The 144,179-nt window shown below is 43.4% G+C and overlaps 1 protein-coding gene across 1 annotated transcript; it reads left to right on the top strand.

Moving 5' to 3' along the window:
- Nucleotides 1-51,828: 51,828 nt before the first annotated feature.
- Nucleotides 51,829-103,572, top strand: TBX4 (T-box transcription factor 4). The gene is made up of 8 exons (XM_073315563.1): nucleotides 51,829-51,984; nucleotides 55,585-55,679; nucleotides 70,505-70,624; nucleotides 72,967-73,114; nucleotides 92,445-92,597; nucleotides 100,201-100,289; nucleotides 100,760-101,001; nucleotides 102,947-103,572. The coding sequence occupies exons 1-8, from the start codon at nucleotides 51,829-51,831 to the stop codon at nucleotides 103,570-103,572; spliced, it is 1,629 nt and encodes a 542-aa protein (XP_073171664.1).
- The last annotated feature ends 40,607 nt before the right edge of the window (nucleotides 103,573-144,179 follow it).

Raw genomic sequence — 144,179 nt, 5'->3', positions numbered from 1 at the left:
TGTTGTCCTTGCTGTATCTCTTCTATGGAAGAATAGGGAGCTTTAGTTTCCATCGCTATCAATCCAGCACCGTTCAGGAACAGGAGAGTCACTATGAAATGACTTCAGGAATAATGAGAGACAAATCGTGTCTGTAATGCAGTTCAGCCAAGGTAATAACCCTATGTATCCAAACCCAAGTGGTTTTATTCAGTGAATAAGATTAAAGTGAATAAATTGGTGGTGTAGGCATTTAATTATGATGCCGTGATGAGTTGGAATATCACACTTGCGACCCACTCTGTATAACCCTGAAAGCGCTATTGAGGTGCATGTGGAATTGGGTGGACCATTGAAAAGCTTCCACCTTTCGGGTGGAATGTGATGAGCTGCTTGATTATTATCAGTGCATGACGATAAAACTATGCAATGGCTTAAGATGGGAAATAAGTAATTGTTTCATAAATCAAAAGTACGAGCAGAGTTTAAAGCTAAGGCTGGAATCCCATTCTGAAAGACCCCCGCATTGTCCCTACTGTTTCTGCCCAGGATGCAGAGATAGGGTCTGTGGCTTTTTGACCATGGGTTTTTAACTATTCTAAACTCTGTTTAACTACACTTGTAACAGAACTTTCTGGAGATGTTTTCTCCGTCCTCCAGTTCCTCATCTGTCTCACGTCTTCCCAGGTGTGGGCTCCTCGACTCATTTACTTGCAAACAAAGAATGAGATCCATCAGGATCCATCCACCAGAGCAAAACCGATCATCCTTGTTTCGTGCTTACACTCCACACTCAGGAATGTTCACGATTCTAGAGTTCACCCACCACAATGGTGCGAAAGTAGCTCGGTAGTACGGGCTAACTGAGGGCCACACTGTATGCCATTGTAAAACTTTCAGAGATTGGGAACTAACTCTAGGATCCCCTTGCTTTCCAAAACTCTGTGACCATGTGACTGTCTAATGCCCATCTAATTTCCGTAAGTCTTCCTATATACCGGGTAGCGAAACCTAGCATTGCCACTGTTTTTCTATTTTTGCCTGTCTGGAAGGGCAATCAGGCCAAACCTGAGCAGTGCTGTGCACTGGGCTGTAATGGCCACAGTGAGGAGCTGGGCCCAGCCCTGTGATACAGGGAATTGCCACTGCATGATGAATGCAGGGACGGGCTCACTCTCTACCCCTGCGGCTCGGACTTCCCCTGTGCACCAGGTCTATGACCCGTCTACAACCTTCTTGCAACCCAGCATTTGGAAAACAATATTTTAAGCAAGGGTCCTCTACCCTATTGCAGTGTCCTGGCTGGGTTATCTGGTATTGACGCTTCTGAATTACCTGGCAGTCCATTTCTTTCTCTCTCTCTCTAGCTTGTCATACTTTAAACTAAAAATAAAGGGCAAAGAGAGAGATCCACTAGATTTTTTTTTTTTAAAGTACTGTTTAGTTAAATATGGATTCCCTCCGCTCAACCTTCCAGATGCCCTCCCCCCCTTTTTTTATATATATTTAACTTCTACAGACAGGAAGTGTTTCAGAGTCGCGTTCAGTGCCTTGAATTACAGCTGAGGAATTCCGTTGATTTCAACGAGGTTTCTCGGATGAGGCTTGCGGCAGGATTTGATCCCATGGAATAGAAGTACAATAAGCCGTCAAAAGCCTCTGTTAGATTGAGCAAATGCGACCACTAGATGGAGCATATGTAGGCACATTTCTTGCAAATTTGTGTTTTTCTCCATTATTTTCTGGTAGAGAAATATACCTCCCAGTTGGTAGCCAAATGTGCAAGCACACGGTGGCCTAAATATATCTGAAAAGAGAACCTTTCTGTTTGCACAGGATCCCAATGCAATGAAGCAGATAGTTAGTAACAGACCCACCTGAGTTTAGAAGGTGTGTTTGTATGAAAATAAGTTACTCTTTCCATTTGCCTGGGAAGGAGGATGAATTGTACAGAAATCCAACATGCATGAAAGATCACTGGAATAACCTCTTATTTTTTCCATGATTTACCACTTGAAAATAGTGCCAGATCACCTGACCTGCCCCTGGCCTTTTCTACAAGTCAGGTACCATACAGGGACACTTGCTGCGTTCCTGTCATGACCTGAACAGCCCATCTCTAAGCAGCAGAAGGTAGTTTAGTCTTTCTGGCCTACTCACCCCTCTTATTCCTTCTGAGCTACAGCAAGGGGATGACGATTGTCATGGTACTTTTGTATTATGGATGCATTTCTACGAGAAAAACAAGGAGTCGTCCTTGCGGCACCTTAGAGACTAACACATTTATTTGGGCATCAGCTTTTGTGGGCTAGAATCCACTTCATCAGATGCATGCAGTGGAAAATACAGTAGGCAGGTATAAATATACAGCCCATGAAAAGATGGGAGCTGCCTTGCCAAGTGGGGGGGTCAGTGCCAATGAGGCCAATTCAATCAGGGTGGATGTGGCCTATTCTCAACAGTTGACAGGAGGGTGTGAGTTTCAACAGAGGGGAAATTGTTGAATGTTTGGGACTGGCAATACTGCAAACTGCAGAGCTACCCGTCCCCTCCTGAGGATGTATTCACATAATAACTAAAGCGGAGCGTGAATTTGGGATGGCGGAGGAAATAGTGGTACCCTCCTGAGCTCCGCTTGCAAACGGCTGTCTGCCTATAGGAGAGAGATGCCAGCTGGGCCTGGCTCTTTCTCGGTGGGCCTCTGGCTGGCTGCCTGTGCGTTCGCTTCTCTCGTGCCGGTGGCGGCATTAGCACTGTTGGGGCTCCCCTCAGAGACAGAAGAAAATGGTTAGTGCTGTGTTGCTAAGCAACCAGCAATGACTGGCAGCAGCAAATGGACCCCCCCCCCCGAAGGGGCTGCAAGCTGTGGCTGGTGGTGGGTCCTGTCAAAGGGAGGCAGTGCCCCCTGCCTTCTCCTCAGACACCCTTTTTGGGGTGACCTCAGCTGACAACATCAAATGGCCTGCCATGTGGCTCAAGAGCGAAATCAAAATGCCTGTAGCCTCCCCCCCCTCCAAAAAAAAAAAAAAAGTCCAGTTCAGCAAGACATTGAGAGTGGCCCAGTTCAAGCCCTGGTGTGAAACTGCAGAGATGTCTCGAAGGTGACAGGCCAGACCCCAGCTCTGCTGCTATGCAAGGGTTGGCTGGAATAAACTGAAGGTTACAGGTGCTGTTGCAGGGGGAATATAGCAAACTGCAGCTGGTATCATGTGCATTTTGGGGACCTTTCTATGTGGAAGGGGAGAGAATGGGAAGGAAATGGAGGGACTGCTCTCAGCGTGACTGAGAAATAGCCTAGAAGGCCCTGAGTGAGGCTATTAACTGCCTTCCATTTTCAGAGACATTGCTCTTCTCGATCAGGACGAAGGGAATGGGCGTTCCTTGTTCTGGCACATGGGAATCATTTTGATAATCCTAGCAAAGTAGATCTCCTATGCTTGTATTTTTAAATGACCCTCAGGAGGGACACGTCTGAAATCATCAATTTATTTGCACTTCTGCCTAAATACCAGTTTGCAGACCCCGTATCTCCAGTGCTCGCTGTCACTTTGTCTGATGGCCTGGGGGGAACCACACTTGCAAATGTTGCATTTAGTTCTGGAATCCATGTCCCCAGAACTATGGGAGAGCTTAGAGATGAGGAGAATGAAGAGTCCGGACTCTCTAGAAGAGAGTGAAAGAATAGAGAAGCTTGTACTTGGAGCTTGGCTAGGAGGTGATTGAGAGGGAAGGGACGTGGAGCATGATAAGCCAATGGGTATCTCCAGGATGCAAACACCAAGGAGGGAGAGGAATTATTTAATCTGGTACAAAAGGCTGTACAACTAGGAGCAATGGAATAAGACTGAGAGGCCAAATACCTGGAAAGCCTTCCTGACCATGAGATGCCTTAGTCTCTGAAATTGTCCCTAAGGGAAGTGGTGGGAGCATCACCACTTGGGATATTTTAAAACTAGACTGGACAAAACCTCCATAAACATGCATTAGGAACAATCTTGCCCTTGCTCCTGGGGGATGGACTCCAGGAACTAATAAAACCCTGGGAGTGAAAGATGGTTTAGAGACAGGTGCGTGTTTTGTAACCTTTAGGAATGCTTGAGCACAGGCTCTTACCTACCCAAATCCTCCTCCATCTGAATTTGGACTGTAGCCGGGAGGTCATGAGAGGCCGGTCTGTAAGTAAAGCATGCTCTACGTTCGGTGAAGTATTCTGCAAACCGCTGAAATGGAAACAACCTGCTTTGAATCCTTAAATCAAGGGAAATGTATTGAGAATGGATATCTGTGGTAGCGAATCACCAATAGTTCAACCCCCCAGTCAAAATCCATGTGTTTATGTTGCCCTGCGCCGTGTCAGGTTTGTACTGTCCTTGGAGACACTAGTTCTCAGTGTTGGGTTTTTGACTGTATTGGCATGGGATTCCCACCTTGCTGCCCCCTTGCTCTGAACGGACTGGGGTCAGTAGTGTGCCACTTTCATTCAGGCCCTGGCTCCATTGCAGAGAATACCGGCAATGGCTCAATGAGGATCCATGGGGATGGTGAACTTTGCGATGCGGATGCTTGTTGTTGCTGATGGCAGATCTGCACATCCGCTCGTTTCACATGGGTCACGGGACGCCTTCCCATGTAACGTACACTGAATAGGGCAGATAACAATTGCTGAATAGAAATCAGCTCCTTGTAGTAATCGAAAGCTACTCCGGGTCACAAATAGCTTCACCTTCGCGCTTCGTCATCTGAAGCCTATTACATGAGCGAGGTCAGGGTTATGTCCTGTAGTACCCCCCAAGCTCCATCAACTTCACCAGGGGAGCAGGAGAGAGCAGAATCTGGCCTATTGATTGATAGGTCTGAAACATCTCTTGTGAGGAAGAATGTATCAAATGAAGCAGGGAGGTAGGGGACTCTGCTTGGGTCTCGAAGCAGCTCAGGCATCAGGTTTTCCAGGCATTGATCCTGTGCGCTTGCCACCGCACAAACTTCTTCAGTGGGCTTATCAGTGATCACTCCAAACAATCCAATGACTGTCAAGGAAATATCTAGACTGTGTCTAGAGGTCTGAGAGCAAAGACTGCATGTGATCTAATCCCAGTTCTGTCACTGATTTGTGATCTAGGGGGAGTCCCATTCCTCCTCTCCCTCAGTTTCCCCATCTGTGAAACGAGGATATTTACTCACATACCTTCCAGGGACGTTATGAGGATTGTAAAGCTCTTTGAAGATGAAAAGGACTGTTTGTAATTGCCAGCTAAGATCCTGATCCTGTCCCGACTGAAGTAGATGGAAAGCTTCCATCAGCTTCTATGGGAGCGAGATTGGGCCCTAAACCATAGTCCTAAAAGGTAGAAGAAATGCCACATTGTAAATTATTTACAGTGACTTTACACAGAGGTGGTGTGAGTTCTTCAGCGGGGCTGGGAAGGAGCTTTTCTCTTCCCTGCCCTACCGCTGCCCTCCCCACCCCCATCCCTCCAAGGAGCTCCTCTGGAGCCTAGGAGTGCGCTATCTGCAAACTGGTGCAGATTATCAGCAAGCACTTTCAAGATTAGAGACCCATATTTATGTCTGTTTCTCCTGGAGAGAGAGAGAGTTCTGAGTTGAATTTGATGCAGACTCCTTGGCACCAAGTGCTGATTACTTGGGTAACCTTTTCCCTTTCTGGTAGCTGGTTGAGGAGGTTTTGGAAGGCTTTCTGTGTGCTTTTAAAAAATACACACACACGCTTTTCCTCATCAAGGCTGCAGGGGGAAAATTGAGGCGCAACTCTGAACTCTAGGCCGACTGCTGCCACAATGAAAGAGTAACCGATTCTGCCCGACACACTGGGGGCCGTGCAGTAATAATAGGTCAATGTAGTATTTTGTCAATGTCTCTGTATTTCGGAGTGGAAAAAATGTAAATAGCAACCAATTCCTGAAGAACGTAATCTCCCAGTGTAATGAACTGCATATGTACACACACCACGTGTTGTCAGTGGGATTTGGATGTTGGGTCTTCAGCCGCCCTACCCCCCTGCTACTTGAACTGTGGAAGTCACTTTTTGGTGTTGTGGATCCTGTGTTCAAATCCCAGTGAGGACGATAGAAGCTGTAGGTTTGCAGCTATGGTTCATTACAAAATGCCCCCTCGTCCCCAGATGAGACATTGATCTTAGATTGATCGTGAACTGTAAATATTCAGGATGAGCTTACCTAATAGAGCATATAATTATTATATATAGTACCTCATGGCCCCAGTTAGTGATCAAGACCCCATTATGCTAGGGGCTGTAGACACATGTCATGCAAATACACTACCTAGCTTAGTGTGCGGGACTGTCTCCCTCTAATGCTACCCCAGGGGAGAAGAACAGATCACAGGGTTACTGTTTGGCTCACTGTTAGGAACTTGTGATTTGGGGGGAGGGGAGGGCTTGAGGGTCCCTATTTTTATCCTTGCTGTTGGCCAGGGTATCTGTCTGCATGGTTCATGACACTCGTTCATACAGCACATAGAATTAACATGTTCGTGCCATAGACAGCTCTCTTCATCTGTGGACCTCAAAGCACTTGTCGGTGTGGAGCGAAATGACCCCTGTATAAACCTGACAGGGACACAATTGTTAGTCGAGTGCGTTGAGCTCCTGGCATGGAAGATCTATCGAAGGACCATGTATTTTATCACCGTACATGGTTTTCTCCTGGATAAAATATGTGGCAGGCCTCCCCTGAGCATCTTTCAGAGCATCTCAGCTGGTCTGTACTTCTGCAGCTTCACCCTGCTCAGAGGCAGCAGATCGCACTGACAAGCTTTAGGGGCTTTACCAGGCTTAGTGCAGAGTGGTTCTTATAAGTGATAACGTGAATTAGTACAAATCTCATTAGGTGAGGGTTTCTTCTGGACTCTGCTTCTGATAAAGTAAGCACCTCCAAATAGGAGGTGGAGACATGATGAGGGGGACCCATACATTCTTCATCTTTGGTAAAGAAGTCTCTCCAAACATAATTTGTATTATTGGAGAACAAATATTGAACCTTTATCACCCGAGCCTTCTCCACAAACCCACTAATTCTGTCTGAGTTGCTCCTTTATGCTTACAGGAGGAAGGACAGAAATCCACTATAATTAAAAAATAGATCCACAGCAAGAGGTTCAACTCTCACACTGTGGAGGCCAGGTCCTGAGCTGGTATAAATGATCCTTGCTCTGTTGAAGTCAGTTGGGCTACACCCATTTACAGCAGCAAAGGAGTTGTCCCTTCACCGGCATTCTGTATAGGTTCTTATACTGCCCTCCTCACAATAGTATCTGAGGGTTTTCAAGGGTGTGTTAAGTGACCTGACTACTGTCTGCCACAGGCGGTTCATTCTTTCTCTTGTTGTTTTCCTGGGGAGGAAATTGGTTTGGGAAGATCAACGCACAAGGCTGAGTTGCGGGAAGGAAAGAAAGAAATGACGGTTGCCATCCTTGCTGAAGGTGATACTTCTCCTGCTTGAAAAAAGGCAGGATAGACCAGGCAATTTGTTTGCGGGCAGCAGTCAGGCCACTTAACCTGGTTCTGAGATTTCCATGTTGTGCAAACTGTATGCTGATTTAGGATGAACTGGGGAACATCAGCTGTAAACCTTGCAAGGTTGCTGAGATTAAGACCACAAGATGCTGCTGAGTCTAATCCTTGGCCCTGGATCTCAGCTTCTTCTATGTGAAGTTCCTATACTTCAGTTCTTTCCTCTTCTGTACCGTGCCGTGCATAGTGACAGCTGTCAGATAGTGTTGTTGTCCAGATGGACATTAATCTTTTACATTCAGAGCACTTCTCAATCCATAGTCCTTATAGGAATGGCTTCCCCCATCACTGAAATGCAGCCACTTCTGTGGTGGAACACTGCCCATGACTGTTTAGGAATATCCTGGAGAAGAACAGCCTATCCATTTCCAATGACAATGAGGATTTTAGGTAGGCAGACTGTAATTACTCAAGGTGGAATTTTGCCAGGCCACTTGGGTTATCATCCTCACATTTTGGGCATGGGAGGGAAACATCCTGGATCGTTAATGACAAAAAGTGCTCAGGTCCTTGGTTATACATCTCCACTGAAAGCTTGTCACAGCTTTTATCAAGAGCAGCAGAGGAATAGTGTATGAAGAAGAGATTGAGAAAGCTGGTCCCCTGGGAATCTGGCTCTGGTGAAGAAGCCCAGCATGAACACACATGAGACAAGCAGGCTTCGCCCTCAGTCACCTGTTCGATGTGTTTCCAGCTTCTTTTCATCCTGCTTGGGCTACAAAAGCCATTCCAGCTTCAAAGCAGGAACTTCCCCAAGCAGTTACCGAAGGGAGAGTCAGCAGGCAGGAGGAGTCGTCTTGTGTCTAAGCAGAACCAGGAAGTTCCCAGTGAAACTGAATCCGGTCCTAGACGCTCACCTCCCTGGCCAGTCTTTTTCCTCCAGAAATTATCCCAGGGTCCCACACATGCTCTCGGGAATAGCAAAGCTGATGGAGCGTTGGAGTGGAAGCCTCACTGGGGACAAAGTGTCGGAATGGGAGGTGGCATAGCTTAAAGGAGCTCTGAATAACCCAGCTCTCCTCTCCTGGAAGCAGCCTGTAGGGTGTGTGTGACTCTCATGGTATGTTGGGTGTTGTCTTTACTAGATGGGTATTTTTTTCCTAACTCTTTCTGTGGCTCTGGCGCCGATCTAACCTCTGACATTGACGGGAGTAGTCGTGAAATCCACCTTTTTTGCCCCCACCAGCCAGTGGATTTTAAGTATACAGTTATTTGGGTTTTGTCAGCTCCGTGGTAGAACTTCAGAACATTGCCAGGAGCAAATGTCTGTGGGCTGTCCAGGCTAGCACGTCTGAAGATGACAGTTAACTCCTGTTAGCTACCAATTGATTCAACCTAGATTAAAAACTCTAGACAGGTTCCAGAAGTATTAGGCAGGACCAGGCAGCAATGCCTGTGCATGATGGAAGTACAGATCACCAGGACCCATCATGCAAGGCTACTAATAATGAAAAATACCAGTAGTGCAATGACTTTGCAGCCACACAGAACAGCTGTTACAAACCCAGTAGCTCCTACTTCAGCAGTGGAGTCTAGAACCATTTCTATTGAGAAGGGGAATATTGTCCAAGATACTAGGGTTGTCCCGTAGTCTTTATGTAAAATGCCATGGGATCTTTTTCTTATAATGGGATATCCACGAGTGACTTCAGTCTAACATGCCTTCCAGAGGATAGCCCTTCTCCACGCATTGCTTTTGTAGTGTGAGCCCAAGGATTTGAGTCTTCTAGCCTGGAGGCAAGAGTGAGTTACATTGACAGTGGGTTTTGGATCAGGATGTTAATGATCTGGTCCAAGTGAGGAGTACCAGATGCCTAGGCCCACTTATGACCAAAGTGCCATCGTCTTCCTGCTGGGAAGAACTTCCCACTCCACGAGCCTGATCATAGTAGACAAATACCCTCCAAATCTTCAAATGCCCTTGAAATCTATGGGACCAAACCTGTTGGGATTTAAGCCCCAGAAGTCAATGGGGGTTGAGAGTCCTGGTCACCTCGTTGGATTGGTCCCCAGGTGAAGCATACAAAGCATTAGTATTGAAGATCAAAGACTTAGAAATTGGACATATATTTGTCCAGAGCCTGAAGTTTGGCACCTAGACTCTCTTCGTGATTTGGTTTTGTTTAATGGACAAATGTGACTGCTATTATTTCAAGAGCTATTGCTTCAGAAATTAATGGTAAGCGTGCTTATTAGTCAATGATAGAAAGCACCTGGAGATGGAAAAAGCTCTCTTCACGGTAAACATGATACTTCACTGGAAAAGGAACTTTGCGTAACATTTCTAATTTTAACGGTATGGCTTGGAATGTTTCCATAGATGTGGAAATCCGAGCTGAATCATCTGCCCTGCAGGTTTAACTACCTTCTTGCAATTTCAAATTAACTAGACAATATCATTCTGCCTTGGTGGATTTTGCCTAGATCGGGTACAGGGCATGCGCCTCTTCCCTTCTTTTCCCCCCTTCAGTGGGCCATAAACATCTTGATCATAGGAATTTTACAAACCCCAGCACGTAATACATGGGTTCTGAATTAATTAATGTACATTTCGTTTTTTGCATCTGTTAGTTCTCTTCATACACACGCTTCCAATTGATGCGATATCTATCTTTGCTCCCAAAGTAGGTCCATGCATCATTTGTAGAATCATTTCCTACTGTTAATTTAATCTGTTTTTACATTTGTCAGGTACGGGTGTGTTTTCTTCCCACTTCCTCCTGCATTTTCAGTATTTCCATCCAGGGCACTCTGATGTCAATCACATTAAAGCATCCCCAGCTGGAGACAAGTCTGCTGCTCAGCCTGTAGGGGGAGCACAAGGTGGTGGTGTGTTTTTGGTTTTCTTTTTGTTTTAAACAATACCTTTCCTTTGGGAACAGGGGGTGGGTAATGTGGCTACTGGATTTTATTATTTCCTCAGCAGCAGGGTGACGGATTACGCACATGAGACAGAGAGAGAGACGCTGGAGAGCATGTTCTAACCCTCTTAAAGATTAACTGTAAAGCTTTTACCTGCCATGACCTGGGTTTGGGGTTCTGTTTCTCTCCTGCGGGAGTCGATGCTGTCACTAACGCCCGCAGCAGAGCGGAGAGCTGCAGTCCTTAAACTGCTTGAGGTGTTGGTGATGACATCCACTGCAGCAGGGGAAACAGAACCCCCATTTCTCTCCTGTCAGGTAAGGGAAGGAGGAAATGACTTTAAAATACTGTGCTTTCGAACGAAGTGGGGCCAACTCTTTGTGGTGTGGCTCATTTATATACATAGAATCTCCCCACTATATTCTCCACTGCATGCATCCAATGAAGTGATCTGTAGCTCACAAAAGCTTATGCTCAAATAAATTTGTTAGTCTCTAAGGTGCCACAAGTCCTCCTTTTCTTTTTGTGGATACAGACTAACACGGCTGCTACTCTGTTACCTAGGTAAAACTTTGTCCCTTAAAGATTTGAGATCTTGGGCTTGATTCTCTTTCCGCTTACACCAGTAGGAATTGGGAGGAAATCCATGGATTTCAGGTGTTACACCAATCAGTGTAAAGGTGAGGAAAGTCACACCCCTGATTGGTTAAGCTCACTTCTCTCAGGTCAAACTTGGGGCATGTTAATGGGCAGAGCTCTTTTAACCTCTTTAAGGTGAGTGTGCAATGGGCCAGATCCTGCTGGAGTAACTCCCATTCCAGCCAGCGGTGAACTTGCATTGGGAGTAGCTTGAACAGTGGTAGAACGTGGCCCTGTGTGCCTGTGGCTTGATATCTATTTCCAGCATTTTATATCCAATGTCCCTTAAACATCTCTTGGTCCAGAACAATGGGATCCCATTATTATTTGTATTACAGTAGCACCCAGAGGCCCCACCAGAGATCAGAACCCCATTGTGCAAGGTGCTGGATGGACATATGTAAAAGAGTTTTTGCATCTAAATAGAAAAAATGGTGTGTGAGAAAGAAAGCATTATTATCCCAGCTGCAGATGAAGAACTGGGGCACAGAGAGATTAACTGACTTGCCCACGGTCACACAGGATGGCTGTGGCAAAGATGGAAACTGAATCTAGTCCCAGTCCAGAACCTTGATCATAAAAACCAACCTTCCTGTCTAATCCAGCAAAGCATCTAACAGAAAATGGTGTTTACTTTTTTTTTAAAGGGGTGGGTAGAGGAATATATATATATATATATAAAGTAGGCTGGCAGTATGATTTTGGTATGCATGGTCCATTGAGGTGCAAAGAAACCATGTGTGTGGAACAAGGCTCTCCCCTTAACAGATGTAACTGGGCTCTGCTGTCAAATAACGTATTTTAACAAACCTTTTTCTGGCAAATTAAACCAGTGCCACCATGTGTATAATTACTATAAACAATCTTCTCTCATATGAATGTGGCCAGCTTAGTTAGAAAGAAATTAAATATGTAAATGTCGTGCAAATTAAATGTTTAGCTGAGGAAGGACTCTGTTACATTGTTAAAGAAGAGCGTTTGTGTGACCGGGGAAAATACTCTGCCTTTGTAGTGTGCCTTCCAGCCGAGGATCGAAAAGCTCAGGACAAACATTCGTGAGTGTACTGTGGAAGGATTATCCCTGTTTCACAGGTGGGGCCTGCAGTGAGTAGAGTCACACAGGGAGTTGTGGCAGAATTGGAAATTGAACCTAGATCCCTGGGCTCCCAGTCCTGTGCTTTAACCTGCAAACTATTTTTCCTTCCCCCTTTGTATCGTTTCCATGAGTGAAGTGAAACCTGTATTGGAGGCATGCTGGGGACCCCTCTCTGCGGATGGACCAGAGCAGAACTGGTGCAATCCCCATGTGGATGGGGAGGAGAGGACTGGATTTCAGGAGCCTGTGCACAGGGGACTGTGTGTGTTCCTCTCCTCTGGGGGCGGGGGGTGGCTTCCTGCCTGTGCTGAAGCAGAGATTGGCAGGGGCAGGCTAGGTGGTTCCAGTACCTACATCCAGTGTATCCACAGCCCATCCCTGGATTCACTCGCAATTCCTCTTTCCCCTCCTTACCACAGCCACCCTCGGGTGGAGGGGGCCTATATCAGCCGTGCAGCCTGGAATGGGAGGTTTCTCTCCCCTCGCTCCATTCTCAGCGGTGTTCCCCAGCACCCAGCCCAATTGCCTGGCCTGGGGGAAGGCTTCTGAGTCCAACAGTGTATTTTATACCTGCCTCCCCAAGAAACTCCCTGGCTGCAGTTCGCCTCTTCTCTTCATCATCATTCCCAGGTGACCATGGCTTTGATGGGGTGTACCCCACCGCAATATGTGGTATGGGCTGGATCCTCCCAATCACAACCATGGAAAGCCTCCCCAGGGCCCAACGTAGACGCTCTTTCTGTTCCAGTCAGGAAGGATAATCCAGGAGAGCCCTTTTACATGAGTCACTTTCTCTTATGCCCTAGACGATTTCTCTCTCCCACCCGACTAACCAAGCCTGGGCCAGGACTGACCCAACCCCCTTCTGCGTATTCAATTTTCCAGCCTTCTTCCAACGTTGACCATCGTTGCTGGCTAGAGCAGCAGCAGTAGAAGCACTGTGCTGGGAAGGGAGCTGTCGGCATAACTCTTGCTGCTTTTGTTACCCTCCTTGCTGAGCAGGTTTAGGTTGTCCACTCGTCCGGGCAGGGACCGTCTCTTCCTTTCTTAGAGCACCCAGATGCTGCTTCATCCAAGGGGCCTGATTTAACCACTAGCACTCCAGGATTGGAGGACATTTTTCGGTGCTGCATGGTGTCGCATCATTGAATTAAGCAGGGGGATGACAACTCTGTGCTCCAGACACTAGATTATGCAAAGGGGGTGATTTCCTGACTCCGGGGAGGGCCGGGAGCTCTTTTTTTTTTCCTGGAGGAGAGGGTAAGCCGCAGGTCAGTCCCATGCTGGTGTTGCTTTGTGGATCTGCCAGCAGGGGGAGAGCTCAGAGCAGTGTCAACCCATCTCCAGTGACTCTGGCTTGGCTAGGAGAGAAGAGTTTTAAAAACCTACACAAGCTTTTTCTAAAGAACGTAAAAAAAAAAAAGAAAAAAGTGATTGTTTTTGTAGCTCCCAAATGCTATCAGTACCCCAAACACCCTGAAATCTGGGCTGCTGCTTGCGTGAGTGATGTAATGCGTTCACTCTACACTTTCTTTGTTTGTAGAAGTAACTGCTTGGAGGACTTTTTGCAAGAGGTTTTGAAAGGTTTGCTAGGTACAGCTCCCCAGTCTCAGTGAATAAACACATGCGATTTTTCCGCCCCCCTTCTCTTTTCCCCCCACCCCCAGATAGGAGGTTAGCATCTCAATGTCTTATATTCTTCTGTATCAAGTTTGCATGTTACTTTGAAGTTTGAGATTCTATTAGCTTTCAATGTCCTCTTTTTGGAATTAATAGTAATAGGCATTTCCCTCTGGGGATCGCTTCCTGGCCAGGAAGCAGAGGACTCTTTGCCAAATTCTGCTCTTAACTCTGGTTTCCAGAGAGTTGAGAACTGTTTGTGATTTAAAACTATATGGTATTTCAGGCTGCGCCGGCTTCTTTGCCAAGTAATTTGGATGCCTTCCTTTGATCACCCAGATTATTGAGTCCCACTGTAAAAGATGTACATGATTTTAATGAGGACAAACTGTCCAGCTCATAAAAGATAGCCATGGTGAGTGAAATATCTTCTGCCTGTGACAACTCTAAAGTCTGCACAAGAGGGAACATTAAGCCTGTGCCATTTGGATGCGGTGATGAAATTGTACCATTTGCCTCTCGAAGCCAGTAAGGTATGGACTCTTGGATAGAGAAACAAATCATGTTTCTCTTATGCAAAGCCCCCAGTCTAAACAATGCAGCCTTGTTCTAGCTCAGTGTATTAGTGAATTAATGCAATTATCCTGGCTCAAGTTTTTGTTGAGGACTGTTGAACCATAGACTTTTATGCAAACTAATAATCTTGAGTTGGGCCCTCTTTATACTGTGGGGCTCAAAAAGAATGTCATCTTTCTTCTTTGAAAGGAATTAATATTTTCTTTATATAGCACCTAAATGTGTGCTAGGTGCCTTAGAGAACAAGGACCAAGACACTGTCCCTGTCTTGAAGAATTTACTATCTAAGGCCCCAATCTTGCAGTTTTATCCAAGTAGACACGTTCCAGCACCTGTTGGGAGCCCCCCTGACTTCAGTAGGCGTGTGTATGCAGACCCTTATGTCTCACTGATGTCATGGCTGCATGATCAGGGCTTAAGTTTAGAGATGAGACAATGAGCAATTGAAGCAAACAATGGGAAGAGTGGGGACTGGGCTGGGGAAGGATAATGGCTACAGCATTGGGTCCTTGGTTGGTTACAGTAAACGCACATTTTGATGATGAATCCCTGCATATACCGTTGCATGAAATAGGCGACATGGAAGAAGTGTTTTTGTAAGCGGGATGACCAGCTCTTGCTTTCAACAGATGTTCAAGCAGGGAATGTGAACGTCATCTTCTGTCTCATTCTTGGGCTGCGTAAGGTAGGAAACACCTTGAAAACCAAAGGATCAGAGAAAATGTACTGCTATCTGGTAATAAGAGAGCTGCAGTTGAACACATGTATTACCAGAAATGCTGAATTGAATGGTGGTTCACAACCAAATGTACTCTTCTATGATCTTGTACTTTATAAGGCCCCATGAATGACATAATTAATTACCTCCGGCAAAACTCCCATTGAATCTGACAAGAGTTTTATCACAGTGAGTACTGCAGAATCAAGGCCTGAGTCTTACAATGAAATAAAATAATAAAATTTCACTTCACAGTTAAACATGTATATACAATAATATAGTGTGAAGAATTTCTCCACTATGTTGTAACAGTTATGTGCTGAGCAAGGCAGACATTAGACAATGGAAGAGATGCAAATGTCTATTCTAAATGTTACCTTGTGTATATAGAGAAACAACGCACATCGTATTTACGCTTTGGTCCAGATCCAAATTCCATTGAAGTCAATCACTAGGATCTAAACCACTAAATCTGGCCCTTTAACACTGTAATGAACTCCAGATAAGCAGAAACTCTTAAGCTTTTTGACTCTGTTATGGTGCTGCAGAAGATGGGACCCTTGTGTCTAGGTTAGAATTCCAATAGAAAGCAACATAATTGTGGACAAAATGAACTTGTCCTATCCAACAAAGGTTGGGGTAGTTGTGAGTGAATAGGCCACGACACTGGGACTGCCCACAGAGCCTAAGATTTTTGGTCACATATACATAACATTTTACAGAAAACCTTTGAGAGCCATTTTTGTTAAAATCCCAGTCTGGTCTATCTGGGTGACCAATCTGCAAAACTGTGTTTATTCCGAATATTAACAATAGCCACAAGGAAATGCATCACCGTGCTATGCTCAAAAGAGAAAATCCTATAATTCTGTGGCTAAACAAAACATGAGATATGGAACAGCTCAGAGCTCCGTGGCTTTTTACCAATGATCTGCCAAAGCCAGAGCTGTAATCCCACAACTCTCAATGGACACAATGCTGCATGTAGATTCAATACAATGTCTTTAAAGAACTTGCATTGAGAACTTTAAACAAGCCTTCTTGATAGAAGTGGGGCCATAAAATGACATAATACATTTGTACAGAACTATGTGGATCTCCCATTTACAAAATCTCTCTAAAATGTATATTAAAAAGGAAAATGATTTTATACTCCGCTCCAAAGTAAAAAGCCTGAAATTTCAATGTCTCAAAGGTGTGCATGGAAGCCATATATTCTTTTCACTTAGGAATTTCAGTGGTATTTTCAGCATTATTTTTAATGAGTTACTGTGTTCCCAAAGATTACTTTTGGTGGATAATACACTTACTATTTATGGAGAAATACACAGCCAAATCTGATGGTCATTGAAGTTGCTTATAGGGATCTTATAATCTATGCATGTGCTTATAAACACATGCATAGATACTGATCAAAACCGTGATCTGAAAATATATTGAAAGCATTTTTTTCAATTTATTGATCATATAAAACTTTGATATTTGTCTCATGAAGAAGGAAGATGTGGAAGCTAAAATCTACAGTATTGTTGATCCAAATTTCAGTGTCTGTTCAGAGATCAAGTAGCGTTCACTGTTCGATAGACTTTAAAACCACAGAAAGAGTCTGGTTATAATATGCTAAGAAGTTGATCCATGGTATATGGTGCTCAGACAGGACCTCATTCAAAGCCCACTGGAATCAGTGGGGGTATTTCAGTGGGGTCTGAACCACTGTTAACCTCCGTAATCTACGCTGAAGAGAGACTGTTCCATGAGAACCATGTTTACTTTTGTCTTGCATAGATCTAGTTTTACTTTATTAATTTTGTAAATTATTGGCAAACAAGCTTCTGAAGAACATGAAATTGTGGAGAATGTGTGTGTCCCCCATAGAAATTGACTCCAGATCATATTGCATGTCTTATCTTGGTTCTATGTCTTCAAAGACGTGTCTAAACTTGAGAATGCTGCGGGAAATTCCTCCCTGTGCAGATGGATTTATGTGTGAACCCTCTTAAACCCTGCTTCAATCTTAAGTGATGCTTGGGTCTTGTACAGGTCCTCTGGATGCTGGATCTGCAAGTTGCACTGTAATTAGCTTTAGTCATTAGAATTAAGTGTGACAAAGGGTATCACTTAGGTTCAAAAGAAGCATCCTGGGTCCGTTTGGATGATTTACATGTACTCCCCTTGAAAAGTGAATACCCCTATCTTAACCACTAATGATTGCTTTCACTGAAATAATCTGAACAGAGGTTTTTATCTGTATAATTTAGGGTGACCAGACAGCAAGTGTGAAAAATCAGGACGGGGGTGGGGGAGTAATAGGAGACTATATAAGAAAAAGACCCCAAAATCGGGACTGTCCCTATAAAATTAGGACATCTGGTCACCCCAGTATAACTCCAGTTAAAGTCAATGATACTAACATCTTGTATGACACTAACCAAAAATTCTCTCCGCTTTGGCCTTGGTTTAATTTGGCGTGAGCTAGTCTCTTTATTCTCCTCAATCTCGATGGTATTGAAGAGACAGAATTAAGCTTTTTTTTAATCGTTTTTTTTTCTTGGAGCAATATCTGGAATCTTCTTGTTGTCCTTGTGTTCTCACCAGCAGTTTGTAAACCTGCCCAGTGTACTGGGAACTGCTAGGTCTAAGTGAACCTGTTTTTTTTAAAGATGTAAACAGGTTCCAATTTGCAGTTCTCCTTACTCCAATCCTTCTGAGGTTCCCCCATGACTAGTACCTAGCCTTCCTTAAGATTTAACTCACTGACAGCACCAGTGTTCATAGTTTAGTATGTTGCATCCTGCTTGAAAGCTTTGTGCTATACAGAGGGATGTTTCTAATGCCCCTTCTCAAAATCTGTTCTGCCATTGTCCATTCCTTTCGTGACACCACTGCTTTCCCTCTGTTTTCTTCCCAGCATTCCTTCTGCCCCACATCTTGGCTTGTCCAATTATTTGAATTGTCTTGAACTCAGTTCTTTTCTCCTCTTTTTAATCACCCTGCACGCTTTCATAAGACTAAGCCAAAATCAAAAGTATGATTTTCCTGGTGGTGGCAGAATCCAAAGATCGGAGTAGGGGAAGTCAGGAAGACTGACTCTCTGGCACTGACTGCAACACGTGATATTGGACAGGTTCCTTAACCACGCTTTAGCTCCGTTTTTTTCTCTCTCATCCAGCACAATAAAGTGCTCTGAGATCCTCTCAGAACAGGTGCTGCATACTGTACTTTATTCATATTCTTACTTTACCATGGCTGTAGGTCAATACTTTTTTTTTAAAAAAAAGCAGATAAGGGTTTCAACAAAACTGATTTATCCAGCAATTTAAAAGTAAAATTGGAACAGACTGTCAAGCCTTCCCCATATCTATCTTACTTGGGTACCTTATTCCCATCATATTTGAGTGCTTTGAAACACCTATATGGAATAGGACAGTATTATTATCCCCATTTTACAAATAGGAACCTGAGGTAAAGAGAGACAAGGTGACTTGTCTAAAGGATCCCAAAGTCTGTTGCAGGTCCAGTCTAGCAGCCTAATCAATGCACTATTCTTCCTTTTATATACTTGGTGTCTCACAAAGGAAAGCAAGGTCACCCTGGGTGAAAGTAGGAGTCACGCAGCAAGAACTCCTGAAAGATATCCAAATCTGGCAAGCATTCCCAGAGCTGATGGTTTTACAAGTGGTTTCAGAAAAAGACACTAACCTTCCTCTGCTGGCTCCATATGCTATGCCAACTTACTTCCCGAGCCCGGACTGCAGGATGTAACACTCTTCGAGGGTTAACCCAAGTAACTGTCAGATGAGTGTAAAAATAGTCATAAGGCTGCTGCAGTTTTTTCTAAAATTAGAATTTTTGTGGTAATCGCAGCTAATGTGTTGGATCACGGCAACATCCCTTTTCAGAATGAAAAAATAAATTGCACAGACTGTCATAAAGAGTGTACGTAACTGAGTCAATCATATTTATTGCATTTAATCAAAACTTGATTCAGTTAAATTTCTTCCATATGATAGCCATGCAGTTCCCATGATCAATTCCTAGTTCAAGCCAGTGGGGAGGCTCAGTAAATATTTGGCTTTTAAGCAGAGGGGAAGGTTCAAATTTTGTGGTGTTACACATTAACCAGATGAGTGGTGCTAATTTGCATATACTGTTATGAGCACAGTGTGTACGTCCTAGGGGATATTTACTGTTTAGGGATGATGTATGGTTAATACATAATCTAGACCATCCGCCACTCTGCATGGATTTTATTTGGTGTTTTGCATTGAAAGTGAAATTCTCTGTGCAGAAAAGCAGCACAGCACTCAGGCACCGGTTTCAGTCCCACGGGAAGTCCTGTTTTGAGGGCTTAAGTAGGATTTAAAGCGGGGCAGAGGCTTCTTGCTTGGCTGTCTGCACAGGGGAGAATTTCACCCTGAGCCCTTCACCCAGTAATCAGCTTCCCATGAACAGCCCAGATTGCCACTGAAATCAACAGGTCCAGGGCTCTCGTTGAGTGGGTCCAGTTGTAAGACAGAGGTTTAAAATTGTAAATCCTTTTGGGGATCTGTTTACACAGTGCATACCTTTGCTCATAGTCCAGACTCTTGGCTTCATTGCAATATGGATTTTATGCTCGAACAATAGCAAGATCATATAAATTTCAGCCTGAACTTTCTCCCGCAAGCCTGATGGTTCCGACAGAATCCTTCTGACCCAGGCCTCAATTACCATTGCCCTCAGAAAGGCCTCTATGCAACTTGTGTGCTTGTCTGTGCTAATTGAATCTTGGGCTCAAGTGCCTCCCAGGAGTCCCTGCATCCCCTAGGCAAGCTCCTCGAGTCTCCCATGGTCTTACACCGGACTCGCAGCATTGCAGAGTCAGAGAAGAACAGAGTCTGATGTCCTGAGTGTATTCTAGCACCTTCTTGACATTGAGGTGGGCCTAAGACATACGTTTGGCTCTGGGTCCGAAGTTCAGAGGTGGGAAGAAGGGGAGAATATGTTCAGAACTGGGGTGCTTGGTTGGACCCACTGCACAGAAAGGAGCCAGTCTAGACCCAAAGTCTGGCGGTGGTTGGCTGCAGAGCTTTGATCCAGGTCTGTCTCAGGATGCATGTTCTGTGCCTTCCCCTGTTTCTTCTCTTGGTACATCCTGAAGTAATGTATTGCTAGGGTTACCATACGTCCGTATTTTCCCGGACATGTCCGGCTTTTTGGTTTTTAAATCGTCGTTGGGGAGGAATTTTTAAATATCTAAAAGCGTCCGGGATTTTGCCATTATCATTTTTCCCCAAAGAAGAGTTGATCATTCAAGAAAGAGAGTGAATGTTGATCATTTGAGAAAGAAAGTAAATGTTGATCACTCGAGAGAGTGCCCGCTTTCCCCCCTAGCGCTTGCGCTGTGAAACAGCTGTTTTGTGTGGCTGCGAGGGAGGGGGAGAAGGGGGAACGTGGGACACTCGGGGAGGAGGCGGGGCTGGGGTGGGGATTTGGGGAAGGAGTCCAATGGGGCAGGGATGGGGCAGAGTTGGGGTGGGGACTTTGGGGAATGGGGGCAGGGAAGGGGTGGAGTTGGGGCAGGGCTAGGGGGGCACAAGCAAATTCCCCCCCCCGTCCCCCCATGGAGTGTCCTCTTTTTTTGAATGTTCAAATATGGTAACCCTATGTACTGCATTCTCTCTCCTTATGCGCTCTTTGTTGGCTCTGTGATGAGAAGCTATTTCTTCCTATATAAAGAGGTGGCTTTTCCGTTGTTTCCTCGGTCTCATGACGAACGGAGTCGGGAATACACGGCTGTCGGAACCCACCTGTAATTCTTAGTTAATTAAGTCCTGTTAGGATACAGGGCAATAGCTAATTGTGTGAGATTCTTGTCCTGTTTTGCTGGAAGAAAGTCCTGACAAGTCGTGGGGCAGGGGCTGCCTGCCCCTTCCATGTCTTGGGCAGCACTGAGGATGCTGCTGGTGTTTAATAATAAAAGTTTAATAATAAAATAATTAAAGTTCTGCTCTGAAAAGAAGTTTCAAGCAACACAAACATTTCTCCTCCTCCTGCAGGTTAAGTGTTAGAATTCTTCCTCCCTGCATGTGTAATTCACTCCATTAATCTTCCCTTAAAACCTGCTCCCTCCATAAAGCCTCTCTGTATTGAGACAACAAAGACAATTCTATACGTGGGGGGGGGGAAGAGCTGAAATGTTTTGAGGCTGGGCCTTCTGCTGGATTTATGGTGTGTCTGACTTATATTGTCTACTTTTTTTTTTTTTTTTAAATTCTACGCCCCTATGACAGGGGTCATGTCTTCCTCTTCTATATACCGTACACTGCTGAGCGTGCAGATGGGGCTATATTAAATACTAAAAATGATTGATAGCAATGGATAAATAAGTACGCGTTGCCGTTTTGATTAGAGAGCTATAAAACAGGTACAACCATACATCCTTAGGGCTCGATCCTGCTTCTATTGAAACCAATGATGTAAGTAGGTGGGATCCCAATCAAAACACCGCATGCTCACACAGTCAAAAAGTCACCTTCTCTCCAGGCTAAGCTGCATTTAAGATTCCTTCCTTCAGGGCCTATCTGTCACAGGACTTAGCTTCCCTCTTTAGAAAGCTACTTTCACCCCCCTTAGATTGCGGGTGCAGTCTAATGAATCCCACCTACTCCAGCAAGCCTGTGGATCCTACCTCTCTGTTACAAATGGCAAAACTCCCATCAATTTCAGCGTAAGCTGCATTAGGCCCTTATTCCGTGTAACGCCCTTCAGACCCACCACATTCCAAAAGGCTTTGGAGTTACTGCTTCAAAAAAAAAAAATCAAATTGCAGAGTTCAATAATGAAACCCACTCCAGAGGGCTAGGAGGGAAAGAACTTTTCAGCTGGTGTCTGGAACACAGCTAGCTGGCAAATGGGTGTTGGATTCAATCTGGTTTTTCCCCACTGAAAAATTTTGATTGAAACAAACAAACAAAAAAAATTGTCTTGACAAAATTAACCCAAACTTTCTTTCAGTTCTTCAATCGGAAATCGGGAAAGAAAATTTTGCACAACCGACCCCCACTCTCCCTTTTCCACTGAAAACTGTCTTGAGGGCCATTTTTCAGCAAACCCTAGCTGGAAATGCAACAGGTTGCTGCAGGAGAGGGACACACACAGGAGTCTCTTTCAGATGATGGGTACCGCAACTGGGAAGGCTCTTGTGCCAAGGGGCAGTGAGCGCATGCGGAGGGACGGAGAGCGAGCCATTGCGAGCCAAGCAGAGGGAGTAAGGAGAGCCTAGGGAGAAAGTGGGTCAGTAAGTGAGGTTGGAAAGGTTTAAAAACCAGTCAGCTGTGGCCTGGATCCTGGGTGAGTGAATGAAAGACTTTTAAAGTGCAGCTTGATTGTACACTTTACTTGATTGCACAGGTATTTTATGGGAAACTGGCTCACGCTTTCTATTAAGGATCCATTTATAAAGGGTTAATAAGTGATGTTTTAATAAATGGTAAATCAATTAGAGTCCAATAACTCAATAGCGTGCTTATAGGCTCATAACCATCAATGGCACCACTACCCGTGGCTGTATCATGCTTCTAACGTGTTTCTAAAGGAAACCTCCGTATAAATGGGGGGTGGGAAATGTAAACATTTGATATTTCATATGAGGCAAAAAATGTCATCAGTGAACATTAGAACCGTGTTTGAGCCCAGTGATCTGACTTTGCTTCACTCCGAACAGAGTCCTTGCCTCCTGTCTGGTGACCCGAGGTTTTAATGTTCTGTGGTACAGTCTGCAAGGCCTGGGATCAGTTTCCAGATCCATTCTCACATTTGCCCCTCCCAGCAGACTGCAGCAACGTGTGTCCGACTGTGCTCCACGCAGCTAGCCTCTGGAGGGAGCTCCCTCCAGCCTGCCTTCGCTGAAGGAAGGCCGGTTCAAGACCTTGAAATGAGATGCAGGGTACAAGTCAAAAGGCTGTTTCTGCAAACTCTCATTGACTTCCCTGAAGAAGTCTTGAGGACCCAAGGATCAGGCCCCAAGGGAAGAAATTAGCAGCGGTAGTAGCAGTCCCCATAGTAGACCCCCTGTAAACAGCCGGGAAAGGAGGATCTGATGCTGATGAGATGTTCTGTGTCCAAAATATGAATTTGTACAGTAAAAAGCCAGGCCAGCTAAGCTAGGAGAGTTTGCAGAGCCCAACTGGAAGAAAAATGAGAAAATAATGAATTACCTGGATTGACTATTTCTAAACATGCCCTAGATTAATGTGCAAAGTCTTCTCCATAATGCAGAAGGCATGAAATAAATCCTGCCCTACTAGAATAATGAGGGAATCAATAGGATTATGAGGTTAGGGCTGGAGTAAACCTGAATGACAGCTGCAAAATAAATTTTATTTGGAGGACACGGCTGAGGTTAAATGAAACATCATAAATAATGTAAAGTATTTGGAGGGGGCAGGGAACAGTCCAGAGATGTAAGGCCTAACAGCAGCCTCCATGATCACTAAATCTGTCCAGTTTATACCAATTGCCTGCTTTTTTGAACAGCAGGATATATGTAGTACCCCAGACTTAGTTCTAGGCTTTTTTATGATTTGTTAGGCCTCTCCTCTGCCTGCCCAGCATCAGCTTGGAGTTGGAAGAGCTGGTACTAGGAGTGAGGATATCTGAACAGGGTAGTAGCCCCTCGCAAGCCTTCTAATAGTGCTTGTGGGCCGCAGAGTCTGCAGAGGGATTGTTTAAAGTCCAAAACAAAAGCCCACAACTCCACCTGTTTTTGCTCAACTTTTGGAAAATACACAAAGATTCTAGCATAGTCATTGTTTGTTTTGTGTTACTGGGTTACCGTGTAAAATTATCGCTCCTGCAATTGAAAACCTTAAATTTGGTTAGATTAGAAGAGAAGACAGTTCCATGACTCACTAATGGGGCACTAGATGGCACTTACTGGAAATGGGATATCTAGAGCCCTTGAGGGGGCCATTTAGGGATCAGGGGCAAAAATTGGGGATTGGTCCTGCTTTGAGCAGGGGGTTGGACTAGATGACCTCCTGAGGTCCCTTCCAACCCTGATATTTTAAATTCTGTGATATCTAACTTGTTGGCATGAATCTAGCCCAGGTCAGCAATGACCAAAATCTGATACCATCTGGTAGGTGTTTGGCCTCTGTGAAATGGGTTCAGCTGTTCACATTGCAGTTGGTGTGAACTGGCCTCCTGATTTGCAACCTCCACAGAGAGGCTAAAGACTGAATGGGCCGTGGTGAATGAAGCGATCTCTGATCCACTGAGCTCTTGCGTAGTCAGAATGAAGGCCTGTGTGAGGAAACCTGGCACTGCCTATGTGCTACTTGTTCTGTGGATTAATAGAAGGCCTCCCTGTGCAAGTTTGTCAATCCGGCAATTTTTCATAAGCCAATGACAGGCGCACACAACAGCTCATGGTGCTAAATATGACAGGCAAGTCAGAAACGTGAACCATGACACAATTAACATAGGCAGGTTCAAACTCCCTTCCCTTCCTTGGATCCTTTCTTGTCCCCCTTAAGTTAAATTGATTGCTGTCCTCTAGTAGCCACACAACAATATTTTATGCTGCATAATCCTGGTCTCCAATCTGCCTCTCTAGGCTGCCTCTCTATGACTGAGTGGTCTTCTGCGAGCCCTGGTAGTAGATGTTTGTGCGCGTCATAGGACCAGCACTCATTCTGGCACAATTCATCATGATTAGCAGCCTCCGCTGGGAGAGGCCCCTAATGGGAATAACAGGAGGTATTCCAGGTCAGACTGAGGTGCATTACCAGAGCTGTGTGGGGAAGCACCTGCATGGAGCAGCATCTGCCCCCAACCAGAGCTGGCTTTATCCAGTTGTATTAGTCCCTCACTTTCACGAGCACCAGATCCACATGGCATGGGAAACAAATACACAGCCTCCTTCTGTATTCCTGAACCAGCTCCCCAGCTTTGGCATCGTCTGCAACACACCAGCTGTTTGGAGAAAACCAAATAGATCTGACATAATGGAAAACAAATTAAAAGGGCCTAGGGGACTAACACAAACCCGGAGACTGCTGGGCAATAATGAGTTGAGCTGTGCGGTGAGTCCATGTTTTCCACCTCATGCAGCCACGTTGAGTATTCCAGACTTGGGATCTGCTCCAGCCTATATCTAGGCTAGCGGTGCATTGTTTAATTAAGATTCTTGGGGATTGATCTTTCACAAAAAAGGCATTTCCCAACATCTCACGTGAACATCCATGGGTATTTCCTTCCTCCCCTCCTCCTGTGTTGAATACCCTCTTTACCTTTGGGACGCTAAAGTGGTACATGGGAAGGGTCACCATTTTTTGGCCTGACTCCCAGAAGTGTGTAGCCAGTTCCAAGAAGAAGGGAAACTGCCCTGCTATGCTCTTAGGGGAGAGATTTCTTAGACAGCTTCAAGCTCTCCGTGCTCATCTGAGACTGATCCAGCTCCCATTGAAGTCAATGAGTTTTACCACTGACTTCAGTGGGGGTGGCTTTGGACACATGCTGCCCCTAAGATACAGAGCCCTTTCCTACTCTAATTGTGTTTATTTGTATGCTGCTTTTACTAGAAAAGATACTTTTCTTTGACTTACCAGTGTGTCCCAACATTAGCAGCCAGTTTCTTGGCATTTTGGCCTTTGTGTGGGACTTAGTGTTTGGGCTCTTTCACTCCATCTAATGTAAGTGACCAATTCTTGGTCAAATAGCAGAAGGGGCTGCACAGCTGTGAAGAGATTTCGGCAGGGTCAAAGATCCAATAGCTGCAATGCTGGTTATTTCTACTCTGAGAAAATGTCATCTTAGGGCCAAGCCTGATCCTACTGAATCGAATGAGTGTTTTTTGCCATTAAATGTGGTGGGATCAGGCCCTGGACTTTAGGGTTTGTCTTAGCACACCGTGTTGCCCTGGTTGAACTAAACTTTATTTGGTTAAGTTGGAGCAAACTCCTGGGTGAGTTGGACCAAAATATATGGAAGCCAGGTTTAAATTGAATTCAGAGTGTCCACACATGGCTTTGTCAAAGTGGTGTAACTCTGTGTGTAGACTGGCCCTTAGCGGAGGAAGCCTTGTTCCATTTCCTATTCTGAACACAGTGTAAGTGTTAGGCAATAGGAAAGAGATTTTTGCCAATGTACTTGATCCGTGTGCATCCATGTGCTCACTTAGTCAGGTTACTAGTGCTAGTTTTTAGTTTTAACGCTGGTTCCTTGTGGGGTTTTTTTTTTTGTAGCCCTCCCTCACAAACATGTAAACTTGTACCTGTGTATACCAGGCAAACCTACACATGCTTGTATAGAACACGCAGCCATGCGCCTACATTCTCATGCCACCCACATGCACATGTTCCTATGTTACGAACACCCACAGACATGCAAGTTAATCCAAGCATGTGAACACTCACGTGAGAGTTTTGTAAGGGAAAACGTAGAAAATCCCTTGTTTTTTACTCTTGACGTAAACGGCTCCTGTAAAGCTGAGAGTTAGTCATATTTTATGTTAAAGCCTAAGAAATATGAAATATTTACAGGTGATAGGATACATTGCTTGACAAAATTCTTAGAAGAGTCCACATTGGTGAGCCACATCACAGTCTAGTTCCACTCCCAGGGCCTAATTCTGCATGCAGTCCCATTTGTGAGTAATTTAACTCTCAAATGACCAGTCTCACCGATTTACCTGGGACTATCTGCAGGATGTAAAGCCATCAGGGGCATGGGGTTTTTCAGGCTTGGGTCATCGGTGATTCCCATTATACACTGTGATATATTCAGTTCTGAACAAGTGTTTGCAGAAAACCACTAGTGCAATTAGTTAAAGTAATTTCCTCAGCTTTTTTTTTTTTTTTTTTGGTTCTTGAAAAAAATGCAATCTGATACAAAGAACAAGGAGTCTAATGGCAGATGGACAGTGCATGATGGTAGCTCCTTTCTGTGCCACTCCTGCTCTGGGAGCAAGACAGCAACTTCAGACAACATGGGATCTACTTCAGGCAGTAAAATGGGGGCTGCTAATATAGAGTTAGATTCTGCAGTCCTTAACGGAGCAAATCACCCATTGTTGTCCATGAACCGCCTTCCCCATTCTCTGCTCTAGGGAACTGCCAAGTAACTCTCAGGATTTGTGTGGGGGACTTCATTTGAGTAAGGACTCTGGGACCCAGATCTTGAAGTCTTTACTCAGTGGTTCCATGACCATCTTACCTGAGATCCTTGTTTAGTCTATCTGGGGCCATACGATTGCTCTTTGTAAGAGGAGAACTTGCATCAGAGCGTAAATGCAAGTGCTGCAGGCCGCACCTCCTCTGCTTGATAAACCTTGCCCGCTACTCTACGTGTTCTTGGAGACACTGCATGTTTTGCTGGGGTGGGTTGTTTACATCTCGCATGTAAACTCTCTCCCAAATCCCACCTCTGAGGTCAAGGGAGAACTGGTCAACACCTGCATTCTGAAATCAATTCTGCCTAGCGCACGAGACTTCGTGCTGTGTCACTAACTGAAAAGTTTGGGTTTGCTTTTTAGAGACTGTGCTTTTAAGAGTGAGCGAATAGTGGAGGCTTCATACAGTAGACAGATAATCTCGGCTATTCCGTTTTTTTATCTGGGTCTGTTTTCCACTGTGCAGAATATTAACTTATTTTGCAATGCCTCCTGTGGCGGCTTCGGGGTTAAAATGTAGACATCCTACATGAGGCTGGGCTAAATACTGGCAGGGAAACACATTTGGTGTTTTAATTGGAAAAACATACTCCTTGCTTTTATCACCCTGGGGCCTGGATTCCGTAGCACAACAATGTAGTGCATTCCAGGAAGTAAAGCGTGCTCGATGCTCTGGTTCGAACACCAGTAAGGGTTTGATGTAAACACACAAGTGAGTGGGTTCAGAGTTGAAGGGTGGAAGCCGTGCCATGCCCTCCGTTAGCATTTTCTGTGCTTACCCCTTGGAGTGAATCTGACGGAGCACCCAGGCCTATGTTCCATGGGGGGGGGGGGGGGGGCTTTGTCGAGTAATATGTGCAGGGAGCCACTTGGCTCCCCGCTAGTGTCTGAGACTGGGGACATCGGCCTCTGCAGGCCCACAGCGCTCCCTTTAAGCAGCCACCTTCAAACCCTCCCTTCCCAAACAGAGGGGTAGCCATGTGAGAAAAGCTGGGGGAACCCAGGGGGACAATGCAGTTTTCTTGTGAGAAATGTCAACAACACAGCAAAAGGCAGCGGGGGAGAGATAATTTCCCCCTCACTCTTCTGGCGGCTGCAGCTCTGGTCCCTTGTCTGTTTTGGTCCAGCTGCCCTTCGCCCATGTCTGGAACAGAAATCCAGGATGGAGCCAAAGGGCAGCTTTCCGGAAGAGAACTAGGGAGGGACGGTCCTGAAGTCCGACGGGAAATGGGGATGGCACTCCGGCTGGGGAGGTCAAGTGTGTGTCTGTGGTGTGGGGTTCCTTGGGCATCAGGACCCTCTGCAGCTAAATAGATCGCACAGGCCTCGGAGTGCTCTGCCACTTGTGGCTTTGTCAGGCTCGCAGCTGCTGACGTGACCGGGCCTAGATCATGAACTTCCTAACTGTCACGGTCTTGCACATCCTCAGCCACAATGTGACCACAGGGGAAGAACTCGTATCTTCCTGTTCTAAAGTCCCAGGGTCCAAACAGCTGAGCAGGAGAATCCATTTTAGCAAGTAAGCGGAAAGGTCCTATGACACACAGCTGAACAGTTCTGCTCCCATGTAGTAGAGGATAGTGTGTGTCTACGTACAGGTATGTGTGTGTAACACTAGCTGATTAATGGACGTATAATTTTTGTATACATATAAAATTCAGTTAAATAGGGTGGAAGAAGATTACTAATAACACCATCTGAAAGGTACTTATCTAGCTCTTGACCTCTTTAAAATGCTTTCTAAGGGGTAACCTCCTGAATCCAGGAAGGAGGAGGACATAGCTGGTAGTTCTCTTTTGCAGATGAAGAAACTGAGACCCAGACAGGTCAAACGACTTTCCCCAGGCCACAGAGGGAAGTCGGTGTCAGAGATGGGCTAGGAGCTCAGTGGTTCCCACTTTGCAGTCCTGTGGTCAGACCCATAGACCATACATTGCTCTCAGGCCAGTTGAGTAATGCACATGGCTAGAGCTGAGGTAGGAAGCCGTGCTGAGAAGGTACAGGCTGAGGTTTAGAAATCATGATGTGTGAAATGAAATGGGAAGCAATGGATCTAAAGAATCACCACAACTGCTACAAGGTGTTCCTGAAGCTGTCATCAAGCCATCTGCCTGCTTGCCATAGGTAAATAGCCGCGTAATAGGATGCAATGACTGACACTCGTTAGAAATACATAAAGGGGCCTTGGCTGAGGTGAGAGGAGCCCACACGGCCAAACGGGCCCCAAGCCACACTTGTCAAGGTGAGCTCTGGAGTACACGACGCAATGCCCTGTGACAACTGCAGACACAGCCGCCGAGGCTGGGCAACCACTAATGGACAAAAAGAGGAGAGAGAAGCAGCTGGACGGGGAAAGCTTTGCGCAGTGTTTGCGGGGGAGAGACAGCCTTCTTTCTTGTTGTTGCAGTTGAGTGAACCTCCCTATTCTAGTGCCGAGCTCCTCATAACTCATCCGCGGGACACTCCAAGTGAAGGGAAACGTGCAGTGAGCCGAGCGAGAGACGCTGCTGGTTCCCGCACACAATTTATGGCTCTTGGTCTCAAAGAGAGAGCATTTCAGAGCAGCGCCTGCCCAGGGCAGGCATGTTTCCCATTTTATCTCCCTGCAAAGCTCATTACCCAAGCAGTCGCTTTGCACCATAGTAACCCCATCAACAAGCAAGACCCATTCGCCGCTGCCTCCGAGGAGCAGGGCAAGCTGCCGTCCGCTCTTTCAATCCTTCGTTTTCTGGAAGGACCGTGCAGGGTTCACACCATGGGCAGTGTTTCAAGGGGGCGGGGGACAACCTACGGCGTTCTGGCCCTGACCCCTTGCATTCATTAAAGATCCCATGGCAATCTCTGAATGACTCAGGAAGTGAACTCCACCGTCCTAGGCAAGTTCCCACTTGGGTTGGGATTCCCTTCTGCCTGCCTGGGGTGGGCTCAAGTTCCCAGCCAATCCTCGTGTGTCACTGTGCCGTGTTAAATACGGGCTGAATCCCGTCCCAGAGGAGGCTGCACCACAGGGGTGGATGAAGCCATGGCTGGGTATGTAACTTATACTGTGATTTGGGAACTTGGAGGATGACTGGCTTTATGTGATTGTAAGATATCATGGGCCAGATCTTATCACCCCACCCTGCACCCTACCAGCTGCTTTGCGTTGCTCCTGGAGGCAAACCAGGGACTTGTGGTTTCTCTAGTGCGGGGGGAGTGTGACCAAGAGACAGGTGGCCCCTGGGGGACCATTGCTGTTGGGATGTAGTTCAGAGCCGCCCTGAGGGCCCAGCCAGCCTCTGGACAGCACCAAGATCAGGGAGAAGAATGGAAAGGTGTCACACACGCGCCCTTGCACTAGAGGATCAGGCCAGGACAAGAACACACTGCTCTTGTTCTGCACTAGAGCATCCTAGTGATGTTCCCGCCGCATGGTCTAAGGATGACCCGGGGGCTATGGCTGGGGGAAGCCCGTGTTTATGATGCACAAAATCCTATACACACAACACATTTTATGTAGATACTTCCATTGTGTTGTATAAGGCAACATGTTAAAGGCCAAAGACATTCCTGGTCTAACTCACTTAGCTTCATTGTTTGGATGGTTCCATTGATGCTGATCTGTTCTAATGCTCACAGCAGCCAGGCGTGTCCCCACTCAGGGTCAGAATTTCTTTCTTTCTGCAGCCTCCGCAGAGAAATGCGATCAGACGCTTCGTGAAATAGTCAGCAAAGATGAGGGCAGCAAACCCAAGAATTCCTCACAAGCCCTTGTCCTCGCTTCCCAGAGCTGACTGGGAGGAGAGACAGCTTTGCGCGGTTGCTGACTGTGGTAAAAGGCAATCGAATCGAGTAAATACATTTATTTGTTTGAGGTTTGGGTGCCTTGGCCTAGTCCTTAGTGAACGGAGAGGAAGCCTGATCTGGTGTTAGGGTGCTGTCCTGGGGCTTGAGTCCTAGCTTCCATTCCTGCTCTGTCTTGGCTTTCCTGCATGAGTTGGGCTAGTCACCCTGTTGGTTTGTACCCACACAAGTGTCGTCAGTGGCAGCTAGCAAGGCTGCTCGCCTAGCCGTTCCTTCTGCTTTTCTCATTGTGGAGTTTATTTGGTTTCCAGTCCCAGGCAGAAAAGCCATTGTGGCCGCTGATGCTTTATCTCAATGGAGGTTAGAGAACCGTTCCCTGCAGAGCTCCGGCCTAAGGAATAGTCAGCTTGTTTCTATTCTGAACTGAAATCTCCAGCCCCCTTTCCAGGTACCCCTCTTCCATTTATCTCATCCACCTTTTCTTCTCTTGTTAAAACCAAGTGCAGGTGTGAGAGAGGAAGAACCCTCTGTTCCAGCACTTACCTCACTCCCCTTCCTCTGTTTTTCCCATTCCTTCCCCTCCTGTTACTGACAGGGAGTTTTGGATCCCAACACAAAACAAAGTGCTCTATGGCTGGGAGAAAATTCCCAGCCTGTGGGTCTGATCCTACCATTTGATAAGCATCCCAGGCTTCCGCTGGCATAAAACAGGAATTTGGAGTGGCAACACCTGTGTCTTGCCTTTCCCAAGAGAGACAATCGTCGGAAACTTGGTCCCAAAAATTAGCATTCGCTCTCTAGTCTCTGATCTGCAGCAGCTATGACTGGGGAGGAAGACATTCAAGATGGAGAATAGCTCTTCTTTCCAAGATCCAGCCCTGCACCACTGAAATCAATAGGGATTTAAATTACTGTTGACTTCACTGGGACAGGATGGGAGGCTGTGGGTGTTCCATAAATAAGGGGAAAGGGCTGGAACCTGTACAAATAAGGGTCCAGCTCCATGACAGCACCAGCCTTGGTTCAGCTCTGGAATAGCTCGAGATCCGGGCTCGTTTCCTTTTGGACTTGCGTTTCAGCCCTGGTGAAAACTGCTTATATCTGGCTGGATTTGCACCTCGCCTCTCTTTGTACTTGGCTTTGGGGGGGCGGAGAGGGGGACCTTCATCCTGAGAACCCGTGGATGTGGAACCAGAAAAGGCCTTGTTGATAGAGCATGCAATACAACTGGAAATGTCAACTCCTGCCCGTGAGCGTCCACATGGAGTCCCGAATTATACTGGGACTCGAGGCGCTAACAGAGCGAGGGAGAGAGATCCTAAAGGGGAAGTGAAGGAAGTGTGAAGTCCTCAGAAAGCCCACCCAAAACACAGTGACGCTTGCTTTCGTCCTGACATCTGGAAAATCAACACCATATCGAATGTGACTTGATTTGATCAAGCAACCCGGATGGGATTTTAGCTCAACCACCTTTAACTTCAGAAGAGATTACTGGCAGGGTGGCTTGGCAGAGTGAACTGCATTTCAGACCCCCTGAGGCAGGTATTGTCATCCATGCCCCTTATCGTCTCACATCTTACTTACTGCCCCATCCGTCTCTGTACGGCTCCTGTGTGTACCGAAAGCTGCTTCCTGCTTTGTCAGATGAACAAAGAAACATGATGGCATCGCCCCATCTTCAGACAACTCTCTTGGACTTCATTCATTTCAGGGTCCCTTCAAAATTGCCCTTGCTTCTAAACCTCTCCAGGGATTTCTGTTTCTCTGCCTGTTCCTCCCACCAATCAACCTCTGGCCTCTTCTCTATCCCTTCACTGAACTTGGCCACTGAGGGTGTGAGGACCAACTCCGCTGTAGCTCTTGGTATCTGGAAGAGGCTTTGTACCTCCCTCTCCATCTTCAAGAGCGGGAAGGCATGTCTGAGGTCAGCAACTGGAGCAGTTTTCATTACACAACTGCACCTGTTCCTCTCTCTCCCTCCTTCCTTTTAAAATCCAACTCATTTTAGATTATCCTTGAGTCCATAAGACCCATGCTATGAAAGTTTTTTGACATCAAATGTTTATTTTGTACTTGGAGATTTGTGAGCAATAACTGAAGGCCGGACAGGGCTTTCCTCTTTATGTTCCATATAACGATGTTACGTGTCCATTCTGGGCAGCATCTATTGTTTTAAATCCAGTGCGCCTGGATGATGCTTCCTATTTGTTTACAGTCTTCCCCCTTCCCTCCTGTTTGCACCTCCAGAATGAAGTGAAGAATCTATCCTAATGCTGGCAAACAGGGGACGAGAATACATGCCAGGGTAACTGGTAGAAAGGACAATATTTTTGTCTGTCATGTGCTGCTCATCACTAAGTTGGAGTGAGACCCTCCAGCCTTTCTTTGGGATGAGACTGAGACCAGCTCTGTCAGCCTGCAGTGTGCAAGGAGATTGGTCCTGTCAAAAAGGATAAGTTGAGGTCTCTGTCTGGCTCACCAGTTGGGAGAAGGAGGCCATTTCTCTGTAGAGTGGTCAAAGCTGGAGAGCAAAGAATCTGGAAAGAGCCCACGAGCTGCAGATTAACAAACCCATGTCACTGGCAAGAGGCTACTTTTGGGAGATGTTTCTCTTTGAGTAGGTCTGAAGGCTGGGCACTTGTTCAAATGGCAAGAGCCTGAGCGAGGGTGGGATACCAGAGCACATGGTGGGACATCCAGAAGTGTCTGTCCTGAAGGCGTGGGAGCAAACAATAGCAAGAGCAGGGATTTTTTTAACTGTACTTTTGATTAACATAAAATAGTGACTCTAAAGCCTGTCTGGCTTTCACGTTTGGCCAGAGCATTACCTTTAGGCCATTGGCTGAAATTCAGGGCTGAATTCTGCGCTGGGTTACACAATGCAACTCTCCTGAGACTGGGGTGGAACTGAGACAATGTCGTCCAGTAAAATAAGACCATGGACTGGGACTCTGACTCTGGGTCTATTCCTCCTTCTGCTACTGATCTGCTGTGTGACCTTGGGCGCGTCACTTCGTCTCACTGTGTCTGTGTTTCCCCTCCCACCCTATAGCCTGTCTTGTGTATTTAGATTGTAAATTCTTCAGGGCAGGGACGGTCTCTTACTCAGTTAGGGGCCTCTAGGTGCTATTGTAACACATCATAAAGTAATAAGTGAGGTTATAAACTGGCCCATAGTCAAAAAGACCAACTATTGTTGGTTGTTATCTTGCATTGTTGGCGCCTCATTGTTGTGCAAAAGTAGTAAGGTTACAATACTGTAAAATGTGCATTTTCTTCCAGGCAGCGAAGCTTAGAATAACCTCGGTTCTGTTTCTCCAAAGCTTGAAACAGATTTCTTGAGTGGGGTGAACAGCACAAAGTTTGGAAGCTTCTTGTTTTGTTTTGTTATAGAGGCTGGCGACACTCCTGTGTCTTGTCAGGCCAGTGGAGTTGCTGACCCGGAATGGCCCAGTTTGTGAGATATCTGCATTGTGGAAGTGGTGTTCCAAAGGACTGTTTCTGGAACCAATGCAAAAATTATGCGGTTTGAGGAGTGACTTGCAAGTTGTCACTCGTTGGGTGTACGCAATTCCTGTGTCTTCCCATTTCCCCCCACACCCAGGAGAAGCTTAACCTAAAGGTTTTCTGAGTCTTCCTCCTGTCATATGATGGCCTCTATAAGCCACTCCACTACCCTGGAGTTGAGTGATTTGCTATATCCACTCCCCTTTTCCTCCATGTGCAGCAATCAACCTTGTTGAGCGTCAAGCTTTTTCTTCTTAATGACTCCGGAAGTCCCTGCACTAGCTGTAGATCCCTTAAGGGCTGCTCCATTCAGGAACCGCTAACTCCACAATGCTTGAGCCTACAGCGTTCCTCAGCCTATGATTCCTCCCCTGCCCAGGGAAGAGGGAGCTGTAACATTGACCCATTGACCTGCCTTAAGCTGTAGCAGCATCAGAGGATGCTGACCGTGAGTTGCATCAATGTCAGGGTCTGGGTGTGATGTTTCTGGACAGCACCATCATTTTGATTTCGTTTCAGGAGTGTTGCGAATCTGTGGTCATTTAATGTTTGTGGATAAGTCACATGAAGATTATCAAGTGCCTAGAGGGTTTTTTAAGGCTACTAAAAGACATTCCCAGTGTTTGTCTATTTCCATCGGTCCAGTCTCGCATCCCAATAAACTGCAGTTTTCAGTTTATTTGCACTGTAAAAATGCAATTGTAAATATCTGGCAGATTACAAGATTTTTCTGGTGCATATTTTAGTGAATCAGGCCTATGGCTAATAATAATGATTACATATTTCTAATATTCACCAGTGTAGTGACTGCTTGGCTTTTCCTTCCTGAATAAATTGTTTCAAAATTCTCCCTGAGCTCTTTTATTTTGAAAATACCCAGTTTACTCACAATATTTAATGTAAATGTTTTCTCACCAGTGATTTAAAAATCATAATTCAGTGAGGACCAGAATATAACTCCAGAGTGGTCAGGGGGAAACTATTGTTCATTTCAAAAATTAAAATAAATTCTGATGTAAATCATTATTATTTGCCAAACCTTGGATTCATCTTTTAATATCTAGACCGGTTAATTTTCATGCATATTTTTATGAGAAATATTTGCTAAGCTACAAAAATTAACACCCTCAAATAAGGAGCTAAATAATTATACTTGAAGAAAGTGGTACATTTAATATGTATGGATCAGATTATAAAATATCCTCAAGATCATACAATAGCAATTAGAAACATCCTTGTTAATTTGATTATCCTTGTATAGTGCACACTGTTACAAGGCTGCAATTGTTGCATGGAATAACATGTCAGTATATAATCGGTCTAAGTCATTTATTTAAATATTCCCTTAGCTGTGTACAAAAAAGGCTCCGATCCTGCAAAGATTTCAGGATTTCAATGCTCCCATGTGAAACTTTTACACATGTAAATAGTTCCATTGTGCACAAAGTTACTCATATAAGTGTTTGCAGGGTCACAGCCGTAGGGAGTATATTTTATATACACATGAATGCTCCCTAGAAATTAAAAAGAGTTGCTTATCGGATATGATTTATCTATGCTTCCGGTTGTTCTTTCTTTCTGATTTGTTTTTGTGTTTTTTTTTTTGTTTTTTTTTTTTCATTTCAGCCTGGAAATGTCTGGTACCTACTGCTGGCAAAACTAGCTGAGGAACAGACGAGTAAAGAAATATGCCCCAGCTGCAATGCACAGCGAGGTATGGAAGCCCTTGTAGGTATAAATAAGCATGTTACAAAGTTATTAGTAATTTGGCACTGTCCCTGATTGGAATCTCAAATTAAATCCCTTGTTATTCACGCTGAATAAATGAATAATCCTGCACCCCCACTCTGTTTTTGGCTCTCTGCTACCAACCAAAATCTGCAGCCTTTGTTCAATTCTTACCCATTCCAAACTCCCACTGGGCCAGAATCTCAGTGGTATAAATTGGTGAAGTTCCATTAAGGCCAATGATGCTAATTTACACCACTGGAGGCTCTGGTCCCTTTATTTCAGTTGGGATTATAGAGCCCCCAGTAAACCCTGATCCTCTTCTCACTGACAGGGGTGTAGATTGGAAGTCAATGGAGTTACACTCATGTAAAACTGGTGTGAGATGAGGGGAGACTGGAGAGTTTTGTCTGAGTAAAAATGGCAGGATTTTACCCAAATATTCCCGTTACTTTAGACAATGGACCAAATCCTGGTTTTTCTGATGACAAGGGTGACCCCAGGGTTGTGGTGGATTCTCCCTCACTGACAATTTTTCAACTAAGATTGGATGTTTTCTACAAGCTTTGCTCTAGTTCAAACCGGAATTATTTCGGGGGGTGGGGAAGAAGTGGATAAACTAACCTGTACTAAACTCCATATTTCCCCAAAGGATACGTGAGTAAACTCTGTTTACCTGTGTGCACCTTCAGTGATTTCAGGGTAGATTTGCCCCAGTGATTTCAGGGCAGTTCGCTGGCATGTGGTTTGGTTTGCAGAGGTCCGACTGAATGAGCAGTGGTCCCTTGTGGCTGTAGAGTCTGTGAACAATGGGAGTTTTGCCACTGAGTTTAGCCAGGGCAGGATTTGATCCAGCGTGGGCAGCAGCTATTGAGAGATACTGTCTCACTTTAGAAACCAGTGAGATCTTTAAGCAGGAATTTCTGTTGCATACAGTGCTTTGTAGCTCCATAATCTGGAGGGAATTTGTAGAGGATTGTAGGGGGAAAGACGCAAGCAAGGGGGGCTGTGTGTCACAGTTCTCAATGCAAATTCCAAATGCCACATCTTGAAAAATATTAAAACCCTCACAGCAGGTAACTGGCAGACTTGATCCTATTTATTTTTCCATTCCCGAAGACTAAGTCTAAATGTAGCTATTAAAGAAAGGGAATACTACGCTTTTTATTAATCGCCAGTTTTTAGGGCCAAAGATGAATAAGATCAGGCAGAGTGATGAGTGATTTTGAATGTCTGTCCCTGGAAGAATGACTTACCCTCCACCTTCTCTGCTCCTTTAACTCCGTGATGATGAGCAATGAAAGATCCACGCTAGCTTTGTGTATCTAACACTTTATCTAACGAGCGATGACAGTCCGGGTGTTTCAGAATCTCAGAATAAATTGCTGGACCCTTCTAAAACCTACCGAGGTTCTGTTAACACTTCAGACATGATAGGGGGTGTGTGTGTGTGTTTGAAAACAATTAAATCCTAATGTGTTTCACAATCCCTTGCGCTGTTTTAACCCGCGATTCAAAAGCATAATGAAGAGTAACTTTCCCTTGACTGAATAATTTGACAAAGATCAGATCATGTACACGGTGTAGCTGCGGGGTACGTTAGGTACTTGACTAGCTTTGTCATTTCAAAGAGCTAGTCTGTGTTTTCGGATCGATAGGCAGCAGCGAAATGGAGTTGTGTGTCTGGAATATAAAATGTCAACAAACCCCATCATGTGAAATTAGGGATTTGTTCCATTTCCCATCCCTCGTAATTATTACAAAAATGTCCTGGAAACTCTTTTAAAGAGGCCCCCACCCTCTAGGAATACCGAGTTTTCTATCTATAACTTAAGTATCACTTAATCAAATGTATTTTGAAGCCTAAATAAAATTCCCATAGGGAAGTTCATTAATACCCCGGCTATAACTGCAACCGTTTTTTTTTTGTTTTTGTTTTTTTTAAAGAACCGACATCTCTTTTGGGTCATTTCTCTTTACCAATTAAAATAACTAGATGCCAGAGTTTAGTTACAATGGGAAGGTCTGCTTTCCTGCGGCTGAGAGCACGCAAAGGCACAAGTCAATTTCTTTCCAGATGCCGTATTGACCAGTCCAAAGATTTTCAGCCAAATCCTTGAACTCGTGTACGCTGCTGTGAACCCCATCTCCTTAACTGGAGTCACTCCGGATTGGGTGTAGCGAAGATCAAAACGGGACGCTAAAATTAAGGATCACGTTCTGATCTTTTCCCCCCCCCTTCCACCAGTCTTTACAAGAGAGAGTCTGGGGGTGGAGGGAGAGAAATCACTGACCAACATGGTATCGATAACTCTGAGCCCCATATCGGCAATGGTTCTTTGGCAGGCCTCTCAAAGAATTATTTTCAGCTAATTTTCCAAATCCTTCCCTCGAAATCTGAAGCGGAAAGTTCAAAGGGGTGACGGCTGACAGTTTTTGTACGCGCTCACTTTCTGTGTTTACATAGCATGCATGGTTTCACTTTTTAAAAATACTTTTTTTTTAAAAAAAAAGCCCTTAGGCTAGTATTTTAACTGCTTGAAGCCCGTCTGCTCCTGCCGGAGCCTAAAACAAAGGAGAAAGGAGGAATTCCAGTCCGATTAATCAATATGAAGATATTTTGTAGCCATGTATTACTATAAAAATAAAATCAAAATTTAAATATCCTGTTAAAAATAGAAGAGAAAATACAATAAATCAACCAGCATGAAATTAGAGACGAATGTGTCTCCCTTCTTTTAAATGATTTGATTTTATTAGGATCAGACGGAGAGGCAGTTAGCGGATCTAGAGGGAGATGTCGGGGCATCTTTGCTCGGGGGTCATTAGATTTTTCTAAATCAAGGGCGATTCGAAGGGTCGAAGTGTTTTCACCCTCCGTGTCAGTTGCAGGCGGGAAGGTTTCCCCCAGGTTGTGAGACCCTCTCACACGTGCTCCAAGGAGCGCGCTCAGATTTATTGTAAAGCCAAGATTTATACCGTACAAAATCACTGTACAGCAGAGTTCAGAGTCATGACAATGCCTTCCTAATGCTAAATGATGTTAATTGCTCCAAGATGATTGTATATCTTCCTGCTGCCTTAGAGGTGCCCTTAGCGGACCATCAAAGAAATCCAGAAGGAATTCTATTGCATTGCAAAATGTAAACGCGTGGATTGCAGAGTTTAGTCTCTTCTGATGTCTCCCGGCTCCAGAAGAGGCTTACGGCACCTCGATTTTTGTTCCCTCGGGTGTGCAGGGGGGATCCCTGATTTGAATGTTGGTGTTGCCCTAATTTGTAACTTTAGCAGCAGTCTTGCACTCGGTTTGCAGACTACAGGTGAAGATGCAATAGGAAAACGGGCTCTAACACCGAAAAGTAAAACGCCCCCTCGGTAAACCCCGGCTCGCTGCAGCCGTGGGAACCGGAGCGGGGCAGGAGCGGGTACCGTTCTTCTCTGGCCGAGGTCAGCTTTGCAAAGTGTTACTTAAATGCGCCCAGGGAACGAAGCCAACAGGCAGGAAACAGCCCCGTTCGTATTCAAGTAATTTCCCCCCCTCCATGAGCAATGGGGCTAATTATTGAAAGGGGGGTGTGCGAAGAGAAGACAAAACGTTGCTTCTTACCGACCCCCCCCCTTGGGTACATTGACTAGCGGTGAGGACGGGGCCGCGAGCACCAGATCTGCTCTGAATTCTGCAAACTCTTTTGCCGTCAAATGTACGTTGACACACACATAAAAATCGCGTTAAGCGGACGGGGCTGGGTCCTTTGGGCTTTTCCTTCCCGCGGCCTGGAGCCGGAGTCCTTTGCTTTCCCTTTCCTAGAACCGGGTGCGGTGGGTCGGTTGGATGTTTGTTCCCCCCTTTCCCCCCCCCCCCCCAGTGTCTCCCGTTTGATTCGGATCCTTTCCAAAATACAGTTAATGACCTGTCCGGAGAGCAGAGAAAATATGAGCTGCCCCATTGCGGTCTCTCTAGCGCTGGCAACAACCACAAACAAAAGGGGCCCCAAATTCGGTGAAGCCTTTTATTTAAAAAAAGAAAAGAAAAGCAATGGTCGAGTCACCTTGACGTTGAGTCCTGCGGCTCCAGCCCTCAGCCCTAGCCCCGTTCCGCCGGCGGGGTCTCGCCCTGGCCCGGCCCGGCCCGGCCCGGCCCGCGGGAGAAGCTGGTAACCTCAGCCTTGGAGGGTGTGAAGTCTGGAAAGGGGACAAAAATGCGCAAGTGGAAGTTGGGGGAATTCTTCCTTCGTGGTGAAAGCAGAGCAGAGCCGCAGAGGTGCTGGTGGGTTTTGCCCTCCTTGATCCCAGAACTTTCCAGACACAATCCACAGGTCTGGGCCAGGTTATTTCCCCGCCCCCCCCCGCCCAATCGGCTTGAATAAGGGTTATAGAAACGGTTTGGGCCCATAAGGGACGTGCCGTGTCTCTCTCCGGCAGGTAAATCGAATCCTGCCCGTTCCTACAGTGTAAGGAGGCAAAATGCTAAAACGCAGCAGCCAGCCGCTGTCTCACCCACGGCGAGAAGCCAGGATACGTGTGCATTGTGTGTGTCAAAGCAATACACGTACACACACGTGTGTGCGCGCCCACAGCAGCCCGGAGTAAATAACCGGCCGCGAGTAAAAGCATGGAGCGTTAACAAAGCGAAGTCAGTTCTCCTTTCGGAGATCTCGGGCTTGGCCCCTTCGGAGAGGGGATTGTAACGGGGTCTGCGTTAGCCTAGCGGTTTCTGGTGTGAAGACCCCACTTTCAGCCACGGCATCAAGGCGCGCACAGATATAAACAGATAGCTCGGGGGCTGGGGGGGGGGGGTCCATCTCGGCCCATCCAAAATCCAACGTTATCGACACAAGTCTGATCGCTGGCCCCAAAAAAAAAAAAAAATACCCAGGACAGCTCCCAAAAGCAAACATTAAACTCTAGACTGGCAGGGTTTTGCACACTATTCCTTTGTTCTTTAATCGCGAGGAGACCCCCAGCAACAAAACACGCAGGTTCCCCCTCTCTTCTAGCTAGACTTTAGAACCGAATATTTCCAAAATACTCATCTAAAAATCAAAATCCTTTATTCAACTAATAAAAACGGAGCAAAACGTTAATCGACACCCTTTGGGGGGGAGAAGGGGCACCTTAAACTGACATCTACAGTCTTCCTTCTTCCCAAAATATCTGCAACTTGCCCGATTGAGAGATCTAAGTGGTGGGGAACGATTGTGTTGCCGTAAAGTTCGTGTGTAAATTACAGAAAGCAGCCCACGTGTTCGCACGGCTTCAGGGAGCTGGGTCTCTGTGGTTTTTGCTTTTTTTTTTAAATTTTTGCGTCTCTGTGATACCAAATAGGCCACAACCCCTTCGCTTGAGCTGCAGAACGATCACCTGTTCGCGCCCAGATTCCTAGGTCAGCCTGATCCTCTCCTGCATTTCGCCCCCTCTCTCGGACATTAACAGGTAATAAAGCAGAGAAGGTCTCTCGAGCTTCCATTCCGGTTGGTTTTCTGCATTTGTCTCCCGGGGATTCTTACCAGACATGGGAAAGCTTCTTCTTATGTCTGGTTTACCATCACACTGGCCTGCCCTGGCCTTTTTTTTTTTTTTTTTTAGGAGTGGGAAAATGGTTCATTAAGAGGTTGACTCCTGTTCCCAATTCCTGCACCACGTGACGGTGGGAGTGAGTTTGGGTTTAAATTCACTTTCAAGAAAACCCTGATAAAAATCTTGCCCCATAAAGAATCAGTAGTTTTATGACACTGTCTTTTTAAAACCCTGAGTACTCGGGCATAGAGTCCATTTTGCAAATTAAGATTTTTTGTGGGGGGGAGGAAGGAAAAAAAGGGAGAACTTGGAGTCCAGCTAGGACAAGCAAAGGCGGCTGGTAAGAGAGTTCTTATTCTTTATTCTGCAGTAATTGACTTTATTGATGAACGAACAGGCACTGAGAAGATGAGGAGGGGTGTGTGTGTGTGTTTTACCAAATAATTCAATAACTGCATGAAATCTGCTCTCTTTACTTTTCAGAGCAGCAGCCCTGTTAGTCTGTATCCGCAAAAAGAAAAGGAGTACTTGTGGCACCTTAGAGACTAACCAATTTATTTGAGCATAAGCTTTGGTGAGCTACAGCTCACTTCGCATGATAAATGCATCGGTTTTGTGGCGAATTTAATACGAATTTACGCCGTCGTTGTGTGACTTCTCTATGTCCCTACAACTCTAGAATTTGATCTCAGTTGTGTATAATAGGGTCTGTGGTGGGGTTGTGTGTATGTTATATACAGACAGACACAAGGAGCTATCTAGACCTATTTATATAAATATATTACCTGTGCCCATAGAGTTATAATATACACATGGTTTTGTGTGTATATATCCTGTATATCGCGTGTGGGGGGAAATATGCATCTGTCTATTGCACTTTATATATATTCCGTTAACCGAACAATTTATAAATGGGGGTGGGGGTCGTTTTGTTTTACAAATTCAGAAGACGGATTTATTTTAATTAAACCGCAAACCCCAGCTATCTAAAAACCAAGCCAGGATCAAAGTGGCTATCTCTAACTACACAGCAGTTGATTCTCCTGAAGTCTCTCTTCTCCGCTGGATTTAATTTGTGATGGAAAATAAAGAGCAAACTGTGCCAGGGTGTTTTTTGGGAAGGAAAGGAAAAAACAAGCCAGGTGAGGTGTTAGTTGTCAGAAAATAAAAACAAACAATTAAGAAGCCCTTTGCCAGAGAAAATTCATAGTGATTTTTTTTTAACCACCCAGCAGCGCCGTGCAAGCCGGAGTCTGAGATTTGACGGTCCATGTGTCTTAATTCGAATACACAGCACGTCCCCGCTTAACCCGCAGCCTGGGCTCTCCGTCACAGACAAGGCGTTAGAAAACTCTTTAAACACAGTGGGTTTTATTATGATAAGCCAACTGCCGTTCGGATAAAGCCCCAACGCTTATTTTTCTCTTCCCCCCCCCTTCTAAAATTGTAACATACTCCGCTGATTGCATGAAAGGGGGGGTGGTATATATTTTTTTTCTTTCAAAACAAATAACCGCTCCTCTAACTGCCACTAGATCTGTATTTGCCCCTTTTCTTAAGTCCCAGTGTCCAGCCTCCCCACCACACACGCACGCTTGCAAGGCAAGGGTTTGGGGCTTGGAGTCCGGCATTTTTACCTTTTAAATGATCTGTTCTCTTTTATAAACTCTGCTGGGAAGGGAGAGGAAGGGTCGAAAGGCAGATGGATGCGGGGTGGGTGTAAATGGTCTCTATAAGGACCCTTGTTGAATTTCCCCTTCGCTTGAGAGACATGCGGGATTTTTTTAGCTCATTATCCTGCTCATCTGATAAAACTAGAACAGGATTTTTTTGCACGAGAATGTATTAAACATGAATTTATTTTTCTCATCTAAGTGCTTCCCCTTCCTTTCTGGGATATCCGGGGCCCGATACACAACTGTGGACCATGCCCTGTTAAAAGTAATCACTCAAATAAACAGACTGAATTATTATAACACAGTCTGGCGAGATTGAGGGAGTGAAGGAAATACGAATTTGGATGAAAAATCAAGGATTGTCCAGATTACCATGCTTTAAAATGTTTTAATCTCTCCTTTCACTCTATAGACGTCAGAAATTTGACTCAATGAGTTCAAATAAGCAAATTCTCATGCTCTATAGCGAATATGGGGGGGGGGGGCTTACTGTGCCACCGATTTGTAGGCACAAACAGGATTTCTGCTTCAATATTGCTCCTAAGGTCTGATCGCTTGAGGGTCAATGAAGAGTTCAGGGCTCCGTGTTTTAATTTTTAGGCAGAGGGCAGCTCCCGGGAGCTGGGCTTGTCTGTACCTTGGGGTGGAAGCGGTTTGTAGCCGAGTTCTTGGGCGTACAATCTGAGCACTGAACTCTTTGGAAAGCCCAATCTAGGCTGCAAGGAAGGAACCTGGCGTGTAAATCTCGCTGCAACTATCTCCCCCCCCGGGTCGGGTTTAAAGGGAAAGACCCTTTTGTCCCTGCAGCAGTTAGAGCTAAACTCCGCGGGGTCACCAGAGCTGTCAGTCGCATGCCTGGGTCCCCAGGGGGGGAATCCACCGTTCCTGGCACCCTGGGTCCTTTGAAGTTGCCAATATTGGCCCCGGGGCAGAATCCATCCTCGGAGGGCATTCTGCCGTCTTTCCCCCATATGTATTTATTGCAGGCTCGATGCTGGGCCGTTTAATGACGTTTGGCACGAACTGAATAGTTTTCTTTGTGTCCTGATATATGGCCTCTTGGCACTCAAGAACCCCGCCATTGTTCAGACTTGAATCGCAAACCGTATTTCCAATATTTTTTAATGTTGGCATTAACCCTCGTCCCCCCTCAATTTATAGATGGGGGGAATCGAAAATACCTCCTTGGGCCTGTTTGTCACTCTTGTTTCAAGGGTCGCCGCCGTTAAACGATTGTAAACTTGGAGTGCAGCCCACGAGGTCTGCTGTTGCTTCTTACAACCTGTCTAGGCCCATTTTGGATATTTAAATACTACGCATCAACCTGCAACCGTGTTTGTTAATAGCAGAAAACCGCCATTTTATTGCAAAGGCGGAGGGGGGGGGGAGAGGAGATTAATTTTGTGAGCTTGCCAGCACGTGCAGTAAATCACAGGGTTCCCTTAACCACTGTAATTTTCAGATTGACCCTTTAATCCCAGATTGAATCGATTCCTAACCCTCTCAGTCGACCGTTATATTAAAATAAACCTAAACCCACACCGCTCGCTAACCACCCATATTTCACGTTTTTGCAAGGTGGGGAGGGCTCTCCTGCTCTTCACCAGAGCTGCGTCCCATTCCTGCGTGGGATTTTGAAAACCAGCGCTCAGTCAAGGGATCCCAGATCCCCCGCAAGCAAGCCCCAGTAACTAGGGGAACACAGACTGGGCTAAGGGGAAAGAAATCTCTGCACTAATGCTAGGGAGCGCATTGATCCAGGGAGCGGAGGCCGGCCTGACTTTGGTTTGGTTTTATTTTGAATTGTCTAGGAAATCAACCCAGTCCTCGAGAAACAGCTCGGAGACAGGGACGATCAGATTCAAAGGGTCGATTTTACTTTTTGCAGCCCGGCCTAGTTAAAAAGGGTACTTTAAAAACAATTAAAATCCCCCCTCTAGCCTTGTGTGTTATCCATCCCCACCATGCGCCAACGACCCATCCCCAGCCCTCTAGGCGCCCCCCTGGGTTTGGGCTCCCTGTCAGCCTGGCCTCTGCCCGGGGGCGGGCTGGGTGTCTTTAGAAAGTTGCCCACTGAGGCAGGCTCGGCGCTGCCTGGTTTCCTGACGCTTCCGCTGGCTCGGCGTTGAAAGGCCATGAAGCCAGAGTCCCTTTGCAGGGGAGCGCTCCGCCCTGGACAATGCGAGGAAGTGAGGGACCGGTGGAGAGCGGCATGAATCTCCCAGCCCCCCTCTCCCCCCCGGTCTGTACCTGGACAATGTGAGTGAAAAGTCCACAGAGCTCAGGATCAAGGCAATGGGGCCCTTTTGGGGTCAGACTGGAATGGGGGGGAGGGGGAAATTCATAAGAAAGAAAAGTGTAGCCTGTTCTAGGAGTGATCTGCAGCAGAGAGCTGGAAATACACTTGGATTTAAACCCCAGGGCCAACTCCTGTGAGGGATGGAGGAGGGAGGGGTTGTTGGGGAGCAGGTCGGGATGTTTCAGGGGTTGCTGGACTTGTGACTGGAAGGGGGCGAGAGGCTCAGCTCGCCCCCGTTTAAACTCGCCCTGTTCCTCCCGCCCCTGTGCGTGCGGGCCGAAGGCCCATCGGTCTGCTCAGCCGCCTGCAGCGTGTGCTGGTGGGGCCCCCCCCCCCCGCTCTTTGCATCGCGGCCCGGGGCTTTCCCAGAGGCGCTGATCTAAAACGGGAGGCGCCCCGAGAGCCGGGGAGCAGGCTGCGAGCCGGGGCGGCAGGGGCCCTGTCCCAGCTGGCTTCCGAGGGGCCCCGGACAGGGCGGGGGAGGCGAGGAAGGGGCTGGGTGGGGGGCAGCGGTTTGGGATTTTCCCCCCGCAGGAACTGGCTGGAGCTGATCTCTTCAGGGCTGATTGACAGCAGCAACGTCAGCACCGCAGGGGAAGGGGAAGCGGGGGGGGGGGGAGGGAGGCGAAAGGCCCCAAACTGGATCTTGATGGAACATTTTTTTCCGAGAAGATCAAGGGCAAGTGAATCCGCGGAATGGGGACTGTCCCGCCGGCCCCGGCCAGCGAGCCCGAGCGCCCCTGAGCCGCCGAAGCGGAGCGGAGCCCGAACCGAGCCCCGGGGCCGGGGGGGGGCTGCAGGATGCGCACCCCCTTTGGATGCTTTTAAGGCAGCAGCAGCCAAATTCAGGCGAAGTGTGAAGATTTCCCCCCCTCCCGCCCCCAGCCGCAGCCTGAGCCGCAGCCTCCTGCCCCGCGGCGATCAGTGTAAGTGCCCCGGACTCTCCCTGCAGAGATCCCAGCTGGGCCGGGGCCAGGGAGCAGCGGGACACGCGGGAGGTGTTCAAATCCCCCGCCCCCAGCAGCTGCTCCAGGCCCTTCCGCGCCGCAGGGAGAGAGGCGGTCGCCTAAGCCCTGGGGCGGGGGTGGTAGAAAGGGCCTTAGGCGCAGGTTGCTTGTAAGCCACCCTAGGGCACCCCGGCCAGGGGGACCCTGCTCAAACCACGAACGGATCCGCACTGCGCGACACCGCCTTGGCCAGCCCGGGGGGAAGGGGGGGGCGTCTTTAGTCTTGTCCTCTTGGGTCTCCTTTAAACACCGAGCTCCCCTTTGCACCCCTTCGGGTCCGGCTGGATACGCCCCCCTCCCCCAGTCCACCGAGGGGCTCCCCTGAGCTGCGAGGCGAGGGCCCCTTGCAGCCAGGGCTGGGAGGCCGGTTTCTGCGCCGCTTTCCCTGCTGCGCGCTGGCCTGAGCGTGGCCCTTGTACCGATAGATCTTGGCCCTGGCTACAGAGGAGCAGAGCTCGCTGGACCCTTCCCAGGCGGCCCCTGGGTTGATTTTTCTCTGCGGAAGGGAACAAAAGTGGCTGGACAGGTTAATTGGGGCGCGGGGGGGGGGCTGTTTGTTTGGCCGGCGTGATAAAAGAGCGAGCGAGCAGGGTTTCTCTAGGGCCGCCTGGGGCCATGGGGTCTCCGTTGCTGCGGGGTTTGGGGCTAGAATTGCCCCCCCCCCAACCCCTCTCCAGCTGTACGTGTCCATCGATGGCTGGCAAGAGCAAAGCCCCCAGCGGCGATCCAGCCCCGAGGATTGTTGTCGGCGCAGATGCTGGTCCTCAGGGAGGGCTGAGGGCTGGTGTTTCTTGGACCTGCCGTGAGGCGTGTGCGCTTTTCTAATGCGTAGTAATCGGGTGATTATTTACCTCTAATCATCTCCGCACAGAAAAAAATAATTACACCGAGAAGGAGAGTTGTGGTGGGGAATACAGTCCCGGCACCAGCAGGCGTCTGATGACCGCCGACTTCCCCCCGAGGCTTGCAACGCGCCCCTAACTCAACCCTACAGCTGCTCGTGAAGAGGCATTTTCATAGCGGTGGGGGCTTTTGCCTGGCCCCCTGGCCAGGGGACGGGGCTCGCTGGCACGGGTACAAAGCGCTGTATTTGCGTGTGTGCCCGCAGGATCCGCAATCTGGCGCAGTCGTTGGGCCAGCGTGGTGTAAACTCAGTCAGTGCGGGGGTGGGGTGCCCGAAACAGGTACAAGTCCCCCGCGGCAAGACAAGCGGGGCAGGCATGTGGCTGGCAGGACGCACAAGTAGGGTTTGTTGCCAGCCTGCGCTCCTGCTGAGTTGAGAGCTTTAAAGTATCCCCAGGTGATTTGCTGGAGGGAGATAGAGGGACTGGTACTTTTGCCCACCGGGCGGGGGTGGAGGGGGGTCAGACTGGAATTTGGGAAACTGCCCCAGCCCTATTGGAATAGAAAAACGAGCCTGTGTCATTTTAATACAAACGTTGCACAACTCGATGGAGACAAATCCCAGCATTTAGAATTAATAGCTGCTTAGAAGCTGGTTCTGGGGTGAGAAAATGTCCTTTCCCCCTCCCAATATACGTCCTTGGGGATCTTCTTATTGACAGACGCGCAAGAAGTAACTTGGTAGCCGGTAGTCTGGTAGGCGCGTTTGGCTCTGGAGTGCGCATTGATTTAACTTGGCCTGGGTGCCCCGCAATTGTCTCGACTCAACTCTTCTCCTTTAGCGGAATCCCCAGTTTCACGGAGCGCTGCTTCCATTCGTGTCTTGCTCTCCAAAAAGCTATAAACCGGTTGTCGACAACGCGCTAATTTTCGCCGTTAAAAATCGCAGGATTTCTTGCCTACGAAAATAGCCGCTGTTTCGCTGTAATTCGTACAAGTTCCACATTTAAAATGCTTCGGGGCACGAGGAATATAATCCCCACCCCACTCCTCTCCATCCCTAGGTTTTGTGTATAGGGGAGATATATTTACTTATGAAGCTACAAGGGTGCATTGATTCCTCTCCCCTCCCCCGATGTTTGAAGGGAGTTCATAACCCCCAACTCGCTGGATTCTCTAATTCGGAGAGTAGCACAAATGCCTACTAGGATCCCTCCTGCTTCTGAGTCCCTCGGCTGGGAATTTCTACTTTTTGATACAAGTTTGTGTCTCAGCAGCACTTGAAATCGATGGGACGGTGTTAAACGTTTGCAGATTGGTGAGGCGTAAAACGGAGCAGATGAGGACTAGCTTGATGCCGTGACTGGCAATAATAAAGGAATGGATCAGATTGATTTCCCACCGGGCAAAACCGAGACCCAAGACAGCAATGGGAAATAAAGCGTTCAGCTGGGGGAAAGTTTCAATGATCAATGCAAGGACTAGATTGGCTTATGGAATGGGTTTGCTTTGCTTGCTTTCTGAAGTCGAGACCAAACTATGTTTAAAATGCGAGCTCGCATCTTACGTATTTAATTACAGACATTAGGTTTAAAGAACTGGCTTGTTCCAAGTGTTGCCTGATCTATAAATTGTGTATTGGCTATTTTAATTAATCATATTAACCTGTACTTATAGGCTACACAAGATAAATTTTAAATACACCCTTTGGCTGGATCGACGGAAATCTTACCCACAAAAACTTCTGACGATCTGTTCTATGCCTGCTGGATCTGCATGGACCCCTGCTCTCCGTTCAATTGTAACTGCAAATCCTAACAGGATAAAACTCTACTGTTCAAAACACTCACTCACCAGGCCGCTGGAGTTATTGGGGTTTGAGAGTCCTACAACCGCTCGAAAGAGGCAAACAGCAGAAATCTTTAAAGCTTTCTACTGTGAGTAAATTCTCATCCCCTAGTAAAACATCTCATCCCAAAGAGCTAATGTTACTCCCCCGCAGGATTCATTTACAAATCAGGTACCGGCTCAGGCAACCATCGGTGCTTATGTCCCTGCGGCACCGTATGGACAAGACCGAGGTGTAAACACGCTCTTTGCTCGCTGTGCTTAGTGCAGTACTGTAAATGAAAAGGACATTTGCACAGTGAAAGTCCGGCTTGATGCGCCGCAGCCTCGGTGGAGCTGTCAGGTCTTATCTTTATTGGCTTTTCCCAGCCTCTGTCCGAGTTGAAAAGAGGTCTCCTTTTATCTTAGCGAGCTTGCACGGAGAATGTTTACACAGGGCAACTTTTTGTTTTAGCATTATTACCAAGGTTAAAAACCTGACTTGAGCCCGGAGATAAGTGGGTAATATTGCTCTCAGGACGGGACCCGGTGCAGCAGCTGCCCGGATCACGGAGCAAAATAAAACCAAAATAAAATAAAACCAACCCTCTTAGAGGTGTTCTCCAAACCAACTGAAAATGAAGGCGAATTCCCCGGCAGATATGGCGAATAATTTCCCTGTAACAGATCCCTGCATCCATCCGATAAGAATGAAGTGTAAAGCTTGAAAAATGTTTTTTGGAAGGTACATAAAACTAGAAGAGAACTGAAAGACAATAACGCAATACGTTCACTCTAGCTAAGTGAAAGCGTTTGTCAAGCTCTAATGGACTTGTTAAGAGAGAGAGAAAATATCTAGGCTCAAGTCCTGATCCCATGTACTCAGCTGGGACCAAGATTTAGCCTCGATACTTTCCTACAAAGTAAATGCAACTGACCAGTGACTTCTTGATGTGGTGGAGAAAAGCGAATGCAATTGTTTGGGGTGGTGGGTTTTTTTGTTGAAAGGACACGTGAGAACTAACTAAGTTCTTTGGTATGTAAAGCTTTGGATCAACAGCTAAAACATCGCTATTTGTACCGATCGGACGGGGAAACGTTTGCTTTTGGGATCCCTCAGTTTAGTAGCAAGCTGTTGCCCTGCTTAAAGTTAGAAATAAAAAGCGAAGGGAAAACGAGCGTTCTCCCTGGTAAACAACAACCCAGAACAAACAGACGGGAGCGCAGCTGCCATTGTAGGCCCTGGGCCGATTGTGCCGTCTTTACTCGGGCAAAACTCCGCCATATTTCAAAGGTGGGCGAGGGGCGGACTATAGAGCCCCTCGCTTTGCAACCGCTCAGCTGATTTTTGAATCCCAAGGACGGTTCGTTCGTGGCGAAGTGGAAGAGTCCGTCCGAGCGCTGCTGTTTTGTCACCCGCCCATGCGTAGACATATAATTCCTTCCAGATTTCTGCTGAGTTATGCTGTGTTACCAGACTGGGAAACCCCGGGCCCTGATCCCTTATAATCCAGATCAGGAAACGAATTAACAGAATGGGGCTCAAACCCAGGGACCCGTTCCAGTGGCAATGGAAATCACAGGGGAGTTCAGCGTTGCGGGCTGGGGGGTTGTTTCTTCAAGTCGTACCTGGGCTGAAGGGAACAGTAACGTTTTCCCGGGGTGGGAAACCAAAGGGCAGGTTTAGAAAATGCCCCCTCCGCAGTCACCGAGCAGAACCACAGCTGAGCCAGCGGTAGAAAGCAGCGACCGGCCGCTCTGGGCTCCCGCGGCTCGATGGGGTTGTTTGTGGGACTGGGCCAAAGCTCTGGCCTGGGCCAGCTGCGGATACTCGTGATTTCCCAGCTGCAAATTAGCGCTGCCCTTGACTCGGCCCCCGGCTTCTCAGGCGATTTCAATTTGGCACCTGGGCGCACCAGGGCCCAGCGTTTCGGGCAAGGAAGGGGGCTGGGGGGCGCAGGCGGGAGTCGTGCTAGGCAGGGCCGCTCAGGTTAAGCCGAAGCAAAGCCGCGCGTTCAGACAGCGAGGTTGGGGCCGGGGCCGGGGCCGGGGCCGATCGCTGGGTTGCGAGGAACCGAGCGCTCCAGCCGGGACAGGCTGCAGGGCCGGTAGGAAATCCGCTGCAGTCGCGCTTTGAGCCAGGGCATGTCGGGGGTAGGCCCGATTCCGTGCTCGGGCAACCCCCCCTTCCCCCCAGTTTAAATCAACGGGAGCTTGGTCCCGATACACGCTGGTGGGACCGGTCTGTGTGTCCACGTGCTTGAAGGGCCGGATCCCGCAGGCAGAGTGGACGGGAACACAGTCTTTGAGCAATGTAGGCATCGGTCATGCGGGCTGGTCCGCTGAGACCCAGCGCTGCCCGCCCCGTCTGTTTACACTGAGCCCGTTCGCTTTTCTCCCACGCAAGCCGGCTTGGCACTAACCATGTGTGTCCCTGTCGAAAAGGAAATGCTCCAGGAGAAAGGCCTGTCTGAAACGGAAGAAGGGTTTCCAGCAGCCCAGACAGCTGGTCATGCAGAATCCGCAGCGGGCTCCCCGGTTCTTGGCGTGGCAGGAGTCAGCAGCACGCCGCTGAGCAGCCCGCAGGGCCAGGATCCGGAGCAGGTACGCACCCCCGTTTACACAACAGCCGGTATCTTCCTGTCTGTCCGCGCTGTGAATTGCATCCCGCCCCTGCTTGCCGGGCTTCCTTCCCACTCCCTTAACATCTGCAGATAGCACCAGCATCCCGAGCAGCTCGTCATCCCCAAGGGAATAAATTCCCTGTTCGCCCGAAATCTTCTTGCACCCAGGGATTGAGGGTTTTTATGAAATTCTTTGCTCTAAACTTCTAGGGCTGTTACCCGAGTACTCTACACGCGCTTTATGTGAAAGAAGCCATAACAGACAGAATTTACGGTCTCTGCCACAGATGCCAGGGTTTAAAAATGTTTTTCTCCGTTTTTTTTTAAATATTATTATTTTCTCCCCTTTTAACTTGCAAGCTCTCCCCGCCTGCTCTGGTTTTCTTGGAAGGACGTGTTTAAAGACGGCCACTCTGAAGAGTCCGTCTTTGCACAATCTACCCAAGCCTGCAGTTGCTATTTGCAATCAAAAATCAAGGTCAAGAGCGAATCAGAACCACCCCGGTTATCCAGAGTTCTCAGCAACAGGGTTTCCTTTGGAAAGGCTTTAATTTTTGTCTAGCTTTAGCTCCTACCTTTTTGACCCGTGCCCCTTATCCATCTGCATTGCTACAGAACCATAATTACGACCACGCTGATTTCAAATGCCAGATTATTGGGTGCCCGGGTACCTTTTTGTAACGCCACTCCAAAACCGTTATGCGGCTTGAGATTTTTGTACAATAATTAAATACAATTAAGCTCCTCCTGCCAAAAAGGCCTGACTGTAAATTAGATGGCATTCAATCATGCCTTCTGATTGACTCGGGGTATTTAGTGTGCTTTTTATAAAGTGTTGACAACTTTCCCATATCAGAATTATAACCTGTCAAGGGGGCGAGGAGGAAGCAGAAATGTAAAACGATTTCGTTTTAGCTACATGTTTAAGCTAGTTAAAAAAAAAACAACCCACCCCTTTGCTATATAATCATAAATGCATCAAGTAATAGTAATTATGCCTCGGGGCTTTTTAGCTCAATTTACCTCTGGTTTTCCTTCCAATCTCTGATCTCCAGCCAGGTGTTCAAAAGGGAAAATAGGCCCGTGAAAAGAAAGGGAATGTTGGCAATTAGTGATAGGTTCGAGAATACTCTCATTTGTAACAGGAAAAATCTGAACCTCTCAAGATGCTCGGCGTCTCCTTCGCAACACGAGCCAAGCACAGACGTGGGTTTGCTAAGAGCTGAAAAAGTGAGCGTGTGTCAGATGCACCGTTGATTCCATCCTAGGTTCCTCGCCTTTAGGTTTCACCCACCAAGGATGAAGCTTAGCGGGGTTAGCAAATAACCAGGGGATTCCAAGGAAGAATATGAACATCTAGGGCTTGATCCTGCACCCGTCCAAATCAAGGGGTGAAAGCTCCCACTGACCTAATGTTGAGTTCCTGCTACTTCAACCGGCTATCAAAAGATTTCCATTAACTCTCTTAAACAGGGAACAAACACCCAGCCCTATCTTGTATATAGTCCACATATGTAGGTATACAGCTTTCCAAACTTCCTAAATAGGCAGCTGAATAAACACGAGACCGGAGTTTCCTGCTGAGAAATTATGTCCACTAAAAGTGCGTGTGTCTATATAATATAATAAAAATAAGGGTTTTCATCTACTGCCCCACCTGACATCAGTGGGGGTTTTGCTATTGATTGCATTAGGAGCAGGCTGGGTCCCCCTATTTGTAACCGAACAGCACAAAACGTTTTCCAGTCCAGGCGGTTTTACTTTCAATTTTTCTTGCTGTTTACAAGGCTTTGACTAACCTGAATAGCACATACCCTACCTTAATTTTTTCTCAAAAAGAAAAGGAGGACTTGTGGCACCTTAGAGACTAACCAATTTATTAGAGCATAAGCTTTCGTGAGCTACAGCTCACTCTCTAATAAATTGGTTAGTCTCTAAGGTGCCACAAGTCCTCCTTTTCTTTTTGCGAATACAGACTAACACGGCTGTTACTCTGAAACCTGTCATTAATTTTTTCTTGCATTCTGGGCCTGATCCTGCTTCCACTGAAGTCAATGGCAAAACAAAATAAAGTTATAATATTTGGTTTGCAGCTGGTTTGAAGTGCACGGTTTTTACTATATTGGGATAATTTTTTGAGTCAGTGTTTAGGAGAAAAACATTAACTTTTAAAAAATTGAAATAAAAATGAATATAAATATGATACTGGAAATATGTTTCAGCAACACAATTATTCTATTCTTACATTTTATATTATTCTTTTTCTGGTGGATGCATTTATCTTTAGTTGTATTAGAACCTCCTTTTACAGTTCATTACTCGGATAATTCATATTTGTAAAATACTTTTTTATCGGTCATTCTGTAATCTCTACTTTCAAGGAAATACTGAATGAAGCCATGTAGGAGTAATGTAAAATAACCTAACCCCTGATAAAACTGTATTATCCAAAGTGTTTTTACATGGGACTGATCATATGAGAGTTTGTCTACATGGGGAGTTATTCCAGAATCGCTAATTCCTGATTGTATTTGGGAAGAAGAGCGTCTACAGGTGGAGTTAGTCCCTTATTCCAAATTCTCAGTCCACTTTGGAAATGGATTCTGCACATGGAGTTAATCTGGAATAATTCATCTGTTTTCCGTTCACACTTTCCTTTGTTATGGATTAATTTTCATGTATAGACAAGCCCTGAGTATTGTTAATTGTGTAAGTATTTGCAGGATCAGGCTGAGGCCCATAGCATGCAATGAGAAAGCCAAGGACATTGCAGGAGGATAATATATTATGTATAGCCATCATGTCATTTATTATTGATCTTGTTATAAAAATCGTGATCTATTAAATAACTTGCCACTAGGCTAGTAGAGCAGTGGCGTAAAGGACAATCCATTTAACTGTTTCTACTAATTTTAAAACTGTCTATTCTGAATAACTCTGGGGAGGAGGAATTGATTCCTTTTGACCTGAAAGTTATGCGTTCTGCTCATCTAAAAGTGAGTTGCCACCCTGGCAATTGCTGGCTTTTTATCAGCTAATTTAAAATATGCACTTAACAGATTAACATTTTCCGACAGAATTCTACCCTTTGGTGCTGCTTCCACACACACCCACCACGTTGCCGAAACATCCTATAGCAAAGTATGGTTCTGCATTTCATTTTATTTTTTGAGGACAAATATCTTTCTCACCTTGAACCGAGCGGACCGATAAAAGGTTGGATTTTTTGTTTTGTTTTGACCTGTCCCTCATCTGAAAAGGTTGAGCTTTACCTACTGATATACAGTTCTATTTGATAATATCAACAACTCTTAGACCCGGTACTCAGAAGTCTTTGGTTTTTGTTTTTTTTAATCTACTTGGCTGCAGTATCCTCGCTGGATGTGAAGCATTCTGCAATTCAGTTTGTTCCTCTTACTTTTTGGAAATAGGCAGTGGAATCTTTAGGGCCTACTCCTGCGCCTTTGCCTTTCCTTTCCAAAGATCATCAGCTCGCAGCTTTGCTCTGAGGGGAGGAATCCTAGACTGAGAATACTTTTGATGATGGTGGTTTTGTTTTTGTTGTTTTGATTCTTTTTAGACAATAGAAAACATCAAAGTCTATCTCCACGAGAAGGAACTATGGAAGAAGTTTCATGAAGCTGGCACCGAAATGATAATAACCAAAGCAGGCAGGTTGGTGAAAATGCATTTCACACCCTTAAAGTCTCTATTCTGTATTGAATGTCACAATTTGCCCACAGCAGAATCTTTCTAAGGGGGGAGACCTACTGCAAATGATTGAATTTTCAGAAAGTAGGCCTTGATTTAAGACTTCTGTAGAATTACTCACATACTCAAAGTTATGCACCCATGTTGGTACTTTGCTGAATACGGTCAGAAGTGAGCACGCAATTTAAGAAAAGCGAGTATATTGTCTTAGACTATATACTCTGGTCCTCTGATAAGTCTAGGTTAGTTTTAATTCTCTATGCTAATATTTCTTTTGATTATTCGTGTTTCTAAGACCTTCAGGACCATAGTGATGCCAGTTCTAGACGTGACAGTAATTCTTTCCTGAGCAAGAGATTACCTACTCTGTATAGAATAGTAGTAATGCTCTGTGGTACACTTGTGGAAGTAATAAAGCCTTTGCAAACTGAGACCTTGTTATAAACCACTGGTATCAAACCTTGGTTGAGTGGAGGGTTGAAGCTGCCATTTTGTGTGTATGGGCAGAGCCGTCCCTTGGGTAGGGCGAATTGGGGCCACTGCTCCTGGCCCCGTAGGCTGAAGCGATTGGCAAGCACGGTCAGTCCTGGAAGAGATGAATCTGTCACTTCCCTCCCTGGGCCCTGCACCCCCCTAGGGATGGCCCTGTGTGTGGGGATTGGCCAGGTGTGAGTAAGTATGGGTCTGCTTTAGATTGCCTGCCATTCCTTTGCATGAAATGCTATTCATGTGTCAGTAAGCTTGATTCCTGTTTTATTTTTGCTACCATCATCGTCATAATGGTGAGAGAGGGCTTAGTCCTGTGGAGTGCTTTCAACTCTCAGTGAAATCAGTGGGATTTGAGGAAGGTGGTTCCCATTGTGGTGTCATAATGGAATCTCACAGCCGTGAATGTGAGACTGGGGCCTTGCAGCCCATCAAACAAACTGTTCCACTAAAGTGAGATGCCCCGTGAAGTCAATGGAAAGGTTCTGGGGAATTGGATCAGGTTCTTGTGAAGGATTACCATCAAGATGTTTTTAAAACCCCTTTAATTTTCTTTAGTGCCACCCTTCTGTAGCAACTGGTGATTTCATATGACCGCACATTAGAGAATCATAAAGGTGTAAAGAAGAGCAACGGAAATAGTGTGAAATCACCAGGAAAAATGCCTTTCTAGTGGTAATGTTTCTTCTATGAAGCCTGATCTATAGCCCACTGAATTCAGTGGGAGGCTTTCTCTTGACTTCAGTGGATGCTAGATCAGGTCCATGGTTCACTCGGGCTAAATCTGGCTGTGAGATCCAGACTCCAGAGCTCTGCAGGGTACTAGTGTTCTGCTCTCAGCCCCTCCGGAAACGTGCACTGAATACGTCCTTATAGGCAGCCTTTCTGCCTTACTGCTCTCGAAGCACTTAAAGGGTTGCCCACTCTTCCTCATATCTCCCCCCCCCCCCCAAAAAAAAAAAAAAAAAAAGTGCTGCGCTCTCTCTATTGGCAGTGTTGCAAGATACACTAGACTCTATCCTTGGGGTAACAGAACCTATCCCACCAGGAAGACAAGGTGAAATTGGGTTTGTAAATCACTTCAAAGAAGCTGACTCATATAGAGTGGGTCAGCTCTATGACTCGGTCCTGCAGTTCTTATGTAGATAAGATTTCCCCCCCCCCCCCCCCCCGGGGATTGTAATTTGCTATATAAAGTCTTAGGGCTGGATCTTGAAGCCTTTATTCACATTCATACTTCTATTAATTTCAATGGGGTTGCTACTCGCATTAGAAACGGCTGAAGGATCAGGACTGCAAATACTGGGCCTGTAAATGGAGAGAGAAATTTTACCAAATTCTAGAAACTAAACATCCCAAATGTGTAGGTTATCTCTGTGTCAGTCTTAACTTAGATTGTTTAAACAAATCCATATGTCCAGGACCAAGTCTTGCATTCTTTGGGTGCTTAAAACTCCCAGTGAAATGATATTCATGCTTCACAGCTGCTCAGAGGGGACAGGGTGGCTCTGGTAATTGTCCCAGGGATGTGGAGCCTTTTCACTTATAGAAGACCAAGGCCAAATTCTCTGCTGGTGGAAAATCAGTGCAACTCCATCAAAGTCAATGGAACACTGCCAATTTATGCCAGCAGAGAATTTGGCCCTCAGCCTGAACCAGGACCTGTGTCAGTAGTGACTGATGATTCATTAACAAACCACATGAAATTCTGTTCTGAGTGGACAGTTACAATCAACTTCAGCCCAAATGGCAACTTTAATTCTCAGCAGTGAGGCCAAGGACTGAATAGGCCTTATTACTTGACTTCTGTCGAATACACCGAAGAATAATGCACCCATTGAGGCACTGACTTCAAAAGGTGATCCCTCCATGTCAAGGACGAGGCATGTTAGTTGGGAGATAGGGGTGAGTGTGTGTGTGTGGGGGGGGAGGGATTGCGTGTGTGTGTGAGCTTCCTCTACCAGCGCGTGTGACTCTTCTGCAGTAAGAGTGGCCATCAGTATCCTCTAGGCCTGTTACTCCGACAGCTCTCACCAGCGCTGAAAATAAAAATACCTGTAACGGTTCACAGAATAACTCGTCTTACAACAACTAAACATGCATGAAGTTAAGCCATGTGACGATCAGTCTGATTTAGTTGCACAGTTCACAACTGATCAGTGTCCAAAACCTTCTAGAAACAGAACCGCCCAGCAGCACAAGAGTAGACTTCAGTTCAATTCTTATTGAAAATCGTACTTCACCCAAACCATTTAAATACATAGTGATAATAAACCCACCCACTCTCCCCCAATGCCCCACTTTCAACATCAGAGTCTGTATCATCTTTTAAAAGAGGCCTTATACCAGGCTCTCTGTCTGTCTGCAAAAAATATAGGGCCAGTTGAGTGCAGACACAAATTATGGTCCTGATCCTGCAACAGACTGTGTGTGCGTGAAGGGAGGTGGGGTTCTACGCAGGCCCAGGGATGCACCCATGTGCACTCAACTGAAGGATCAGGTCTCTTAAATGTCTAACTATTTAATTTCAAAAGGAAAAAAAGGAGTCTGTTTTTTAAATTCTAAATTGCAAATGTAACTTTAATGACCAGTTATTTCAAAAGCGGGTAAAAAATAAGATCAAAGGGAGATCTTGTTCTAGGGTGATGGTGTAAAATAGGCATTCTCTAATTATAATCCAGACCCCGATAACTCAAGAGGAGTGTGTTTATTTCATTTGTTGTCAATCTGTATAACTCCACAGGCCAAGTCAACTATAAATTACCAGGAATTCAGGACTAAGAATTACTTTGGGGGATTATTACTCCCTCTTAGGACGTAGGAGACACTTGGAGGACACAGCGAGCTCAGTACTGAAATAGGAATGATGATGTTGCCAAGAAAGCTTGATTTATAAAGTGTAAACATCTTTAAAATGCACTCACTATCTTTTTAATGTTTGACTCTTTTATTGTGAGGGGGGGGAAGGAGATTCCTTTATATTAAAAGGATCATCAAAAGATAAAAAGTTTGTGAGCAAAGTTCCCTGAACTTTGTGCAAAACCATTCGCCTCCTTTGTACATAAAATAGCACAACTTTTCATGTTTCGTGTTTTGCGGGGTATGCAAATCAATACCTTTTGTCATGAAAGGTTTGTTCTTCTACGTAATTTGTATTGTCTTAAAGGAACACATTAAACATAACACAACAATTAAGAAGCCTGCCCTGCATTCCTTGCACACTTGCAATTCCCAGGCATTTTGGGTGTGTACAAATTCATGATTAGGCCTAAAGAAATGACAGAAATTTAAAGTAAAATTCATTGTCCTTTTTTTAATGTAAAAAATTCAAGATTTGCATTTTATTCAATGTAAAATTAGTATGTTTGACTGCACAGTGGGTCAAATGCTGCCCTTACATACACACAAGCCCACTGCCTTCAATGGCTTTCACCACAGTCCTGATCCTGCAAAGAGGAGCACTGAAGTGGAACACTGTACTTGCACGGAGACCCAGGGAACGCAAAGGGGATGTGGAGCAATCTGCCAAGGTGGTTCTTTTTGCAGCATTATGGCCTATTATTGTGCGTGAAATGATTTAAACCGGGTATTCAACTCTAAATGATAGCTTTAGATGTTCAGATGTATTGATACAATACAATTTTTCAGAAAGATAAAAGCACTTTTCCCAACAGAAAGATAATCCCAAACATTGTTGCCTTGAAAATAAGTGTGTGTGTGTTCCTCTTTCTTATATACACTTGCTCTACAGTATGTATCACCGTATGTACATTTTTAAAGGGTGCTGCAGATTAATACACTCATCTCTTAAGGCACTTACATTCTCTTTGTTTGTATTTAAGGCATGTAATAGTCACAAATTTAATATGAGGGAGCAATTTATACCCAAAGCAAATTGTACAACTTAATTATAAGTTGCTTTTCTTTTCTTTTCTGTCCCCAGGCTCTGTCCTGAATTAGGCTAGTCCTGTAGTTGTAGCTATCTTTGTGGCTCAAATCGGTTTCTGTCTCAATTCTCCAATGGGTTTGACCCTCCAAACCCTCATTCGTTCAAGTAGTCTTTATTCATGTGAGTAGTCCCATTGGTTTCAGGATTTCTTCTCCCCTTTCACCCTTTTCCAGATCTGTCTGTCCTCTAATTTTAGGGGTTTTTATCCCCCTGAGGCACTGATCTTTACAGTTCTTCCCGGTACCGTTCCATGGCCCAAGTGAATGGGCACACCATCACTCCATAGGCAGTGTTAAGACAGGTTTATTACTAATCAGCAGGGAATGCCAATCCGCAGAGCATCTGACCCCCTTCCTGTGGAGACCTAACTCTAAATTAATATGTCAATTTCTCTACAGTGACGAACATCCAAATGATTATGATGGGTTTGTAACCATGGGGTGGGGTTCAGACCACAACACCGTGTATAAATGGATACAGAGCCAGCCTCAATCTTTACTGTAACATCTCTTAAAAACTGCATGTGGATTGAGGGACATTTGTTTTAAGGTCCTCTAAGAACCTTCTTACAACATACTGCACAGAACAACTTTCACCCCAGTGTACGTGGAAAACTTGCAAACCTCTGTGTGATTTTTTTTTTTTTTTTTAGATTTTGGTTTGAGTGGCTTATTTCAGTTTAGCTTAAACGTGTTCACAATCGATTTAAGGTAAACTGAAATACCCCTGGTTTAAGGTTTGCACCAGTTTAACTAAATTGGTTTAAATTCACACTTTAGATTAAGCTGGTGAATTTTTGTTAAGATTTTCAGCTAGGAGATATGGATGCCCAGTTCCCATTAAAATGAAAGGGAATTGTGTGTCCAGAATCACTTCAGGCACTTTTGAAAAGTTCAGCCCAAAGCTTTATGTTTAAAAAAGCAAACCAGATCAGGTATGGAACGGGAACCATCCATTTAGAACTTGGAAATAAATTAGTAATTCAAAGAATGTTTGACCTACCGAGCCGTAAATTCAGAGTTCTGCAAATACCCTTTGTAGGTAAGATCTTGCTCCCAGTGAAATCAGTGGGAACGAAAGCAGGATCCAATCGCTTTTGGCTCTGTTGCTAGAGATGTCAACAACTCCAACAGGGAACATAGAGTTTCTTGAACTTGGAACAAGTCAGGGAAGTGAGGGACTAATATATTTGAGTCTCCCTTCTATTTTCTCTTAATGATTTGGGATGTTAATAGTTAAATATGTTTCCAAAGCATTTTCCGTTCACTTTTAGATCATTCTCATGTTAATAATCCCTGGCAGGGCCGGTCTCTAGTACCTGGACTGCGTGGTTGCCTTTGCCTTGAATGGCACAGAAGCTACAGATCCTCTCATGCTGGACCCATTAGGATCCAATCCATGTTGAGGAACTAAATCAAATACTGTAAGCCATCAGAGTAGTCAACATTATGGACCAGATCCATTTTTCCTCCTCCTAATGGCTCCTACAGAGGGTGTAACGCTAATGGAGTTCTACCAAGGAGAAAGTTGGCTTTCTTTAGAAGAACAGTTAAAATCATTAGGAACCAGCACAGAGTTGTTAACTGCCCTCATTCTTGTGCAATTTCTTTGAGTTACCTTTGTACTTTGCTCTTTATGCTTCAGAAAACTTAATCTAATTTTAGCTCATCCATCCTCCATTATGGTTTGGACCTTTATAAAGGAATGCTGGAAGCGTTTAAGCTTTCATGGGGGAAAATCAAACTGGAGGTAAAGCATCTTCTTGCAAGAAGTTTGTCTCCGTTTTAATTTGCTATGGGGCAAGAAGAGGAAATGATACTAGATCATTAAAGCAACTGCATAGTTAACCAAGTTCTCAGGAGTGTGAGAAACAATGTTTTATTTAAAACTTAGATGAGTTAGCCAGAAAAATTTAAATATAACCTCCCTTTGCCAAACTAGAAAAATTCCCTAACTGTCTGACCCCCTCGTCGTTGGGTCATGGTCCTGCCACCAGATAAATCTCTCCTATCTGTCCATAGACTGTGAGTTCAATGTTGCTTGTGTTAGTGACAGTGAATTTGGGGCTGAAAAATGAACTACTGATGAGAACTCCTGTTGAACCTGTATTGTTTGTTATTCTGAGGCAAGGATCTGGCATGGGCTAATCCAGCACTTCAAAGCTAACTGCTCTTACTTTGTATACAGAGCGTCATTGCGGAGTGGCGTGGGTGATAAGAGAAATAAGGGACTGGAGGGTTAGGATTCACTGGGAAAATGGGACCCTGTTGAAAAACTCTTTGATCTCTTCAAAGTATTTTCTGAAAGCAAGAATCTATCAAAAAGGAAATGCCATATAAAAAAAAAAACCTTAAAGAAATAGTTGACATGACCAAATTTGTATTAATTTACCCCTGGAAAACATTTTTAAAGATGCTTTATGTTGATATGGGAAATATTTGTCACAAAGGAGGGGAAAATAGAAGAATAAGGAAAGATTATTAAAAGATCTTCTTTTAAAGAAGAATTTGGTTCTTGAAGTATCTACCCACCATTAGTTTGTCTTCTGGACAATAAAGACTAAGTGTAAAATTTTCACAAGTGTCTAAGTCCTATTTTTTCAAAAGGCATGTGGGGCCAGATTTTCCCATCAATTGGAGTTAGGTGCTTTTCCCGCATGGGTGCTTTTGAAGACCCCACTAAGTACCCATCTGGCCTAAATACATTTGAAAATCCGGCACTTTAGACTCCTAAATCTTAGTGAGAATCCTTTTGAAAATGGCACTTAGGTGCTTTTGAACATTTTACCCAAATGCAAAGACTGATTTAAATGTTTAATGGCAACTGGGCTGTCTTGTGAACCAGCCTCTAATGGTGGTAGGGCCTAATCCTAACCCCACTGGAGTCAATGGTGTAAGACTCCCATTAACGTCAGTGGGCTTTGGATCAGGCCTTTGGCAAACAAATTAGTTCCTTGCAAAACTGCAAAATAAAAATTGGTGCTACCAGAACATCACGCAGTCAGGGTTAGACTTCATCTGCAGGCTTCAGGTCTCTTGCTTCCATTCCATCTTCTCAGCGGGGGTGAGAGGTGACGGCACTCCCTAATTGTACTACAACTTCCTGTTCACCAGGTCCCTGCAGGAGGTTAGAAAAGGAGGACATCTTTGCTCAAGAGCAGGCGAGCAGCGTCACTGAGGTGACACTCTGCCCTGAAAAGGAAGGTTAGATCAAGCCTCTTAGTGAGTAAAAAGGTCATTAAGAAGGGAGGGTGGCATAGAAGCCACTTCATGAGCCGGTCCAGCCCAAACCATCATCTGAAGTCCCTGGCTGAGAGACACATGCAGCTTCTTGGTATGTCCAGCCTCGGGAGCGAGTGTGCAAAGGACAGCCAGGCCTCGCATCAGTGTTTCCAGACGACTAGTTCTTGTAGCAGGACTGCTGCTTTAGGCCTGTGTGACTGGCACGCGAGGTTCCTCTTTTCTACCTCACCAGTAAGATACTGGTCCGCTGCAACTGTGCCCCTCCCATTTTAACATACATACGCTCCAGTCCCCAAAGCCCCATCTTCCAAACACGTATCCTTTTGGGATAGGGCCCGCACAGCTGAATAGATGCCGGGGTCACTGTTTGGTCCCACCGAACTTTTAAACTAGTACAGCTGCCTTAAAGGCTGGGACGTCCTGCCTTAGAGGAATGAGTTTGTCTCTGTCTCTCTCATCATTCTGCTGCATAACCAACCAACCAACCACACAATTAAACACCAATTAAAGTTTTGTATGAACTTCAGAAGTTTTGGCTTCACGTCAGTAACTGCTGCCTAGTAAAAGGGATTGGACTGTAAAAGAATAAATAAATAAACAAAGGACGCTTATTCTAACAGCTCATTTTAAAACAATTTGTGAGTATCATGTAGAGATAAAACGTGCATAGCACAAACTTAGCTAAGCAAAGGCTGCTTCGTTATCAGAGCACATAATTCACTAGCACGTCAGCTCTAAAGCTTGCGCGGGCTACAGAATTGTGCTGCTTGCTTATTTTTCTTGCTCTTACTGTTTTTGTTACATTTCATCTGTAGAGTGGCACAGGGAAGAATTTAGCTGGGGCCGTACTATTGCCCTGCCAACCTTTTCATGTGGGTTTTGCGCCCCCGCCAGCCCCCCACCCCATATTTAACTCCCCAAAGCAATGCACACTCTATTTTTGCTGTCTGCAGGCCTCTCCAAAGAACATCCATCTGCAGATTACTTGATGGCAATTAAGATAAAAAAAAGACAGTATTTTAACATAAGGTGCTGGACTCCCCCAGGGATAAGGCAGAAGATTATCTTTCTTCATCTTTCTTCATCTTTTCCGTGGAGGATGCCTATCTTATGTGAACATAAAAACAACTTTAATTCTTCATCACCAAGCTCTAATGACAGCGACAGTCCTTTCAAAGCAGGCACTTCTGCACATCTTGCCACTACTGCAAAATTTGTGGAGGGAAATAGGAATGTGCCTTTAAAATCCATTCCTAGAGCTGGGGAGAGTTTTGGAGGGATAGAGAGGAAGAACAATCACTACTGCACCAGGAAGACTAGACTGTCCCTTCTCAATGCGTATGGGGTAAGAATGCACCTGAGACACAAACAGGGTGTGAACATTCCCGAAGCCTGGAGCTGTTGGGATCTGGGACTTTATTCTGCCAATATAGAGAAGGAGGGCGGCAGTAGGGAGGTAGCTGAGATCCCAAAGTTCAGAGGTGTTGGCTCTGGGGTTTCGGTTCAGGGCCGTGGGTAGATCCCTTAGGCCCGAATGTGCTTTTGTGTTGGTTGTCATTCTGGCTGACACAGCAGGACTTGAACTGGGGACGTCTACAGCTAAACATGTGAGTCTTTACAGCTTGAACTAAAAAGCCATGTTTTGTAGCTCGGGGCTGTAACAGATCATGTCCTCTGGGGATCCTAAACAAAGGGAGATGCATAGTAAACACTGACCAGGGGGTTACACCCATTGCATGTTTTGCTTTCTTTAAAAAGTATAAAGGGGAACAAATCAGGTCAAGAAATCCAGGACTCCTATAACACACAGCCTTGGGGTAGGGGCTTGGCTTTCTCTACTGCTCTTCCTTCTCCTACCCAGCAGACAGGAGGGGATGCGGTGTGGGAAGGGAGCAGAGCTAAGAAAAAGTAACAGACCCATGAGAAAGCCGGAAGCCATCCCTAGGGAGCTAGATGCGTGGAAGGAGTCTCCTCCTTCGTCCCTGTAGCCCCACCACTGGCTTCCCAGACTACAGTTAGACTGTGACCCCTCCTAGGGCGGTCAGGGAGTCCACAGCTAGGGCAAAGCTGCTTAAAGCAGCACTAACTTTCTGCTATGTTTCTTGCCTGGGCTCTGTGGTTTCTACGGTGGTACATGCTATTTATCATGGCCAATCCCTGACACATTGCTGGCCCCACCTTGTTGCCTATGTGGATACTGTGCAGAGGACCATTTGGTGGCTGTGTGGAAAAGGGTCGGTAGATTTCTAAGTGACGGTGCGGTCCCAGCAGTCATCTCTGAGGGTAGTAAATGAGGTATTCTCACAGCAAGAGCAACCTCTTGAATCACGCAAGGTGAATGAGACTCTCAAGCCCTTGCAGTGTCCATTCCACTTTACCTGTTTTGCAACATACACGGTATTTGGTGTCTGCTTCCCTTCCTTACCCATCTCACTCCGAACTTTTCTGTATCTCTTTCTCTCCCTCGTATTTGGAGACAAGAGCAGTGGAAAGTTGGGGCTTTTTGAGGCCCAGGAGCATGGTGAAAGCCGGGGCAGCTGGAAAGCTTCGGATGTGACCATTCTCTCTATGCCAACTTTTCAAGGAGCTGCTTCGTAACAGCAGCAAACCGGCATGCGCTCTCTTCCTACGCCAGTGAAGAAGGGTCTTGGGCTCTGGAAGTCGCGGGGGGGGGGGGCCCACGTGCGACACGGTGCAAGATGCCTGACGTTTGGGACGGGCTTGGGAGGTAGCCCTGCAGTTGCTTCTGTTTCTGGAGCAATGATATTGACAACTGCCCTGGCCCTGGTCATGCAATGCCCTGGGATCTCCCTTTTAACGGGGCGCCTGTTCGAGGAAGCACTAGCTTAAACCAAAGTAATTAGCCTTGTACTGAACAGGCAGCCTGCAACAATGGCTGGAAGCTGTTTGGTTAATAGCTTTTAAAAAGGACATGAAGGCTCACAGGCGGAAAGAGACATTTGAACTGCACTTCCTTCAATGCACTGGGGCTGAGGCTCCTGCCCAGATCTTTGTGAAGTGCAGCAGCTAGGCAGTTCTGCCCATCCGGCTTCCTTTGGTGATTCCCTCCACCGCTTCCCAGCTACAGACTGTCGTATGGAGCAAAAATCATCTGTGTTTAGGGCAGATAGGCGTGATTGAGTTGGTCTGTGCACAAGACGGTGAGGACAGGGACTACTAATCCCGAGTCTGATGCTGATTCATTCTGTGGCCTCAGGCGAATTATAAATAGCCAGTTTATACAGTGCTGTAAATTCACAAAGCATTTCACCTCTCTCTCTCAGGTCCCCCATCTGTACGCTGTGTGGGGCAGAAACCGACCTTTTGTTCTGTGTTTGCTCAGCACAGAGTACAATGCGTTCCTGGCCCACAGGGCTTCAGTAATATGCATAATAAGCAGGAATAGAACTACTTAATAAGTAACTACTTAATAACTACATAATGAGCAGGAATAGAACTCCCTTCTTCAAGGAAGGTGTTCCTGAGGATTAATTACTGCATCTCATCTGCAGACTGAGCTAGGAAGGAGTCCCAATGAAGACAAGGATCCTGTATATGCATTGCCCATTGGGCTCCTGTTTGTAAATGGTTTTCAAACTCTGAAGCACTTCCGAAGTGCGAAATACAGTATGATTGAGGGGTCCAGTATGGGTTAAAATAATAATCTGTCTGTATCTTCATCCAGATCTCAAACCAAATCCAGCCTGAGCCTTTTTCAGCAGTTGGGAAAAGTGTGATCAACGTTGTGTGTGTATCTGTGTGTGTGTGTGGCTGTCGAGCAGCTCCTGGTTTCAGATGGGACAGGAGCTGAAAGTAACGTACAGCGAGCGATTCCTCGCCCAGGCAAAATGGAAGAGTTCCAGAAAAGAATCTCTCGACAACGCCAGACTTGCTACACGTCAACGGAGCTACTCTCAGTCATAAGCTCAGTGTTCAGCCATAACTGTTTGCAGGATCAAGCCCTCAACCAAATCTCGCCGGGCAGAAATCTCGGCGATGCATGCAAACTTTTGGATGCTTACCAAGACTTGCTAGTGGACTACATAGCCTCACTGTGAGAGCGTGTGCTCTGCACACAGGCCTCTCGATGTGCTTCCCCTTCGTTTTCGCTCAAATTGACCATCCAGGTAAGAGCCTGGGCAACACTACACAACACGGACACACTCTCTCTTTAACTCCGGAACCAAAAGACGATTGCAGTTTCGGGCCCAGCTCCCCCATTTGTCGGGTATCCTCACCAGAAACACATGACCCATGCTTGTATCCTATTGCACAGAGACGTTTACTAGCTGGACTTTGCCAAGGGGTTGAGAGAGTTTTCATTAAGAAAATTAAAGTGACACGTCCCTGGACAGCATGTTAGTTGCATATTTTTTTAATGCCAAAATGCAGCAGCTAATAATGAGGATGAAATGCCCATGCAGGGCCAGAACTAAGCACTGAGCCTCAATGCTTTCCCTGGAAACAAACGCTGAGAGTTGGCAGATGCCACCGTGGCTCAATCTGTTGACTTGCCAAGTGTAATGCTACCACTGCTAGATACTGAACGGTTTGCAAGTTAAGCAACACCTTCAATCAGATGTGCGTTCCCATTTGTTATCCTTCAGGAATTTCAGCTGTGTATATTATAGTAGTACTTCGCCTCTTTGTATTTATTTTAGAGGGCTATACTAAAGAACATTATAAACTCCGGCATGTCTACGCTATATGAACTCCATATGCTGAAGCTTAATTTTAAATGCCATTAAAAAAGCACTTAACATTTACAGTAGATCAGTCTGGCTACTTTAGCAGCTTGGCTGTAGTACAGTATGTGAAATGATTGGGGAAGAAAGAACTTCAGAAGCTACAGGTTATTTAAAAAAAAACAACCACCCCGACTTCTACAGAATCCTTTACTGGTACATCTCAATAACTGTCCAAAATCCTATTTTCTAATTTTTCTTAATGTCCATTTTTTCTTTCATTTCCTTTTTAAATGCAATTTTAAGACCTAATTTAAAAAAAAAAATCTTGGCATTCGGCTTGGATTCCTTGTGTAATTTTTTTACGGTGTGAATTGGGCTGTGTTCACAACCTGAAACGTCCTACTGTATTTATACAGGTGCTTACCTGTGTGAGGACAAAGTTAAGAGGAGTGCAGAGTTTATGAATGAAAATCAAATATGGACATTGGTAAACCACCCCTGTTTAGTCCCAGCTAAATACATCATAAATATCTGGAATTTATGCAGGGTGTTAAAAGAGTCAATTCAAATGAATCCTAACAGGGTCCATTTTGTTGCCTTCTCCTGGAGCAGTTACAAAATGGTGGCAAAGACAGTAACTACCGCTCATCTGACAGGCCCAGATTGTTCAGCGGTCCCTAGCACTCGTCACTTTCCTTGGCCACACATACAGCGATCCCTTTTAGTGGCGGGAAGAAACGTGTTCATTAAAAAGAGAAAAGGGGGAGAAAAGAGTTTAAAATCTCGGGTCTATCCGAGTGTGGGGGAGGGCTCTTTCTGCCAGGCCAAGCTATTAATCCAGATTAAACTCTCATTTAAATTGCTAGACATTTTGACAGAGTAATGATGTCAGGATTTGCCCCGTTGTTGCTAACGATGGTTGTGACAATGCTGCCTCAGGATATAGATATTTTCATCTGCTTTGCCCGTTTTTTTCCTAGTACAAATGAGCCGTCCCGGCATGTTGATGTATTGGATTGTTCCGTCTTCTTGCTTAAAGACCGTGATGAGCCAGTTTGCGCAAGTAACTTGTTTTTATTGGCTGGGGAGAGGCTTGGTAATATGGAGCCAACAGAAAAGCTACTCATAAGATTGAAGATGCATGGTCCTGCAAACCCGTACTGCTTACTTGGTGTTTAGTCCCCTGGAAACCAGTGGAAGTACTCGCATGGATCAAAGCTACCCACACCAGCAAGGGTTGCAAGCGCTTACACTGTGACTGTATGAAGTAATTTCCCTGTCACATCTAGCTGTTGTTTGTTTTCACACTGTAAATACTGCTCAGTAATGTAACGTCTTCGGGAGAGAGTTTTCTGCTTGTGTAAACTGGCACAACTCCACTGGCTACAACGGTGCTGCGCCAACTGACCCTAGCAGAGAATTTGAGTCAGACGCTCCATTCTTGAACAGTATTTGCCGTATTCAGTTAATGCACAGTAAAGTCAATGGAGCTGCATCTGTTTACATCAGCATAGACTTTGACCCTTAATCTGCTCCTCTCCGTTGGAGAGAGGAAACCTGGGGTCTCTGAGGCAGGGCTCTATATTGGGTCAATATCGATTAGTAACACTTTTTTCCCCCCCTGCCATCTCAGGTAAGTTTTTCACCATAGTCGTCGTATTTATTATTTGTATTACCATCACACCTAGGAGCCCTGTCATGGAACATGACCCCATTGTATTAGGTGCTGCACAAACATACTCTCGCTGTCTAATGGCTGGATGTTCATAATTTCTGATCAAAGTTCAGAACTGGGTGTGTAGGAGTTTTCCCAAGAGAACTTGTCTCCTTTACGTTGTTAACCTGACCGTGGGAGGCAGAGATTCCTTCACTGGGGGAGTGTAGTGTGCAGTGTAAGATAGTTCCTTTACCTCTTTCAGACCCATAGTCACCAGCACTCATGCTTTGTGTTCCCTCTGGAAGGCACTAGGCCAACCAGAGTCATTCCCAGATGATCCTGAGTAGCTTTTAAAATCAAATCAGTGAATACCCCAGTTTTTTAGGATGAAAATCACCTTCAGGCAGAGGGTCTGTACAAGGCCCAATGCACCGATGAATAAAGGCCCACTCACTGCCCTGAGCATGCATGAGGGATTAAATTCTGAAAAATGGTCAATGCAAGGCCTGCACCCCATGTAAGTCCCCCTTTTGCTCTGTTATGAGGAAGGGGAACGTAAGTGGCGCACAGACCTCATGTTCGCTCTCCACAGGGATGAATGTCATTCAAATGCCTTAAGTGACACTTAAGTGGTACGTAGTCTTTAGGGTGAATTTCACTTTAGACTTTCACTGGAACCTCCTTTTGGGGCTCCTCTCTGCTGTTCCGTTATTTTGTACTATGTGTTAAGTTACGCACTAACGTATTAACCCTTTGCTTTTCATAAGGAGGATGTTTCCTAGCTACAAAATTAAGGTAACCGGGATGAACCCCAAGACCAAGTACATCCTGCTGATTGACATTGTCCCAGCTGATGATCACCGGTACAAATTTTGTGACAACAAATGGTAAGAGACTATTTGGTTTTTTTTCCTTGGGTTACCAAAAGAGAAGTATTCATATCTGTGTCAACTGTTTGCAATAAGCACTGAGGAGATGGTCGATAAGGACCTTCATGGGGACAAAATACCAGATACCAAAGTGCTATTTAACCTAGCCAGGAAAGGCAGAACAAGAATCAATGGCTGGAACTTAAAGCCAGACAAATTCAAATTAGAAACAAGGTACAAGTTTTTTAATAGCGAGGGCAATTAACCAGCGAACAAGCTACTAAGGGAAATGGTGGAGTCTCCATCACTTAATATTTTCATATTAAGCCTGGATGCTTTTCTAGAGGATATGCTTTAGTCGGACACAATGGGGCCAATCCAGGGGTAACGGCATGAAAGTCTACAGCCTGTCATATACAGTTTAGACTAGACGATGTAGTGGTCCTTCTGGCCTTAAAAAATTATGTATCTATGAGGCCTTAGATTTGCAGTGGGTTGAGTGTTGACCATTTCTTCTCTAATTATATTTCTTCTGTGGGAAAGAGCCACAAAGCCACCAGGTGAAGATCTGTGGGCAGACCAGATGAATCTCTCTCATTTATCCAAACTGGTGCGACTTTTCTTGACCTCACCTACTAGTCCCAATAGGTTGATGCTGGCGGTTGATGGTGGCCATCTTGGATTTATGTCTTTTGAGCAAAAATACTTCTTGTCACTCTCGAGATGTCATTGTCTGTTGGAAATATCATATGTGTTTTAAAATAAATAAATTGATAACAAACCCACCACCACCAGAGTGTTCTTGAAGTGCCCGCTCTCCTTTCCTGTTGCCATTTTTGAAACACAGGAGCAGTAGGGATCTTGCAGTTCTTGTGGTGGTAAGGTCCCGTGGGAATTGAGGCCTACCCCAGGTTGGAAGTCACAGCCCCTAGAGGTTGGATAGTTAAAATATGGGACGACTTTGTGGTCTCAGAAAGAGAGAGGACAAGCGGAATTGGTCATCCAGTGTAGCCCAGTTCTGGAGCTATTTTTATTCCCCCCTCCTCCCTCCTTTTTTGCTTTCTCTCTCTCCTCTCACCCTCTCTCAATGAGAGCAAGATTACTCAGCAGGAAAGGCAGGTTTAATATCGACTTTCCTGCCCATGGGAATCTCGTGCATCTTGTCACCTGAAAATCTCTCCTTGCTGAAAATATGCTGTGCCCTTCCCAGGACCCTCCTGCTTTCTCTGTGTGGAACTTCATCTGTTCCACTAAGTGTCAGCATTGCTTCTAAGTCAATGGCAAAACTCCCATTGACTTTGAAGGGAACGGAATTGACCTCTTCATAGTGATATCCCATACAAATGTAATCTACATGCACATTTTAGGGCATTGTTCTAGTTTTTTTAATTGTCTTTGAGCTAATGCTGGTTTCTGGAGTCCTTGTAGGATGGGAGCGGTATTCACCGGGAACCTTACGCAACCCAGGGCAAATTCTTTGCTTTAGCCATTAAGTCCTAGATGATGTTAACTCTCTTAATTTAACTTTGGCCGTCACTAGAACTGTTTTCCCTTTCCATTTGTTATTGCTGTTGGAAAGGCTCTGCTGTTTTTGGTAATACTCCTCTTACTGGTGTTTTATAGCATAAGAACAATACACAGCAAGGGGAGAGTTGCTGTGACATGCTGTATTAGAGCATTAAATCCATGAAAACTAATGGAACTTTTGATGTGTGAACAAAGGTGGCTGGCGGGGGGGGGATGGGAGGACAAATCTGCGTCCCAGCCGCAGCCTGAGAACTGGGCTTCCACAGGGGCTGGAGGGGAAGGAGTCACTTCCCAAGAGCTTCTACCAAGCTGGCATTCCAGCCTTAGGAGCTACAGTAGCCTCTGCACTTGTTGTAGCCCTGCTACCTGGATCCAGCCTTGGATTTGCCCCCTTCACTCTTTCCCCAAATGCCTTCCACCCCAGAGTGATGCTGGATCCTGCCTCTCTGCACAGTGGAGCCATGCGGAGACCTCTGAGTGGCAAAGACAGGACTTGCCCGTAGCCAGTTCTCATACGGCTGCCGTGTAGTATCACTCCTACAATACTATGTGTCCAGGTAAAACCCTGGCCAGGCAATGAGAACTGCAAAAATGAGAAAAGAGGTCTGTGTTCCTTGCCCCACTTTTTGCTTCATCCTTCCCAGACCCACGAAACAGCAACAGCATCCTAAATTTCTTGCGTTTCTCCAGCTGGCCACCCGGTCTGGTCCAAATCCATCTTAGAATACAAAGCTCAGGATTTGTAAGAGGGTTACCATGTTCAGTTAGGTAATGAATTGCTCTGAAGTGCTAATTGGCCAGGAAGACGTAACCCATGAGTGCCTTGTTCACAGGATGGTGGCCGGGAAAGCGGAGCCCGCAATGCCCGGGCGGTTATACGTTCATCCGGACTCGCCTGCCACGGGAGCTCACTGGATGCGGCAGCTGGTGTCATTTCAGAAGCTAAAGCTCACTAACAATCACCTCGATCCGTTCGGACACGTAAGTTCTGGAAATGTTATTGCCAGAGGTGGGCGCAAGCCCTAGTTTGCATGAGAGTCTGAACTTCCTCAGATTTCAAGCTGGCTTGGCTCTGGGGCTCCACTTAGGAGTGGCCTCTAATTCATTAATTTTTTTATAATTATTAGTAGCATTTCCTTTATTCTATTAGGTAACTGAGAATGAGGATGTTGTAATGATACCAGATCAAGCACTCCCCACTAACTGCTTTAGTGCCTTGCACTGGCCTCTTGAAGTGCCGTGTGTGACTTGTTCAGTTATTCATCTGCGTAGCGCTATTGGGCTTCTACTCTCCGCTATGGAATTTTCAAGTCAGTGGTTTCAGATGTTTCAGCCAAAGCCTTTGATGCGTACGGTATGCAGAGTACTCAGAAACAGGTTACATAAGATCGTCATTTTCCAAGCTGGCTTCGGCACTCCTATAAAAGATGGAGTGGTTTATTTGGAAACTCTTAATTCCTGTGTATTGCAGATGTCGGACTGGGAAGTATACTGTTATCGACCACAATACATTTAATAGCTTAGAACACTGGCCTTTCCAGACTGCCAGCCATGTGTGCGCCCGCGTAGGTAAATACAACATACTGACTAGTCTAGTTTTCACTTTGCAAGTTGAAGGACACGTACAAATAAACAACATTGACTCGAACTAGTAAGGTTAGATTTTTAGGATTTGTAGAATTCTTTTAATTTCAGTGGTCTCAGGCACTTAGCAATGCAGGTCCGAGCATTTGCTTTGCATAATAACACATGATTTTTACCTGCTGCTCCTTGAAATGCTGGTGGTGTTGGGAGGGGCAGTGTGGGGGATGCCGATAGGCTTGCAAAGTGAAGGGGAAGTGGACCTGTCTTGATCAAACTGAGCATTTAGCCATATGCTAAACGGCAGAGCTTCAGCTGGGGTAAACGGTCATAGCGTCACAATCATAAGCTATGCACAATGTTAATTGTATAAACTACATCACACAAGGATCTGCCCCGAAGGGTTAAATCCTGGCCCCAAGGCGTAACTCTGTTCCCATTTAAGTCAATAAGAGTTTTGCCATTAACTTCAATGGGTGCAGAGACTAATGCTAATGCTTTGCATTTCAGAGCATCCTATGGTGAGGAAAAAAACCAAACAGCCTGCCCCCACCCCAAAATCAAGTTCTCTTATTAATATAGTTGTCCTGAAATATACAAAAGTTACAACTCACTTGGAGAGAGAAATGACTTTTAAACATACTGATCTGGGGGTCTTTCCCAAAGCCCGTTGAAGTCAACAGCAGCCTTTCCAATGACTTCAGTGCATTTGGATCAGATCTATGGCATGCAAGATTTCAACAGAACCTAACGAAGCTCTTTGTGCAGTCAAATTTTGCACATTTCCCTGAGTGGCTGGAGCAGAAATAAGGGTTGCTGATGGGACACTCTGCATAGGGAGATTGTATAAGTCAAATAGTAACACAATAAAATTCTAAAACAAAACAAAACCCTGAATAAGCAAATCCACTTTGCATTAACATAGGGAAAGCAGAATGCTGTAAGTCCCCAAAATAGTGCAGATCCAGTAATTTTAGGGTCTGTCCAGAATTTTTGATGCCTTTTATGACTTTATGCAAATTCGAACTATCTTCCCATTTCTAAATTTCAATGCTGCAAAGATCCCAGCCATCACAATGTGATGCCTTGATAACCCAGCTTTACAGAAAACAGTCAAGCAAAGTTGGGAACTTGACCCCCTTCTCCAACCTATTGACCCCAATGAAATGTGTGTGAACTTCAAAGACTAATCAGGACCATTTAAATGCTTACATTATTAAGCGCAGGCTTTCTCCCCCCCCACTCTTTTTTTTTTTTTAGGGAAAAAAACACCATGGAAATTAAATGCAAGCAACTATGCTAAAGATTGCATGGCTAAAAATGTCATCTTTGGAAAATGCCAAAATTAAGATCTCAGTGGCAGCAGTAACTTGACAGCTTTGCACACATCACATTTTTTATCCCGCCCCCTGGTTAACTGTGTATTTTAATGTATTACTGTTTATGTTGTAAAATGCATACTGTCAAACTTACAGGACGTTCACTGTGGTCATAAAAAAAAACCCCAGGATATCTAGTGTTACTGTTGGAACGTTCAGCATCTGTTTTTCCTGACCTTTTTTTTTTTTTTTGGTCATTTTTAACTGTGCAATTTATTTAACAGACTGAGTTGGTGATTTTTTTTAAAATTTTTTCACCCATTTATTAAACGTTTTGTTTGTCACTCTGAGCACACGTTCATAATAGGAAGGGGACTCTGTTTAGATTCTCTGGGTCAGATCCTCAGCTAGTGTATGTTGTCGTAGTGCCATTGACTACAATCACGATCAACACCAGCTCAGGATTTGGCCCTCTCGCCTCATGTAATCTGTCCTCTAAGACTGCCCTTTTATCTATGATTTTAGTACAGTGTACGCTCAAGAAAAATGCCAGGAGTAAAATTTTCAAAGGTGCCTAGGTCCCATTTTCAAAAGCCTCTAAATCCCAGTGGGACTTAGGCACTTAAGAACTTTAAATCACTTTTGAAAATAGGATTTAGGTGCTTTAGAGATTTTTAATTGTTTTTTATATGCATATGAAGGAAGGCAGGACCATGTACTGGGCTAGTCAGACTTTTCCTAGCAATGCAGGATATTTCATTGCATTTGTTACACCATCACTGACACTTCACAGGGCTTGTCTACACCAGGAGCTATTCTGAAATAGTGATTCCTGATTAACTCCAGGTGCGCGCGCTCCTATTCCAGAATAAAAGTGCTGTATTCCAAATTAACGTACTCGGGTTAATCTGCTTTGAATTCACAGCCTATTTTATCCCAGCTTAATTGGTACCGTTACAGACCAACCTTTAGAGTATAAGCTCTTCAGGGCAGAGGCAGTGACTTTGTGTGTGTTTGTACAGTCCCTAGCACAACATAGGCACCAGTTTTGACTGGGGTCAAGGGATACTACTGCTATGTATAAATTAATAATAATCACTTTTAATTTCTAGGAGTTTGTCTCTAAGTATTCGCAAACTCTCTCTTTATGCTCCCTAAAAACAGGTCATAAAACCCACACTGCTTGTTTGCCTTCTATTCCTGCTCTATAAGGCTAGCTGCCATTTCCTTTTGATTTTCCGAAAACCTCAAAACCACTGCGGGCCTTTTTCCTCATGCTGCAGTTACTTTCCTTTTTGGTGCACAGAGAGTGACCCAGGAAGAGGCCTCAACAGCAGCCCACTTTGGCACTGTTAGTTCAAGGGAAACGGCTAGTGCCAACCAGGTGTGTAAACATAGGGTTTCTTACCGTCCCACCAAATCTCCGCACATGGAGAGTGAACTGTTAAGTGAGCAATCCTAAAGGCCCTGCACTGTTTGCTGCAGAATCTCTGTTACAGGGCTATTGTACCCCGCTCTAAACTGCAGCTTTTTTTTGTGTGTAAGTAATCCCTTTATAACATGCTTTGACATGCAGAACTTTTCTAGACTCCTTGCAGACAACGACGGCTGTCTGAGGGGGAGGCAGGAAGTTACTGCAAAATAGCTCTGCTTTTAACTACTCCATTTCTGCATTCACCTTTTTTTGGCAAACGCATCCTTTGGAAAAAATGTCTTTACAACTCCCCTGTCTATGCACGTCACAGCTAAGTTTTGGGGGGTGTTTTTTTTTTTTTCAGGCTTAGATCACGTATACCAGTGTATGGCTCTCACAAGCACATAGTGTTGCCAACCCTCCATGATTGTCCTGGAGTCTCCAGGAATTAAAGATTAACCTTTCATGAAAGATTATGTCATGTGATGAAACCTCCAGGATTACGTCCAACCAAAACTGGCAACCCTACAAGACTGTTCTAGGAGTGCTTATCACAGACACTTGTGAAGCACAAAAAATTGTTGAAAGAAAAGGAGGACTTGTGGCACCTTAGAGACTAACAGATTTGTTTGAGCATAAGCTTTCGTGAGCTACAGCTCACTTCATCGGATGCCTTCCAAAATAGTTGGGCTCCCTGCTCCCATCTGCAGCCTCCATCAGAGACTTCCATCATTGGGAGTTTGGCGTGCAGTGCATATCTGATCATTTACTTTGAGCACGGCTAGGCCTTGGCAGCCACACATCTGCTATCTTTATAAATAAATGAATGAGTAGGCAAATCCTTTACAGTCCCCTCAATGAATTCCTTAGGAAGTAAATCCAGGCCCTGATTCTCTGCACTCCAGTAACTGATTAAGACTTTGATCTTGCAAATAACTTATGCCAGGAGTAGTCCCACTGAGTTCATAAAGCGAAGAGTGTGCAGGCCTGAGGCCTAATTAGGTAAACTGATTAATTGTAATAAAAAGACTTGGAGCCTTTGCAGAATTGAGCTCGCTCACTGAACTCAGTGAAGTATGACTGAGGATTGCTTGCGGTAGTCAGGGTTTGTGGGATCAGGCCCTTAGAGTATGCTCTGAAAATGCTCAGATTCTGACCATGAGCTATTAACGGATTGAACAACTTATCACCTAAAACATTCACTGCTGTCACTAGGGGGGGAAGACTCATAATCAAGTCCCTAAATTTTTCACTGGTAAATTATCTGCTGTTGTCAAGTCTTTGGATTATGAACAGCGGCCGCAGTATACTGTCCAGGCATAACAAGGGGCAGTGCCTGTCTGAAAGAATTCACAGTCTAAGGGCTTGTCTGAATGAGAAAGTTGCGCTGATATAACTTAAACTGCTGAAAACCCCTGTGTGGGGAGACTTATTTAATTTTGAGTGGTTTACTTCAGTTTAGTTTAAACTGACTCCTAATCTAAACCAAAAATAAGCCTGGTTTGAGTCGAAATAGGTATCCGCACAGGAGTTTGCACCAGTTCGAAGCAATTTAAAATTGCACCTTTAGTTAAGTCAGCATGCCTCTCTCATGTGGATGAGCCCTGAGATATCTGTGGGGAAGGGGCGGGGGAGAGAGAGTGAGTTAATTAAATATGTTTTAACTATCCCCTTTAGCCTCCTACCTGTGTTTTGCCTCTCTGGACACTGAAATCTTTATTCAACGACCAGGGGAGGTCTCGGGTTGAGGTGCTTGTCAGAAGGCGCTGCCGAGACCCTTGTTCAGGAGCTTTGCAGATGGGTGAGGAAGGAGTGTGCTGCACTTGGGCATTTGCAAATGTTTATTTTGGATGGGAACCAGCGTGCAGATAAGCACGCCGCTCTGCAGCTCTTCACTGAGGTGACTGAGGATGTGCGAGTTCAGCCTTGCCAGTTTAGAGCAAACAATTAGGAAGATTCATACTTTTAGTTTATTTAGTCAAGAACCAGGGTAGGTAGGTAGGAAGGTCTTGTGGCTGAGGCATAGGGCTAGGAGTCTGGAGAGCTGGGTTCTGTCGCAAGCTCTGCCACGGATTTCTTGAGTGACCTTGGGTGAACTGCTTCCCTGCCCCGTGCTTCAGCGTAGACTTCAGTCAATTCACAAGTTGTGGATCTTGTCTGTATCGGGGACTTTTGTGGTGGTGCAGCTACACCAGTGTAAAGCCCCTTGTATTGATACACACTGCACAAGTATAAAAAGTGACTTGCACAGGATAAACTGCACCGGTGCAAGTGACCTTGTACATCAGTGCAGCAGGTCTACACTAGGTGTCTGCATTGGTACAGAAGTCCCCAGTGCAGGGAAGCCCTTAATGCTATGCTTTTTTCTCTCTGAGCAATTTTTAATCAGGAAATGCCTGTGTTTTACATCAGGCTTTTCAACTGAAAAATACTCTTGTTGAATATGGATTCAGAGGACTTCAGTAGCTTAGCCAGAGATTAGGGGTCTATTATGGGCGTGGGGGTGGGTCAGGTTCTGGGGCCTGCAACGTGCAGGAGGTCAGACTAGATGATCATGATGGTTCCTTCTGACCTTAAAGTCTGTGAGTCTATGAGAAGTGAGCAAGTGCCTGTGATATTCCCCTACAGAGTTGATCAGATCCTAAAGAAATCATTTTAAGCCACTTATGTTGAAAGGTAAAAGCCCTCCTCGTAGAGTGAGACCTTTAATTTATGTATTTCAAAACTTTACATGCAGAGATAATCAGCCCAACAGAACCTCTGATTTATGTGTCCTGAGGCTGGTGTGTGATATAACAAGCTCATTATTTTGACAGATTTGGGGCTTTCCTTCCTAATGCCATGTAAATGATTGGTAGCAACGTACACTTTCTTTGAAAGTGGAAAATATTTTCTAAACTTGAGAGTCAGAATGCTGACACAACAGTTATGTATCCACTAAAATTACTGATTTATTCAGGCTACAATACCCATCCAGCTACTGGTTCCAGATGAAAAATGAGAATTACTCCTTCAGAACACTAACCACAAGCTTTAGTGGATCTGTTAATTCGTTTAGTGACTATTATCTGTAGTCTCCTGGTAACTCTACAAAAATGTCTTTATTAAAAAGGATTACATATTAATATTTCTTGAAGAAGGTTAGTACAGAGCATTAAAGGAGACCTGACAAATATTTCTATTAGTTTAGATCCTTATGAATGGAACTCCATTGTCTTTTAAAGGTTTAAAGTATGTATATGAGTTCTCTGTGTCCAGGTCTGGGTGAGAGAGTGCTTACAGATTGTTACAAAGGAATTCTCCTACAGGTTCTCATTCTCATTGATTTCACTGGGTTTTGGATCAGGCCCACAGTGAATTATTTTTTCCCTGAGAGACCAGTTTATTTCTAAGCTGAGGATTCACTCCAACCAGAACTGAAATTTGCAGGGCACTGACTTTCATTCTACTTGGGTGTTTCCCCACGTCACAGTCCACAATGATATTTAGATTGCGAGGTCTTTGGGCCCGGGACCATCTGTCTGGTCTGTGTTTATACAGCACTTAGCCTAGTAGGGGTCCTGGTCCGTGACTGGGGATCCTAGCTGCTACCACATACATAATCATAATACCAGCTCACAAAGCCCAACCCCAGAAGACGGGCTGTGAAACTGAGTCTGGTCCCGAGTCCAAAGGCCGCTGAAATCCATGCAAGTCTCTTCATTTACTTTAATAGGCTTTGGATGAGGCCCTAGGGGGAAACAAATCCTCCCCCTAGGCTATCAAGCCACCATTTCCACCCATATCCTTTTATGGCAGGGTGATAATGTCTCCATAACTGCCCTGCACAGTTATGTTGGCAGAACTAGTCTGCAGTGCTCTCACCACGTGTGCAACCCACGTTTAGGCTCTGCAAATCATCCCCATGTCCAGGCAGTAGAACTGCTCTACTGCAGGCAGGTCCATTTCTGCCTGCTGAGGTGCGGCTTGGATCTACCCTCTGAAAGTGGCTTCTGTTGAAGCTATTAATCTATGGAGAGGGGCAATAACAAATAACAGAACTGGGAGCCTGGATCTCCTGAGTTCTAATCCTAGCTCCGGCTTCCTCTAAGACTTGGGAAAGTCACCTGACCTCAAGCTTCAGTTTACCCATCTGTAAAATGGGTGGATGGTAATGCCATAGTACTCCTCCAGGGTGTTGGCAGGACTAAGTGTTAACGTTTGGATAGCACTTTGCAGAGGCTTGCTAAGCATTTTTCTCAGGGTGAGGGTCAGTTTAAATACAAGACACTGAGAGTATTCATTCAACCACAATGTGCCTATTATTATTATTTTATTTTAATCTGTGCAATTAGCCTTTTGATACATGGGGGGTGGAGTGGGCAGAATCGCTTCCATACAGTAGGGATATTCACATTCTTAAAGGGACATCCTACTCTTTTAAACTACTTCTTTTCTTGGTGGTTTTTGACCTATCAAGGGTTCATTTTCCTTGATCTCAGTGGAATACTTATCTCCAGGAAAAGCCAGAGTGAACTCAGGTGATTATCCTGGTTTATTGTGGAGTGTTTTCTGCCCGTGCCTCTCAGCACACAGGAACTAGAGTGATGAGCCCTTTAAGAAGTGGTTGTGTTAATAAGAAGACTTCTACTGAAACCAGACCGTTCTGGGGGAACTGCCACATTAAACAGGCTTTGCTACAGAGACACACTGAGGTTAGCTTGGATGCAAAGGCACAGAATATCTCAGGCTTTCTCAGAGTTTTTCACCAACCTCAAACTGGTGCTGAACAAACAGCATCATGGCGGGCTCTCTTTCATAGGATGTAGTGACATCTGAAAACGGGAAGGGGGCAAATGCATCACAACAGAGTGGGCTGTTGTTTTTTAAATAAAAAGTGCCCCTGAAATTAAATAATTGGAGATGTATCTTAACCCCCTGGAAGCTCAGCGTTTTGGAGGTGCATTTATTCTTCACACTGTTTGGAATTTAGTTTCTTTACTGTATTTTTCTCTCCTGTCTCTTCTGACTGCAAGGATCTTTGTACATACCTCTGTTGTTCATTTCATTGCTGGTGGTTTATTGCTCTTCAATTCTCTTGACTTTGTCTTATTTTAAATGCATTTTATTTTGTGAGAAGAGGACTGCTGCAGCTTGATGTTATGGGACATTCTAGATGGGTTATCAGTTGCAGTGTTGCTTTTGGTTTTCTTGATCTGCATCTTCTTGGACCTCTTTAACTTGCTTTGCTGTTTGGTTCTGGTCAGGTCTGTCATTTCTCCCCACACTTATTTCTCACCACCTGTTTTTATTGGACTCTTTCATTGCTTTTTCTTACCTTTGGGGCGCTTCTCTCATTTTTCTATTAAATTGATTTTTGCATTTTCTGTCTCTTTGTTGTCCGGTGCACTCAGCACATTTAACCATGTCAACATCCTGTTAATTTCATAAAAGTCTGACTCTTATAAAGTTAGATAGTTAATTTTTGCAGTTCTATGTTGACTTGTGGGACAAGAAATGCTTCCTGTCTGGGACCTAGTATGGAAATTTAGGTGCGTGCTTTACCAACAACATTCATATGCCCCTTTATGGAGAAATTTTGCAGGTGCACCATTCAGCATTTATTTTGGGCTCAGTGATAAACCTGTGAAAACTTTGGGCCAAGTTCACTGCTTGCATAAAAGGGCAGAGCTCCATAGATTTGTTGTACCCACTTACACCAATGCTGAATGTGTCCTGACATCCTTAGCAATAGACTCGCTCGATGTCCTTGTTCTCTGGTAGTTTATTCTTCACTTAGATTCGCTTTTCCATGATCTGTTGTTTCTGATGTGAATATATTTCTGTCTAGCACTGTGTTTGGCTGCCCAGTTCAGTCTTTTGGGTTGCTTATTAGGTTGGTTCTGCCAGTAGAAATACCTATGTGATGGATTTTATTTTGAATCTCGTTTTTTTGTATTAAAACTGACCTGACCCCAGGGATGCATAGAGATTGAATTATAAAGGCCAAGTTGAACTTTTATATGGTCTTTTATAGGCTTTGTGCCTATGAAAAAGAACCAGGCCTTGTACTGCTAGATTGTCTGTCTGGGACCGATCGGGATGAGTAGATGATAACGTGACATTTATTTACATGGATTAGAAATGGCTGGTGTGATTCCTGGTTGAGTTTAAATTATATAGCCTGGGATGAGAATTTATATGTGATGTATTAGGTGTTTTTGTGGTCACACTGTTGGTTTAAATCAATCTAAGGAAGTTCAGATTTTTTTTCTTAACATAGAATCAAAGCCTGAAGCCTTCATTCACTCTTCAGTGGGAAGTTTGCCTAAATAAGCAATCAGTGAAAGATGTCAAGATTTGCATAGTACCTTTGTTCCTTTTGGTGACATAAGGCCAAATTCTAGTCATGTACTGTACTTTAATGGGAATTTTGCCTGCATATGGTCCGCAGCATTTGCTCTGTTTGTTACTGTTCCGAAAAAAAAGACTTGAGTTGTTGTAAAAGTTAAAGACCTGTCTCCTCCCACAGACGCCACCACCAAGGCCACGACTTGTGGTTTTCATTCAGTTTTTACTCATGCAAAATTCCCGGGGACTGCAATGGAAGTTAGATGGAATTAGGACTGAATGAGGATCTCTGGCTTTGGCCCTCCAGAAGGAACAATATGTTTGCTTTCCTGTTGAATCTTTTCTCAAGGTTCTCCACTTTCTGTTTCTCTCTCTGTAAATTGTCAGGTCACGTATATCATTTGCGGCTGACTCCTCCTTTTCTGCTTGCTTCAGTGGTAGTGTGCAAGGAAACAGCCCAGAAGGATTCAGGGCTTGGGCCATGTGGAATAGAGAGAATGCTCATGATTTAGCCCTTGCATTAGGGCTCTACTCTCTGAGCATATGGTGCCCATAAGACACTTGCTTTTTATTCTGGAGTTTATTTTATCCCAGCTCACCTTTCAGGGACATTTAAAAATAACTGTGAGGTCTACAGCAGGCCAGGGAAGCAAAGAGGCCTTTGAAAGAGCTGAACAAAAGAAAAAGAGTTGTTGGGGGCACACACATGTTTAAGAAGTAAAGCAGGCAATAGGTGATGGGTTTTTTTGTAGCACTTAAGTATGGACTATAAAAACCTTGAGTGGAAACGTGTAGTTTATGTGCAATGGCAACAACGCCCTGTGCTGTTATTTTGGGGCATGAGGGTTCAGATCAGGGTGAATTCACTGAAACTAGAACCTTCACAAAAATCATAGACTCATAGAAATGTAGAGCTGAAAGGGACCTCGAGAGGTCATTCAGTCCAGAGCCTTGTGCTGAAGGCAGGACCAAATAAACCTAGCTCATCAAACATAGCTCATCCCTAGAAACCAGCATTTGTCCAACGTGTTCTTAAAAACCTCCAATGACAGGGATTCCATAACCTCCCTTGGAAAACTATTTCAGAGCTTAACGACCCTTATACTTAGAAAGCTTTTCCTGATAATTAACCTAAATCTCCCTTGTTGCAAATTAAGCCCATTACTTCTTGTTCTACCTTCAGTGGACATGGAAAACAACTGATCACTGTCCTTTTTATAACAGCCTTTAACATGTTTGAAGACTGTTATCAAGTTCTTCCTCAGTCATCTTTTCCCAAGATTAAATGTGCTGATTTTTTTTAACCTTTCCTCAGAGGTCAGCTTTCCTACACCTTTTATTATTTTTTGTTGCTCTCCTCTGGACTCTCTCCAATTTGTCCACATCTCTCCTAAAGTGTGGTGCACGCAATTGGACCAGATATTTCAGCTGAGGGCTCATCAGTGCCAAGAAGAGTGGGACAATGATCTCCTGTGTCTTGTACAACACTCCTGCTAATACACCCCAGAATCATATTAGGCTTTTTTGCAACTGCATCACGTTGTTGACTCGTATTCAATTTGTGATCTGCTATAATCCCCAGATCCTTTTCAGTAGTACTACCCCCTAGCCAGTTATTCCCCATTTAGTATTTGTGCATTGATTTTTTTCCCTTTCTAAATGAAGTACTTTGCACTTATTTTTATTGAATTTCATCTTGTTGATTTCAGACCAATTCTCTATTTTCTCAAGGTCTTTTTGAATTCTAATCCTGTCCTCTTAAGTGTTTGCAACCCCTCTCAGTTTGGTGTCATCTGCACATTTCATAAGTGTATTCTCCACTCCAGTATCTGTCATTAATGAAAATATTGAATAGTACCAGACTCAGGACTGACCCCTATATGATCCCACTAGATACACCCTCCTACTTTGACTCATAGACAGTAAGGTCAGAAAGGACCATTATGATCATTTGTCTGACCTCCTGCACAATGCAGGCCACAGAATCTCACCCACCCACTCCTGCAAGAAACCTCTCACCTATGTCTGAGCCACTGAAGTCCTCAAATCATGGTTTAAAGACTTCAAGGTGCAGAGATCTATTTGAGTACGTTCTTTCAACCACTTGAGCATCCACCTATAAAGATATAAAGAAATGCTTCCACTCTATGCATTAGACGTGAAACTTTGTCAAAGAAGAAAATTTGGTATGGCATGAGTTCTTTTTGACAAATATATGCTGGCTATTCCTTATAGCACTATAATCCTCTAGGTGCTTACAAACTGATTGTTTAATAATTTGTTCCAGTATCTTTCCCGGTATCAAAATTAGGCTGAGTGGTGCATAATTCCTAGGGTCCTCTTTGTTCCCCCTTTTAAAGATGGATGCTACGTTTGCCCTTCTGCAGGCCTCTGGGACCACACCCATCCTTCATGAGTTCTCAAAGATAATTGCTAACACTTTCAAGATTGTTTCAGCTAGTTCCTTAGGTACCCCAGGATGAATTTCATCAGGCCCTACCGACTTAACTACATATAACATCTCTAAATATTCTTTAACCTGTTCTTCCCCTACTTTAGCGTGCATTCCTTCTCCATTGTGGTTAATATTAATTGTGCTGAGTATCCGTCTCCATTATCTTTTTTAGCGAAGACTGAAGCAAAATAAGCATTAAGTGCCTCAGCCTTATTGATGTAATCAATTATTAGCTCTCCTTCCTAGCTAAGTAGAGGACTTACACTTTCCTTCATCTTCTTCTTGCTCCTAATATGTTTAAAGAACCTCTTCTTTATTGCCTTTTATGTCCCTTGCTAGGTGTACCTCAGTTTGTGCCTTTGCCTTTCTGATTTTGTCCCTACATGCTTGTGCTATTTTTTTAAACTTAGCAATTTGTCCATGGTTTCCCCTTTGAAGAATTCGGTTTTGATTTTTCATGTAATTAAAAAGCTCCTTTAATGAGTAGAATTGAGAGCTGGTTTAGTTTGTTTTAGGGATGTTTTTATTGATTTATGTTAAAATCTGAACAGAGAGTTTTCTGTAAACACTTTGCTTCGGCATATTTCAGGTCTGCAGGCTCAAGATCAGTAGAGACTGCACCTATCCCAAGGTGAATGGTATTTAATTTCCAGTTGGTTATGTGGGGGGTTGAAGTAGATTGCTTTTACAGTAACTGCATCTGGCTCATATTCTGAGTGGCGTACCTGGGTATCTTGGGGGAACCAAGATTCGCAATGGGCTGGATGCTAGGAGGAGTGAGATGAGCCCATTAATAGCTAGCAAATCAGCATTTCTCAAGATGCTCTTGACACCCTGCGGAATCAGATGTTGTAAAAGCTGCACTAGTAGCTGAGAGGTAACATTAGGACTTGAGAAGGCAGCCCCAGGAGACACCAAGCACAGCTTGATATTTCGGTGATTAGTTTTCTTTGTTCGTTTTTTCAATAAATGCTGGTAAGCTCACTTAAATGAGCAGCTCCCCAAAGTGACCAACTTCACTTTCCTGCACCATAAATATTCATAAATGACTTGCATTGAGTGATTAAAAAAAGCAGGAAAGCCATTCTCAAGTGCGCCACGCTCTGTGCAGCAAAAGTAATTCAGCAGAGGATGACAAACACCCTGTTTGTCCAGCAAATATGTAGGCGAAAGATGGCCTAAGTTGAAGTTTATCACCTGGAGAGCTTCCCATAGACCAGCCCCGGTTACTTCCAAACCTGGGGGCCACCAACTTTTGATCACTCCTGGGAGGCACTCAGGTTAGGAAAAGAGAGAGAGGCATAAATACTGACTTTCTCTTGGGATATGCTAAGTTTGGTGCAGAGCTGTGGCCCGTTTTTTGTGGTCTGTGCTGGACCCTCTCTGATTTGTTTAGACACCGTTTTGCTTTATGCACAAACGAAAAGGGTCATTTTTATTACATACCTATTATAGGCCCAACTTAATTGGACAAACATTGAAGAACATGGTCCCTCCTTTGCTCTAATGCTCAAAGAGAATAGAAGGAAGAAAGAAACAAAAACTACATTAAAATGAAAGACGACATTAATTGCATGATCCCCAGGGACCAACCATAAAATTATGTGGTTTTTACGTAGCTATTTACTATTCAATATAAAAAGGGCAATTGCCATGACGACCCCTGCATCACATGATACCTGATACCTTGGAGAAACAGCAGGCTCTGTTAAATCAACTCCCAAAATGTCATGTGAAAGTTAAATACATTTTACAATGAGTTGAGGGAAAGTTTGCGTTACAGCGAGCAGGCCCCATGTATACCCAAGCTCTCACTCTACGGGCCCAACCCTACAAAGTGCCAAACGCCGTCAAGTCTTGGTGCTGATGCGACTTAGCATCTTGCAGGGTTAGGCCCCAAAGCGGTGTTTTTTCTAGACAAAATAAACTGAATGGAGCAAATGATGCCATTTGGTTTTTGCCATTTGTTGCTTTTGATTAGAGAATGCAAGAAAAAGATTATTTAATTAAGCCACATTAAAGTTTAAATTCCAGCTGCCAACCATGTGATCAGTGCATGGGAGAGGGGAAAAAAAAGACATTGGCTTAAGCTCCTATTGTTTTCAGAAATCGAAATAAGTCTTTGTCATGAAAGGCTCACTGAATGCCAGGCTGGGAGACTATAAAATTGATATGACTCTTGATACATGTGTGTGTAAAATGTCCACTTTAAGCACTGGAACAGAGGGAGTATGACTCAACAGCATTACTTATGTGTGTAAAAAGAAAAAAAAAAGACTGTCTTTGAAGAAAATGGCTGTAAAATATTGCCGAAATGATAGAAAGGTTATTGGGATTGTGACCAACTTTGCGCATGAGTCCACAATTCAGGAAAGTTTTTCTGTTGCCAATGGTAATATTTCTCATACTGAAGAACACAAGTCATTGTACACCATGTTCACCCCTCATGGCAGTGGACTTATACCAGGGAGGTAATTGTCCCTATATGCTTTATTAAAAGATATGAATGTGATTATATGTACCTGTAAAACTCTCTGAATAAGAGGGCCTGCCCCTGGTCTCACTAATACCCTAGCATGTGCATTCTGAGTCAGCCATTTTGTTTTCTGAAAGTCTGGTGTATCTGAGACTGTGCATCAATCTGCCTTTTCCTGATTTTCCAAACAACCATGGATGTTTGTTGTAGTGATGGGGACCACACAAGTCCCTAAATAAATAGACAGTATATTATATTGGTACGATATATACAGTATTGTACAGTATATTATATTGTACAAATTGACAGCTTGATGTTTAGAATTTAAGTGGCTAAAGTTCAGCAACTGTAAGTAGGATTTTCAAGATCACCTATGTGACTCTTTCTTAATAGGTCAAAAAAAGCACCTATTCACTTAAATCTTTTTGAAAATCCCACCCAAAATTTTCTAGATTTAGGCACCCAAATAAAAATGACTTGATTTTTCACAGATGCTGAGCAAATGAGGCTCCCGTTAACCTCACTGTGGATACATAATCAAGCTAATATCAGATATCCAAATATGGCTTTAGTGATCTCACTTTAGCTAACCTGAGTTTGAATTTTTTTAAATAAGATAATAGTACAATAAATACAGCATAGCTCTGAACCTTCTAAGTGTGACTATGTACCATGTAAGCTGGATTGTGCTTCCTTGTGGACAAATGGGTGAGACAAGATCAACGGCACGTTTAATTCAAATTAATTGATAGCAACCAATCTAATCGATATAAGAGTAAAATCCAGTATTTGTATAGCAAGACATTTACAGTTAGTAGCATAGCATGTTGGAATGCTAGTTAAGAAGTGCTGTTTTTCAACTTGTTGGACTAATGGTTTATTCATATAGACTTATAAATATTTCTCTCTCACCAGTGTATTTTTAACAATTCCAGACAGTAATGTAAACACACTTTTTTTTTTTGGTTGGGAACTAACTAATATTTCAGTTAACGATATAATGTGTAATGATCTGCAAAGATAATTTTCAAAAATATACATTATAATGTTTTACATTTTGCAAACATTTAATCTCACAACCTACTTACAAAATAGTAAGAGATCATTTCAGTATTATCATCCCCTGTTGGGAAAACTAAGGCAAAAAGCTCTTAAGAGAATTGCCCAGGCTCATCCAGTGAGTTGGAATTCCGCCTGTAAAAGTCCTGACTCTGTCTAATGCTGAAAACTTAGACAATGCTTCCGATATGCATCCTCCATAATATGTTATCTGCTCTATCTTATCAATTCAATTATTCCTTATTCGTGATAGGACTCTTTAGATTAGTATTTCTACTGATATTGGGCATAGGAGTAGCATTTTCTTACATTTGTTTTGAGCATTTTTAGACAATGACACAAGACTGTATTTTCAACAGCAGCTGCTAATATCATGGTCTGAGTTTTCGGTACCTAAGGGACTGTCCATACAAACAGTTAGATTTACTCCCTAGTTTGTCATGAACTATCTCGCACTAGCCTGCTGTGCACCAACTGTCTGTGTGGACTCTGCTACGCTGCACTAAAAGTGCCTTAGTGTGCTTTGATCTGCCAAGCTTTGAAATGGGAACAGATCAAAGCACGTTACATCATTTTTAGTGCACAGTAGCGGAGTCCATACAGACAGTAGGCGCACAGCAGGCTAGTGCGAGGTAGGTTTATACCCAGCTTGCCACGTGCTAACTGCTTATAGAGGCAGGCCCTAAGTTCTCAGGTGTACAGTTTTTCATGCTTAAGTTTTTTCTGGGGGTGAGGCATATACAAGTAAGGAATATTTGTGTGTTTGCACATACGACCTGCATGCACAACTCCATGCTTTTGTACACGCAAAACTTTTTGATGAGGAAAAAAAATGATGCATACAAACCTCATGCATGCACAGCTTCAGAGAAGCGGGTGAGGCCCTGGAAATGTTGGCAGTGTCAGAAGTGTAATGATGATTTTCCTTTTTTTGGTCTCTAATTTGAACTGCTGACTATTCTACCTCGCTGTGTCATATCCGGTTTGTGGTTGTCTTCCTGTAACCACAAGAGGCATCAGTTGGTAATTTGGCATGTCGGAACAAAATCTCAGGCTTTAAAACATTTGACTGACAGGGATACCATGAGTGTTATAAGGGGCATAAAGCCAAATCAGACCTCTCAACTGGCTGAGCATTCAGCACCTTGTAAATTCTTGTTAGATTCTAGCATCATGTAGATACGGAGGAATGGTAAAGATGTAATAGGCTGGTTTAAAATATGTTTTCAAGGGGGAGGGTTCACTGAATTCACATTCTGGTGAGACAATCATTCACTTAAACTTCTGCTTCTCTACCAGTACCTTTATAATTCAATGTGAAGCACCTCTGTAATCACATATTATGCAGCAAGGTATCCTAACATATGAGATGGTATTTAATAAATGTGTTTACAGCTAGAGTTATGAGTGAATGTATTTTTTCAGTGGTGCCATAATCATAAAAAAAGAGAGTGTGAGCGGAAAAAAGAGAATGAAAAGGCATTTCTTTTTAGCCTCAGATTTTTGGCAAACACAAATGGCCATTTTTGTAGGTGTAATTTGTCCTTTGGCCATGAAAAACTGCTTTTAAAAAAAAAAATTTGTAAACTTTTTTTTTTTAATCAAGAAAATGGCAAATTTCCCTTCTGTGCTGTTGGATTTTGTGCTTTTGTGCTGTCTGCTGAAAGCTGCTCCTCATTCATGTCCTGGGAGACTGACTAAATCAAGTTAACCTCCACCCTCTGCATTTCTCATGTATATTCAGCACACTTTATGTTAAGGGATCACCATTCTGCTTTGAGCTGGCAAATCTAAAGCTGTTTCCTTTCCTGGTCTGCGCACTATAAGGTCTCTGCATTTTCCTGAGCAGTGGTAGATTTTCAGATTGGTGCAGCAAGGGACAAAAATGCAAAACCTCGTAAGTGAGATGGGGCAGTTTAAGCAATAATGGAGTTTGTGTTTGGAAGCGAACCTCTAGACAGGATTACGGATACAACAGTATCCTTCAGAGTCTCTCTAAAATATTTGAGACTCTGAATGCTTCAACAGAGTAATGCTGGCTTTAGACGTTGCCTTGGCTTTGTTCTAGTTGGGTTGAAGTATGGCATTGAAACATGCCTCATAAGGGAGATAGCGTGGATAAGGCACTGGAGTGGGAGTCAGGAGCTTTAGGCTTGGCTTTTCAAAGGAGCCCCAAATGTAATGTGAGTTGGGTCCCTAGTTTTTCCCCTTTGAAAAATCCCAGTTTAAAGTTCTATTCCTGGTTCTGCCACTGACGTACTGTGGGATATGGGCAAGTCACTTCGCCTCTCTGTGCCGTCAGAAACAGGAATTGTTTCACAGACGTTCTATGGCCTGTGTTAGCCAGGAGGTTGGACCAGATGATCATAATGGTCCCTTCAGGCCTTGGGCTCTATGGAGCTGTAAAATGAGGATAATGAAGCTTGAGCTGAACTGACCCTTTGAATTAGAACACTCTGGATTTGGGGAAAGTTCAGATTTAAACTGGATTTTGCAGCTTGGGCTCATCTCTGATGACTAATAATAAAAACCTTCTCTTCATAAAAGTCTCCGCTCTCTGCCCACGCTTCTCTATGAATTTGTGCTTCCAGTGGTTGATTCCTGAAGGGACAGCAAAGATGACAAACCAAGCAATAAACTGAGCTTCTCACTTCTAAGCCCTGCAACATAGCAGCAAAACGGTTAAGAGAAATGACGCAAAGCTGATAAAATGCCAAAAATTCCTCATTCTTCTGCGACGGGGGAGAGGGAAGGTTGTCTGGAAAATGTCAACAATAAAAATTACATTTAAATGGTATATGATGCAGCCAGCTACTGTGGGCAGAGTTATGTGCAACCAGATGAGGAGACTTTAAAGCCCCATGTGGTACCTGCTGCTTTGTCTGAAATTTGCTTCTGGTTTTTTTGCTGCTCGTGTCAGTACTGAAGGGCACAAAGTCTGAAAGTTTTGCGAACCAAACCAGCAGATCCCAAAGGGAGTGGAACCAGCATCTTTTGCTTCTCCATATAGAACAGGCCAGCTCCTTGCCATTCACAGGCAGCTTGGGGCAGCAGTGTTTGTGGCAAGGAATAAGGATTTTGAAAAGATGGGTGGGGGTAGGGACTCACTCTCCCATTAGAGATGAATGGGCCCCCTGGGACAATGATAGAGAATAAGCCTTGCACCAAGATGACAGGCGGGGGGTGGGGGTAATGTTTTGGCACTAAAGGCAGCACCCAATATAGGCACTTATTTGTAACATGAGTAAATATAGTGCTTGTGAAGGGCTGCTGGACTGAGACAAGCATAAAGGCGAGCTGCTGAGTTAGCTTCCCCAGACAGGTTTGTCAATACAGCTCAATCCCAATCTGCAGAAAATCTTGACACTCCAGGGATTCCCCATACAGCTCTGTAAATACACCTTGGTCCTGATCTGTAGCCCCCATGTTTCCCTGCTCCTTAGCTCCACAGGCAGATCCACTGATGCACCACAGTCCTGGGTGTTATTAAGTACAGTAATGTATTTCTAAAGCCTGTTTCTGGATTGCACACCAATCTGTTATATTTATTTCTCTCTGAAAGCAAAGCACACAGCTGGAGCTGTTTGTGTAATATTTTACTGCATTCACTTATTCCATTATTGATGCCAACTGAATGGTTATGACTATTTTAACAAACTTTTTTATTTGTTTTTCAGATTATTCTTAATTCGATGCATAAATACCAGCCGAGACTGCACATTGTGAAAGCAGATGAAAACAACGCCTTTGGGTCTAAGAACACAGCGTTCTGCACACATGTGTTTCCAGAGACATCCTTTATATCGGTTACCTCCTATCAGAATCACAAGGTACGGTGCTTTGCAGCAAAAGGTGCTTTAGCTTTGAGTAATTTTTGCAGACCTGCACTGAAGACTGAAACGAACTGATGGGAACAAGCACAGTGTTACCGTTATGGGCACTGAGGAACAGTGTTTAATGATGCAGTTGTGCAGCAGGAAATGGCCAAGCACAGCGATTGGTTAGCAAGACTGGTGAAGCACAGGATGCATGAAAAATGTATTGGGTAAAAATATCTTGGCAATCTCCACCAGTATCGTAACTAATGAATCTGAAAGCTCATAAATGCTCAAATGTCATTCACAACAGCAAGCAAATCTAAGAGTGACCAGTAAAGCTGGCTCATAAATCTCCAGTGAAAAGTAATTACAGTATATATATTTAGTGAGACATATAAGGAATGTGACCATAAAAATGCAGCTCAGAGCCTGACTTGTGGTTAGGACATGAGGGAAGGTGGGTTGGTGTGTGCATGTTTTGTTTTTCGGGGAATATAAAACTCGAAGGGCTCACTTCAGCTGCACGTAATGGATTATCATATAGTGGAGGGGTTGGAGCAGGAGAGGAGTGACTAAATTTGGTGTGGTCCCATCTGAAATGGGGAGAAGTGGAAGGTGCCCAACAACATATGAAGAGAAGAGGAGTGAGCTGATTGGAGAAGAGAGAGAGGAATGTGACCAATTACTTAATACACATTCTTTTACTCTATTCCCCCCCCCCCGCCGCCTTATTTAGCCCTTGGAGACCATGTCAGTGTAAGCTGAAGCTGTCCAGAGATGGAGCAGGGGGATCATATTCTTACACAAACGGCCCTGTCATTCCTAGCACATTCGTTCAAACAGGTTTTCCTGCAGCACCAGGAATGCACGTCCAGGGGGCCTTGTTGCGTTTGTAACCTGGGCAGAGGCAGTGCTAATGGGGAAAGAACGCTGGGGCAGACGCGTGATTGGTTATCTGAGGCGGTCTCCTCTCCCGACAAGGCCACCAAAACAAAGGGGGAGGAGGCAACAGATTTTGAGACTTTGTAATCACCAGGCCGGCTAGACAACGGCGCAGCCAGTCAGCTGCCACCTTCCCACGGCTCTCAGCAGTGCGTGCAGGAGCAAGAGCGGGGGCTGGGAATTCGGCCTCCTAGGTTCTATTCCGAGCTCTGCTAGCGATTTGCTGCTTTTATGCTATAATTTTCCTATCTGTAAAATAGAGATGAGGATACTTGTCTCCCTCCAGAGGGATGTATTAGGCTGAACTGAGTTTTGTTAAAGGCCTGCCTGTGTCAGTGAATGTAAAATCTGCACTGTACATCAAGATATAGACTCCTCCTACAGAAGGAGATTGCCCCAACCATGCCTCCTCCCCTTTGGTCTGTTTAAATCTTTTCCTCATAGGAGTAGGAGTCAGTTTTATTTTGCATTTGAAGGCCGGACTCCTATGCAGTTACTGAGCCAGGGCAAAGAATCACAATGGAAACATGGCTGTGTGTGTCAAAGTAAAACGGGCAAAAGAGAGCCTTAGCTGAACGCTAATATGGATCCTAGCTACCAACCTGTGACTGTAAATGTGAAATGACCAGTAGCCCAAACACGGTTAACCAGAAACACACTGAAGAGCTTGTTTAATAGCTACTCGTAATATTTTACATCAGTAGCGCCTTTCCTCCTGAAGGAGCCCTATGTGCTTCATAAATGTGATACTTACAATATAACTGACATGCAGCCACTTCTGAGGGGGAAGGCTGGTAGCTAACGGCTGTACAGCACACAACATAGTGATGTGGCTGGAGGTAAATTCACCAGGACCAACTGTTAGGAGCCAAGGGATCTTTGTGGCCAGATTTTCAAAAGAACTCAGCCTGTAGCAGTTATATGGAGAACTAGCACAGCTGCGGAGAGCTGAGCTCTTTTGAAAATCTGACCTTCTCCGCCCATGCCAGTGACCGTCATGACAGAGTAAAACAAATAGAACTCCATGTGCCTTCCAACAAGGATAAAGGGCTACCTGGCACTGCCTGGATTTTAACCTGACGACCCCCAGAGCCTAGGTAGTGCAGACCTGCTGCACAGCAGCATGAGAGGACTAGGAGCCAGCGACTTCTGGGATCTAATCTCTGCTCTGCCATGGACTCAGTGTGTGGCCTTGAGCAAAACCCCACCGTGCTAACTAAATAATACATTCTTCATTAGAAAAGCAACCTTTCTGGTATAGATCATGAAACCCCCGGAACCACAGGAATTGCACATCCTCTTTTTAAAAGTCTGTTTTCCAGATTTCAGCCAATTGCCAACCTCCTTGGCTTAAGAAATATTCAGCTAGCCTGAGGTGCACTTATTAATAACGGCAGCTTCTCTGAAAGAGAATCAAGAACTTGATTTCACAGTTGAATATGAAGTTGAAATGAGCATAACAACACTGAGTAAAATCCCCAGCTCCACGCCGCCCACACACAGGTCTAGGCAGTAGAGCTTTCTTGGTATATTTACCCCAAACTTCCCTTTTGAGGCAGCTGCAGGCAGGGGTGAAAGCCTGGTTCTGTTGAAGTCAGTGGCAATACTCCCGTCCACTTCAGTGGGGCCAGGATTTCACCCTACGTGCCAAAGGTTTTGCACTGAAGTGGGGGGAACTTTCAACCCCAAAGCATTAATATGTGAGCTCCCATGTGTCTCTACCTAACAGTAGTCTCAAATGACTTTGAAGAAAAAGAATAACAGGAACACAATGGAAAATATTATTTCTGCTGCCAAAAGGGGCTTGTTTAAAAATGTGTTGTGACGGAAGCAGAACCAAGTCAGGCTGCATGTTACAGCAGCAAAGAAATTAAATTAAGCCTTACGTGGCTTCATGTTGGTCTGTTGAGGGGGAAGGCAGGCAAGGCCCTAAGCGTCTTGTGGTTCCTCAGATGGCTGTTAGGCTACTAAAGAATCTACTAGTGAATCAAAGCAGGGAAAAAGAGAGCACTGACTCCATCCAAAATGGAGCCAATAATATCATGCTAGGCTCAGTTTACAGTCTGCATAGAGCAGATCCTGACAGCTATTGAAAGTGGCATCCGATGCTGGCTACTTTCATGGACTGACATATCCCTTCTTTGATTACAAATACCAGCCAATCCATTATGCTGGGGGAGAGAAGCTCTTTTATAATCTTCGTTCTGTTTGGTAAGGGATAATTTTTAAACCGTTATTGAAAGTACAGGTGCTAATTAGCGTAACGTTTTTGGCAATTATTTGAAAGAGCCAAATGCTGGATGGTCTTGCCAGAAAACCCTTAGCCAGCCAACAGCAGGGTGGGAGCTGGCTACCTGGATTCTGCCTCATGGCAGAGAGAGAGCGAGTACATGGTAGGACTGGCTGGAGTTCGGGGCTGCGGTATATGTGTACGCTCCCTTCACACCAGCAATAGCCTTTGCACATTGTCACTCCCTCCACCTGGAAATTATTCATATGTTCATTTCCAATCAAATGCATGGGGACAAGAGGTTGAGTGTTGGTCTTGTGTTACCATAACAGCAAATTAACTCAGGCCCATCTGTCTGTCTAGGGTATTTCTTAGAGTTGTATAAAGTTGGCATCAAAGAGGGGGTAATGTGTGTGCTGGGGGTGCCTGCACATACCCTTTGGGAAGAGATGCATTATGCCCACTTCCAGAGCCCCTGCGTCAGTATTCTGATAAATAATCTGGTGGTAGTTATTTTAAATATCAGTTTTCAGTGGGTGGGAAGAAGAGGACGAGAATACAGTTGTTACTATGTGTTTGGAGGAGCTGAGGGGAAGGGCCTGGAAGAGATGAGGCTAGGCAGGCTGCGTCAGAGAAAGCAACCCGTGAGAATAGTTATTTTCCAAAGGTTGGTGCCTTTCACCTGAGCATGTGGCAAAGATTCCACCACGGTGGCCCATTGTTGCCATAACATTTGAGATGTACATTGGGTTTGATAAAGACAATAGCAGTAAACAGGGTCTCTTCCCCAGGGAGCTGACAACGTTAACCAGCAGAAGGCAAAAACTGAAGGACCAGGCACAAGAACAGTGTGGCTTAAGGAGGGACTTGGAAGGCCACCCCTATGAGCTTCAGGGTGACTAGCAGGAAGAAACAAAGCGTGCACAAAAGCAAGAGAATTGAGAGAGCAGGGGCGGGGAGAGTAAATGAATGTAGAGATTTGTAGGGAAACTTGATGAGGAGACTGAACTTTATTACAAGAGGGAAAAGTTAGGAGACAGCCAGAGAATCCAAGAACATAGATGACGGGAGCAGAAAAATTAAAGGAGGGTGGGAAAAACCCTGATAAGATTCAAGTGTTCTGTGTGGGCGCAGGCAAGAGGAGGAAATATAGAAAGACCAACTAGCAGGTGTGAACTGCAAGCCCTAATGCGAGTGAGGACATCACTGACGAAAGCTTTATAGCCTTGTAATTCACAGTTGTTTAGCATTCAGTCTCTATTGCTTAAATATTTTTATTTCCTTGGTATCATGTTACATGTGATCCACAAGAGAGGAGCTCCTGAGGCCGGGGATGGTGCAGTAAACCTGGAGATGAGCTCTACCTTACTCCTGCTGAAGTCACTGGGAGTTGCGCCATTGACGCAGCAGCAGGCCCAGGCCCTTTACCATTGTTTTATAGGGATGGGTTTCAGTTTTTAAAACACACATTTCTTTGACATGTTTGCTGCCCCCACGTCTTCAGAGCCACTTAAAGTTGGTATTAACCAAAGTGGTTTGAGTGTCATTGCTCCAGGGGCTGCTTCAAATCAGTAGGAAAGTTATTAAAAGCTCTTTCCCATGCAAAGCATCCTTCTTCGCATGACCCGCTAGATGCGGGCGTGCGCACACAAGGCTGCTAGCTGTGTGTTGTATAAGGAGTTTTATTGTTCCTTGAGGAAACATTTAAGGTACTGGCATGAAAGTTACTGCCAGATGACTTTGGGGCAAACTCCTCTCTGCTCAGACTACGGGTAAAATTTTCAAACCCCCGCCCCCCTCCGTGGCAGGTCAACTGATTCACCCTTGCAACAGCAGTATAGGTGTTGGGGCTTGACCTAGAGCCAAGGCTCTGAGCCCTTCCCTGCTCACTGGGTCTCCGAAATCAGTCCAAACATCTACACTACTATTTTTAGCTCTGCACCATAAGGCTAAGGGTTTTTTTTTGTGTGTTCCCCACATTACAATGGTGTAAACCCAGGGAAGGCAATAGCATCATTCCGGGTTTAACAGCTCCAAGGCTGGCTGAGTTTTTTTCATCAAAGCCTTGTTTTCACGAATATCTTCGGCAAATCCAGGTTATGATCATTTTTAATTAAGTTGAAATACAGGGGGGCAGAAGCATGCCTTCATGAACTGAAAAGCCTCCATCTACTTGCGCATGGTTATAGCAACCGGAGCAAAAAACAGCTTGTGTAGAATTTGTAGTGCTCCTGCCTGAAAAAGCTGAACGATGTGGATTGTGGTGGTTTTCTAAAAGTCCATGCAATCACTGTAACTCATAGAGGCGCTGAGCCAAACAACTACCATCAGACACAAGACTGCACAGTGCAACTGCTTCGGTGTACAAGGTTGGCTGTATCACCCGGAGTTTATCATCATCAAGTGTGAGTTTAAGCCTGAATGGGGCCCTGAGGGGTCACCAAGGAAAACGCCAGGTGCTGTAAGAATTAGGTTTGGTGACGCCATAGCTACTGAAACACCATTAGAACAAATTACGTGGGAAGACAGAGCTGGTGGAAGTGCAATCCCTTGAAGTCTTTCACTCAGCTGTCTGGCTTAAAGATAGACTCTAGTGCAGCTACACTCTGCTTGATGCAGAAATTACCAAGTGAACGTTTAAGGCCTGTGTGACGGCAGCGGAGATGACCCTAATGGTCCCTTCTGACCTTCATCTGTGGATGTCTGTGTGCCTTTCCCCAGAGGTGGGCTTGGCCCGGCCCTGTGCTGGGGGAGATGCCCTCTTTCTTCAGCAGTAAAACTGAGTGCCTGATCATTTCTGAGCCTTAAAGATTCCATAGCACTGTTTGCAAAGATAGAGGGAAAGAGTGAGCACCTTTGGTAGCTCTAGTCTGTCTCCATAAACTCTTCCTGATGTAGCTCTTCGTCACTCAGCGGTTGGGTAGCGGTGCTGTGCACTTGTTAGATAGCAGGGTATGTTGCTGCGTATTTGCATAACATGTTGGGTGAAGTGATTTCTGTGTACATACCGTTTATAAAGGAGACACATTAAATAAAGTGATTACTAAGGGCTTAAGGGGATTTAATGGATTTGCTCTGAGTGTTAATGTGAAATTTCCCAGCGTCTGAAGCCCTTCCCGCCATCTCTTCATAAAAAACGTGTTAAAAGAGACTGTAGTTTAGAGACGACCCTGCAGCACAACACTCTTTCCTATGACTTTGCTTGGGTGCGGTTTTAATTTCATGTGTGTGTTTGCGGAGGGTGGGGGGGATGAGAGATGTGGCTTGTTTACTTGTGTTTTTATTGGAGTGGAATATTTTTAAATGAAATTTTACACCAGGCCCCATAACTTCCTCTAGTTTGTGTTTTTTATTTTTTGCAAAATTTTCATGAAGTTATAGAAATGGATCTCAGGCTGAGGGGTTTGGATCACTGTGGTGGACTTAGTCTCTGGAGAAGGCTAGCCTATTTCTGGATAACAGCCACTATAAAGCAGTAGTAATTCTTCTCAGCCATAAGGGAAGTGGCTAGAACAGAGGGGGGCAAACTACGACCTGCGGGCCACATCCAGCCCACAGGACCCTTCCCTCTGGCCCCCAAGCTCCTGCCAGGGAGCGGGGTCAGGACAGGCTTGCAGAGGAGCCAGCCCAACTCCCCGGCACCATGGTGGAGACTAGCCCCTCGCAGTCACAGTTCCCTGAGTACCTGGGCAGCGTGGCTGCAGCTCCGGCCGGGCAGCACGGTTATAGCGCGGCCAGACTGGGTGCCCAGGGCAGCAAGGTCAGGGGGAGGTCGGGGACGGTCAAGAGGCCTGGGCCCTGCTGCCGGGGACAGGGGCAGAGCAAGCCAGGGCCCCCGTCCACCTCCAGCATGCTTGGTCTCTGTCCCCAGCAGCCAAACCCAGACAGGGAGCGAGCCCTGCCCGACTGCCAGGGAGAGCAGCCAAACGAGCAGGGAAAGGACTGAGCCCTCCTTTCCCCCACCCCACAGGTAATGTGGGGTGGGGAGAGCAGGGAGGGTTGGATAGTCAGGGGGTGTGGAACAGGGGAGATTGGATAGGGGTGGGAGTCCTGGGGGTGGTCAGGGAGTGGGGAGCAGGGGGGATGGTCACTGAATAAAAACAGTCAGTCCTAACTGAGGTCAGGTGCTAACTGTGCCCTAATCTCAAGCCCAAACTATCTGCCTTCAACCCGGGGAAGGGGGGTGGGGAGAAAGGCCTTTGGGGAAAGTTCAGCTCCAGAACCAAACTTTGCAGCTCAGGCCCCTCTAACTTTCAACTAATCCAGCCTCTTCTGCCATAGCATCTTTAGGTGACTGAAGCGGTGCAGGAAATAGCCACTGAACGCCACTGGATGCTGCTTTTTTACACGTATCTTTTCAGATCTACAAACCTAGTCCCACAACCATACATGTGGTTCTGATACACTATTAACTGACTCCTTTTTTGTTTCATTCTTTTAAAGATAACCCAGCTGAAAATTGAAAACAACCCATTTGCCAAGGGATTCCGGGGAAGTGATGACAGTGATTTGCGTGTGGCCCGGCTACAAAGGTGTGGATAAAAAGAGCAATGAGATGGCAGCTGTTTAGAATACAGTATATGGTTCTAACAGCTGCAGCCAGAGAGCTTTGATGCAATGTGTCTGTATGTATTCAATGCAGTATGTGTTTGCATTCAGTGGGATTTGTGTGTGTGTTCCAATCCAATAATATATGGTAACAGGACTTTGGGAGAGCAAATGTGGGCTTATGATTAGGAGCAAGGGGCTCCAGGGTTCTAAGCCTAACTCAGCCGCCCATTTGCACAATTCTCAACTTTTCTGTGGCTCAAGCTGTGATACAGTTGTTATAATACTCACCTACCACCACAGAGTGGTTGTGAAACTCAGTTAATTCTTTTTTTTAAGTAAAGTGCCTTGAAATCCTTGGCTGCAAGGTGCTATCGGAATGCTAAAGTAGTAGCGTTTTGTCCTGCAAGGGCTGACTGCTGTCTAACTAGTAAATAACTTTTCTCTCCTGCAGCAAAGAATATCCAGTGATTTCCAAAAGCATCATGAGGCAGAGGTTGGTTTCCACTCATGGCCAGCTTTCAACAAAAACAGATGTCAACCCACTCCATGGGAATCACCAGACCCTTCAGCATTATCAATATGAGAATGGTGCTCACATGCCGTTTGCTGCTTCGGATACTCAAGATCTACCACTCAACACCTTCACAGCACAGAGAGATTCAGGGCTCTTTTATCACTGCCTGAAAAGAAGAGGTAACAGACCTTTACAGATCTTCCTCCATATACTTGGCACCTTTTCCTGTCTCTCCAGGGCCAGGAGAGCTGTGCTGGTCTATTGCAAAGCACTTCTGATTGGATAGTATTTTGAGCACAATCCTTCAAGGTGCGCTGCACCTGCTGCCTTCATTGCAAGTTATGAATGCTCAGTGGTTTGCCAGAATATTCAGGCCCTGAAAACAATGTTAAGATGCTAAGGGAAGTGATATTTTGGAAGTCTACATTCATGATGCAATTTTTTAATGTAGGAAATTCAAGTACTAAATTATCGGAGCTCAAAATATAGCCTACAAGCAAATCCATTTATACTCTAAATCTGTGCCATTTGTCTATGCACTTTAAATGTGTTCAATGAAGTGCACCAATTTTATAAGAAAGGAGACTCTAGAAACAACTCTTATGACACACTAGAGGCTCAACTCTACCACCTTTACTCACACTGAGTAGTACGTGTGAATAGTCTCACTGAAACAAACCCAGTACTCCTCATGGAATAAAGTTCAGGTCATCAGAAAGGTGACAGGATTTTGCCATCAGTGATTTATTATGTATCATGTCTATAGTGCCACAGTGGTTATGGTGCTTTACAAACTCACATTTGCCACCTTGAAGAGCAGGTGAAGGGCCTGATCCAAAGCCCACTGGAATCAGTGCAAGTCTTTCTGCTGATTCCAGAGGGCTGGAGATTAGCTCTAAGTCCTGATCCTGCAAACGCTATTGAGAGTAGTGCTTATTACTCTACTTACTGTAGTCCAAAAAAAAAAAAAAAGACAGACTCAGGCCCTAAAATAGAGCAAGCAAGCAAAGCGGATCATCATGGCATGTGTCTAAAGGACTGAGAGTATGTTGGTAAATTAAACAACAGTTACATATGTCTATTTATATTCTTAATCAGAAAGTTTATTCAACTGAGGCCTGATCCTGAAATGGGCTGAGCTCCTCCAACTGCCATTGAGATTACTGGGAGTTAGTTGTAAGTGCTCGGCACTTTTCAGAATCAAGCCTTTAGTAAGTTTGTTAATGGTGGTCTATTTTTGATTACAGGAGCTAGCTGTAGACATTTTCTTTGCCTGCTGAGCCAGCTTTTAAATGTAACCAGCCTTTAAGTACACACTGCTCCCTTCAGACCAGTATCAGATGGGATCATGTCAGATTCTTTTGTTTTTAAGCTAAATGGAAGGGCTTTGCAGAGAAAAATCCTTATACTACCATGTCTCATTTGCTGCTAATTAATCTCAGCCTTGGTGAAAAGTTAAAGACACAGGTAATAAGAACTGCAATGCAAAACTTTAATATCTGCTGGGAGAGTTGCTGCTTCTCCTACAGTAAATAATAGTTCCTAATGATAGAATGCTGGTAAACCACATACGCAGCACTCAAAGTCCATTGAAAGGAGACAGCTTCTCCAGCATATAGCAGAAATCCTTACCAGAGCACTCTCCCTTGGTTTTATCTTGAAATATTTCTGCAGCCCTTGTCATGAATACCTGGTAAATGTATAGTAATTTTTGTGAGGACAGGAAGAAAGGTTGCGATAAGACATTTTAAAAGACTTCTTGAATTTGTCAGAAGAGTCGTGGTCCTCAGTTATCTGGATGAATGAAAAGTAATCTCTAGCTGTAAAAGTAGTAGCCCAGGTCATTTATTTAAGCTGATAAACGTAGCCAAAAAATGCTTTAAGGCTGATTGGATTAGACTAACATTAACAGTGTAATGCCTTTTTAATATTAAATATTGTTTTTCAAAATGAAGTAGCTTAACTGGATTAGCCTGAATAACAATGCAAGTAACCCAGTAAAATGATTGTAAGATTCACATACTTTTAAGGAGAATCCATAAGCTTTCCGAGGGCTTGACAATGTAATGTTAAATGCTGTTACACAGGCACCCTTTCCCTAAATGCTTATTTCTTTGTTCACAGAAAGTGCTCGGCATTTAGACCTGCCCTGCAAACGCTCCTATCTGGAAGCCTCCTCTTCTGTAGGAGAAGATCATTATTTTCGTTCGCCACCTCCATATGACCAGCAAATGTTAAGCCCTTCCTATTGCAGTGAGGTGACACCTAGGGAAGCTTGTATGTACTCAGGTTCTGGGGCTGAAATTGCAGGTGTCTCAACAGTCGATGACTTGCCACCTCCTCCCCCTCCCCCTTTGAGCTGCAATATGTGGACTTCTGTTGCACCTTACACCAGCTACAGTGTTCAGACAATGGAAACTGTGCCTTATCAGCCTTTCCCTGCTCATTTTACTACCACCACCATGATGCCAAGACTCCCCTCTATCACAAGTCAAAGCTCACAACCACCAGGTAATAGTCCCTTCAGTGTCTACAATCAACTGTCACAGTCTCAGGTTCGGGAGCGAGTTCCTCCCTCATCCTTCCCGAGGGAAAGAGTGCACCCATCTGTTTGCGAGAGGAAGCCCCCATCTCCGCACTTAAACACAGCAAACGAATTTCTGTACTCACAAAGCTTTTCACTCTCGAGGGAATCTTCATTACCATACCATTCAGGAATGGGGACTGTGGAAAACTGGACTGATGGATGATTCTAAGGAACAAAACAGCTAGTTTTACTGCTCCTGAACAATGTTACTTCAGTGTTAATTCCTGTGGGTAACTTGCACTTCAGTGAAACCTACACACATGTACATTTCCAAAGGGGGTGTGTGTGTGTGTGTGTGTGAGTGTGTGTGTATGAGGCATTTGTATCTTTACACACATACAATTCAATGGAAATAACAATTCTGTACAAAGTAACTCTCGGATCAATGGCCTGGATTCACCAATCTTTTCTAAATTAATTCAGTCCTACTGGCCCCTAAGAACCATCCGAATGACTAAAATGTGATGGCTGGTCCTTTTTCTTTGTTTAAAACAGCAGATTTTGGGGGAAATTATTACCCTTTAATTGTTATGGCTCTATGACTTCATGAGCCACAAAAACTAAGACAAAAGAGCATATAGTCCAACGTCTGTAAGTCAGAGCTCTTTTCATCTAGGATTGTTTCTTTTTCTATCCTCAGCAGTGGATAAGCATTATCAGCCAGTTTATAGCCAGGCAAGCAGAATCTCAGTGAAGTGACTTGCCCATGTCATCTGATGCCTGGTTCCGTTTCTCCCAGACACTGCACCATACTGATTCCTTGCAGTATAATGGCTTGAGATTTGTCCTGTCTAGTTTTAAATGGCTCTAGAAATGGGGGATACTATTTCACAGTGTAATAGGCCCTAAATACACATTTTCTTTGCACTGAACTGAAGGGAGTTGTTTCAAGGATGATGGAGACAGTGGACCAATTTTTTTTTCCCAACACTTAGTGTCTTTTTTAATTAAAGTTGTCAGATTTTGCAATGGACAAAAGTATCAGTGGAGGTGTGAAAAGCTGTGACCAATATATTTGTTGCTAATATTTTTACTGTGGAATTATTTCCAGATGACAAATAGAAGGATACCGCCTTCAATGATCAAAGGCCTGCAAGAATTCATCCATCCATTCATCTAAACGAACAAAAACCCAGCCATTATGAGAAATGGACACTTAGGGGGGAAATTCTGCATTCTTTATTAAACAAAACTCCCACTAATTGCAATTGAATAGTTTTGTTGGGAAGGAATTGCATCTTCCTCTATGTATATAGAAAGAAAAGGAGTACTTGTGGCACCTTAGAGACCAACTCTGAAACCTGTCATTATGCAAGGCACTGAATTTAGCCGTATGGAGTAGAAATCTATCAACTTCATGAAAAAACTCGTTAAATTTGTTCGTCTCTAAGGTGCCACAAGTACTCCTTTTCTTTTTGCGAATACGGATTAACACGGCTGCTACTCTGAAACCTATGTACATAGAGCACATTAATTCTCCAGTCCAATGCAGGACCACCAGCTGTTACTGTAGAACAAATAGAAGGATACATAGAAATAATAGTGGGAGTTTGGTTCAATTAAACAGTACAGAATTTGGCCTTTAGCCATTAATAATTTTGTCCTGTTTGCCAAGCAGTCAATGAATAGGTGGAGGGCAAAAAAAAATATATATAAAAAATTGAAGTCATTTCTGCTCTTTGCTGAATCCATTCCAATGAGGAGAGATTGATGAAGATGATGTTTAAGCTAGACAAGCCCAAGGGCACTGAAGTGAAGGTTATTTTTAGCCAGGACATTCATATCCCATTCAAGAGACAGTATGTGTGGACTTTGTAATCAGATTTGGGAAATCACTACAATTTTTGCATGCTGAATAGCTATTTATATATATATATATATATATATATAAAAAATATATATCACAAATGCAGGCCACCTGTCCAATTCAGCTTTGCTTTTTACAAATGAAATACTTAATAAAAATGAATGTTGCGAGGGGTTTTTTTTTTTTTTGAAAGACATCTATTTAAGATTTTTTTAATTACACACTTGCTGTAAAAACTAAGAATTCGTTAGACAAAAGACATATATAACACAGATGAAACCACATTAGATACAGGTGGTGTGGAATTTTTAAATGTTTTGTTACATAGCATGGACATTTAATTTTACATATCAGAACATAAAGCCATTTTATTACTATAAACTGTCTCTGGGTGCATTTCAATAATTGGTATAAAATGTGCTGTGGTAAGTCATTGGACATCTGATCTTTCCCTCTGTCGTAATATAAATCTTACTCTTTCCCAGGCTGCATACTTGACCTTTACCAGCTCTCAGCCTCTCAGTAATATTTTAAATGCCTATTTCAAGGTTTTTTGTCATTTTTTTTTAAATTGAGACACTCAAGCTCTAGAAACAAAGAGTTGACAGTGATAGACCATGCTGCAAAGCACTCATGTTGAGGAGGAGAAGAATCCTTACCCTACATGCAAAATGAAAGCACCAAAATGGTGTATCTTTACATGTCTGAAGGGCATTTATAATTAAAAGCAACATCCCAAGACTTAAGGGGGAAAACGGTAACGGAGGTGTCACTGGACAGAGGCTGAAGTGTACATTTTCATTTGTCATAGTGACACTGAGTCAACACTAGAAGAGACTGGTGCTGCAACCACTTCCTAAAATTTATGGGGCCCAGGAGCCTACAGTCCCGGTGACCAGCTACTCTGGATTCTTTTGCCTGTTTTACAAATATATTATATATATATAAATATATAAATAATCCCCTTTTCTTTTGGTAGGAATAGTACCCCTTCCCCTGAACAGTTGTCCTTTCCATTTTAAAACCAGTTACATTCAATGCACTGTGGCTTGTTTCAAGGGATTTGCATACATAGCCCTATCAGTGTGCTACTCTGCTGGGGAATGGGGTACAAGATTAACCTAAGGTTGAAAAGTCCTGCAATATTTGAAAGATGAGCACAATGTGGAAGTAATGCTTTCAGACTTCTTGTGTAGGGGCTTCCATTAAAGCAAACATTGAGAGGGGTTGGGAAAAAGCTGGATATGTCTGTTTTCCATTGAGACATTAAGAACCTATGCATAACTCCCATTACCATCAGTGGAAGTACATTTTTGTAAAGGTTGGGGTCCAAATGTGACACTGAAGCAAGTTGGGCTGAGCTCCGCTGCCTTGAATAGTACTTATGCCAACTCTGAATTTGGCCCTCACTCTAAATACATTAGTCTTACTTACTTAGTCTACAGATTAATACAAACACCAGAAATTAAACAAGCTAAAATTAATTCATGCCAAAAAAACCACTAGTCTGGGATCACTGGCAGCTCACATACTTGACAGAGGCCTGAAGCTGGAATAACTGGGTGTTTTTGGCATATACACACAATGTTTTTTTCCAGGCTCAAATGCCTCTCTACAGTTTGGAATATTTGGGCCTCTCTGTCTTAATTTATGATGTCATTAAATAATTCTTTTTGCAGCTTGTATAGGAAAAAATATTTCTTTTGAAGACGAAAACTCCCCTGGTGGGATGGTTAGAGTGGAACATTCCATTAGGAGAAAAAGTCATCTCTTCATTAGCCAGTCGAGATTCCCCACTGGTCTTTGAACAGCTTGAGATGACAATTTTAGAAAATAAGGGCCTGATCCAGGGAAGTGCTCAGTACCTCCTATAACATGCTGAATTAGTTTGAATGCCCAGTGGGAAGAAAGTACTCAGACTTTGCTGGATGGAGCTCTAAGAGTGCTTGAAGATTTCAGGGAAATCGCAACCTGGCCAACTTGCTGGTGAAGAAAGTAAGGATTTAAAATTTATCTCCCCTCAACAAGCTACAGTGTCACTTTATTAAAAAGGGGGAACATTGGGAACCCTAAGACAAAGGGTCCCATTCAATAAAGAATGTATATTAATCTTAGTAACAGGTTTCAGAGTAACAGCCATGTTAGTCTGTATTCGCAAAAAGAAAAGGAGTACTTGTGGCACCTTAGAGACTAACCAATTTATTAGTCTCTAAGGTGCCACAAGTACTCCTTTTCTTTAATCTTAGTAAGACACTCTCATGAATGAGTCAGGAGCCATTGTCTCTCTCTTAGAAAGAACAATTTTAGAATCAAGATGTGGAGTCAGATAAGAATTAAATGGGAGTCTAAAACCCACCTTTCTGACTGCTTTAGGGATCGCCTCTCATGCTTAGTGGTGGATTTTGCATCCTAGTTCTGCTTTTTGTTTTAAGATTGTAAGCAAATAGCCAGCTATAAGAGGAGTACTAGGTAAGTGGAAAGGGACTGAAGTGACTAAGAAGTGGGAACTATAAAGGGTCAGCATAATCTGGTTGCCATTTATCTTCAGCCTCAGGGATTGTATACCTAGAGAATTGCACTCATTTAACTTGAAGTGTGATTTTTAAACTGTTTTATTTAGTTAAATTAATGCAAAAGCCTGACACTATTATTGTGATTTAAACCAGGCTTATTTTGGTTTAGTTTAAGTCAATTAGGAAGCCGTTTAAGATAAACCAAATAACCCACTCAAATCAAAACAAGTATCCACTAGAGCTGATAGTGACAAAAGTTGACAACAATGAAATCTTTTTTCTAAAAATCGATCTACAAAAACAGCATTTTAAAAAACTGTTCAGCAATGACAATATTTCAATTTTTAGCTAAAAACTGATTTGGCAAAAAGCCTGAAACATTTAATCAAAAAATAGACATTTCCCCCAAAAATTTCCATTTTGAAAAAAAAAGTATTTTTTGTCAAAACATTTTGAATGAAAGAATTTGACCAGCTGTAGTGACCATATAGGAGTATGCACTGTCTTAACTAAACTGGTTTAATTAAACCAATCCAAGATTGTGTGTAGACAAAGCCTTAGACACTGCTCTTGTGGAGTTAAAGAAGCCTTGGACAAAACTCTTCATAGAGAACAACAGGCAAAGAACAACAAGTTTTTTGGTGTATATGATATTCCAAACAAAAATAAATTCTACTTACATTAATGGAGTCCATTGCCAGAAGGGACCACTGTGATCATCCTATCTGTCTTCCAGTTCAAGACTGGCCATAGTTCCTTTTGAACGAGAGCGTATCTGAAAGAAAAAAAAGTTTAAAAGTTCATTTAAAAGTTGCCATTGACACAGAATCTACCTTGTCCCTTAGTTAATTGTTCCAAGGTTTAGTCGCTTAAAAATGTACATCTTATTTCCAGTCTGAATGTGTCTAGCTTCAACTTGCAGCCAGAGAGTATCCCGCCTTTAAGCGCTTGGCAGATATAAAAGCCTTAGGGCCCAGTCTTTCTTCCATTGAAGTCAATGGGAAAGCTCCCATAGACTTCATTTTTATGTTCATGCCATACTGGAGAGCCTGATCAACAAGTCCAAGCCTATATCTTTCATGGAGGCAGTAGCCCTTGGATGCGCAGTAGGACATTGACATGCAAGGCACAGGGTATAAGGCCTTGGATGAACGGCAAAACCACACATTGTAATGTATAATTACAGGTAACTCATTTTCATTGCATCTGTCTTTTTGCTAATGGGGTTTACACACACAGCAAAACCCTGAACTTAACTCATTTTACTGCATATAAATAAAAATAATAGAAGTGCACAAGGCACAAAAAAGAGTAGTCTCAAGCCTTGATAAAAATATTACAACTCATGGAGAACACCTAGAATAAATCTGAGAACATCTCAAGCAACTTATTTCAGCCTGAAAATATAGAGCAGATCTCCACAAGACATAAGGAATCAATCAGGAGACATCCTGGAAAGGTGATGAACTTGCACTGTGTATCTAAAGTAATGTGAACCAGTCAGCATGGAATGGTAAAGGTGACAGCTACTAAGCAACTAGATACAGAGGAAAATGGAAGTGGGGATTGGTAATCAATTCAATTTAAACAGGAGACCAACGTACCACAGTGTCTGTCTTAGCTGATTAGACATCTTTGTCCAAGGCTTCCTCACCAGAGCTATCAAAGGTCAGGAAGTTAAAAAGTATCAGTGCCGCAGCCCAGAGATTCTGTTTTATATGCATCACCATTCTTCCTTCCTGTCCTTTTAAAAAGCAACCAGTTTGAAGAGTAGATAGATTCCCCCTCCCCACCTGCCCAACCATTTATCATTATGAAAGAAAGTAGACCAGTTAGAAGCAGGAAAAACGTCCACTGAGATTTCTGTACAGTATCACTAAAGAGGACCAGATTTACATTTTACAGTTAAAACAAAGCACATGATAGTTACAAAAAACCTTTGAGTGAGTTGTAGTTTTTCTACGTTTCTCCCTTTGTAATGTGAAGGGGGGGGGGGATTAACCATAGACATTTCCTAAGCATTTTAAGAGTCAGAAGCAGTCAGTGAAAGCAGAGTACGCAATTGTATGTGTTTAAAAAAAAGGGGGGGGGGACGGGGCAAACCCTAGTTATCCTGTATCTGTACCTATTATGCCAGAGTCTCTGTAAGGCAGTGGAACCAATGTGTTTCCACTGCTCAGGAAAGGGGAGAGAATTCCCAACCACTGCACAGAGGATCCACACACCATGGATCTGTGCTCTGGAGTATTTAGGGGAGGGGCAGGTGAGGATAACTGGCTGTTCTCCCCAGCTGTGGAGTGGAGACACAGAAGCAGCAGAGGCTGCTGCAATGTGGCCCTGGAGTGGCTCTGCAATCTGGGAAACAGAGGGAGCTTTTCCCCCCGCCTCCTTGCACCAGGGGAGCTATCCTAAGCATGGTCAGTTGTGTAGGTTGTAGAGTGGGGCTAGGATTTGACTTAAATCTGTTTAGAAAAAACAGAGATGTTTGGTGCACACAACAAATGGTAAGGAACGTTTAATGATCATGGAAGAGTGTACTGTACTGTCTCTTTAAGTGGGAAAAATTTGAATCTTCTGCAGCTCCATGTACTAGAGAGGAAGCTGGAAGTGTGAAATAAAGAACCTAGAGATGGCTGCCAGCATGAGTGCTATGCAGTACATGAATATCCTCGAGTCCAAAGATTCCCTGTGGGATGAGCATTCACTTAAGAGTGTAGTTATCCTACATATCGTATCCCATCCCTCTGTGGTCCTGTGTAGACTAGGATTTAAAGGTGTGATCTTGGCCCATGTTAACCAATACATCTAGTCCAGCAGAGACAAGACACACCGACTTTTTAACATGTACTAAACTGACTGAGTTAAAGCCTATGGGGAGCTCTCTTTAAATCATAGTTTAGACCAGGCCTGTAAGGAAACAAGTAATGTGTACCCGGCTGTTTGTGTGCATCTGACCTGTGGCTTCAGAGAGAGCGAGTGGGATGATCCAGCAGTCTAAGCAGAAGACTGGGATTCAGGAACTTCTGAGCACTGACCTAACAGGGATCCCTTCTGTGGCCTTCAGGAAGTCATTTAAGGTCTGCCGTATGTTCCTCATCTGTGAAATGGAAATCATACCGTCATGCCTGCTTCAGAGATGTGAGTGAGGATTGTTTGAAGACGAAAAGTGATATCAGGACCACTGGCAGGAGAGTCATCTGTTTAAAACAAAATCAAGGAAAATATAGGCAATGAATTAGGAGGAAAATGACAGGGAACAAGCTAGAATGGAAAAGAAAAAACTTGTCAAGCATCAAATGGAACTATACACAGTAAGTAAAGTGAAAAGCGTGTGCTTAAGTCTTTGCAGGATCAGGGACCTAGTTTGCTCTGTTGTGTTCACACATTGCAAGGGTCTTCAAGCACCAGGTGGTCTTATGAACCCCATTCTACATGAGACAATACCTACTGTGGGTCCAGCACTGACAGTTCCGGGCTGCCCTCCAAATTTCCTTCTTTTAACCCTTAGTGGTCTTTTAACATGTAATGAACTATGGATGACATATCTTACAAAGCACAGAAGTTAACTACAGGCCCAATCATTGCTACTGGATCATTTAAAAGCATAGGCCTCTGAAAATGTGAAGTAACTGTAATCCTAGTTGAAAACACAACTTTCCTCCTGGTCTCCTTTGTTACCCGATTAGCCAATTCTCAGTTGCTATTTTAAAGATAAACAGCCAAACCCTAGTCCCACTGAAGTTAATGAAAAACTCCAACTGGTTTCAAAGGGAACAGGACTTGGTCCACAATGTATTTTCCATGTCTCTTTCCTGCAAGACTAATATTATAATGGTTTCATTTTGCTATTACATGTTGGGCATATGTTCCATTTGGGGGTTATATCATCCCTACTGCTGCCTTTTACTGCAGTTTGAGATTCCTTTTGTTTTGAAATGTTGCCTTGTATTGTTTTTTTCCACAGTAAAACAGTTGGAGTTCGTGTCTTGTTCAGTTTCCTTACTGATAGATGCTGGAATTGCAGAACTCAAATTAACCAAGATTTTTACTAACAAACTCTAGCTGAATTGCATGTCAGCGGACAGAGTTCTATACATGAGACTTGGATAATCATTAGGATTATGGAAAAATGGTTTTTGTTGTCCTATGACTATCTCCATCTCTGACTGATCCTTTTCCTGTGTCTGGCCTAACTAACAGCTAATGCCAGCCAGTTGTACTATCATTGATACTCATGTATTATAGATATTTTCAATAAATGTTTAGAAGTGCAGGCAACTATGGTAAAATACTAAGAAAGATTTGGGGAGATGTTCCTTAATTTATTCTCTTGTTCAAATGCCTTGGTAATGTTTAATTGCTATAAAAAGTTGTAGCCCTCTTGCCTTTATACCAAAATATAACCTTGTTTTATTTGCTAGACCAGCCCTGACACTAGCAAGATGGTATCATGGCATATCATTTTACAGACAAAGATATTTCACTTCCATATCTTTCATTTAGTAGGCAGCATATTTAATTATATAAGAAAGGTGACAGCAAGGATGGGCCATTCTGACTGACTACAGTTGACCGACACCAGGGATGGATTGGGCTCAAGACATAAAAACACAAGTTTAGCAATTAAAAAGAAATGGTTGGGTTTCTTTTTTATAGTATTCAATCATCTTGCCTTCAGAATACACATGCCTGGTCAGTAAAATCCCAAAATAAAGGTCTAAAGTGTTGAACGTTTCATATGCAGAATAACCAGTGGTGGTTAATTACAAGTGTAAGTGATGCCATGTATTTCTTACCTGGAGAAGGAACCCATTCTCTTTAGAGAAGCTGATTTATTCAAGACATGCTGAGTATTTGCCTGCTGGCTGTAACTTCTAATACCATTAATTGTGCTGCTTCTTGTGTAATCTAAACAGTTGAATATTGTTAATTTTTGTTTTAAACTCCTTGTTTCGGTCACAGCATTTGTTTGTTTTCCTTCCAGTAATGGTTTTGAATGTTATAAGCTCTTCATTCCTGATAGATTCCTTTTTTAATTTACTTGCTCTCTTCTTTTCTGAAACGAAGGTTTGCGGTTTCTTCTACGCACTATGGGCTTCTCACTCTCCCAACTTTTTGTGCTTCACCAGCATGCCAGATGCCAACTTTCAAACAGATATTTTGAAACCCAAACTTGGATTGGTGCATTTCTCTTTTTGTGAGTCTTTCTAGCTCCCCTGGAAAAGCTTCAGCCTTACTCAAGGCCCAAAGACAGCCAGATTCATGCTATCTGAATTTACTCAAAACATTCAAGTGAATACCCTGCCTGATTCCAAGATACAAGCCCCAGTAGATCTTGTTCACGCACACAGCTGCCAGCAGGATTTTGGAAAGAACAGCATAATCTAAAAATCTTCATTTTTTTTTAAATTAGCACAAAGTTCTGTCTAAGTGGTGCCTTTTTGGAGAAAATGAACCATCATTATTCATTAATCTCTATTGAGTTTAAACTCTCATTTATGTGGAGCTTTTGCTAATTTATAAAGGATGAGATTCAACCTTTCTGTAGGAAACATGCTTTTTAGAAATGTGTGGGGGCGGAAACCCTACACAATTTTGTGATGTTGAGACATGATTTAGAATCATCACCTTCCTTATCGTTCTCATCCTTATGCCTGAATCCTCAGTTTTGGATTAAGTCAATTTCCTGAGTGCACGTGAAAGCCTGTGGCTGTAGCCTGGAACAATCCTACCTCAGTGCTTCTCTTATGTTGTTGATCCTTTAATTTCCTCCAGCCGACTCCTGCAGGGGACTAGTTCTAAGTTTTATGCTAGTCTTTTGGACTAATCATTTACAACGGACTCAGAAAAAACTGCCCTATACATACTGCGACTGCTTTGGATATAAGGGTTACTAATTGGGATGTACTCCTAGCCAAATAGCAACACTTTAACAGCAAATTCATTGGACCCTAAAAATTCTGCCCAAATCTTTACAACCAGAGCAATTATTGATAAACTTAGAATCTTATCCAGAAATTAAGGTTTCCATCTATGAAATTCTTCCTTAGCGTAATTGTTCACACCTTTAAAAAAAAGTGTGCCAGAAGCATATCATACCATGTCATTTAATAAAAGACACTGTAACTTAAAAGACCAAGTTTCATCTTCTATTTTGACTGGTTACTAAATTACACATGGACTTCGATCACCTGACCCAATTCTATATGTTAAATATAAGAGAACCTGAATGTAATATGGCTTTTAGTTATTAAAAAAGTAGGAAGCACACTGAACCGGAAGTTTAAAACATTTATTTTGTTGCTGATTATTAAATACTGACAAACACAAAGTAAGAATTACAACATGAAAGTTATGTTAATTAATTTCTTCAAGAGTCTTAAAGTTAATAAGTCGGAAAATGGACACACGAACTGCAAGGTTACTACATAACAAAAACAATGTTTATGCAACACTACATTTGTGATAAAAGCTGATAAAACCTATGAAATTCAAAGTGAAAGCTGATAATCCAAGGCTCTTTCCTTAAAGCACTTTTGCATTACCTTCTTCCACAGCCTTAACATACTTAAATGCACTTTTTTGGGTTCAACTTTCTTATTACTATTATTTATAAAAATACTTATTTGGAGGCAATAAACAAAATACAGCTTTACAGAATATTCTTGCATCATAGTCATTATCTAAACATAAATATTGTGGTCATTTTTTATATATTGAAAAATTTAAATATTATGGATTCATTGTTTTCCAGATCTTTTTCTTTTTAAATAGCAGAGACTTTTTGAACTGTGCCAACTGGGGTTATATTTACAACAATAACTGTGGCACGAATGGGAAGTTATAGCCATACTTCCATATTTGCAAGCATTAATAGTTGCTGAAAATTGCTCCTAGAAAGCTTTGTTATACTGAATGGGTGGATTTGTACAAATGAATGATCTATTTTTCACAGCAGCTTGTTTGCAGACTATTGTTAAAACTTAAAATCAATGTTTGTACATGGCTCTGAGGGAAAGTAAAGTCACACTACGCTTGCTGGAACAGAAATAGGCTCTGCTCCTATTCCTGGCTGCGCCTGCTGGACTGACTGTTATCCTCACGCATTCACTGGAAGTAAAAGCTAGTGATTTAACTGTTTCACATAGTCATGATAAAAATCTGGGATTCAATTAACAATGTTTTTTGGGCATAATAAACCAAAAGTCTTTTAAAACACCATAACAAACAGGGAGAGGGAGATAGTCTAAAATGATCATTTACATGAACGGTCATGTACAGCGGAAACAGAACTAAAAATCTCAAGGAGCAGACGATTTACACACTAATTCCTTCCTTACACAATCAGACTTAGATTGGTCTGATTTCAGCAGGAAAATCTTTGCACACAGATCAATGCTAGTCTCAGGCATAAGATCCTAATTATTTGAAAGGCATTTATTTTCTTAGCTTTTTTTTTTAAATGTGTCCACGTCGATGGCATTTTAATGCCTTATTAAATGGTTGTTTTACAGCAGTCCATCTGTTCAGTCTCTGTACCCACGCCTGTACATTGTGGTGCAAGATTTTACTTTTCATGCTAGCCAAAAATATTTTCCAAATTCCCAATAAAAGTTTGATATTTCCTAAGACAAATAGCTTGGGTTTTTTTAAAAAAAACATACTCTAAAATGAAATTGATATGTGTCTGTCATTTCTACTATATCCATTTACGGTATGTTTGCAAAAAGGACTGGAGGTTTGCTTTCATTAAAGGGACATTCTCAGGTAGTTTGGGCCAAATATAGGATTTTTTAAAAAAACATCAAAGTTACTTAAACAGATGTTAATGTTTTCATAATTTTTGTTTTAAAAAAAAATTCAAACATTTTGCATTGTGGGGATTTAAATATTCCCTTAAAATCTTTGGAGTCCAAATACTGCAGTGCAGGGGCTGCAAATTCATGAAAACCAGAAAAAGTGAAGCCAACTTGACACTGACTAGAAAACTGAAATTGAGGAGGCTGCTTTATACTCAGCCAGAAAATGAAAATGAAATCAGATTTTTTTAAAAATTCTTTACCTGCTTTTCTAACACCTCCAGCTAATACCAGTTAAAGATTTCTTTTTAAATATGGGGTGGAATCCTGGCTCTGTTGATATCCAGGGTGTAACTTCCATTGATTTCAATAGGGCCAGGACTCACCCATGATTTTTAACCCGATAATTCTTTCCAATCATTGTACATGTGTACAAAGATAGTACTGCTTCTGCAACTGCACTGAAAAATAGCTCTGAGTTGACATAAAAGAATAAAACCCTTTACTTATCTGTCTTATTAGTCCTGGTAACTGTGTGGCATATGTCAGCAACATTTTTCAAGATAGCTTATTCTCCAAATAGCCTGTTTTCAGTTCTTGAGGGATCTGTAGCAGTAAGCAATAACGAACAGATGATGGAAGGAGCCAGACCTACAAAAGAAAGTATAGTAAAATTACTGCACTTAGGGGGGAAAAAAACTTGCCTTTGTACATAAATGGCTCTATTCATCAAAAGACGTTTTTACAAGTGTGGTAATTTCGAATAGTCAAAAAAGTGTGAAATACACTTAAAATGAGTAAAATGGGTGGGTTTTCCTGTGGGTTAAATGTGTCATGCAATAAAGCTCTCCATACGCCTCCTCCTAACTCTCAATCATAGACCTCATCCTGCAAGGTGCTGTGTACCCTCCACTCCTATTGAAGTAAATAGGAGTTCAGGGTGCTCAGCATTTTGGACCCATAGGCAGTAAGTCCTTAGTCCTGCAAAGATTAATACATTCCTAGATTTTAAGGGGTCCAGAAGAGATCAGCTAAGGTCTGGTCTACACTGGGAACTTACACTGGCATAGCTACATCTCTCTGAGGCATCCACACCTCTGAGAGATGTAGCTATCCCAACCTAACCCCGGGTGTAGACAGCACTAGGTCGATGGAAGAATTCCCCCGCTCAGAGAATTGGATTAACTACAACCCCGTCGCTGTAGTGAGAGTCTACAGTGCAGCCCTGCAGCTGTGCCGCTGCAGTGTTTTAAGTGTAGACATACCCTAAGTTTGGCTCTTCTGCATAATGTTGGCCGTAGAATTTTACCAATAATTCCCGTAAGGTATTTGGCAGACTCACATGCTCGCACAAGTCCTATTGAATTTAACACTTGAGAAGCCCAGTGTAGCCCTCCAGGAGTAGTTGCCCTACTGACTATCTGGGCAGGCACACTGAAGGTGAAAGAGAGGGTACGGAATAATTGTGAGTTCATGCCTAGCAAAAAGAAAAGGAGGACTTGTGGCACCTTAGAGATGATGAAAGCTTATGCTCAAATAAATGGGTTAGTCTCTAAGGTGCCACAAGTCCTCCTTTTCTTTTTGCGAACACAGACGAACACGCCTGTGACTCTGATACCTATCAAAGGAACCCAAACCAATCAATAGGAGATACAGTTTCTTGTCCAAAGTCTCAGAATCCACAGGTACCGATTCTGTACCGCTCACCATTTTGAATTCTCTCTAGGTATCTGTATGGTTCCTATTGAGGACAATACTAATAATATCCTAAACACCTTCATGAGGGTAGGGAAGTATCTTCAGTTTACAGATGGAGAACTGATGCAGAATGAGATTCACTTGACCAAAGTCACAGGGCAAGTCTCTGCAAGTAATTGGGACTGAATCCAGATTTCCTGAGTCCCAGTCCAGTCTCTTAATGATATGACTGTCCTTCCTAGCTACCTTACATATTTTATTCTCCCATCTCATTGTCTTTTACTAATTTTCCCTTTTTCAGTTTAAAACAATGTTGAATCCATTAATTTACAGGCAAATGCACCTTGGGATGATGGCATTAAAGACACCAAATGTCAGGCACAATTACTTTTCACCGGAATCGATGAATTATCGGCAATGCACAAGCCTGTGGTGGAATGGTCTTTCAGGTTCAAAGGCAGTATTGCATCGTGGCAGTTGTTTTTAAAAGAACTGTTTCTTTGTTTACAGCACTGTTATGGTCAATACAATAATTACATCAACAGTTTATATCCTGCAAAACCTGTTTTATATTTTATGTATGAAATATTGAGTCTAAGCTGACACAAATAAATGCTGCTGGATACTTCAGATACTGGCTCTGGAAATAACAGTGCTTGTCACTACAACCCAGATAGTCCTTTCTCTGGTATCTATGATCTCATGGTTTTGCTGTAGATGTTAATGTGACATTGGAAATTTAGCATGATGATTCTACTGGCTGGTCAAGTAGGAAGATGCAAGAAACATTTTGGAAAACACGGATTTATGTTTTAAATTTGATATCTTTAAAAGCCGGCTCCTTGTCTGCAATAGGCATCAAGCAAAATCTGTGATTTTCACAGCATTTTCTCTAGCTATTGTAGTACAGTATCAAAATCAATTAAAAGAAATGTAAAATATCTGCTAAGCTTCAGTTGCTTGCGCTCTCCAGCAAGTGGTTAGTCAGCCAGGCCCTCAGCTCATGGGTGTAACGCCAAACGGCCTCTTTCCTCTACACATTTCAGCTTCTTGGTATTGAATTAATTCTTCACCAAGGCAACTACTACAATTGTGTGGGCCAAACATCCTGGTCAGTTTGCGCTACCGGAAGTTCTCGTATGCACACACGGGCTGTTTTTCTAAATGAAATAATGTGCACATCTGAAATATTCCACACCACACTTCACATGGATCCTTGGCCTCCAATAGACGAAGGGTCTTAAAAAAGCCTGTCTTTAAAGGAGGAGGAAAAAGCAGCAACATTTTTTAGACATTGCTGTTACAAAAGCACCAAGATGTTCTGAGTTAATATTGTGTTAGAAACAGCTAACAGGCTGTATGCCAAAATTCAGTCTGAGGTCTATTTTTATGGCTTCAGCTGTAACCCCATGAAATTAGTGGTTTATAATGGAAATTTTGACACTATTTTAAGCATCAGTACTACTCAGAGGCAAATGAGTTTTTGACAGTTGTGGCACTCACTTGTGTCAGCTGGATTACATGGACAAATGTCTTTTGATGGTGGGGTCCCCCTCTTATCCCACACTGCTCCAGCTCACTGGTCCTGCAGCAGTTTGATGTTTTAGCCATCCACTTGAGTTTCTTTTGGAGCTTGCTAATACTAACTCCTGGTTATCCAGCATCAATGGCTTGGAAGCGACACAAGGTACCAATCGGGGTTCACCATACGGTGTCTTTTGCAATACTCCCAACCCAGAGCACAGACTCATGTCATCCCAATGGGCAGCTCAGCCTATGGGACAATTTTTTCCCTTCACTCACAGGTCAGAAGATGGGGTGTTTCTTCAGCATTTCTTTCCTATTCCATCCTTGTAGTGCTCGCCCTTCTCATGTGGTGATCAGGCAGTGGGGCTGAGGAGAGCCAGAGGTTAAGAGCACTTTCTTCAGTAGCTGAGTGTGTCCAAAGTGCTCACAACCTTGAACTCAAACTTGGAAACCTTCCTTGAAATCATCTTGACACTAAACCTGTGGGCCAGCTCAGATACGGCTTTCTCAAAGAAACATATCAGAAACAAATGCATATAAGGAACCATTCTTGTTATCTACTAATATTAATTTAGAGGCATAGCATCACTGTCATTTCTTATATCCATATAGAAATCTTACTCAAGAATAAAAGAGCATAAATCTACAAAATCCCTTTAGAGGTTAAATGGTAAGTGGTAACTATTCATCTGCATAATTCACTGGATTTACAAGTAGATCCTTAAATAAGTTCATGATTAAGTGAATATCTCATTAATCTTAACCATATCAATCTGAGGACCCTTATAAAGCTGAACACAATAGGCTGCTATCACAGTGGACATGACATGTTTCAGGCAAGAACGCACTCACTACATAGAGAGACATTTTATTAATAATAAAAACAAGAACAACTTGCATTAATCTAAAAGGGTTTTACAACTTTGAAGTCTCTCTCACACACGGTTCATTTCACCCATCAATGAAATGGAACCATCTCTGGGGTGGAACACAGCAGCTATTTACCAGGGCATCACAACAGTTTAGCTTCAGAAGGGCAGAAGAACGCTGTATCAACTTGTACCTGTATATGGATCGTTGACAATGAGAATTACATGAATTAGCCAAGACAAAATAATTAATAAAATAAAATTAGGGATGTTAAGTGCCACGTGATCTCTAATGACCACAAGTAGGCAGGATGTCCATTTTCCATCTCACCCAAAACCTTTGGCAGCACATTGCCCCCTACAGCAATGGTAGACCATAGGTTCAATGACGACTCAGAGCGAAGAATGCCACCTATTGAACCAACAATACCATATCTCATATCAGAGTGTTGAAGATTTCCCCTCCAAAAAATTATCAAGCCAAACTTTATCAGCTTATGAAGTCTGATGGGATGTCAGCACAAAGTGGTTTAGTTCTACAGAAGATTTAAGAAAGATGCATTAGGAAGACCGTCTGGAAAAACAGAACAGCCTAGAAAAGAACATTTACCAGCAAAGGCACAAACGTTACCTGCCTGCCACTATTGTTTTTATTTGCTGAAAAAATAAATGGTGGTGTACTTACCTTTGAAAGCAAATTAATTGTCCCTAGGCAAGTGGGTGAAAATAATTGAGCAAAGAATGGACATTTCTACAAACACATCCAGTATTGTGTACTTATAATTGTGCGAAGAGTCTGATGGGCAGATTTAACGTGCCATCACCAGAGAATCTGCCACATAGCTGTCCATGTCTGGAGTTAAAAAGGCAGAAGACAATTTTTTGTTAACATATCAAAGATATGGGAAAGAGGGAGGGTTTACAACAGTGACAGGCTAGCTAATCCATAGGGATCACTTCTATGCCTTATCTGTCTGCATTTGCACACATTAGGACTGGTGTCTCCAAAGGGGTAAATAGGAGAGTTAGGCACGCAACTCCCATTGACTTTCACTGATCTAACGGCCCCTGTGAAAGATAACAGCCTTGATTTGTAGTCAATGTTGTGGAAGAAAAGTAGTGGAGCAGGAAGGCAAATGGTCATTAGTAACACGAGTGAATAATATGGGTGTAGAGGATGACCACCAGGGTTTCAAGTATTATTTATATGGCACTGAAAAACATGCTAGGCACTTTGCAGACAAATGAAAGAACGTGGTTCTTGTCCCAAAGCGTTTAAAATCTGATCAGATGAGAAATAGATAAAAGATTGTTCTTTCCAAGTGGCATGTTAATCTACTCTGTTGCAAAATTAAGCTCTCTCTCTTCTTAATGTGCAGAAGAATTAGAGGCACAATTAGATTAGCTACAACAGCAGATTACAGTGCAGCAGGCTTATTTTATGCAAAATGTGCACTGAATAAAGACAGGAACAAAGGCAATAAAATTGTAGAAGACTTTAAACTATATGTCTGGAGAGGAAGTCAAATAACCATGTCTATTAATTAAGATCCATACCTTGACTTCCAAGACCTTCTTCCATTGACACCTCTCATTTAGCACGATTAAATTAGTGTTTGGAAGGCTGTGATGATGGAGAGAAGGCAGAGCCTGGAGCACACTAATTGGCTGCACTTTAAGAGCACCGAACATTTTAAAGATACATGTAATTTTACTTGTATCATGAGGATATTAATGATAAATTTACATACTTTGTATGATAATTGCTAAGGAACCCAGGGCTCATTTATAAGATGAGCCATTAGATGGTAAATTCCACATTTAAGATGCCTAAAAAATCATGATAATGTGTCACTTGCTAGGCCACCTGTGATTTCTCTGAACATTGAGAATACTGCAAACATACCCTTTGCTACTGTAACCCATCCTCAGTCTATCCCGTCTGCATTTGAAACCACCTGTTTCATATGGTCATAAACCTAGATTGTGAGCTCTCTGGGTTAGGGATTACCTTTGGTTTACTCTTGTATAACAGCTAGCACTGTGGGGTCCTGATCTCTGGATGGGGCATCTAGATGCTATTGTAACAGAAATAAATAAATAGTAATGGTAGCTTGATCATTGCTTCAACATATAATTTGCTGTTACTAATGTTCCTCCTTCTGGTTATTTTACTAATGTTTCCTCTACAGGTCTCCAAAGTCCTAGAGATGGTTCTTTGCCTTGTGCCCAGCTGTGATTTCAATCATGGCCCTAGTGAGGTAAATACATTTGTTTATTTCCCCCTCTTGGTTTGCATAAGAGGGGCAAATTGTAGGTGCTCAGCACATTTTCAGGATCAGACCCTTGGTACGTAAGAGTTTTACAAGCATTTCAGGTGCTCAAACTAGTACTGGGTTTACCCAAACTCTCTAGGACAAAAGGACCTTTAGAGCAATACCGTCAGATGAGGGAGGGAGTTTTTTGAGACTGTCAGAGAAACAAGAAATCTGTAAAATGGTGAACAGGATACTTCCAGTTCCCTGACATCATCCCATTCACGGAAAGCAGCTGTCAAGAAATCACTGAAAATACAGAATTTAAATAGAGAGGAGCAATGAAGTTGCCATTTGTTCCCTACTGAAGCCTCACGTGTCATTTCAGGAAATGAGGGAACAGCAAGAAATCTGCTGCAAAAAGTGGAATTTGGAGCCTGTGTGAAAAAACCAGCCTGTGAAAAACAAGTGAATGAAATGAGGTCAAGCTTGACTGTTAATGAAGAACTTTTATGTTACCAATCCTTGAGATAACAAGATAGTTCAGTATAGGTCAGTGCACAGCAAATGATGATGAATACTGGCAAAATTGCTCCAGAATGTGTTTACATGTGGCCTCAAGATATGCTATCATCAGTTCTCAATCAGTGCTGAGAGACTGACATCATACATGTTAATCATTATTTTCATATAGATTTTAAGGCCATATGGGACCGACAGATCATCTAGTCAGACCTCCTGTATCTCACAGGCCACCCACCCCATCCAGCACCCGCACACTAAACCCAACAAGCAAAACTGGACCAAAGTATTGTGACTCACAGGAGACTAGCCTATGATGTGCCACAGGCAAAGAATAACAGGGAGCAACGTGCACCAATGCCCAAAGTCCCTGCAATGTCTGTTGAAGAAAAGAGATGGGAGGTGGAGGATCCTGTGTTCTTAGTATTTTGGAATTTGCCCTTCCCCCTGTTAAAAAGAGACTGAGTTTAAGTAGCCCTTTGCCACCTAAATTATTCCAGATTTCAGAGATCCACAAGGCAAAAATTCTCCTCTCGCAACCTCACTGCGGACCCTTTATCCATAGTGTGGGTCCCTGCTATGTCGAGTCATTTCGATGGGAGTTCTGGGTGTTCAAGGGATGCATGATCAGGTCCATGCAAAAAGAGGTTCTGATGGGAAAGGTCAATGATGGGTTGGAGGGAAATACATCAGTGACTATGGGGGAGCACCTTATGCCGGGTGGCTATATCAGTGGAGAGCAGAAACGGAGGTCATTAGTTTTGCATGTTTCTTTTTGTTTACTAAGGGTAACTTTTTAAAACAGAAATTAACATTTCTATTTTAATGACCATTTGGATTATGGTTGGAACAGGCTCCCCAATCTGGGTAAGTCCCCAGCTTGCAAAGTAACTCAATCCAATTAATACACATTGCAAACCACTACAATAAGGAAGTATTAACATACTAATGATTTCCATATAAGGAAATCTGACTAAAAGTCAAGAGCAGAACTAAACATTGCACACCAATTTCCTCTAACAGTCAATGTAAAGTTAATGTAGCATATATTTAGAATTTGTGGGGACATATAGTTGTATCATCAAAACCTACAGCAGGAATATTACAACCTTTCTGAGGAAAAGATATACTTGGAAGCCAGTCTGGGTTAGTGGGTTACAGCAAGAAGGAAGTCAGGAGAACTGACTTCTGTTCCCAAGTTTGCCACTGACCTACTGCATGTCTTAGGATAAGTCACAGTCTCTCTCAGTTTCCCCACCGGTAAAACATCAAACATTGTTACTTCTCTTTGGAGCGTACACCCTATGCTATATACGTATAAAGTATTGTTACACATAAACCCCAATTTGGCTCAATGTCTAGGCAACATGTCTTACACCTTTAAAGTTCTGAAAATACAGCCTTTCAAGTGTGTTTCTACCATGGAAAGCTGCTCTATAAAAATGCCATCATGTGGTTACATTTTTATTATGTCTAAATGATTTACAGACCAATTTACTAGTATAAACTGCCAGCACTACAAATCTCACCTGGGATCAGAGAGTCAAGCTGGGTTCCTTCTTAGTAGTACATCCTCCCATCTGAAAGATTCTGTGGCTCAAATTCTACTGTCAGCTACCCCTGTACAAGTCCATTGAGTTCTATGGGGCTGCACGGGTGTGGCAGAGGGCAGAATTTAGTTATGCAACTGGATCTTAGTTAACAGTTCTGTTGGTTAGGCACAAGCCAGAAAAATATTCTGCTCACTATGCTCACACTGCTAGCAGAAGTGAATAAAAAAAATCCTTAATTTTGTCACTGAGTCAGCTGATATGGCTGAATACATGCTAGGAGAAGAAATGTTAAGCGAGACGCTAACAATTTTACATAGTCTCTTTGCAGAGTAGAACTATACTTAAAAATGTAAGTCAGCAAAAGTAACATGAAGGCCAAATCTGCGATATTTGATGGCATCTCTCCCTCTCCCCTCCCACCGCTGTATAGCACTTGACATCAGATGGTAAACTCATTGATGCAGGGGCCTTATCTGGGATTTTCCCTCCCTTTATGCTGCAGCCTGGATCTAGCTGGGGGAGAATTCCTATGGTGCAAGAACTGAATAAAAGTCCCCTTTGCAAGGCCTGCTGTAGGGGGCATGCTGGGACCCTGGAGTGAGCAGAGACATACTAGATGGTTCTACAGAAATTTTGGATGATACAGGGCTTCCTAAGTTTAGCCAGGGGCCCTTTTGTCCTCTGCAGAATCAGAAGGATGCTAAGGTGGCTTAAAGTCACCTTCACTCCCAGGTCCCCCTTTGATGAGAGTTATGGGCTGCACCTCTTAGAAACAGCACAAAACCTCTCGCCTAGTCTTCTTGTGTGTTTGTATGGCACCCAGCACTCTTGATTGGCGTTTCCAAACACCACTGCAATATAAACATTCAATATTAGTATTTTTATTCTGAACAGGCAAGAGTGAAATTGCTTCTGCTGAAAGGGTAGCATTAGCAGTATCCCCTTAATCTAACTTTCACCTCTTCCCCTTTTACAGAATAACTCCTCTTCACCGAAGACAAGTATGGTGAAATAAGTATACAACCAGAAAAGACAGACATTTACAACACCTGCCGAATAAAAATCAGAATAAAGTTGGGTTTTGGTCAGTGTGATTTTACTCATATTTTAGGGTAATTTAGACTCATGGCTACCAATGAAAAGATCTGTATACACACACAAATGCACACCATGCAATTTCATATTACCATGCAGTCTATTTGGACGTGAAAAAATAAATACCTTCTACACTTTTGACAAACTCCTTTCTCTGAAAATGTTACCATGACTTGAGAGTTTCACTATTAGTCAAATATAACAAAATTTTGTCCTGTATCAATGCTAACACTGCATTATATCATTGTTTTCTAATAAAACTTATATGATCCTGAAACATGCTGGAGATTCACATCAGAGATCTGTGGTATGATTGTTAAGAAAAGGAACTATTGCATGTTTGCAGTAGTGATTCTTCAAATCCAAATCACAGACTTTTTAAAGCTCATTTTACCCAAAATATCAAAAGGTACCAGTCCATAAGATTGTCTACCTGCTTGCAAAATTACAATATATTAATTGTTTAAAACACTGCTAAAGAGAGTTCTATGAAACAAACAAAACCCCCAAATTTTCTGATCTGCTCTTCAAATGATATCTGCTTCCTAAAGGAAAAAAAAGATCTCTGAAATGCCTTAACTATTTATCGGATCATCATGGCATCTGAGCACTTCTGGGGACATCTCCTCCAGATTCTGATCAGGATATTTGAATAGCCAAGGAGATTGCCTCCAAGGCACTGAGTCGAGTATTTCCTGGCGCAGGGCTTAATAGATGCTGGGTGGACACTAATGAAGTGCAGATATAGGTTGAGATTTTCAAAGCCAACTGGGGGACTTAAATGCACAATTTTCATTAAAACTAACGGGGTCGAAATCCCTTAGTCAAGTTTGAAAATCTTAACCATGATCAATAAAGCTCACAATTAAATTCTTCACTATGAAGTCCCAAGGTGGGATTTTCAAAAGTATTTAAGTGACTAAGGAGCACAAGTCTCACTGGCACTTGTGCTTCTAAGTCTCTTAGGCAGTTCAGAAAACTCCACCCCAAATGCTTTGTTTTAAGGAAGCTTCAATCTGAACACAGCATGAGGGATAGCTCAGTGGTTTGATCATTGGCCTGCTAAACCCAGGGTTGTGAGTTCAATCCTTGAGGGGGCCATTTAGGGATCTGGGGCAAAAACTGGGGATTGGTCCTGCTTTGAGCAGGGGGTTGGATTAGATGACCTCCTGAGGTCCCTTCCAACCCTGATATTCTATGATTCTATGAGCCCAATTTCAAAAATTCATCTGAATAGACAGCTTGAATACTAAGTACACACGGGGTGTCCATTGATTCTTGCGGTTTACAGCAGTCAAGCTATAAATCCATGAAAACAAATGTTTATATGGACGGAAACCTTAACTGGAGCAGCCCATGGTGTGTTATTTAGAAATAATACAAATCGTGGGTTTGATTCTGCGAGCACTTACTCATGTGGTTAGTCTCATTGAAGGCAATGAATAAGGACTACTGACATGGACTAAGGGGTTCAAGATTGGGCACACTGAATAACATTCAGTTGAATGCTAAAAGTGACTATAATACTTCTACAGCCTCAGTCTTATGATGTTGTCTTTGCCCATTCTATTTCACTTGCACCAAAAGTCAAGAGCATTGTTTTTGGAGTACACTTTTATGTACACATTCCACAAGAAAGTGTGTAGTCCCTAGGTAACAAAATGGGACGTTTTTCCTGATTCAACCAATCTTTTTTTGCAATAGCGTTTATCTTGCCTGATCCAATTTTCCCCTACAAATCAGAAATAAACATCGAAGCAATCTAATCCACAAAACACAGAATGAAGAAAAAAAGTCACTTACGTGCCATGAGAAGGAATTATTATGAACTGAAACACATATTTTTTCCCAACACACCAACAAAATAGAAAGACAATAGATGGCAAAGATAACAAAATTAATTAAATGCTTATAAAAACTAACATGCACTATCTCTATAACTTCCCAACAGACACCCCCATCTGGAATTTATTTTTTTAGGATGCTCACTGCTTCTCACAGTTTCAATGTTACCCATTTCACATCATTTAACTATTGAAAGCTCTTGAAATTCCGGATCATAGAAGCCAGAGCCAGTGTATTTCACAGTGATGCAGCTAATGTGTCAGACTTGTAAAATAGCTCTTAGTGGTAGACCTCCATTTAGAAAAAGACAGAAACTAGCTTTAAATACTTAAGGCTTTAATATCTAGTCCATTACGCTGCAACAAGGTCTTGTAAAGAGTCAATTATGGGATACTTCTGATTTGATCCACATGCAAGGGAAATCCGCTTCTTTGCCTTTAAATCCCTGTAGTAAGTGTCCTGTTTAAATAATTAGTGACACTTTTTCTTTGATCAAATTGATTCACATTGTTATTCTTTTATGTTAATTTAAAACCTAATCCACATAAAATGCAAGACAGCTCTTAATCCATCCTTCAGAGAGCTTTCTGCAAAAGGGACTGTCATGAGATTGTCCAGAAAACACTACAGGTTAAAACCATCAACTAATTAATTTGAAATGAAGTGTTACTTTGTGCCCTTTGTGAATCACAAATCAAAATGATATTGGTAGCATGGTTAGGTAGTGCAGCAGTTTAAAAAATGCTACTGAGTTGAAATGCAAAGTTAGCTACCATTATCATATGAACACAGCTCGGAGATTTAAAGAATGAAGCCAGAATTTGTGGGTTTCCTGTGCAATACAAATAAATCAGGGTTAATTTTGGAAAATTTTAATAAATTGCAGCTCTAATGAGTAATGTTATGGCTAACATTTTTGTTCTCTAGTCAAAGTCCAACTGTTTGAGTTATTTGGAAGTTTAAGCAATGGCAAGGCAATCTTGTTTCAAGCTTAGGGGCAAATCATATACACAAACACAATCATCCCTGTGGGTGCAGGGATGCTTAGGTCAGGGCAGACCAATTAAGGAGCAGGGGCCAGGCCGATGAATCCATGATTACTAGAAATCCACCCATCATTTCTCCACTTCTGGATAGGGGAGGGGGTGTGAAGGCTGTGGAAGCTCTTACAACTGCAGAAGTGGTCATGGATGAAGTAGGAAAATTCCTTCCGCCTTTGTTCCCATTAACCTCTCCAGTGCAGAGTCCAGTTACTTATGAAGCCCAGCACCCTTTCATATGACCTAGACTAGGAAAAAAAAAAAATCTTTATCATGTGCATGTCTTTGTACTGGTTAACAAATTTCTGTGAATCTATGCATGAGCAGTTGGCAATATAGTTAGAAGAGTTACACTTAGATTATTGCATAGATATGAAATTCATGTACTGCTCCGTAAATTCAGACAAATCCATGAATTCAATAAATTATACCAGTTCTGTACTTGCTGTACACATTCAAGCAATGTGTACATTAAAATAAAAGATCAGAGGTGACAAGGTAGACCAAGAATTACATGGAAATGCACAATAGAAGCAGAATTGAAAGCTATCAAAATAAATGACATGGGAAGAAGCTAAGACATCAGCAGGCGACCAGCAAAGATGGCAGACAGTGGTCTGCCTTATGTTCCTCAGGGAACAGAGAGGCCTTATGTTCCTCAGGGAACAGAGAGGCATAAGAGAGAAAGTAAAAGATTAGTTACACACTGAATAGAACACAAACTGATAGTTTCTAGATAGTTGAGTTAAATTTTGCCCTCATATGAGGCTGCACGGATGCAAGCGAGGGCAGAATTTTGTCCTAAGACAGCAGCATTTCTACCTAATATCAAGAGACAACAATGGAACATTGCTCTCCTAAAATGCTTATAATTTTTCTTCAAAAGGTTTCAAAGAATAGCTTTTAAATCCTATCGGATCTTCCATGGTTATGTCTTTTCTATAGCATTATTTCATCTGTTAAAAAAGAAAATAAAAATATGGTATGTTCTAACTATTGTGAAACATTTAAAGAAAAAATCAGATGATTTCGTGTTTAATTGCATGGCAAAATCTCTGAGCAATTGTTCTATAAAATGATGTATGTGAACATAACCACTCTAAAAAATTAAGTTTGAGACTAAAGACATGCTCAGCATCCTTGCTAAAAAGCTAGGGCTTGAGGACCTCTACTGTTCACACAATGTACTGTAGTGATGACATGTTTAGAACGTTCTCTTTTCCCAACAGATTTTTTCCAACAATACATTTATTTTACCAAATGATTTTAAACTTTCCAAACCCACAAATTGTTAGTTAATGAAAAGGCAAATAAAAATCACTGCATAGAAGCTGGTTAAATATTTAGCTGCCTGGTGTCAGTAATATCAGTTACTCTGTTCCCTTACTCTTTCATGGGGAATGGACTAAACCCAAAGGAAAACACTCCCATAACTTCTCAAATAAATGTGTCTTCTGAGCCTGATGTTATTCTATCATGCCAAATTCTTTTTCCTTCAAGCCCCTACGTCACTTTGTCCCTACCTACATATCTAACCTCTACCCCCTATACCCTCATCTCTGCCAGTGATGCCAGCTTTTTGTGTGTGTGTATATATATATATGGAGATTCTTAATTTATGAATCTGAAGTTTGCATGGCATTGTTTCCAGATTCATTGTTTCAAAAAAAACCTCTGCTAATAATTACAAATGAAATAACACTGAGTGAAATTCTGGCCCCTGTGAGAAAAGCAGCATAACCTGTGTGTGTGTGTGTGTGTGTGTGTGTGTGTAGAGGAGGAGGTGGTTATTTCATTTGTAATTATTAGCAGAGGTTTTTTTTTTGAAACAATGAATTTGGAAACAATGCCATGCAAACTTCAGAATCATAAATTAAGAATCTCCATTCGAAGGTCAATATTTCAATTCAACTTTAAAGTAGATCACATACTTATTTATTCCCTACAATTAAATTTTTGGCTTTGCATCTAATGCAACAAATTGTTTACTTTCTACCTGTTCAGGGAATGGGATAGGGAAAAGAAAGAAAAACAGATGAACATGCTAGGATGGGTCGAGGTGCCCAGTTTCTGAGAGATCAGATACGGCGTGCTCTGCAGTCTGATGCACTATATATTGGTAAACCCAAACAGAAAATAGATTAATTTATGAATTGACAAGATTCTCTCTCAAAACTCTAAAAGGTGTTTAGGAACAAATCAGACGTACATAAATGACACATCCTGAAGAGAAAGTCTGCTTGGTAAATTGGTACCTTCTTACTCACGTTTGTGGCAAACAAGTGAACCTGCTGTCATTAAAATCGAAGACTGGGCCGAAGAATTGGCTGATTTCTCTAACTGATGTAAATCCTGGCTGACACTTTCAGTTACTACTTAGTTCTTGCCTGGCTCACTCTCGCTATTTTTCTTCTCTGCTAACTCTGTGTGTAACCCAAAAGACCTAACTGGGGAATATCTAATTGAAAACATTGAGACCAACTCAAAACTGGGGCAGAAGACATTCCTAAACATTTCATGGTGCAAATCATCATTGGTTACATGTCTGCAGTATCTGAGTAGACTCAATAATCACATTTAATAATTTTGTTAAAAGTGTAAAAACACTAATCAAAAGTGTTCTCATCTTCAAAACGATTGTGTGTAGCTAATGCTGCTGGTAGAAACCCTCAAAGAAAGTTTGGGCGTATTCACTCTTGTAACAATTTAAGAAATTTGTTAACTCATGATTTAGCCAGACTGATCATTGCCCAGTAAATCAAAGTGTCTTGAAGACAAAGATTGGTTCATAGACTTTAAGGTCAGAAGGGACCATCATGATCATCTGGTCTGACCTCCTGCACATTGCAGGCCACAGAACCTCACCCACCCACTCCTATAATAGAGCCCTAACCTCTGGCTGAGTTACAGAAGTCCTCAAATCATGATTTAAAGGCTTCAAGTTACAGAGAATTCATCCACCAATTACACTAGTTTAAATCTGCAATTGACCTGTGCCCTATGCTGCAGAGGAAGGGCAAGGGCCTCTGCCAATCTGACCCAGAGGAAAATTCCTTCCTGACCCCAAATATGGTGATCAGTTAGACAAATCTTATCATTTTCTTTGGAGGCTGCCCCATTGAGTCCTTGGTACTGCAAATAATACTGAGAACCTCAAACCTTTTAACATGATCTTGAGCTACCAATTTATTGTGCACATTTTCTCTTTACAATGGAGTCATTTATATACATCTGATCTGCTTTTATGTACCATTTAGAGCTTTGAGAAAAAATGTTTAGTAATTCCATACTGATAGATATAAATACATTTTCTTCTTCTATTATGCAATTCTATATTTGCTGGTTTTATATTTCCAACCTTAATAGGTATGATTTTGCAGTAAAGACTAATTCCAAGATAGAAATGACCTTCCTGTCCCCCACCTCCAATGCATTAACAAAATGCCACCCAAAGCAGGCCCTTAGATGCTTTACAGGATTTCCATTTCCCTGGAATTAAAATGTATATGGAGCGCAATAGCTGACAGCCACATCCTTGAGCACTCCTTATTACAAAAGCTAAAATAATCATCTCTGAAGTAGACAGTCCATTGGTCATGAGCATCAGTTGCTAAAAGCATCTGCCTGCTGGAATAGCAATGCATTTACAAATGGACTGTCTCTGTCACAGTAAAGATGTCAAAATGTGAAGGCTAGTCATAGCCTGGAATTAATAATCTGTCTATCTAGGTACTTCTGGCCTCCAATACAATAATATTTGAGCATCACAAACATTCATGAAGTTATCCTCTCCACATCCTGTGAGGTTGGGAAACAGCGCCACAGTTCTCAGACAAAGTTATTTGCCAAAGGTCAGAGAGTACTCTTTGTGGCAGAGCTGAGAACTGAACCCAAACATCTAAGTCCAAGTCCAGAGCCTTAACCACCAGACTATTACTCCTGCAGGAAATCTAAATTAATCCAACACTATATGCAGACTAAGCATTAAGAAAAGCTTGGCTAACTACTTATGTAGTTTAATACAATGCAAAGGCTAAATGCTGCAAAGAAAAGAAAAAAGGCCGCTCTTAGAAAAGGCTGTCTTCAAGGCATAGAGCAGCAAATACAGGTTCTGTGCCCACTTTTGTGGAAAAAGGCATGTTTTAGCAGCACATACAACACCCCCAAGACAAGCAACACCTGCCTGGTGTGAAGCTTTCCAGAAAGTTACAAAAGTGCTAGTCAGCTCTCAGGGACTCAAACATGCATGTCCAGGAGAAAGAGTGGATACAGCAGAGAATACTTATCAGTATCCGTGCATAGTCTGGAACACTCACCTCCACGCATAGGTGGGAAACAATAAGGATGATACAAATCAAGACATAGTTACAGGGAATAAACGTGTAATGGTATAAAAGCAGGGAAGCAGTTGGGTGAAGCGTGAGTAGTATAAGCACTCTCTGTCTTAGGTTTTCTGAAAGTCCCCATCACTGTAATACCTGTGTACTGTATACAGAGGGTGCTTGTCTAACCCACTGGTGTGTGTGTTAAATATGTACAGCTGCTGCCAGGCGATATCATGATCTGCATTAGGCTAGTAATTGCTCTTCGCTCCCAAATGGTTCCGTTATTTTGCCAGGTGAGAGGTGAATGGTACAATTTTGCCATAGGAGTGTTACTTTCCTTTTGAGGTTTTTTTAATATCTGTTCAATCACAAATTAAATTCATTGTCCTAGCCACAGCCTAGATATCCTGCCCTTGACCAGTATGCTCCTTTTGGAGGTATTAAATCTTGGCAACATCCATTGCAGTTCCCACTTAAACTGAAGTAAGTACATCTGCAGAAGGGCTCTGTCAACATATCTGAGTGGAAAGATGTTTGGATTAGCTAAGAAAACCAATTCAAATCTCAGATAATAAAATGTCCTCCTAAATCCTAATTGCAACTTTCATCTTGCGTCTTAGACCTTGCCACCAGCTGATGTGCCGATATGGATCAAGTGTTTAATTTGATAAATGCGGCTTACTAGGCTCTTGGTATTGCTGACTGACAGAGTAGCTGAATAGGATCCAGGCTTCTAAAGGTGATTATCTGCCTAAAGAAGGAAGAAGATGAGCACAGGACAACCTTGTTTGTCATTTTGCTCACTTAATCAGACAAAGCTCATAATACTAAGAGCTTCTCTGTCCTATCAAAAATAAAACAAAAGCAGCTTTCAAACAAATTACACTACCATTTTACAGGGGGGGAAAAAAATCTATGAGCATGCATCCTTTGGTTGCTATTTTCCTGAAAAAGTAATTACAGTCTGAACACTAAATCAAACTCACAAAGGCTCATTTCCTTGGAGTGGTTGAATTTGGAGTTTATTACAGCTAGAGTTCACTGTATAATGCACATAAAGTGGCAGTCTTATTATAAACAATGTGTAGTCAGATAGAAAGTCAATAGATAGAAGGCCAGTCCTTTTAGTGCAAATTATTACATAGCATAGAAACAAATATAATGCCTCTTTGGGAAGATACAAGCCTGTCAAAGCCACATCACCAATGCCCCCGAACTACATTAAGATAATACCAAGGGTATATGTTAGTTACTTTCTCTTTGTCTCGGTACAGAGGGTGCATAATGTGATTCTAATGCAATATGATCAAGTTTATTTCCCACCTTATGAATTTAATTTATGAAGCATTATTTTTAAACAAAGTCTCTGAGCAATGTCCCATTCCATATTCCGTTCAGTTTTATTCATTGCGGAATACAAAAGAAGGTAAGAATTATTTATTTTCACAAAGTTATCTTTAGTTCCAAAAGAGGGAAGAGGGAAACAAGTTTAAATCAAGAAAACCTGTTTTTTTTCTTGGATCCTTCTTTGGAGTTTGTAACATGAAGGTAGATGATATACTATCTATTTTCTAAATATTCTGTGATGTTTAATTTGTGTTTCTTGAGATCAGAGTTTGTTAAACTGATTTAATCCCATCGTAAACATAAATTGAGCATCAATAGCTGACATAATAATGAAAATAAACATTTTCAGAGGGTCCTCTCTTTAAATCAAAAAAACAAACACCTTCTTTCCCTGGCATTTGAAAAACAACAGGCTGGGATTATAACTGAATCTTAAGATTCAAAAGCCATTCTAATACTTTGATGTAGTTGGGTGAATCCCCCTTGTACCACCACTGTAAAGAAACACTGAAAGACAGTAATAAAAGTACCCGAGTGATACTGCTCTAATAGTGGGGCTTCAAAAAGAATGAGAAAAAAAATTAGTTAAGCAAAATGCATCATATCCAGAGACATTTCAGAGTAACAGCCGTGTTAGTCTGTATTTGCAAAAAGAAAAGGAGTACTTGTGGCACCTTAGAGACTAACCAATTTATTTGAGCATAAGCTTTCGTGAGCTACAGCTCACTTCATCATATCCAGAGAAAATCTAGAGTCGGACCCTCTACTTTATACACATGCAAAACTCCCAAAAATTAGTTATTGCTGTTGAGTCTTAACTTGGCAAATGTGTTTTTCACAATGTGAAGTCCCAGTCTTCACTTGTACATTACACATGTCAAACCACTTAAGTAGACAGACAACATAACACAGGGATAAAACTAATGTTCAAAATATGGGCCCTTTCCTGCAAACCCTTAACCACGTGAGTAGACTTTACTCACACAAGCAGTCTCATGGACATGAGCAGCACTACTAACATGAGTAAGGTTTGCAAGATCTAATCCTAAGGCTGGAAAGCAGCACTTAATGGCCATGGACTGGAGTCACAACTCAAGTATTTCAATTCACAGAAAGTCCAAAACATTTGATCAGCAAAATCGCCAGAAGGAAGCATTGCAAAATGGGATCATATGGAATTCTAAATTGGTAACAGGATTTTCTATTAGAAAGGCTTAATCTATATCCTGACCGATACAAAGATTCCTGTTTTCTTAAATAAACTTGGTTTCTTTCAGAATAGGCATCAAGCACAAAGAAATCATTCTCATGCATTTCATAGCTAAAGCATTTTGTCAATTCTAAACTTCAAACCAAACAACCTCCCAGTGTTTTGTAATCACACCTAATTTTGCATTTAAATCATTAGAAGGATAAAGCTGTTATACTTGTAATGGTATTTGTCCTACTTTGAACATTACCAAACTGTTTTGTCTAATCCTTTAGGAAACACCATAATGAGGCTCATCTAGTGGCTTCAGCTAGTTAGGAAGGCAAACTAAAAGATTTAGCTCCTCAGTCTGTCTCTAAATCTTCTAAGTGAAAGATGATTTACAGTTAAGCTAAGAAAAATGTGACCACTCTTGAGTCTGGAAAGTCTCAATCTGATTTTAGCAATCTTAAATTACAACAAGAGATTGTGTCTCACTAACTATAGATTTGCTTACCGAAGGAATCAGCATCTGTTGCAAAACATTCATCTAGTTATAACGGTTCTTAGTTTTCTAGCGCTTCAAACATGGGAAGATTTTCAGTGTTAGCACTAGAAATAATTTTTAGAACGGGCAGGGACAAACTACATGTAGAAACATATTAGCCTGAACCTTGGAATAACATTGTCAGCTAGATAAGAATTATGTCTCATCCCCTCCTCCAATATGGTATAAATCAGCCAAACTATCTGTTATTTTCAGAAGGAGAAAAAATGGTGTGTTCAAATATTTTAATGGGTATATTAATAAAAGTAGAGACAGAATACGTACTAGTAAGATACAGCATGAAACATAATTGAGAATGGTCTGTCCCTTAAAGTATTTGGTGAAAAAAGAAAACTGTTGAAACATTACAATATAAACCCTGAATGCTGCAAGGCATTTCCAGGTAGTTAGAGTGCATTTTCCTTTAAAAAAAAAAAATGTTTAAACATGAGATTTTAGATGGGGTAAGATCCAAGTTACCCGGGAAAGAATTTTCTGTAGTATCTGGCTGATGAATCTTGCCCATATGCTCAGGGTTTAGCTGATCGCCATATTTGGGGTCAGGAAGGAATTTTCCTCCAGGGCAGATTGGAAGGCCCTGGAGGTTTTTCGCCTTCCTCTGTAGCATGGGGCACGGGTCACTTGCTGGAGGATTCTCTGCTCCTTGAGGTCTTCAAACTACAATTTGAGGACTTCAATAGCACAGATATAGGTGTGAGGTCTTTTTTAGGAGTGGTGGGTGAAATTCTGTGGCCTGCATTGTGCAGGAGGTCAGACTAGATGATCATAATGGTCCCTTCTGACCTAAATATCTATGAATCTATGAATCTATGATTTAAAAATAAAGCAAAACAAAACTTCAAACCAAATTTGGAGACAAGACAGGGAGTGGGATAATGTGAAGCATTCATTCACTTTGTACCTCAGACTCAGTTGCACTGAGCCTTGCGTCTGATGCTTCTCTTTCCCTCAGTGGGGGATCCTTGTTCTACCGTGGCCCAGCAGTTGCACCTTTCCCCAGTAAGTCCTGTGAATCAGCACTGAAGCCATTGATAGCTAGATCTGGTCACTTTTTAAAGTACCTAAATGGAAGTTGTTGGGTACAGATCCCTTGAAAATCCAGCTGCCAAGGTATAAAAGTAGGGGTCCTGGGGCTTGGAGGGGCAGTAGCTGGCAGTTCATAGAAGGGTAGCATCTACGTTTGGACAGTGAGGGATGAGGGGTGTTTCCTTGGGAGGTTTGGGTTAAGAACACGCAAATCTCCAGATGAAGATGCAGAGGTTGGCTTGCTGAAGTGAACTGCAGGGATCAGTTCATAACCAAACCCTGCACGGTTCACAAGACCTGAAAAAGACAGAAGTTGGAGCCACCACCTGTGGCAGCTTGTGCAGGTGGGCGTGGAGCCGTGTTCAACAAATTGTTAAGGTAAAAAAAATATTCTCAAGGTCTAGCTACCAAATAAATAATGGGCTTGATTCTCCTAATTGGTTTTGCACTGGTGTTAGCTTTGTCTTTTCTTCACTCCTCATCTACACTGGGGCAAGCGAGAGGACAATGAGGCTCAATATTTAAAAATGAACATCAATATACATAGTGCTGATTCTATGTTGACAGATACCTTTCAAAGCCATCTCTAGGAAGGGGCAAAAGTAATAACGACTCCTGATCCCACTATCATAAGCTTTTGGGGGCCCTGCAGTCAGCACATACCTGCTTCTGTATAGCAATTCCCCTCAGCCTCAGAGCTCCCCACTGTCTACAAGACATCCTGAAACCTTGAAACCCCAGGGACTCCTGATGGTGAGTAGCTTTGGATTACTACTGATGTAGAATTGGTGGAGATGGGCCCCAAGCCATCAGAACAGGCCACCATAGGAGGAAAAAGATTGGGATGTTATTTCACAAACAGCTCTGCAACAAGTAGAACATGGTGCCTTTGAAGTTCTGAAAATTAGTTAAAATGATCCTGCTACACTGACATTTGCAAATGGCTAGTGTGTGTGTATGTATAAAACATACGATGCAGTTTCACTGCATCATGTGTTTCACTGGGCATTGGTAAACCCCAATTTGAAGGGTTTAATACAGGGCTCTCCAAAAGCATGATCCTGCACTGTGCCTTCTGAGATGTGTTGAGCTCCCTCAACTCCCACTAGGAGCCCCCCTAATTTCAATGTTTTTTGCAGTACTCGGGCCTTTAATCATACCAGGCTCCAAACTGGTGAATGGGTTACCAATTCCAGTCTTCTCATCTCTCCTCCCCTCCCATGGTTTGAATCTGTTAAGTGCTGTGGATTTATAAAGCCACAAAAATGTAAATTTCTCAGGATTTCAGATGCTTCTCTCATCAGACTGCACAAGGTTTAGGGCCTAACTGTACTCCGAAGATCCAGAGGGGAGACTCTGTGAATGCATATTATCCTTTGCTCACAGAAGTGGTGAGAAAGCTTCATCCACCCTCAGCACTTCCCAACCCTCCCTGGAGAATCGTCTGTGTGGTTGAGAATTCACAGCTGAAGAAAGGGTTATGATGAGCCTGCAGGGGGGCAGTCGGATTGATTGATGGGACATGTCTCATCCCTTCAAAAGCCCAGAGGGGAATCTGTATAAAAGTCAATGCAGATTGTGGCAGCATCCACTTCCTGGTGGTTCCCCCTCTTCATTTTATTAAAATTATTTATATTATGGTAGCACCCAGAGGCCTCAGCTGACATCAGGATGAGACCCCGTTATGCCAGATGCTGTACTGTGTAGAGATAGACTGGAAGATCTTCAAGAGAGAAGCTAAATAGATAGGAAAGACAACTGGAGGGAAGGAAGGGCCTTACACAAGTAGAGTGAAAAACACAATTGTCTACAAGCGTTGTGTTAGTTCCACCTTGTTTGGTTGTTTGTTTTCATGTTTTGGATAGGGTTTTTTGGGAGGGGTTAGCTAAGCAGAAAGACAAAGGAAGGAGCATGGAGAGTAGGGGATGTGCAATTGAATTGAGCAGGTAGGGCAAGTTGACTGCAGGAAGGTTTTCCTCTAGACAGTGCCCCTGGTCATGGGCTCTGCCCTGGGAGATGTCAACAGCACCCTTTACTTTTTCAGTTTTAAATATTTTTCAGCTGAGCGAGCTGGTCCTTAACACTAAAGGAATTAAATATTCTTTCTAAGCAAGGCTTCCAAATTGCACTGGAACATTTCTCATTTGTTTTTCCTTCAGGAGCTCCCTGTCCCCCAAACTTATCACACCCCGAAAGGATCCCACCATTTCATTTTTTGCTCCCTTTCTTGACGCCCCCAAAATTGCAGCCACCTTCCTTGTAGACAGAAGGATATGGGTATAACCCCCTTTGGAAATTGACACCACCACCTCTAATTCAGCCTGGGGGAGCCAGTTGAGTGATACAAGGCACTCCCCTCAAGGGATGAGTAGGCTCCCACCATAACGTTCCCAGTCCCAACTTGCCCACAGCTTGAGAGAATAGGAACGGATATTAAATCAGGGACAGTATCTTTTTATGTAATATTATTGCATTGTTTTTACTGAAATTAATAGCATTAATGAGACTCTGCACAGTAAGACACAATATGCGGTAACACTGTGTGATATTGCGTAGAAAGAAATTGTGTTTCTCAAATGGCTGCTGGTGCATCTGAAGTGACAAGTACATTATCCTGCGAGCATTTGGGCAACAGACTGAATTTGTATCATTTACACAATGCAAAGTCCTGACACAAGCATAGTCGTAACAACACAGAGAAAACGTAGTGCATGGTATCAATAATGCAGATACCGGTGCACCGTATCAGATCACCACACAATCCTGCCAACACAAGTGTTTCCATAAGGACTGGTTGCACAGACTGCCTGGTCTCTTTATGCCTTTACAACTTCCTGCCTCCCATATAGGTCATGCTTCCTTTAAGCAAATGAATTTAAATAAGAAAAGCTGTTGAAAAATAAAATAGTTTTCTGTTCTGACTTCCAGCTACAAAACAAGGGAATTTGGAGTCAAGGTTACCACTTTGTTTTCTGAGTCTGGTATTTTCATTATACTGTGTGTGTGTTTATTCTGTTGTACAGTGCCCTAAGCACTTTGGCAGGGGTAGGGTGCTCTATACAAATACAGTTACTACCAATTCCTACTTAGCTGTTATAACCCGGTATTCATACTGTCATGAATCTCTCTCATGGGTCCTCTAGGAACACAATCAGAATTGCATACTAAGACTTGAACCCAAGAGGTGCCGAGCCTTCACAATGGCCAGCGATTTCAGGTCCTGGATCTGGTTTTCAAGGCACAATGTTATGAATAAACAATGGAAGAGCAACTGTCACTCTAAAATGCCCTAGTTCAATAGTTCAAACACTAACATTCCAACTATACACGTAACTCTTACTCATCTGGAGAAACCCTCTTTGGTTACAATAATATGGTATCTGCCTCCAGATAGGCAAGGTTAGTGGAAAGTTTTTTTGTTTTTGTTTTGTTGGCCACAAAGATAAAAATGTAAAAATCAAACTCACTAGAGAATATATAAACTGAGACTGAAAGTAATTAATTTTTTAGCCTTAAACCCCCCCCCCATCTATATAGTCCCCCAAGGGGAACTATTTCCTTAAAAAATATGTTGTCTTAAGTAGTAAATTCTGTACATTTAGTGGATATTTTATTACTGGTGTCATGCCTAGACAATTATCTAGATACGTAAGCAAGTCTGGTATAACTGACAGCTTTCTGCAGAAAGCCTCCAAAACCCCCCAACACTATAACAGCACTTGCGAGGCTAGAAGGAAAAGCATGAGCTGAAGGAGGAATGGCTAAGACTGGATCATACAGGGGACAACATATACAATATGTTTCTCTGTAGAACAAACAAAAATATTTAGGAAAAATTGAATGTTTCATTCAACTGATGTGAATGAAAGGTAAATAAAAGTCTCTGAAGGTTACACTTTGCAGATTAGTAGAATGGGTTAATAATATTCCTGTCCCCCATACTCCTTCCACCCAAAAAATAGACTTCAACAGAAATCTGGAAAAGAAAACATTTCCATGAATTGTTCAAAGGGCTAAGCTTTGAGACATGCCGAGTGGTTTTCAGTTTGAATAGCAATATAAGCACACCTGCTGAAACATTATTCTACTTTTAATGTTTACTTGGAGCTTGAGGTTGGTTTTATTTTTTGGGCTATGACATTATAGAAAAATATAGCTTACAAAGCTTATTTCATTAGTACGTTTTGAATTATCTGCATTTGTCTGTTGATCTGTTCTTGGTTTTTATCTATTGTTCTGCTGTGCATACAAGTGGTCTCTATTATTAGACAGTTAGTATTGATATAACCTGTGAAAAGTTCAGTATAACTTTCCATTAAATGAAAGCATCTCTGAAAACATTACAACTTTTGTGTTACAGGGTGTAACCTAAATTATAGAGCTGGTGAATATTCTCTTATGTATTATGACTTCACCAGATTAATACCGTAAGTAAATACTAGATGGAACCTTTATCACACATGAAAAGCTCTTTAATGTTCAAGGTATTATAAAGCTGAAATAATTTTTCTGTTCAATAAATGATGACAATGACAAAACAATATAGCGCATGAGTAAGGCAGCTCAAAATGAACAGTTCAAGAGTCCTGTGAAAGCTGTGAATTGTTTGGGCTTTTTCTAAAGAACCTATTTCAATTTGCTTTGAACTTCCTTTTGCTGTGAACAATGATTGTTGGGAACATTAGGAAATCAAGGGATAGTAAATACAATTCATTTTCTAAACTGCAGAGAAACCTCATTCCTCCCTCTGCCCCCGACCTCCCTGTGCATCAGGAAGAACTGTATTTTTGAGGGCAGGTAAATCCAACCCAAAGACAGCCCTAAAAACACTTGATTCATGTGGTAATTGATTTCACATGCAGTTTGTTAATCTGCTCACTTTAATTAATCTTGTTGACATAAAGTTCCATTATGATTAACCTAAATAACATTTCAGCATTTATCTGTAACATCAGCAAACAGGTTACCTAGCTAGAGGATCAGTACAGCTGCAGCTCTCATACTTAAAAGAGTGCCCAAAGCTCTGAGGGCTTGAGGAGTTTGATATCCCACCCTTGAAGGGGGAACAATATAAATCCAATAGGATTAATCCTGTTATACACACACACACACAGCTCATTCATTTCAAAAATTTCAGACAATACATAAATTGCTAGTCAAGCTAAGCAGTAACGAATACCTACAAGTTATATGGGAATTACCTGTACAGGGTTTTTTATTCCGCTAATGCAGGGCAAAATTCTCAGGTACATACTCCAGATTAGCTTCAACTGGAGTTTGCCTGAGTAAGAAATGAATAAAAGCAGAGTAAGGACTTCATGATTTGGCCCATATACTATAGATAAGTTGTTATGCAAACTTCCCCCATCCCCACTTTTTTTGGTCTCTCTAGAGATAATTACAGTTAGGAGTGAGAAATGAAGGCAAAACTTGGGGGGGAGATTACAATAGGAATTTACCAGCTGGAAGACAGAAAAATGCAACAAGCAGTTGCCAGTTGCAAAATGGCCACTTTAGGACTGTGGCTGCTGGGTTCTGGTACACGTAAAGGGCCAGCCCCAGAAAAGCATGTTTTGAAAAAAAAGTTCTTGCAAGAGGACAGCTCTGGACAGAGAATAGTTTTTAGGGACCAGGAAGCTGCTCCTGAGAACGGGGTTGCTTTGATGTTGTGGTAGGTTAGCTTCTAAAGGCAGTTCATGCAAATTCTGGGAAAGCAGGCTTTCCAGACAGCCTTTGACAAAATCAAACCTGATATGCACATGAACTCTCAGAAAATAAAGACTAAACCTACCTACAGCAAGAACAAACAAGAAGTCCCGTGAACTAAACAAACAAAATAACTCTTTGCCCCTACCTGGGTTCACTTTTCCACTGACTCTTCACACCCCTTCCTGGACTCTGCAGATTTGTCCTTCCGTTCTTGTGCAGAGCAACGCCTCTCAGGTCTTTCTCCCTTGAGACATGGCTCTAAATTCAACCGGCCATTCCCCTCTTGTGTTTGAGTGTTCCTGCATCACCTTTCTTGGCAGCTGGTAGGGAAACTCAGGCCTTCTCTCTTTTCTGGATTCCAGGCCAGGGGCCTGTTGCTGCCTCCCTGGATTTCTTCCTACCTCACCCATCCTTCAGGCCCTTTCCCACAGCTCCTTCCTGGGCTCACTGTATATTTACCTCTCTCTAGGCCCTTCTTCCACTCTGTATCAACCAGAGACTGCAGAGTTCTTCCCTTCTCCCTGCAGCCCCCTTCCTGCTCACCACCCAGCTGGGTTTCATCTTCAATTGGGCCTGGCCCACCCTCCAGGTGCCATCAAGTGCCTTAACTGAATTCTCTAGCTCAAGTTAACCCTTTTAATGCCAGTGTGGGGTATATAACCCATGAGAGCCTGGAGGCTGAGATCCCCTCATCTCTAAATGAATAGAGGTCCCATGAGGGTAGGTCCCATGAGGTCAGGGTTATGTCAAGGTAGGAAAAATATGCTCCACTATTGCCCATTTCACATACTGACCATGCAGGAGCAGAGAGCCCAGCCCTGTTTAATGACCACCACAAGGTTCACTTCGAACTAGGACACATACTTGAAACAACAAGTTACTTTTTTTTAAAAGCACAAACAACATTCTAACAACTATTGGTTCCGATTTTATTTCTCATGAACAGTTATACAAGATCTGTGGGCTGGGATTTTCCCACCATTCGTTTTGCTATTCACTGACAAAATCACTTTGTTCTTTTAAAATCTCAGGGTCCCAACAACAGATAGCCTGATCGAACATGGAGGAGTGTGCACACAGAGAGAGAAGTATACACAGAAAAATACATATTTGTTTCTTCATCTATGCTCAGGTAAGACACTAGCTTTGTTTCGAGAAGGAGGTACTCTGTCTCTCTGAAGTGGCAGAGCATATTCTATTGCTAACCATAGCAATGCTTGCAGTGCTATTGTAAGCAAACACTTCTGTCCAATAACATTCAGCGGCCAACATGCAAATGTGTTCGGTGAGACTATCTGCATTCCCATTCCACCCCCCACGCACTCTTCTTTCTTCAGACATTCTTTTAAAGATGAGGTTAGTTTTGGAGAAAGGTGCCAGGCTGACAGCTCTGGAGAACTCGAATTTTCCACAAAACAGGCTCAGCATGTGTGACTGCAAGCTACCCTATACCTTCCTGCCCATGCAACTCCACCCTGACTAAGAGGGACCACCTCTAGGGGTGAAAGGCTAGCTCACTCACTTTCAGTGGCCCATTCACACCGGCTGAGACCAACTGTAGTGGCTGTTTTTGTGATATGGACACGTATTTATTAGGCACTTGACAAGGATCACCACCCTCATTTCATAAATGCCATCCAATAATCTTCAGACCATACTAGTTCAATACAGATATGCGCCTGTGACCCCAGAGGTGAAAGGCTCCACATTCCCTTATCAGTTATATACGATTTAGTCACGGAGGTCACAAATTCCGTGACTTTCCCAGACCTCTGTGACTTCTTTGGCTTCAGCTGCCAGTGGCTGCAGCCCAGGTTGTGTGCCCCCCCAATAGTGGGGCTGGGCTGTCAGTTCCCCCACAACAGGGCTCAGGCTGTCAGTCCCCACCCATGGGGCTCCAGCTGTCATTCCAGACCCCCCCCCCCGACCTCAGCCTCCCTCGATGGTTATTTTTCATAAAAATCACAGGCAGGTCAGAGAATCCCATGAATTTTTGTTTATTACCCACAACCTGTCCTTGACTTGTACTAAAAATAACCCTTAATTATCGGTCTCCTGAAAGCATCCAGTCTACCAAGAGATT

Source organism: Lepidochelys kempii, chromosome 17 (assembly GCF_965140285.1).
Source record: "Lepidochelys kempii isolate rLepKem1 chromosome 17, rLepKem1.hap1, whole genome shotgun sequence".
Classification (NCBI taxonomy): domain Eukaryota; kingdom Metazoa; phylum Chordata; order Testudines; family Cheloniidae; genus Lepidochelys; species Lepidochelys kempii.
The sequence above is the reverse complement of the archived record's forward strand: the minus strand, read 5'-3'. Positions and strand labels throughout refer to the sequence as shown.

Excerpts from the sequence above, each read along its gene's own strand:
- TBX4 (XM_073315563.1), top strand. The coding sequence starts at position 51,829 with ATGCTCCAGGAGAAAGGCCTGTCTGAAACGGAAGAAGGGTTTCCAGCA. Across the intron at positions 51,985-55,584 it reads AGGGCCAGGATCCGGAGCAG|ACAATAGAAAACATCAAAGT; the intron begins GTACGCACCCCC and ends GATTCTTTTTAG. Across the intron at positions 73,115-92,444 it reads ACCTCGATCCGTTCGGACAC|ATTATTCTTAATTCGATGCA; the intron begins GTAAGTTCTGGA and ends TTTGTTTTTCAG.